The sequence below is a fragment of the Nomia melanderi genome, chromosome 7 (genome assembly GCF_051020985.1).
Source record: "Nomia melanderi isolate GNS246 chromosome 7, iyNomMela1, whole genome shotgun sequence".
Classification (NCBI taxonomy): domain Eukaryota; kingdom Metazoa; phylum Arthropoda; class Insecta; order Hymenoptera; family Halictidae; genus Nomia; species Nomia melanderi.
In genome coordinates this window covers 4,927,665-5,049,560 of record NC_135005.1, presented here as the reverse complement: position 1 = coordinate 5,049,560, position 121,896 = coordinate 4,927,665, and the positions used below count along the sequence as shown (strand labels likewise).

At 32.6% G+C, this 121,896-nt stretch overlaps 1 protein-coding gene across 7 annotated transcripts; it reads left to right on the top strand.

Annotated features, from left to right (window-relative positions):
• The first annotated feature begins 351 nt into the window (after positions 1 to 351).
• Mctp (multiple C2 domain and transmembrane region protein) lies at positions 352 to 85,826 on the top strand. 7 transcript variants are annotated; one of them, XM_031970792.2, is made up of 14 exons: positions 352 to 512; positions 16,206 to 16,570; positions 36,227 to 36,622; positions 38,931 to 39,197; positions 40,678 to 40,820; positions 42,291 to 42,482; positions 60,647 to 60,795; positions 62,873 to 63,278; positions 64,058 to 64,200; positions 65,546 to 65,905; positions 66,522 to 66,651; positions 67,526 to 67,645; positions 68,229 to 68,554; positions 71,635 to 85,826. In XM_031970792.2, exons 2-14 carry the CDS (start codon positions 16,513 to 16,515, stop codon positions 71,744 to 71,746), a joined length of 2,802 nt encoding a protein of 933 aa, XP_031826652.1. In that variant the 5' UTR covers positions 352 to 512; positions 16,206 to 16,512; the 3' UTR covers positions 71,747 to 85,826. The 7 variants fall into 7 exon arrangements, with proteins under 7 accessions (XP_031826652.1, XP_076225678.1, XP_031826648.1 ...); XM_076369563.1 differs by lacking the exon at positions 352 to 512 and adding an exon at positions 545 to 923; XM_031970788.2 differs by lacking the exons at positions 352 to 512; positions 16,206 to 16,570; positions 36,227 to 36,622; ... (1 more) ...; positions 40,678 to 40,820; positions 42,291 to 42,482 and adding exons at positions 52,283 to 52,581; positions 57,638 to 59,706.
• The last annotated feature ends 36,070 nt before the right edge of the window (positions 85,827 to 121,896 follow it).

Here is a 121,896-nt window from a genome sequence, read left to right as displayed (position 1 = left end):
CACCGCTCCTCCGCCGAAGCACCATGACAACTACGCATCCTGGGCTAATCAAACTAATGGATCGTTAGAGAGGCACGCATGGACGTTGTAGAATTATTATTCCGTACCTCGTGCACGAGGGCGCACAGCGAATCGTTTTTCTCTGATCCGTCGCTACTAGTGTATCTCCATCTTTCGCACAAACGCGCTTCGCTCGGGTCGATAGAGCCTCTCTCGGTCTCCTTCTCGCCACAGCGTGCGTGCCTCGCTCCGTCTTTCTTTCGCTGTTCTTCCTCCCCTCCAATGATGTGGTCTGATGGTGGGGTTAGGAGTATTCGAGCAAGATGGGGCATCGCGAGTTCTGTCAGTGGCCTCTCGGACACGAAAGCGTCGAGATCGCGATTGGTAGAGTTTCGATCGTTCCTCCAACCCTCTTTTCTCCCCGATTCCTCCGGCTCGCCGCGATTTCACGCGGTCGTTGCAATTCGTTCACGAGGAGTCGGTCGGATCGAGTTCTCCGCGTCGATTCCGAGGTAAAGTGGTACCTTCGATACTCACTGCATGCGACCGCTCGTAGCACTGTGAAGTTTTCTGTGACGAAGGGAATGAAGGGAACGGGGCCAATAGGGACTGTGACACGGAGCACAGTTTTGTTGGTTAGGAGTCTTAACTTAGGATGGATCGCGAGTAACTTCAGCGGACGATGGTATGATAGGGAGGATAGGGAAAGGTCGGCTGCTGAACGGAACACCGGAAATCGTGTGTCACTCGGAAGGTGAATGTCACGGATTCGACTCGAACGGTTCTGTGCGGTTTCTCGCGGGATCGAGCGTGCGGTCGATGGAAGGAGTGCAGATGTGTTCATTTTATTATTTTTCGGGGATTTCCCCTTAAGTGACGGATGCACAAGAAAGAGGAGTGTAGTGACGTTACTAAGTTTTTTGGTACTACAGACGATTTTTGGTTTTTGTATTAAGGCCGATTTCAAAGGCTATCGGTGCGTGTTTAAAATAATAGCAGTAAGAAAGGTGGAACTAAAAATGATTGAGAGTAGATCAGCATTTCGTTATTTGGACTGTTCGGTCATCCGAGCAATATGCTCAGGATGAAATTCAATTTCGAACGCGCTTTGCGAAGCGGAAATGGATTTAAATCTCTTGGGGATGAAGGGTTCCATTTCTAGGGATATCGGTTGCAACGGAAGTTACTGCATTTCTTCTATTGACGTGAGCTGATATGGTTTATTTTTTATGGGAAATATTGGAAGTACTGGGACGTTTGAAAGAGCTTGGTGGTGAATCTAATAGAACCGTAGTTCGTATTCAAATTGTAAAAAAACAATGAACTGGTATATACCAGTGTTCTTTTGTATCTATTGATAGTCGTGGTGTCGTGCACTTGACACAGTTTTAATTGACCGCTATCAGTTCTGCACGTCCGCTTTATAATCTTCTTCCCGTCGAATTCGACTTCCTGTAAAATAAATATTCACGTAGTGTCTTTTATCGAATAAACACTGCCTGTAATAGGATTCCCCGCGCGATACACCGGTCACGTTAAGTCTCGACCGAATTTCTCGGAGTTTCTCGATCGATTCCGTAACTTTTCAGCCAGAATCTTTATCAACCGTGAAACCTCCAATCCAATCTGCATTTCACAGTTTAAATTATATTCCGATAAATTTTTTGTTGGATAAATTTGTTGAACCGTTTAACTCGAGAATGTGGTCATTAAAGATAACCCGCGTAATGTTGGTCGGTCAGGTCAATGCGTTTGGCTTTTTGAGGCGGCGGACAGTTGAGGTTATGCGTCGCTAATAGGATTCACGATGATTTGATCTAAATATAGTCTATATTCGAATAATTATGAGGACTTGAAATCAAATTATGAAAATGACATTATATTTATTATCATTTTCATTGTTAAATATATGTAATTTTTCCGGAATTCCGTTTTATAATTTTTGAATTGATTAGTACATTCAGTTGTATCATAGAAATTTATGTATTTTTGAATAAAGAAAGGAAGGTTTAACCCTTTGCACTCTGAATTTCTTTGGCATTTTTTCCTCGATAACTCTGTATTATTAAACGATTCTTCTCACTAATAATATTAAAAATAATATAATAATATAATCTATTTTAAAAACATTTTGACGAAGAAGCACACCTGTGAATAAAACTAATGTCGAGTCACGCTCGACATAGGGGCGCAAAGGGTTAATAATGAAAAAAGATGAAGGTTTATGCTCAATTTAAAAAAAACACTTAACGAATAGATGTTTTAGCGCTCGTTATTGGTAATGTATTAATAACTGTGAACATTTAATTTTCTTAATTTCTTTATAATTTTTATTCGAAAAATTTCTGTAACAATTAATTCTGCAATCCCACCCTGTAATAAATGTATACAAATTGTTGCGGTATATCGAGCGTATTAAATACTCTTTATGAAATGTGCTCAAAGACTTTAATATGGTAAATCGTAAAGCAACTGGAACGGTTTAATTAGCTCGTTATATTGAAATCAAATCTTGTCTTTACAAAGATGCCTCAGATACAGAGCGTATAATAGTATGCGAAGCATTATTATGCGCGTAAATAATTGAATAACAATATGCGTGCACATTATTCACGGAAAATGGACGAATCGAATTAATAATAAATTAATTCCAGTTTTATTTTTTCAGTGAACGATTTTTGTTAATTGTGAAGTAAAATAACACAACAATTCCTTAATATGTTTTATGTTTTGGAATCGTTGCAAGTTTCTTAGTATATTAATTAATAAAATAACGCAGCAGTGGAATGGAAAGTAAGAAGTTGAAACATTGTTATTATTGTTCCTATTATTACTGTCTGATAATAACAAGTGCTACTTTGGGGAACGAATAAAGTATTTATTTACATTAACATTTATCGATTTATTTAACATTTGTGATCAAATGTGGATAAAATCCCGTTCTATCGCTTAATTGGCCAATTCGTATTCGAGAGCCGAGCACTGTAGGCTTAACGAATTGCTGATTGAAGGAAAAATAAACGTCTGGTTAGCGTAAGACACGACTGAAGGGCAAATACAACGCAGGGGTGGAAGAAAAGTGGTTGTTTTCTTTGTGTGATCGTTACGCGTCGGTGGCGTCGGGATTTCGTCTGTAAACAGGGGTGGGAGGCATAAACTGCGTGATTCAATGCGGATCCCCTTAACTCGAATCCGAGGAACAATAGTAGGCCCTACGGTAACTTAAGTCAAGTTCTCATGTGAAAGTGAAGATTAAATATCTTCCGAGAGAAATTTAAAATAACCGATGAAAAATGGAAATTCTGATTTATCAGCTGTAGACATACTGATAATTGTTTAAAATTAACGAACTGCATGGTTTGATCCAGATTTTTGTAATTTACGTTCGAGAAATAATATTGCCTCTCCATCGTCTTAATGCTAGTTTGCCTGTGAAGATGGAGATGAAAATACCATTGTTCTAAGAAAGAAATTTGAATAACTGAGAATACACATTTTTATTTATTTATTATGATTGTATCAATAATTGTTTATAATTGTCGAATAAACTCAGACTTTCTTGGCACATATATTTCTGCAAAAGTAATAGAATACTCAGTAAAATCTCATAAAGCCTTAAAAAAGTTATTGGAATCGTTAAAATATTTTTAATTTCGTACTTACAGTAATGTGTAATAATTTCTTTGGAATTTTATTAAAGTGTTTATGAATAATTAAAGCTTCTTTTTATTCATAAGTAGTATTATTTATTACAATCATTGTTATAAACATTTACTACAATTTTAAGCGAGTTAAATTAACATAATAAACATTGTACAAGCATACATTTCAATATTACACGGTTTGTACTAGTACGGACATAATAGTTCGATGAAACACAAGAATTATTTATCAGATGACTATAAGAGCAAAGAACTATTAAGAAATAAAATTGAACTTGAATGTCGAGTTGTCTTACAATTTTCAGTTACGAGTTTAATGCTTCTAAAATATTTTCAAATAAATCAAAAGGCTGCATATTACGTAATATTAAGGTTTATATGATGCATCAATATGTAAAATATTGAAACGAAAAAAACGTTATCCTTTAATACTAGAAATACCGAACGTTTTATATAGTTGATATGCAATCCTTATAAAAGTTGTATCAATAGATTTTTTTCGACTTTTTCATGTATTCATTATAGTCTTGAAGTGAAACGATTTATTTTTAAAATCGTTTACAATGTTTAACACTTTTAAGATATCAATAATTCCGAAATAAGAAAATTGAAATCCATTATTTTGACGAGTGTAATACCTCTAGTGTTAATCTATGTAATCTATCTTTCGTTAAGTTGTTTTCAAAAAATCTCGTTTGCATTTCATTTGAAAGTATGAATTATTTCTAATGAAATACTTTAAGTAACTCTGCAAGTTTTGGAATAAAAAGCTGAGAACATTCTGGGCTGTAAAGGGTTAAAATTACAACTTTTCTAGTTATACCACCGAGTTGCAGGCCACCCTTTACATTGCAGTGCTCAAAAGTGGCCCTAGCATCGTGCACCCGTCCGTAGGCTCCGACACTTCTGAATAACTAAAACCGTTCGTAAGCGGGAGGTTGGCGCGAGCGTAGCTTGTTAATTCGTTTCCGGCAACTTAATCTCGCTTACGCGGCTAACGAAGGACTTGAGCAAGAAAAGGGGGTGGCGAGAACGGTCGGCCTAGCAGAAGAAAGACAATATTATATAAAAGTTCGCATGTCTTCAGAGTATTACAGAAGTCGGCTGGAATTGAAATGTACGGACCTGTTCTGTCCGAAATATAACTGACAAGCTGTCGGCCGTGGCTGGAACTGCTTGTGGTAGGAATTAGACAAAGTGCGCCTCACATATAGATTCAAACCTTCAGTCGTTGGTCTCGAGCACTCTATAAAGTTTCTGCAAAATAAAAATGGTACTTCGAAGTATACTCGAATTTAAATAAAGAGAGTTTCGAATAAGTAGACTCGAATATTGGTTGAATTACTTTATAAGAACTTTACAGTCTTGTAAATCATTATTTCTTTTTTATCTTTTACATCAATTATGGAAATGAATCTAAATTAAGTATTATGAGTGAAATATCACATTTGAATAGTTATAAACGTACTAAATAAGATCATTATAAGCAGGGATTGAGTGGAGTTGCTCATATATAGATTTAAACCTTTAATCGTTGGTCTCGGACTCTCTATGAAGGTTCAAGAAAATAAAAATGGTACTTCGAAGTAGACTCGAGTCTAAACAGGAGAGTTTCAAACGTTTCAGAAGTAGTTTCTAAAGTAAAAACAAAATATACTTCCAAATGAACTTGAACACTGTTCGAAGAGGCTTGAAACTTTTACGAGTACCTTACTGTTATAGAAACTCTATACTTTGATAAATCGTTGCTTTTATTGATGTATCAATTATAGAATAAATTCAATCATTATAAATAAAATATTGTTTGTACACAACCTCATATAAGATAATGAATAATACTATTATACGCAATATACATTACTTAAACTTGTTATAGATTTATATCTTCTAAGATTTGAGTATTACTCACGAAAATTTGGGATTTTTACTAACATCGGACTAATAGGTGCTTATTATAAAATTCGGAAATTAAATTGATTAAAATGAATACGTGGTAACTGTACTCATTGAAACATTTTTGCTCTTGTAAGCAATTAGAAGATTTCTATTATATGAGGATTTTTGGATCACGTCGGAGTTAGCGAGATGTGTAACGCGTATCATTGGGAATTTGGTAGGGTAGACTGAAGAATAAATCGTGAAATTAGCGGAAGAGTGGGTATTCTTTGGTGTGATCGATAGAAACGTCAGTCGAGACTTTTAACGCGGTAAAGGGGTAAGTTACAAACGGCGAGTGTAGTCCACATGAGAAAAATGGATTATTGGTTGACTGAAGGATTGGTCGATGGAAAATTTGTGGGAACTAGAAAGGAAAATTAGCGCGAATAAACATTGTCGAATTAATAGGTTTTGCTGCCACCGTTTACTTCAGTAACATTTTTTCCCTTTTTACTTCCTTATGAGATATTAAACCTAAATTAACCAAAATCAAAAATAAAATAAACAGATTTTAAATAAACCTCTTTATAACTGTAATTTAATTTTTTTTCATTAACCACTTAATGACCATGCTCGTAACGTATACGGGCTCGAAGGATTTATGAAGGACCGTATTAAACTTCACTAATTTATTTGTACTCAAGATTATAATTTATTTCTTCTATATAAACGAAAAGCTTTTGGTACAAAAAATTGAATGGTAATAATTTTATATTGATAATCAAATGAAAAGAAGAGTCATAGTTGACTTGAAATTTGTATATAACATTGTACACCGAAAGAATTTGTTCATTAAGGGGTTAAATATAAAATGATGATCTTTGCAATTATGTTAATAAAGAACAATTGTTAAATAACAATTATTATCACGTGATATACAACTATAATCAATGGTAGTGTACCATTAATGAAAAGATTATAAATATTCAAGAATTGGGGTTAAAAGTTCCTATCATAGAAAAATCTATCATCATTAAAAAGACTATCATAAAAGTGAGATACAGTTTTCCCCCCATAACGCCACACAAGACGCTAGGGAGTAGTGTTAGAAATAGAATTTCATTTTCATTCTTATTGGCTGTTGGCTCGTCACGGTCTCCCAGCTGAGGGCAAACAAATTGCCGAGTGATAGGGAACGACGTGTACATGAAAACATATTTGTGTCATTTTTCGATCGACTCTTGTCAGCCTGTGACCTTTTGTGTCAACCCTGTCGCCAGAATGATTACGATACAATAACAAAGGATTAACAGAAATCAATTGGCATTATTATAATATAATAAAGATTAAAAGTGTTTGATTCATGCTAAAAAGTGTAATGCAGTATATTATGTTAGAATTAGGTATAATATAATATAATAATAATATTAAATAATTACATTATATGATAATTAATTAGTACGTATAGTATGTTATAATTAATTGAAAAATCATAACAGTTAAACAAATGATTAACGTTCCTTTCTATTTTCTGATAATGTTTCCTGTAATAAATCGCTGTTTGTAAGAAGCAGTACAGAAAGTACTCGAGTACAGAAAGTCTCACAGTTACGTAACGCAAGTGTAGGTTTCGGATTTTCGAGCGAGGGTGCCAGTGTCGAGTGCTTATAGCTAGCTGAAATGCTTTCACGCAGACGGAAAATGTGTATATAGTGGTCCTGTCGCTGGAACGGGGTCAAAGACACGACGTTCAATGGTAGTCGGACAAAAGCCTCCGGAAGTGTTTCAACCCCCAAACGAACAGACAGTTATCTCGATCTTTCTTCAATCTTTATTGGATATCTATTTATATTTTTTTATTCTATGAGATTATCTTAATGCGTGTAAGTTAATAGGAATGAATGGCGGCTTCTGGAAGAACTTCAACCTCTAATTAAACGGAGGATTATCTTGATCCTGATCTTTCTAACTTTCTTTATACATATGTTCATTTATTTGTATTCTTTAATTCAGTAGAATTATCTTAATGGATATAATGTAATGGAGGAAATTAATCAACCTGAGGGTAATAGCTTCCGGAAGGGTTTCAATCCCCAAAATCAAATAAAGAATTATTTTGATCTTATTTATAACATTCGTTAGGCACTTCGTTATAATATTTTATTTAGTAGGATTGTCTTAAAAGTATACAATATAATTAATGAATGAGAAATAAATCATGGAACTAAATAGAGATAAAATTTCAACCCGCAATCAAAGAGATTTTACTTTATAATTTTTATTTGACTTTCATCGGCCATTTAGTCCTATTATTAAAATAATAATGGTATAATAGTGAATAAATTCAGTGGTAGTATCTGAACGGATATACTATACTTGTTAAGTTTAATTAAAGTGAGATAAGAATAATTTCTTTTAAAAGTTTTTCAACTCCTATTTGAATAATGAAGAATTAGTTGAAATATATAGAAAAATTTTAATTAAAATGGATAATTATAATAATTATTCTGTTATTTTCTAAATATAGCTCATTTATTCAATGATTTATAAAACTCTACAAAAACACTAACATCTACTTAACTTAAGGTTGTACTGTATTGATTTGAAAAATTCTTATAGTTTCTACTGATTCAAAACTTCTGCTCCGTACATTTCACAGGTTCAGTAGTCAAACTATTTGAAAAAGTAATAATACTGACATACAGTTCCATCTCCAAGCGGAAATTGAACTCTTTTCGAATACAACGCGGCAACCGCGTTCGTTCCTACCTTGCGTCTTTCACTTTGTTGAAACTCAACGGAGCCAAATTAGCCTAATTAAAACGCGGTACTGGGCTTCGATGCGTCCGAGCCACGGCAGTTTTCACGGCGACGTCGTTTTCCATGGGACGATTGTCCGGGAGATGAAACGGAACTCGTGGAATGACAAGAAGCCAGATCTACGGTTCTTTAAAACTTCGTTTAGGAGCTTTTAATAGCTTTAGCGATCGTTAACCTACTTGCATCCGGGCTATAATCGTGTACCATCTGTCCAGTATGACTGGGATTGGAACGTGTACCGATTACGTGTAGATACTTAATTTATTTTGAGTTATTCAGTTATTTATAATTTAGTCTGATTCGAATATAGTAGAATCCCCAATAATACGGTTGAAATATTATTAAAAAATAACTACAAAAGTGAGATTTTTTTTAAGAAAGCAATACAGGCAGAGAAAGAAGTTAGACCAGTATTAAAAAAGAGACTTCAACGCGAGATTGGTGAAATCGTTACAACAAATTATTATTATTCTTCCTTATTACTAATTAGTTATAGAACTTCTGAACGGGAGGTATGCTATGTATTAACATATTCGAAACCGGTAATGCGGTCCTACGTAATTTTGAATGTTTTAGCTCAATACCGGTAACATAGTTCTACATCATTTTGAATTCTTCGATTGAAATATCGATAACGTAGTTCTATGTCATTTTATATTCTTTAGCTAAGTATCGATAACGTAGTCCTACGCCATTTTGGATTCTTGAACTGAATACTGTTAACGTAGGCCTATGACATTTTGAATCCTTTAACTGAATTTCGATAACATAGGTTCACATTATTTTAAATACTTCAGTTGAACTTCGGTAACGTAAGCTGTGTTATCTTAAATTCTTTAATTGAATACCAGTAACCTAGTCCTATGTTATTTCGAATTGTTTCACTAAATATTGGTAACTTTGTAAATTTTAATTTTTTTAAAAAAATTCCTGGTAACGTAGATCTACATCGTTTTACATTTTTCAAAAGAATTTTGATCACTTAATCATATATTATTTTAAAATCTATAGTTAATATTAGATTTGCGGACATTTACTGTGCAGTGTGTTCTATCGTTCTTAGAAAAACTGATGTTCATTAATTTAGATTTCAGAAGTTCGAGGTATAAAAGTAGACAATTACAATATGTATTTCTGTAACTGTATCAATCAAACTCGACCTAAACGCTCACCAAATAATATTTATAAAATTCAATAACAATATGATTAGTATTGCCCATCTAGCACTTGAGAATTAGCGAGACGACACAAAGGCAGAAGAATGTCGCTCGCGACGTGTTTTGCTTGTAGTTTTGATTAGTTACGTGTAACAGTACTAACAAATAGCAAATCAGTATTGAAAACGAGATAAGAAAAGATGAAAACTGACCAAGTAGACAATATACTTTCTTATATTCATATACATTTGGACAGCAGATCCTTGCGGTATTCACCTATAGATTTTAGGTATTTGTTCTGGCACGGTTTATTTGGTTAAGATATATATCATAAAAAAAACGGCAGCTCAACGACCTAAACCCCGAACGCACAGCCACCGGTACCTTTGTAGGTCAGAAGAGACAACGTACCCCCTACCTCCACTACTAGTAATGCGGGCGTAGGTTAAAAAACTATAATTAGCAACACCCCGAGCGTTTTAGCTTTCTGATTTGTCACTAAGGACACCGCCCTATCTCAGTATTTTTATATATATAGAGAGACATTGAGAGACAAGACAGACAGACATGTATCACAACTTCATTACTAATCACGCTGTACTCACTGGACAACACACACACTGTAATTTTGTACACACACACACACACACTCCTTTCACTCAATATTAAACAAATACAGTCCACTTTCGAACGAGAAAAAGAGAAGCTTTTTTTCATCACATCTATTTCATACAAGGTTAATTCGGCGTGTGAAAGTATTACGCCACGTCCACTAAACTGCTTGGACAGCGTGCACGAACAGTATTTAAATTCGAAAAATTGGAATATAATAGAAACAAATATACAAAGTTAATCACATAATGAAAATAAATTTTATTTTATTAGACGAATGAAAATCGCATAAATAGAGTCTGCTGGTACAAGAGAAAACAAAATACTGAAAGGAAAAGCTGATATAAATTTTAGAAATACATGTTTATTTCACATAACGAAACAAAAGAAATAATAATAATGGCATTTTATAAAATAAGGGTACTAAGTGTTTTAAATAATCTTCTATTTTACCGTGTAAAAGAGACTCGCGTAAAAAAGGTCTGCGTAAATCGAGGGTTAGGTGTATATGCAATCGATAATAAAAATTGAAATGTTATATGCCGCGGATTATTCCGCATTCGGTGATACGCAGCAATCTTTTATTGCGGATTATTCCACTTAAGGGTACAAATGGATGAACCGAGTCGCTCGGAATCGAGAAATTCGCAGCGCTCACGTTCCGGGTATGTCCTACGTTCAAACGTCCGTTAATTATTCAGACGTCGTTATTTATTCCTTTGTGTCAGTAGATTTCCGAAGTCTCTGTCTCGCTGTCCCCGGATAAGCGAAATGAGTGAGTCTGCATTATTGAGGAACTCTTTCAGGCACGTAAAATTTGCTGAAATTAATCGGGCCCTGTGCATCACGCGCATTCGCGCGTCTTTAATTTATTTACCGCTGCGCGTATTTGGCGCACGAGGTTACCAAGGTCTGGGTTAGGTCTCATCATCTGGGGAATGAGCTTTTAATGGCTATCAACCTTCGACGACAGTGATTGGGATAGTGTGGTGGGAAAATTGTGAATTGAGAATGTTTATGGGCGTTTATGTTCTTTTTAGATTAGACTGGGACTAATGTAAGTATACCAATAATCAACCAGTCAAGATTATATAAATGTAAATATTTTAATGTAAACAAACATTTATATCAATATTTAAAATATTTAAAGTATAAATATTTATATTAATATTACAAATTTTTGCAGCTGAATATTTTATATTACTATTTATATTAGTATTTAAAATAATATAATATTAATATAAATATAAATATTTTAATATACGTAAATCTTTGTATTAATATTTGTATTTAATATTTATATTTGCATGGTATTTCACTTGATTTTGACACCTTAATTGCGTTTTGCATTGACATTGTAATTATGGTTTCAAAATCAAGTAAAACACTTTGTGGATACAAGCATATTTACATTTATAATATAATTACATTGTCTTTATAATCTTAACTGGTTAGTTGGTACATTTACGTTGTTAGATGAATTTTGAATTTTTTCTTTTATAATTATTGACAAGATTTGAATGTTTTCCTGAAGAATGTTTAAATAAATTGATTCACCAGCGTGCATTTAAAAATATAATAAAAGCACTTCTGTAGATTGTGTGAGAATATACATTTTAGGCAAGTTGCTTGCTCGGTAATTTTGGCATTAAATTATGTGTAAATGCAAGTACGTAGAAGTTTTTATTAATTGTCCAGCTGTCGTTATTAAATAACATTTTCACACGGTAATTTCCATCGATTATAGGTACAAATTTTTGTACTGAATTTTACGGTAATTGTTCTGTTGGATTTAAATGCTAAATTGGAAGGGGTACAATTTATTCAATTAATTTACATAATTATAACTAAATGAATAAGTGTACATTCATTTTGTATTTTTTGTACATTTTTGTATATATTCTTTAAAGTTTACTCAAATAATTTTCTGCGTAAGTAAAATAAGGAAATGTATTTTTTTTAAACATCTTGATTTCTGTTCATGAGTATTCTCATCTATATTGTGCATATATAAAATTTCAGGTGAAAATAATGACTTTGTCTTTGAAATCCTAAAATATATTTTATTCTAATGAACTTTCCTTCATAAGAAAAATATTATTTAATATTAATAGTGAAAAATACAAATATAACAGAAACAAATATGTAAAATTAATCACCTAATGAAAATAAATTAAATTTTATAATTAGAAATTGATATTAAAATGCTTTTCATACTGGTTATAACAAGTTTAATGTCTAAACTGTGTTATTCTGAACATATCGGTAATAAATATTTATATAGCTCCATTTATTCCGAAACACTGATCATTAATTTGCTATTAGAATAATTGACCTCACGTTCCTTGATACAATACACGTTTTTATTGCATTTTCGCCGACGGAAGCTCGTAAATTGTGAGAAAAAACGTTTAACCCCGTTTTCGATAACACTTATGCAAACATTTATGCAGATTCTTTCAAACTATTTTAGTATAGTTCAAACAACAATTACAATAGAAATATTTTCTTCAGCTATTGTTAAAAGTATTACAATTTTTTTACCGAACAGTAATTTTCTGTAATTTTAAAAAAATTACTATATTCACGTACAAAATTAATTAAGAAAATTGTTTCGAAAATATTCTAATATATTTCACATATCTATATACATACAATACATAAAATTTATACGAAAAATATATGAAATATCCAGACTTTAGGATTCTTAAAAATTTGAGTTTGCATAAATTATAATTTTAATAATATATGAATTGTAGAATGTTTTTTTGCGAATCAATGGTATTGTCAATATCACATACCGATGTTTCTATTAGTCAAAATGTCCAGGTGTTCTCAACCTGAATGATAAATTAATCCTGACAACTTCAGTCGCGAGCGTTCGTTCAACGTTACTGAAGAAAGTGAATTGAATTATTGTATCGGTGTTAGAGACTCGGCGCTGTTTGCATTTAAATTTTCGATTTCATTAGCAGATTGAAGTTTTGATCGTTCGGATGCATCATTCGTTTCGACGGTATAACTTAATCCGTGTGATGCGCGGAGACGAAATGGGGTTGGATGCATTTAATTTTTTGTTTTGTTATGTTTTATCGTGAGTGTTCCGAATCGAGTTGTTGCACAAGTTTCTTATATTAATTCTGCGATGTTTTCAACAAAAATGTTGAAAAAATGTTTCAACAATTGTTTATGCAATAATATTATATTGCTGAATATTATTATTTCTAATTGTTCTATGTATTATTTTAGTACCTGCTTATTCATTTTCTTTTTAGTAATAACTGTGAACGAAATTGTTACGTTACTTGAAGTTACTTTTTCCACGCTTCTAATAGATATTAGTATTGAAAGATCAATTAAAAAATCCTTAGCTGTTAATTGTTGATTTTCGGAAACTGTTAAATAACTGCTGGTAGGTAAAGTGTCAATTTTTGATTGAGTAATATGAAACGACTATAGATCATCTAAAAACTAAATAAATTATGGCAATACTGTTGGAAATGAATTCTCATTTAATTAATTGAGAATCGAAACCTTTGCAACAATCTTATGTATCCTGTATCGTAGTTGCTCTTTCGATGTTTTTAACATTAGAACTACTGAACATTTAGTACAATTCACATGTAATATTTATAAAACTTGTAGCAATAGATATTTTCGGTTTCTTCAGACATTCATTACAGTATTTAAATGAAATTATTTATTTTAACCCATTTGCTACTAGCTACGAGATATTTCGTAGCTTGTGGTATAAGTTTGGACTGCTACTTTCCATGGAACGGCAATACTAGAAAGAAAATTATAATTTAATAATAATACATAATAATTAATAAATAACAATTAACTATTTACTAGTAATTAATAAGTAATAATTAAATTTATACTATTCATAGTAAATAACGAAATAATTTTGTTTTCTTTGAAATCAATTTTTGGTACCCAAGGCAACACGTTCTTAATTTTCCCAGCAGCGAATGGGTTAAAATCACTTCAGATATCCAATAAATACCTTTAAGACATCAATAATTGAAAAATAATAGTAGTGAAACCAGTTGTTTTGATTGGTACGATAGTTCTAGTGTTAACACTTCTGTAAGCATTGTTAAGTGGTATTCGTATATGTTCCTATGTCTTAGAATTCAATACTGTGTTACATCAATGTAACGAAAATACCTGTCAACACACGCAACAGACCTGCAATTTTCTAAGTTTATAGCCTGTCGACACCTATCTCTGTCAATCAATAACACTATAACTCTACCTATTTTCCGTACTATATTCTCGCTGACTCTTGAACTTCACTGACCCTTCGTCGTTTTGTCACTGATTGCTAGTGGAAATGCTTCTTAGTCTCTACATTCGTTACACACTCATGGTCAACAATATAATCGATATCATCATACATCCTCGGTCAAGAACACAGTCAACATTATTCACTTGTTCCTCGTGTCAGTCTTGTTGATTACAATATCATGTCTGCGGTGGATACAGAGTGGTTCACTTGACTGTATCATTTGCAAATAAACTTTCGTTTGTTCAGTGTCTCTTGATCCAGTACCAGCAGAATTTTTAGAAATCTTTCCACCTTTAACACGTTGATTGCTACACAAACTTTATACGTTTCACATTAGTATCACTTGTTTTGTGCATAGTAGAGATAAATGTTATTAATTGCAACTGTTAATTATTAGTACAGTTTTTATTTCAGATTATTACGTAGTTATTTGTTTTACTTAACAGTTTTTATTTTTATCGTATGAATATTTATAGTGATTTTACATTTTTTTTGGATAAGTATTAGAAAAGAGTTTTTCTTGTATTTAATACTGGAAATGTTGTGACCGTTATTTTCAATGTTTACTTAATTTAAAGAATAATTTGTGAATAGTTTGAGATTGAAAAATTCAGTCTTATCGAGCGGACTTGAAGCATCCAGAGCAATACGAATGCTAACGTTTGCATCGTGACTGGTTGCCTATTGTTTCCCTTAACTCCTCTCACGCATTTCGAATTCGCTCGATAAACTTGTAAATTTACATTCGAATTTCTTTTTACACTTTTTCGAATCACTCTGTACGTAGGTCTTGTAGGCGGTGGTTCAAACCGAAGGATGGTGATTCTGTATAAAGAAAATACATAAAAACGTCTATTTTCGAAAAAATATTCTGTTTTCAATTTTCAGTTTTGAATTTTCAATTTTCAACTTTTAATTTTAAAAATCATCAGTTTTATTTCAACAACATCAGTAATTGATTGACGCTTACTTCAAACGTATTCCGAAAATCGAACGTTCAATATATTTCCTCCTGTTACATGTCATCGATTTTATTAATCAATATTATACACAAAATTCTTTAAATTTTAAATCTTAAATTCTCTTAAATTCGTTTAACGAGATTTCCACAAAATCATACTCGAAATTAATTTTGAGAAATGGTAAAATCCTCGAAGTGTCAAAGATTAACCTTAAAGGCTGAGTTTTAAAGATTTGGAATTCAATGAAGTTCAATTCTTCGAGGCTTCAAGGCTCAACCTCAAACCTTGAGTTTTTGAAGTATCAAAGCTCAGCCTTAAATGCAAAGTCTTCAAAGACTTCAAGGCTCAACTTTAATGGCAAATTCTTTGAAGCTTCAGGAGACTCAGCCTTGAACCTTTGGAAGCTCGAGTTGAATATCGAGCGCCTTCAACGCTTGAGTCTTCATATTTGAAAATAGTCGAAGATTCGAGCCGTCTGTTTCTACATTAACAAGCTAACGTTCAAGTCTTCAAGTTTAAAGACTCAAGCGTTGAAGGCTTCAGCTTTTAAAAGTTCTGAAGACTTGAATCGCAAATCCAGCTATCAAAGCTCAGATTTCATTTTGACAATTCTATTCGAAATTAAACCTTCCACTTTGAGTTTGCTGCCGAGTTCAATTCTTTCCTAGACGAAGAATCATCACGCTTCGTTTGCACCATCACGCACGGGACATCTTGCATTGAAAGAAACAAGAAAAAAAATGAGAAAAAGAGGAATAAAGAAAAAAGAAATTGAAACGAATCGCCACGCATTCTCACGATTTCATTTATATCATGGCAGCTCCGTCTCTCAGTCTCGTCGCGGGGTCGCTAAACCCGAGAGAATGATCCAGCCGGTGAGAATCGTTGACGGGGCCTAGCGGGAGGATTGACACTGAAGGATCGTCGGAAACGACACGGGATATTCGGACGAATATGCGGCCGCTGATCGATGCTCCTTAGGGTTCATTAATCCCTCCCCTCAGACCCTCTAAATCATCACGACGAAATCATGCTGCCGGCATGCGGCAGGCTGGCGCACTTCAAGAAGAGATTAAAGGGCCGCGAGCTGCAGCATCGAAAAACGATCTGCGCGCAAGGCGGATAAGATGAGCAAGAGCGTCGAGCTACTCGCTGGGTCGGAGGACAGTGAACAAATAGCAGCGGGTGAGTCTCTCCCAGCTTAACCCCTCACCGACAACTTCCATACTCCGTTGTAAACTGTCATTTTCTCGCACAGCATCGAGCTTCATTGATTTTGTTCTTATTTTATCTGTTGCGATTTCTTGTATGCACAGGGTGTTTCTAAATTGTCACCTCAACATCGCAGTGTGATTTTACATCTTTCGTTTGATTTAGAAGGATGGAAAGTGACCACGAAATTTATTTTGTCTTTAAAAGGGTTAATATTTTATATTATATTTTATTCAGCGTCAGAGGGTATTTATGTTTAGGAATTGTTTGGACTACTTCTTTTAAGAATATTTTTACTGAACTTGTGACAGGGAAGCTTTTAAAATTTTATGTTAATTCTAGATAACCTATTCTTTCATAACAAAGGCATATTATAAATAATTATTAATGATTTTCTACCACAGTGCTCATATTACAATGTTATTTAGCTACTTATGTGAATAAACATTTTTATTCGTCATCGATTTTCTTATTGCAATTATATTTAAGCAATTTGGAAGCTCCAGTCATCGGTGACCACTATGGCAGAAAACGTGTTAAAAAATCGATTAAACTAAAAGACAATCCCAGAAAATTAAATATTCGTCTAAATAGTCTACCGGCTTCCGCCACTTTTGCGAATTCGAATTTGGGACCACATTTTTAACATCTGCTAAGACTATTAACGTTAATTTTGTAAAACCGACAAAACTTATGCATCAACCCAATGTATGCTATAAAGAAAATGTAGATTTACCAAGAATATTTTTTTCCGTGTTTCTGATTTTTTAATCACCATTAACTATTTCCAAAATTTTCCTTTGTGCAAAATTAAAAAAAAATTTGTGGTAGTCAGGAGGATAATGATATTTACTGTTACTAGCTACTGTTCTAGATTTGTATTGCGAGTCTGACATTATAAGACAAGGGTTTAACGATTTCCGGCCTTAACGTTTCCTTCTCTAAGTATGTGCAACCCTTTTCATTCGGATTTTCCCTAAGGAGTCCAGTCATCGGCTAATGGGAACGCGTGTCCTCGTGTAAACCCACTTTATTGAGAGGAAGGAACACGTTTAACAATGCTTTTATTCCCCCGTTTCGTTTACCTTTCTTGTTTGGTTTCGCTTCTTTCCAAGCTGGAGCGTTGCTAAGTGTTTCGCTCGAACCTTACGTATGTTTGATACTCCGTGAGTTGTGTAACGAAATTCCCCCATCATTTTTCGATGATCCGGATGGAGGATAGGAGGATTACAGGAATTTTCTTGGAAGTCTTGAAATTCCTGAATGGTGATCTAGCTTCATGAAGCATTTAAAGGTCGCGAAGACTTTGAAAATCTTTGGCATTCTGAAGGTTAAGGTGCTGCGATGTTCTTGGGAGTTCTAAGAACTTTGATTGCCTTGGAAGTAACTTAAAAATTTAAGAAATCCTGAGAATTTTGAAAATTGAAAAAATTTAAATATTCTTGAAAGTTTAAAAAATGTTGAGAGTCTTGAAAATTTTTAAATCTTGAGAACTTTGAAAATTTGAAAGATGTGGAGAATCTTGTAAATTTAAGAAATCTTGAGAGACTTCAAAAATTTATTTTCATTGAATATGTTGAAGCTTGAATGTCTTGCAATTATGATTAACTTGATTATGATTAGCTTTTGCAAATTGACAAATGTATTAAATCTACTATATATTGAAGTTACATTGTTTAAAACTTAATCTTTTCTGATAGTCCACAGAAGTAATTAAAATATCAATAATAGCGTATGATTTCTGTAATAATGAAAACGATTCCAAACAACAGAAGTCACTAGAAAATCAGTGATGTAAGAATCGCTTGATTTTCAAGGTTATTGGCTAATTGATCAAATTAACTTCTTGAAGATCAACGCTACAAGTTTCACGCTCGAAACGTCTGTTAACACTAGAACCATCGAGTGTTTAATATGATTAATGTGTATTTCTTTTAAAAATTATAAGAGTACATTTTTTTTTAACACTAAAACTACCAGACGGATCAAAATGATCCACTGTTGATTTCTTTTTCTGCAATTATTAAAGAGATGTTTATCAGAGAAATTATTAAAGATATTGATTTAGCAATACGCAAACTGAATTATAGATCAATTCAAGTCTCAATAGATCCACTCTTGAAGTTTCTATAGTGGAATTTCAAAAAGTCAATTCAACTGCTTGGTAGTTTTAGTGCTAATTTCTGTTAATGTTTATTACATTACCTAATATGAAACTATTAATTTTCAAAACAGTTTCAAATATGTAACACATTTATAATATCAGTAATTACAAAATAAGAGAATAAGACATTTAAAATTAAAAGTCATTCTGACTGGTGTGGTAGTTTTAGTGTTAAATTGGTTAGTGTCAGAGTTACCCAGTTTTATACGACTTTCCATCAGTTAGAAGGGAAAGGGACATCGTCAATCGAACCGGCCGCCCTCCTCACATTGTCAATCCCGCGTCACGTTGCTGTACACAGCGTCAGATAATATCTGCATTCGAGTCGACACGGTCAATGAAGTTTAACGAGGCTGTATTGGCGATGATTGGTGTTAAATCTGGCTTCACACGGCGATTACGTAAACTGTTAAATCTGATTTGTCAACGTATACGTTGTTTCGAGTTGACTGTACAAACGATCTATTCTTGTATATTTCCAGAAACAGTCGGCCTACATTTTTCAATTAATCTATTATTAATGTCGTACCAAATCATCTTATGAAAAAAACATTTTATTCGTCTACTCGATCGATATGAAATTAAACTTTTATCGTTAGACTTAATCGTGTTGAAAGCTAATAATGATTGTTCTAAATATTAATCTCGATTTGGAGTTTTAACTATGTAGAAATATTCATAGCTTCGATCGATCCCCAAATTAAGCAAGAATTTTTTTTAACTAATAAAATTTTATGTTGAATTATCGCATTGAAAATAGAAAATTTATTTGCCGACTCAATTGTTGATGAATTGAGTTCCATTTGCCGATTCAATCGTTAGAAAATTGAATCCTCATTCGTAGACCCAATCATCCCCAAAATTAATTTTCACGATTCAATGGTCCCAGAAATCGATTTTCATTGGTACAGCCAACGATCTTCAACGTTAATTTTCATTCGAGAATGTAATCATCATAAGTGTTAATCTCAGCTTCAAGTTTCAACGACTAAAGACATTCACACATCGTCTTGTCAAACGATCCCCAAATTGAGCATGAATTCAACCCAGTTAATTAAACTTTACATTTAATCATCGGACAACGAATAGAATATTCATTTGTCAATCCAATCGAGAATTTAATCATCATAAATCTTAATCTCGTCTTCGAGGTTCAACGATCTAGAGATACTCGTTTCATTAAACAATCCCCAAATTGAACATTCAACCCATTTAACACGAAAACTGTCGAGTAAGTAGAGTGACTGTTCCATAATGTCTTAAAAAAGTTTTAAAATATGTACCTCGAGATTGTAAGTGCCCCGTACTGGTGTACTCATACAAATATACATATCTGTTTTGTAATTTTTCACAAAAGCATCTTCATAATTTTGAGAATTGTGAAATAAAAGTTTCTAGATAGGTAATTTTTATAGTATTCTAGTAATTCTAGTGTTAATCAAACTTTACATTTAATCATCCGGTAATAAATAAAACATTCACTTGCCGACCAAATCATTCCAAAGACTAATTTTCATTCGCCGACTCGATGCTCGCAGAATTTAATTCTCATTGGTACAGCCAATTCAAAGTTAATTTTCATTCGCGAGCCTAATCATCAGTTTTAACGATGTAACAATACTCGCCTTGTCAAACGGTCCCTAAATTGAACACGGTACAACCTAATTAATCAAATTTTACATTTAATCATTAGACAGCAAACGAAACATTCACTTATGAAAGATTAATTTTCATTTGTCGTCTCAGTGCTCCCATAATTCAATCCCCATCGGTACGGCCAACGATCTTCAAATTTAATTTTCGTTCGCGAGCCTAATCGCCCCGAGTGTTAATCTCGTCTTCGAGTTTCAACGATCCATAGATACTCGTCTTTTCGAGCGATCTCCAAATTGAGCATGAATTCAGCCTGATTGAACAAGGTCCTGCCAGCCTCTACCCCGTCCGTCTTCCTTAATTTGCACGTTTCGTGCTGTACTCGTTCTCCTTATTCGCGCAAAAAACTATTTTATCCCGTCATGTGAATCGCCGAGACGAGGAATTCATTTCGCGATCGGATTCAAAGCAACATTGCCATCATTTGATCATGTAATTCGTGCCGGTGGATCGGACGGTGAGATTACACTACAATCCAGCCGATCGCATAAGAATGGTGGTACGTTCAGGTATAAAACGGATTCGACTCTTGTTAGTTTACTTTCCTGTTGGGGCTCCTCTTTCCCTTGGTGGTCAGAACGTGACATTATCCTGTTTGGAACACCGCGCCGTAGTTTAATTGATTCACCTGACCCCCGGAAGTATCTAAAGGCGATGTTTTCTGCGCGCAAGTGCTTGCGACGAGCGATTTTGCACTTTTGTCAATTTGATCGCTGTAGCGTGGAGCTAGGTAACATTTAGAAAAGAATGTTTTGGATGGAGTATTTTATTTTGATCAATGGAAACGTGAAGTTAACTGTTTAGGGATTTTTGGAAATTGTATATTTCGTGTTTGTGAGGTTTTTTTAGAAGCAATGGGGAATAAAATTGTTATTTAGTGTCAGTGGTAGTACCAGTATTATTGTGCGGTGAGAATAAAAATTACAGACTCTTTAAAAATACAATTGAGTGAATAAATTAGCCGACTCATTTGTGTGTCGTAACAAAAGTTACTTAAATTCTTTAAGGGAATGCACAATTTTATTATGGTTATGATATATTATTAATTACAAAGCACATAAACATATTTAAAAATGAAAAATTAGTATTATTATGCAATTTATTTCAAAAAAAGAATATTCTCATAATATTTTTTCATGTCAAAACAATGAAAAGTAATGTATATACTTATGTATAACACTGTCAGGGTTTACCGGTGTGTCTATAAAGAAGCAATGGACATAATTTCAAACTTTACCATTCACATATAACTAAACTTTATTTTCTTAGCTTATTATCCAGCAACCAAAAATCGAAATAAATATTTCCTTACGTTTAATTTTCAAAAACATCGTTAATCATTCTTCGACAAATTCCTCGGGATTCATTCTTACGGAAAAATTGATCACAAATACAGAAAAATCCACGTCTCCTTAAATTTTCAGTATTTTCTGTTCTAACCCCTCGAATCGCGTGTTTCCTCTTGAAATCCCCCCTCCCCCCATAACTTCTGAATTGTATGTTCTTCTTTCAGCCGTGTATTTCCTCCAAGAGCGTTTTGATTTCTCCGTTCAGTTTGAGATTCAATCGAGACGGGTACCCATAAAACAAACATCCTCTACCTCTGATTCGCAGGTCAAGAATGGTTGTCGTTGTTCGTGTCGCAATATTGACTTTATCGTGGTACATTTTTTTTAAATAATTGGAGGACAGCCAGCTCTCCCCCCTCTCTAGTATCGTAATAAATGATTTCATGTTCCCCATGTGTTTTACGACTGCAGCGGACCAAACAGCCCTCATATTTTTCCGTGGGGCGACCAGATATATAACCAGGATTCTCGTCCGATGGCTGTCCTCTATCTCTGCCGGATAACAGCTTTCCTTTCGGTTATGGGTTTCGAAATGACAACAGCAAATCTTCCTACACTCTGGTATCAACCCCTTTAACTGTAAAATTGTCCTGGTAAGCAGTGTCATTCTCGAACTTCAAATTAAGTACAACTATTGTCTCTATTTTTTTGTGAATGTTATTGCAATTCAATTCCTAGGAACAAAAGCTTTTGAGTATCTACGCGTTATATGGACTACGTTTGTTTTTAAGAAATAAAATACTAATAATAGTGGTAATAGTAATGATATAATAGATATGAGACATATGATATAATAAATGATATGTTCACAAAGATACTTTTGATAGCAAAGGGTTAGTACTATGTATATTACTTTTCGTACATTTGTCGTATCTGCATATGTTACAGATTTTAAAATTCAGGGTTTAATTTGTATTTTTCAACCGATTGCTGATAACTCAGTGCTTATGTACATTTTCCGATCAATTCATAAGAGTTGCAATTCAACAGAGATTTGTATCTGGAAACAGTTTTATTGAACTTTAAACGAAACATGAGATTTATTAAAACTGTTGTCTCGTATATGTGACTCATATACGTCTACACAATATTCTATTTATATATCTACACAATATTCTATTTATATATTTATTTTGTAAAACCTTTTACAATTTATACAACTTTTCTATATAAGATTTGCATATTTGAGATATATATTTATAACATGTGAAAATACATTTAAATGAACACGTAATAAAAGTGCATATAGGCGTAAGTTTAAAAGTATAATGCGAAAATGAATAAAAATCATACATATACAATATTGTTAATGAATATGTAATTCAGAGTTTGGTTATTAATTTTTATTTTTAGTAATATAAATATATTTACGTGAGTTGAAGACAAATAAAATATTTTTTTTTATTTTTACTGTGTAATGAACTTGATTTTTGGTAAAACTGTTATTATTATTTGCTTCGAGGTGATATTTCAAACACGATCGATCGGATACACCGTGTGAAATGATTAAATAATATCTAATCATAACGTAAGAAGCGAATCCAGGACACAAAGTAATAAAAGCTTCACAGTTCTGTCTGACCTTGTTTCAAAGCTTCTTAAACTGCGTCAGATGTTCGCTGAACTTCGAGATAACCATTATTACGATATTCTCGGACGAAAATCGATAGTCTAATACTTGCCAAACTTGTTCGAATCAATAACGGTTTTAATATTATTTTATCGCTTATATATCATTTTAGGGTACAAGACGTTCAACTTTTTATGTAAATTCAATTTAATTAACATTTGTAAATTTTATTAGTTAACATTAAACTCCACAGTCATTTGGGTTTGAATTGATAATTTAAACATTGTTGTCGCAAATTTTTAATTTACATTTCCGAATATATTTTAACAAGGATAGCAAATAATTTAGAAAGATTATCTCACAAAAAGAATTTTTATTTCAAAAATCTCCTATAGGATGATTGAACAAAATAATAGGGAAAACAAGATCATGTTTTGTTGTTTCTAATCAAAACGAAAGCCTGTGGAACAATGAAAATAAAGAAATAGAAAAAAATTACAATAAAATACGAAATTAGGTAAAGCTCTTGCAGTTTGACAGTAGAAATGGAAAATAGTGAAAAGTACCATATTATAAGCGTAGTATAACTATATGGAATATACTGTAACTATAATATATAAAAAATTTAGTGTAACTATACTTATTATGAAAAGTGTAATTATACTTCCAATAAGTATAGTATAACTATAGTTATTGTGGAAAGTGTAATTATACGTGCTATAATTATAGTATATCTATATTTATGATGAAAAGTTGTAATGATACTGACTATAAGTATAGTTATACTATACTATACTTATTGTAGAAAATGTAATTATACTTACTACAAGTATACTTATGCTATACTTGCAAGTCAATAGATAAATGTTATTCCTTACTTAATTAGATTAGATCAGTATCTTGAAGCTGGGGGATCGCCTGTCGTATTCGTTTCCGTCGTGGATTAATGTGTTAGGAACATTTCCGGGGAATCTGGCAGAAATCTAATAACATTCGACGCACTAAGGTCATTTTCCTTCCCCTATCGGATGTTCCCTCTCTTGCTACGATCAACTCGATTGGTTTCCATATACTGGGTGGCTCAGAAATTGATACATAGTGTACTTTATAAGAATTAATTCTAATTTAAAAAAAAACAACAAAAATGTTTAATTATACCTTTTTGTACATATTTTATTAATCTGTAATAAAATAAACATGTTCGTTATTTTATAAAATATTTTAGTAGTATAGATTGCACCTTCTTTTTCTTTTTATGCTTCAGTAGGCGTTTTATCTAAATCTCCGCTGATTTGCATGATTCGTTTCACTTCTGGATTATTTGATTTTTTCACGGAAAACTGTATCGGTAAAAGAAGTCCCGCGAACCTCGCATTAACTGAATTTTTGTTCGCATTAAATGCGACCTAGTAACATTTTATAATTTGCATTAAATCGAATGTCGCATCAATCGAATCCTACTTCGTATTTCACGTTTACAAATGTTTAGAAATTACAAAATATTATTGAGTAATATGTTATGCTGATGAAACAAAGTATTTTCATTAATAAACTTTATTTAATTGTTATAACTGGATGATTATTTAATAAATTATATCAAGGAAAATAAATGTTTTGAGACAGATAAATTACAATTTAATCAATTCAGAGAGACACAAAAATGATATCCAACAAAACAAAAATATTATCGATTCATTAGGCAAGCAATAAATGTTCTGATATTTGGCGCATGCCTTTAAACATTTCTGACATATGGTATTACATAATTGCTAATGGTCTGAACAAGAATGTTTGAATAAATAATGAATTTCATTTGCGTTTTTCAAGTTAAAAATGTATTCCAGTAATAAATTCGTTCCAGCGTGGTGAAAAGAAAATGCTTTTGTTTTATTTATTTGATCCGTTTAAGAGTTGTTTGAGAAAAATTCAAATGGATATTAAACGCAAAACGATGGCTCCAGGGTTTGTAAATGATGAGGAATACCCTGTAGAATTATCAAAATGAACAGAAAAAAAGTGAGTATTATGTTTCCACAGTTTCCCAGTAATAATAGAAAATTCTCAGTAGAAACATGAAAGAAAATAATAAAAAAATAAAATTTTGCTTTTGCTGTTTGTCAATAGAAACGGAAAATGCCCTGCAGAACCATTAAAAAAAGTACAATTTTATTTCTGTAGTTTGTTAGGAAAAGCAGGGAACGTTATTTTGGATTGTAAAAGGAAAAACTAGGAAAATGTTGGTGCAGTGTGTTAATGAAGACGAAACAGTTCTGCGTGCAACCATTAAAAAATGTAATTTTACCTTTCTAATTTGCCAGGAAAGGCGAAAAATATTCTTTTCAATTAACACTGTGCTTTCGAAAGTTTTTCATCAGAAATATTCAACATTTTCGGATGAGAAATACAGCACGTTTTTTTAAACTAACCGAATAAGAAGTTACATGTAAATTCTATCGAAGATATCAAAAGACACATTTTGAAATTTTAACTTAAAATGATCTTCCATGTCCAGTTGTATCTTTTGAATTGACTTCTCGAATGACGATTACAAAATTAACTACAGGAAATGTCCAAAATTAAATCGAGAAACAGTGATTAAACTGAAGAAATAATTCGAAGTTAAAATTTCAAAAGAGGTTTTTTGATGCTTTCAGTAGTAATAGTATTAAGGAAGGAAACTATTTTATTTTAATATTGCCAATATTGATGCATTATACGAAGTTTAATACATTCGAAACCGGCAACGTAGTTTTACGTCGTCCTAAATTCTTTAGCTGAATACGGAATCCTACGTTATTTTTAATTTTTCTACAAGAAATATTTACATCTACATTATAATTAAAAAAAAAAATTCCACTAGTTAATCCTACGTCATTTCAAAATCCATATTCAAGAATTAACAACACAGTTCTATCATAAATTTTGTATAATTATGCACAATGGAATAGTAGATCGTTGCGGTATTCACCTATAAACTTTGTGAAATTATACGCGGTCGCGAATAATAATTAATATTACATGTCAAACTTTATGTTTTCCTGTATCAAACTAAGTGATCACTCAGAGTTGCCTCTCGAGTACAACGAGTTAAACTATTATCTAATGATATAGATGATAAATCATTTTCAAACGTTTCAGTTTAATACGCACGTTTTATGTGTTAATAACGGTAAACGCAACAATTATTATTTGTAATAGCGAAAATTTCAAACACGAAGGGAATTAAAAACAAAGTAAAATCTTACTTTTGCAATTTGGTAGGAAAATTAGAGAACATTTTTTTAAGCCATAAAAGAGAAAAACGAAAAAGAGCGTAAACATATTTGTGCAGTTTGATAGGAAAAACGAGAAATCTCGTTCTGAACTGTGAAAGAAGAAACTAAAAGAAGTAAAATTGCACTTATATAGTTTGTGCGAAATAAATGGAAAGCATCCTTTTCAACTATGAGAGAAGGAAATAGAAAGAGTTTAACCATATTTCCGCAGTTTGTCGAGAAAAATGGGAAACATTCTTTTGAATTGCAATAGAAAAAAACTAAAAATATGCTCCTGCAATTTATCAGGAAAAATGGAAAACGTCTTTCTGTATTGCGAAATAAAAGTTAAAGTATAAAATCATGCTCGTGCAATTTGTCACTAATGATAGGAAGATTTCTTTTAGAAGCGCAAGAGAAAAAGTAAAATCATACTCAAGTCTCTGAAGCCCTTGCCTTTTATAATGACGAGTGAAATTCACGTTGAAAATTTCCAGATTAATTTAACAAAAATCAATGTTCCTCGTAGCACATTGATCGAAGCGAAAAATTGCTCTGTTATTGGGTGATGTAAAAATTCTGATGTTTTTTGCAGCAAGTAGAAATATCACTGGATTTATTTTTCTCTTTAAAATCGCAATATTTTTACAATAATGGAATAAATCAGCTTATAGAAAGAAGGGAGACGGTGTAATAGTAACCAATGAAAATTATATAATAATCAATAAAAATATTTGAAAACTCTTTTTTTTATTTCTTATAAAAAGACGTTAAAACTCTTGCATCAATTCAATATTTTCAATATTTCATCTTCAAAGTATGCATGTACTTACAGTAATTGAAACAATTCTTCGCATCGTATGCAAATTAAAGATTCTTATATTGATTAATTGAGCATAGTTGCAAAGAAAATCATGTGACAAGGGGTTAATAATGATACAAGGGAAAATCCGTTCAAAATCCTGAAAGAAACAAGCGAAAAAATTAGAATCATGTTTTTACGTAAAAATGGCGTGTAAAATAGTGACTATACCTGAATCTCCATTTACGCGGCACACCTTTCGTGTGAGTTTCTTATTTACGCGGTAAATTATTACACTATTTACTCTTTTACTGTTTGCACGTGATATCAATTTGCGTGATTTGAATTTAGTGGCACCGAACAAAGTTTACTTTTGTTTCCTAAATGTCATTATTATTTTTTTGTTAATACTTAGTCACCCGAATGGGGTGATCTCCCATTTTTCCCTTCGCAACACACTGCTTTTTATTTTGATTAATTTTTCTTTTTATATTTAGTAAGTCGTGAGCTAGGATTATCAGCAATTCACTAAACACCTTTCTTTCTTTTATAAAACAAAGTTCTTAACAAAATCAGTTAAATGAGTTTAATTAAAGTGAATAAAACAGGTTAGAGTTATAGTTCTTTTTAGGTGGTTACGTAAGTGTCAACCTATGTGAAACAAATATTAAATTACTAATAACGAAAATATAACTAAAATCATTAATTTATTTTCATATATATATCATTATATAATTAAATCATTAAATTATTAATAACTCATTTCCTTATCTATTAAATATATATTTATAAAATATAAAAAATTAAATATACATTAAATATGTATTTGTAAAACTTATACCAGCTTTTCTTTCCAATATTTCGTTTTATTTTATAGTGAAAAAACTTTATTTACGCCACTTTCATTCATGTAAAATGAATCCACGTGGAACGGATATTCCGGGTAAATGGAGAGTCAGGTGTATTACAAAATTATATTAAGTTGGAAAGGACACGGGAATCGGAGACATTTGATATTTGGTTGAAAGGTTATCGATGTATGATGAGAAGGGAGGAACGAGTGGAGGATCATAGGAAAATAGGGGCAAGCGACGCGACTAGAAAGAATATACAAGGAAAACACATTATACGTGCTCCTTTAAGGCTCGCACAGTTATGTCACAGCACATAACTTGCTTTTGCGTTATGGAAATCTAAATGGCGTTCCGTGTGCGCGTACACAATGACCCTGGAACATGAATGGGTGGTTCATGCTTGATAACGCGGACAAAGAATGCGCTTTGGTTGAATTTTCTTTGCCCGCTCAAAAATTCGTACCGTTCATACGAAGAATATAAATCATTTGACGCACTTTTGCTACAAAATGTTAAGTTGAATGTTGGGATGTGGCCAGGTGTTACAGTTTCATGGAATTGATTGGTGGTTTCATAATGTTTCATAACATTTTATAAATAAGGAAATTAATAATTAATGGTTTAATTATTTAATAATGAAATATGTAATTTGTATATATAATTTAAAAGTAAATCAATGTTTTTAATTATAGTTTTATTATTTTTGTTTCTAATTATTGGTAATGGGATCTTGCAAGGATATGTATAAATACATATAAAATAATTACTAACTATTATTCAGTCATTATTTGTCTATATTAAATATTTCTTTTAAATAATATATAAATAAATAATACATAAATAATATTACGTAGAACTTTTTTTATTTTACATATATGTATACAGGGTGTAACATTTGAATGAGAATGGCGAAATACTTTTGGAGGAATTGAGGCTATGGAAAAAATACTGTTCTTTTTTATAAGGACGATAATTTAATTCGAGAAGGTTAATCGGAGACTGTACAATTAAATAAAAATGAAATGATTATATTATTGTTGTTTTGATGGTGAATGTTTTTCAAAAAGCGAGTTTGATTGAGCGGCTTCTATCGTTTCTAATCATTCCGCGGGACGCCGTAAATGTGTCGAGTCAATGCCGGAAGTAAGACCTACATCCACATAGCAATTTCCTAAATACATAGAATGGTGTTCCGAGCCATGCCTACTCATGTATATGCTGAAGCTTTGTTAAACGTCCTACTTCCATGAAAAGTTTTCTTTTTCTTTTTTATCAGACTCGCCCTCCTAGAATAACCAACAGCGCTACAATTATTTTAAAGACCGTCCCAAATCATTTCCGATTACTTTAATGCGATGATTATCACCGTGGTCACCAATAACCGATACTTTCGAATTGCTTGAAAACAACTACAATATGTAAGATGACTGATGTTGAATAAAAATATTTAAGTGTAACTAAATAATATTGTAACGTAAGCATCGTGATACTGTAGGAGAAAAAGAATATTTTATTTATATAAACAATATCTTTATTACACAACTTGCAATAAAACAATGAATCTAAATTAAATCGCGCGCACAATATGTACATTCAAATACATTCATCTCACTCGTACACATTTTAAAATATTCTTTCGTCACCATGCATTAACTTCACGTACATTTGGAATATTCTAGATTCAGTTAGTACTATTACTATCGAAAGTGTCAAAAGACATCTTACGAATTTTTAACTTAAAATTATTTTCCAAGTTTAGTCGTATATTCTGTATTGACCTTTCGACTTTTCCAATGACGATTATAATATTAACTATACACAATGTCCATAATTCAATTGAGGAAGGATAATTAAACTAAGAAAATATTTTTAAGTTAAAATTTTGAAGGGTCTTTCAACATCTTCGGTAAAAGTAGTCTTAACATGAACATCATTAACATATAAAAATCAATATTACAGAAAATCGATTTAGTCTAGATCATTCCAATGCCTTGAATAGTTATCAAAAAACAGACACACGCAACCGCATCTTTCATCTATTGCACACGCGTTCATCATTCACCAATACGTCCATTTCCACAATACCAAATACTTAATAATTGTTTTTATATATTTTTTCTACGAAAAATAAGTGACATACAAAACGTTCAAGATTTTCGTGGTTGTCAACGTGTTAATACTTACGAAGGTCTCATGAAAATAAGATCATAGATTTCAAGAAACATAGCGAGCTAAGAATTCAAATGCACAGATGGGTTAGTTAGGTAAGCTGCAATGAAAACTAATTTTAATAATTTCATTCCCATTTAATTATTCAAATGAAATTGATACTATCCAATTCTTCCAAGTGACGAAAGCTTCAGGTTATACTATCAAATATAGCACAGTCTAAATCTAGCATAACAATGATTGCACTGCAGAATTTTATGCATTCATAGTGTACAAAGATCTTCAAATATTTATAAAACAAAAGTTTTGTTAAAATGCAATTTGACTTAGTTTTCAATTTACTGAAACCGTTTATCCAGACAATAGAATTCTTTTTAATATCAGTTCAATCATATCTTTTTATCTTACATTCTTTAATATAAGTCATGTCATATATTTTTACATAAACATCTGCAGTCATTATACAATATAGTGAAAAATAAACGAAAGTTTAGATCGTAATATGTAATATATGACCCATTGCACAGCAAGGCCTAAGATTGATCATTATGATTTCGTTTCCAACCTTCTGGCATTTAATAAACTTTAATGGAATTTATTATCGTCAATATATCGTTGTTAAAATGAATTTTTAAGTTTGTATAAAGTACTGTGTCAGGCATATATGAGTGACAAGGTGGTCGACAAGTTAATCCGTCTAATCGTTATAAAAAATTGGCTGTATTAAAAATAAGTCTTCCTCAAAGATTGATTGTCCCTGTTCGAAAACTTCGTGGAAGTTACTTTATCGCTGCCGGTAATTACATCCCTTTGTGGAGGAGATTGTAATGGCCTCATTGAAGGGATTAAAGGCTGAAGTAGCTTTCCCGCGTTCATAGAAATCGATCACCTCCCTAACGATATTACATATACCTAGAATGCATACAGGGACAGTTTCCCTATTATAAGGTCGAAGACCTTAGTACCGTTCCTAAGAATACTCTCATTACTTGCTACTCATTTTTAACCATTTTTAAATTTATTCACAATTGGTTACATTTATAACTCTTTATATTTGTTATCACATAGGGTAGGACATATTTTATTTATTTTTAACCATTTTTACATTTAATTACAATTAATTAGATTTACAATTCTTTATATTTGTTATTATGTAAATTAGAATATATTCTACTCACTTCTAACTATTTCTACATGTATCCATAATTAATTAAATGTCCAACTCTATATTTATTATTGTGTAAGTTCGGACACTTTGCATCAGTTTTTTTATTAGTCTTAATTAATGGCGAAACCAGTTCGAGCCCATTTAATTAAAAGATTAGTATATACACAGATTTTTGATTCTTTATTTAATTTTCACTTAAAGTCATGAAATATAATACTTTGTAAATCTTAGAAAGTCCGACAATCACACTTATAACTACAGATGTTTTTTTCTTTTAAACTTCTCCTATTCATTAAATATGCTGTCATATATTTTTTACAAAATTCGTGTTCCCTTTCAATCTTATTATCTCGATTTCAATGTAACAAGAACCGGTGAATAATAATGCTGCTTCGGTAAACATGAGGTCAAATACTTACATACTACCTGGGGACCTATAAGGCTGAAATTCAGAAGCTCGTTACGTAGAAGACTGAACTTGCGAGATTCGATAAGCTAGGGCCTGGCTTTCAAAAGTTCGATGATCAGGAACATAAACCGATCGTATCCTATAAATCGCGACCCTCGAGGCGGATGCGGTGAAACTCTTCTGTAAACCCATTAGTTAAAGTAAATCTTGACTGTCATGGGGAGGAAGTCGATGAACATGTCTTTTAGACTTGCGGGACATGTGAAATCGTGATACGTATCTCGAGGAGCACGGTTATCGCGACCTAGGGACTTATAAAATTCAGCTAACCTTGATTGTATTAGTCTGTAAGGAATTTAGGGAATTTAGGGGAAAATATGTACTACTCAACACATTGCGGATGGATTACAAGAATTCTCGTCTTTTCTGTTGTAGAACTTATGGTCTATCACAAGAATTCTCATGCCTTTAACACTAGATTTACTTGGTAACCTCGACCTTTAGCACTAAATTATTTAATAAATGTTTGTGTCGATTTTGATTGATGCACTTTTGTCAGTATGTATCTTAATTATCTACTTTCAAACTTCTGATATCTAAAATCTAAATGAACGAATATTAATTTTTCTAAGGACGATAGAACAAACTGTACGACAAATGTCCGTAAATTTAGTGTTGACATTTGTGTAAAACTTACTTGGCCACAACCAATAAAACTACTGGTCCGTAATATATTAACACTTGCACATCAATCGGTGAAAAAGATACAGGGCCATGAGTGGGTCATTTCAGACCCATGTTTTCCTATGTTAAAGCTTATCTAAAACTACTTATTTCTGGTTGATCTATAAATAGTTAACTGGAGCATACTTTTGTGAGTGTCTTTTGTATACAAATTGCAGTCAAATGCAAACTAATAAAACAATTTCTCTTTTTAATTTGCAAATATTAAGCAAGATTTCCTAAACTAAAATCTTAACCCTTTTCCCTATGATTTCTTTCATAATTATGCTTGATAAAACTATTTTATCATTCATAGTTTAGTAGAAAAAGAAAAGAATTTTATAATTATTCCGCGTATAGACATTCAGTAAACTGTTTCGATTTTGTTTACATTCCTATTTAAAGAGATTTCAAGGTTAATGCAATTTTTTTAAATGGGATTACTTAGTTTTATTAACGTCAGTTTAGTGCATTTTTAAAAATACAAATAAATATTCATATAGGGTTCAGTCTGTTCAACATCGCTAATTTAGATCATCCTTAGATCTATCTTAGATCATTCTTAACTGTTCCATTAGTCTCAACAATTTTTAGCGGATTGGAAGATCAACGTTTGGGTCTTGATCTTTGATCAACAACTGTGGAGGGTCTTAATGCGCATGGGGTCTTTTAGAGATGCAAACTGTTTTACGTCTCCAAGTGTATGGCTCACAGTGTTCTTAAGGATCTCGGTGCCAGTAATCGTGTATGACTTATAACTGTCAAGGATCCTCAGTGTCAGAAATCTGGGATGTCATAAGACCCTCTAAAGACTCGAGTATCTCGGCACTTCGCGCATTTGTTTTCGCTAATTCCGCTACATTCCTCTGGTTTCATCTGTTAGCTTACTAGATTCTACGATCTCAAGAACATGTTTACCGATCTTCGGCCTTAGAATTCCGATTTGCTAAATCCCAATAATTTATTGGGTTGTTTATTATCTTTTGCAGCTGTAGATTTGCGGCTTCTTAAGTCCTACGGATTCGGTTCCTTGTTTATGGATACATTTCAGCTGAACATCAATGTTTATCGTGTATTAGAAGCGCTATTTCGAGGTTCATGGTTCATCGAGTCGTGTAATTCAAGAGACTCCTCTCCAGCCGTTGCGCTGATTTATGTTTCTTCGATTCGAAGTTTTGATTGTTCGAGCTTTTCACGTCGAGCTTTCTATATTGTTTTAAGTCACACCCGTCCAATTTTCACGTGATCCAAGCTGTAGTTTAACACCGAAACTCTGGCGACAGTTCTTTGCACGTCATTTATGTTGTCTAGATTTATTGTTCACGTTAGACCGCGGATTTTTATGGGAATTTTACGGGGTAAACTTCGGAGTCAGACGAATTTCATTTTATACTAGAGCTAAAACTGAAAACGTTGAAATGGAATATTCTTTTTTTTCTAATTTAAGGTCCCACTCTTTTTGAAAGAACTGTTACGTCGTAAATGTCGTTAGTACCTAACAAAACAAAATATAACTATGGAAGTAAATTAGGTATACGAAGAATAGTTAAGTAAGAATATGTGCAAGATTTAGTATAGCATTAAAAATAATTGACAATATAGATATTTGGCAATATAAATAAAGCCATTTCACCCAGAATTATCCTATTAGAAAATTATGTGGAGATAAGAATAAAGAGAATAAATGAAGCATCGAATTTTTTTCTATTTCCAGTGAATTATTTTATCGAGTCATTCTATTGCTCGCCTATTTTATTCGGTCTTTTATTTAACCACTTGCCTTACGATTTGTTTCATCTTGAACGTTTCTACTTATACTATTTAATTCTTTAGCAATTCTGTGGGCACAGCTGATATAAAAAGTATTACAGGTTCAATTAAATTTATTTATGGAAGTCATAAAATTATTTTTGTAACGGTGTGGCAGATTTATAAAATAATTTACAAAGTCAAGTTAACACTTCTTTCATCTTTGTGTACATCTGAGATTTGTCACTCTCTTCAAAGAGACGAAGCAGTAAACGTAAACGACACTGCACGATAGTTAACCATTTGAAGACGGATATCGTTAAATTGGTGACATTAAAGTTTCATATCTAGGATATAAAATTGCAAACTAATAATTTAATTATTCAAATGAATAGAGCTCAGTAAGTAGTTTCCTTTTTTTCTACCGTCTAAGAGAAACATATTAAACATACCCTTCATATCATTTCGCAAGAAAAATGGAATATTCCGATGAAGTAATGAAAGAAAGAGGTTTCCCATGTATTGTTTAGCTTCCTTTGCTGAAGGTTTTGGATACTTTGGAAAATCCCCGTCCGCAAGGGGTTAACTTAAGTAGATACGACTGAGGCAACTGTTGTGTCAGCCAATTGTCACGCTTAGCTCGTGAATGATTTGTTTGTCTACTGTCCCGTTTCGGTGGACAAACTACGAGTAGAGTAGACCCAGCCAAATTGGATCAAGGGGTGAATCGGATCTAAATAAGAATCCCGATCACGTTTGTTATGTTACAAATGATACCTCTTACTTTTCGTTTCTCACTTGCGAAAGCAAAATTAAAAAATTCTTTTTTACATCGTATTATTAGACTGTGAATTTTTATGCATTTGCGTAGAATTTCAAAAAATCTAGAAATATTCCAAGATACTTTTTATAGTCCCGAATTTAATATACAAATGACCACTTTAACCAAGCTTTCAATATCACTTCGCAATAAAAATTAAAAATTACGATCAAGTAATGAAGAAAAGATGTTTTCCAGAAGCCATTAATAGTCCACATTGAGTTAACCCTCCATTGCATGAGTTTTTATGAAGGGTTTATAAAAACATGTATCTGTTATTCTATTTAAATGTTGTCGTGGTAATGAAATAAATAAAAAAATATTAATAAACATTGTTATGTATTGCATTTTATGACTGTTCTCATATAGGAACTTCACCCATATACAGCTACAAAACAAAAAAAATGTTTTTTCTACATAAATTAAGTTTCTAATTGTGATGCAATAGAGCAGCGTTTCTTAAACTATGGAGCGCGGCTTCAAATGGGGTCGTAAAGCGAAATGTTGGAGTCGTGTAAATTTAATTCAGATACATGAATTTAAAGAAACATTAGTCGCAATCCCTTCATTATCTTTAATTTAATATACCTCATTTTCTGTACAGCGCAGGTATAAAATCGTAATACTGTGCAAGTTGAGCTGTAAATTATATTTACATATTAAGAAATACCACTAAGCGCATTTAAATCTAGTGTCGCGAAATGATCTCGATGACAAAAAGGAGTCATGAATGAAAAAAGTTTAAGAAACGCTGTAATAGAGGGTTAACCTTTTAGTTACGGCGGGACTAATCACGAAGTTATACCTCACAGAGAAAGATTTATGCCGCTATAGTGGCGTATCGTTCAAAAAGATGATGTACACGAAAGCCACTATAGTAACATATAGTAGCTAACAGATTAAGATTCGAGGTTTAATTGAAATTGTCATTCTGAAAAATTGCAGAGAATAGCCGGGTGGAGGAGAGATCCAGACTGAACCTGAACGGGAGCCGTCAGCTCTCGAAAAGCGCCACGGAGCTCCGGAACAACGACAACAGTTCACCGTCACGACGCGGTGAACAGGCCGACTCCGGGGTCGCGCATCAGCATCGGCAACATCGTCACGCCACCTCGGTGGCGCAGCGTACGCACACATTTTTCGCCACTTTGAAGAGCCGTTGGGCCCGCAGCCGTAGCAAGGAGCGCAAGAAATCGAAGGATGCCGGGAATTTGCACTCCCAGGACGCCTCTTACAGGAGTGCCGGTGTCGAATCCGATTATGCGGCGGATTACTCGTCGGAACACAGCAAGAGCTCCTCGGCGACGCAGAGCCCGGCCAGGCATTGCCTCAATCATCCAGGTAACTTCTACTTCCTAACTTGTTATCGGATGATCAGAAAAAATCACGTCTTTCTATACAGGTTATTGATATTTCCTATGCCGTTGATTATTTAACCAGTTCACTACGTTTGACGAGTATATACGTCATCTTAAAACGTAAAATGGTACTAATTTTTTCAAATAAATTATTTATTTTTTTTAGATAAGTGTGCAATTATTGTTAGTTTTGCTTCAATTTTTTGTTAGGATATATTGTGGATGCATTTGCTCTACGTTCGACGAGTATATACTTTATTATTTGATTTCATTACGCGTATAGTGAGAGATTTTTAAAATTCCACAGTTGACTGGTTAATGGTATTTTAAATGTCAAGGATTGAAGCTTGAGGATTAGATATCATATTAAATCATATTAAATGCTTGATAGTTCTAATGTTAATTTCATTAGCTGGAGTTGATTGTTTAATAGCCTTTTGGAAATCCAGGGATTAACAGTTAAAGATTTCTTAATAAGTTATGGCTTCTTAGAATATTAATGCTTTAACTGGAGTTAATTTTTTAATAGAATTCTACGAAGGATTTTTTAACAGATTCACGTTTTTAAAAATAATTAGCACTTTCTTTACTAGCCATTATTTAGTAATCTTCTAAAAACCAAGGATCGATAGCTAAGGATTAGTGACTTGTAGCCGAGGATCAATAACTTCTTAATCAATTTTGTAATAATTATTTTAAATTACCTTTACAAGTGTAAACGAGAACAACTTTAAAACGATGATATTACTCAAATTCTTATAACTTCACGAAAAATACAATAATTTGATTTGACCTAGTTCGATAATATTCTTTCAAAGATGTTTTTCGACATATTCGGAACTGGTTCATGCGCATTACCGTTGATAAGCTATAATATACATAGATCTTCGTTAATTACTTAACGACTACCATTTCTCTGCCTAATGGGCTTATTTTCCTTTTTAAATATGAAACTCCAATTAGTTCGACCGATTGACGTTAGAATCGATCAGACGTAAGACAAAAAGAGTGTTTCAACCTCGATGTGGTTGCGGTAACAAAGTTTCATGGACGTTAACTTTGAAATTTGTTGCACGGAGGTTAAATGTTCTCTATGGACTGTTTCAAAGTTAAACGAAGTTGCTTTTATCAGTGTATTCTGTGTACAAAAATAAAAATAGGTTCAGGAAATCATTACTGAAACAAAAAAACACCATTTTACAGCTGCCTGCATCGTGTGCAGTCTTTTATGCAAAATTATTTACTTTCACACTTTAAAGCGAAAGTAAAATTCTATATGATTCTACATCATTTTAAACAGCGAATTTCGAAAACGTCGTAAATACTCCCGCTAAAAAATACTTAATTGCTTAAATTAATTATCCTTTTACAACAAAACTAAAACTGAAGATAACGCATTAAATAAACGATAAAATATTTTTGCTCGATAATATTTAGTTTTCTATATATTCTATAAAATCTGTAGATGTACAGATTTCTGTATTTATGTTTTAAACAATTTTGTTCAACTTTTAATCAAATATGAAACACATTTGTTTTTATTAAAAGTTGAATTTAATTGTTAAAACTTCAGTGGACTTGTGTTCTACATATAGAACAGGAGAAAATAACATCAAGTAAGAACAAGGTACCTAATTATTCTTATAGTATTTGCCATTTTCAACCACGTGTCTTTTTATTAACTTTTTATTTAAAGTTATGGAATATAGTATTTTGAGTGTTGGGAAATTTACTAAACACTATTGTACATTTAAAAGAGACCGAGACATTAATAACCACACATGTTTTTCTTTATTAAATGTGTCTCATTTATTAATCGTGCAATATTTTAAATTCGAAGAAAGTTTTTATATTTTAGAAATTTTCGAGTTACTAGAATTCCACTATATTACATTGCCCTTGTTTAACACTTAACAGTATCATTCTCATCTCAAAAATGACTTTTCCTTCATCAGATAATTGGCTATATCTCCACCAACCCTTAAATCTTCCCAAAAAAGGAATTTCTTCGTTATATAACAGTCAAATACATTTCCTTTACAACCTTTATATTTTCACAAAGGTTGCGACGATGGGTTGGAAACATCAGCTGTGTATCGAAAGGTCACAGTTCTATGTTAGCAGAGTCAGATGGTCGACTATTTTTCCACCAACCGTTAAATCTTTCCATAAAAGTAATTTCTTCTTTATATAACAGTCGAACACATTTCCTTTGCAACCCTTGTATCTTCGTAAGGTTTACGTTGGAAGCATCAGCTGTTTATCGAAACATCACGGTTCAATGTTGGCAGAGTCACCTTTGGTGCGCGGCGGAAGGCAGAATGTCGTGACGAAGCCGGAGGATAGTCCCGGAAAATGCAGCGAGGCTCACTCGAAAGGATCCTTGAGCTTCCAGACACAGAACGAGGAGGCCACGGGATCGATCGGCCAGGATGATAACGTGTTCCATCTGGAAGAAGCCACGCGGAGAAGGGAATTGGCGTTGAGGCAGCATGCGTTTTTCCAGCTTCGTTTGCACATCAGACGGGGGACCAACCTCGTCGCTATGGATAGATGCGGTGAGCGGATATTCCTTTGTCTTCCTTCCATTTTTTTTCTCTCTTCACCTCTGTCCACTATTTTCAAATGAATTTGAACCGTTATCGGATTTTTTTACACCTATTTCGTCCCGTTTGCCTTTGTAATCGAGAGAGCCGCTTCAAACGAGCGATGCTCGTTTCGCTTAATAAAGTGTTTTTCTCTCGACGCCATACGCACAGCAATTCCATAGAAATGGATTTATTTAAAGGGGTACACTATCTAGAGACGTACTACATATAGGTAAACTTCAGGAATATTTTTGTTAATAACTAAGTAAATGAAGATTTCTGATTTCTTCTGAGCGTACAACTGTGATCTTCTGCTTTATATTTGTATTTTTCTTAAGCCAAAATGTTAGAAAATGACACAATTGGATTATATTCCAAACGATTGGAACATCCGAAGACACAAATTTTGGTACCATTTATAAATAGAAATATGTTATCTAAACTATAGTACATGTATTTTTTATAATTTTAATTATTATAGAAGTAGAAAATGTTTGTAGTGCGAAAACCTATTCTTACTTCCAAAAATTAGCTTCAAATGTTTATAAAAAAATTAAATAATTCAGATATTGAAAAAATCGTATCTTACATTTTAAATTGGCTGTAATCAGTAATTTAGAGTAGTTAATATTGACAGTAAGTTAGAGTAGTTGATAGGATTAATGAAAGTGATGAGAATTGATAAAATGGACAAAATTTGATTGTAGTTTGTTATAGTTGTTTGTATTTAGTGATGTTGATCAATGGTTAATAAAGTTTACAACGCTCATAAGTAGATACGGTTACGAAGTTTACTACATTCACAATAATTTAGAGTAGTTGGTACATTGATGAAGTTTCCAAATTGGCAATAATTGACATGTCGATCAAGTGTACATAGTTGGCTGCAATTTATGCGCTGATGAAGTTTGCATCATTTAAAATAATTAATATCTTAATCAGATCTATAAATTTGATGAAATTTACAAATTCACTTGAAACTTACAAAATAAACAACCCTTCAAAGAATTGTATAAACTGTTAATAATAGTAGCTAGCACTAATACATATTAATTCATCAATAATTCCTGATCAATATTCAAGAATATTCCAAACAATTAACAGTAATAAAAAAATTAAACTACATAGTACACACTGAAAATATACCGAACCATTTTTCCTTACAATACGATGATCATCAGTAGTCAAAAGCTTCAAAATTAAATTCTTGGGCAATAATCAACAATATTGAATACAATTAAGAGTAATAAAATAATTAAACAATACAATACAAATTGAAAATATACCGAACCATTTCTCCTCACAGTACGATGATCATCAATGCCAATAGCTTCAAAATTAACTTCATTGAAACAAAGGCTACAGCCAGCGCGCGCAAAAAATGACTGACGAAAATAATTTCCAGTCCAATTATTCATCAATGGCTCGCATCGCGAATTTCGTGTTCCAGGCGCCAGCGATCCTTACGTGAAAGTGAAATGCTCCGGTCGATTGCTGCACAAGTCGCGAACCGTTCACCGCGACCTGAATCCAGTTTGGGACGAGAGCGTGACCTTGCCTATCGAAGACCCTTTCCAACCACTCACAATCAAGGTAAATTCCGGCAATTCTATTTATCGTGGGGCCGGCACGTTGCCTATTTAGCCGTTAGGAATAATTTATTTAATCCTCGGATGACGAATGGCTGTTACGAGCTGGAATAGAGTTTACATTGTATGCAGATTTTAACACATTGTCAGCTGGCTATCTGATATTCATATCATCGGCTTATCATTGGATTCTGAAACATAGAGATTTACATTATTAATTACAGCGATTATAATAATGGTATCAGCGCCAATGTAAATTAGGCAAATGCTACTTAATACAGCAAACGATATTACAATAATATTTCTCGTAATTTAGTTGTGATTAACTATGTTTTAAGAAATAATTTTATATTAACACTTTTATTGTTGTGTCAACTGAATTCGAGTGACACATTCTTTGCGTATATTTAAAATACTTTTGTTTCCAATTAGATTATATATAAATTACAATTTGTGAAAAGGAAACAAAATATTCAGAAGAAAAGTTGGTATCAATTTTAGAAATAGATTTCACAATAGCTTGATAAAAAGAGTAAAAAATAAGAATAAATTTTATTCAATGTTACTAAATTCAGATTGCATAAATTGATATCGTGTATAATCCTTTTAAACGTTATAAAATTAATCTATTGTACGACGAATTCTTTACTCAAGTAAGAAGTTTCAGACTGATTCAGTTAAAACGAAAGGTGTAGAGCGAAAAATATTGGTTAAAAGCAATTGATTACCACGTCACGTAGAGACGATGTAACTGCGAAACGACGTAAATCGGGAGGACGTAACTCGAGGTCCCACTGTACAGCAGTGGCTACTATTGGCTCAAAATGAGCCCGCATTAGTCATGCGAGGGTTAACAAGCTCGATCCTCTCGGAGGCCCTCGATATAAACGAGACGCGAGTGATCTTATCTACGACCCTTTAGCGCTCTCATTCTAATGAATCATTAGATTCCAGACTATTTTAAATGAGAGAAAAGCCATTCTCGGATGTTTTATTCGCTCCTTCTTCCTTTTTTCTCTCAAATAGCAACACACCTTCGTCGATAAGTGTTCAAAGTTTCCGAGTGTAAGCTATGTACATTGAGAATAATTTCCCGACGTTTCGCTAGTATTGCAGTTGGTATCATCAGGGATCTGAGGACTTACCGATAATATTGGTTATTTATCAATAAATAAGCATATATAGTTTATTAATATATGGAACATATGGTTAAGAACAAATATTCATTTATTAAAATCTATATAGTTTATTTAAAACTGATTATTGATTCAATATTTATTTACTTAATTTAATTAATTTATCCGATAGTATCGGTGAGTCCTCAGACCTCTGACGAAGCTAGCTGCAATGCTGATGAAACGTCGGGAAATCATTCCTAATGGACACGGTTTACACCCAGAAAGTTAGAACATTTATCATAGTATTCCGGCTATGAAAACCTCAAAGAAATCGCGTACCTTCATCGTTTCGGCAGGTCTTCGACTACGATTGGGGCCTTCAAGATGACTTCATGGGCGCTGCTCAGCTGGAACTGACGATGCTCGATCTTGGCCAACCGCAGGACATCATGTTGGAGCTGAAGGATCCGGCCAGGCCCAAACAACACCTTGGCGAGATCCATTTGACAGTGACGCTTTGGCCGAGGAATCAACAGGAGAAGGAGCAGGTCTGTTATTTAAGAAATTTGTACTTTTTCTTATATTAACTCGGTCAATAACGATTTGTATTGCTGTTTGAGCTTGTCGTTTACATTTAAATTAATTACACAATATTTACTCTTGAGGTATTTTGATAAGATTGACGTTCAAATGGGTTTGTGTTAGAACGATTATTTATTGAACATGTATAAATACTTGAAAATGGTTAATTGATATTAGAAAGGAACTTTGAATGTGTGAGGAACATTTGGTGAATGTTGAATGTGATATTTATTAAATAATTACAACATTTGCTAATTGTGAACTCTTCGCAATATTTATTAACCGTGAACTATATTAAATAATATTGTATTATAATATAACTATTAAGTAACTATATTATAATATACGCAAATATAAATAGGTGATCATGTATACTTTCGAGTAAACATTTATTGATAACCATTTTTTAATAAACAACGATTCTCAACTGAACCTTCTACAAAATTACTCAGGATGATAATATTAATAATATATTAAAATATTATTGAAACTGAGGTTAGTTCCTTTTTTGTATAATAGTTAATATTTTCTAAATATCGTGTTTTAATAATCATACTATTATATTCTAAATAAATATATAAATATTTATTATTTTCTCTTTATTGCATACATTTAGTTTGAAGGTAGAATCTTAATAATAGTAAAACAGTATTTCACTTTGATCTGTGTATAATAAATAACACACTGGTGTTTATGATGTCGAGCTAAAATTTTACTCGTCATTATACGGTGAAAGGTTAATCTACTGCGTTGATTCTGTGCGAATATTCACTCGCATTTGTGAACATGCCTCGATTACCATTTAACTCTAAACGAGCATTTTATCGAAACAGGATGACATTCGGTCACTTAATTTAAATACACTAGTGTCATCGTAAAAAGCAGACACTTTTCATGTGAACAATTAATTGTTTCCTAGTAATCAATCATCTGAAGCGTCGCTAAATGTGTACTTAGTCAACAAAAACATCTTTTGTGTAGAGTATGAAGTAAAACGTAATACTTGTAACATACGTGATAAGAATGGATGTGTATATATGTTTTTCTTATCTGAGAGTACATTTTTTAAAAGCGTGTATATTCTTCACTAAAAATTCGGTTATTCTATAATTCTATATAATAATTTTAGAAACTCTATTAAATACTTCTAGATATTCTATTAAATGATTCCATTAAATAATATTACAGATTATATTAAATAATTCTGGAAGTTATATTAAATGATTCTATTAAATAATATTAAAAATTATATTAAATAATTTAAAAAATTGTATTAAATAACTCTAAATTTAAACTAAATTTTATAACTCTAAAATAAATTTTTCGCAGAAAAAATGTTCGCTTTCAGCAAATGAAAATATTATCTACAAAAAAGGAATGCTAGTGAACACTTTTGGTACCGAATAAGAAGAATATTTAGACTTCGCACACGGCAACTGAAAAAATTAATGAATTTATTAATGCGGAGATATTGAAACAGAAAATAACTCTTAAAATTCATTGAATCTATTTTTTAATAAATAGTGAATACATAACAATACATAAATATAAAATTTAATAACAATTTTATACATCTCAATTTTGTATGACTTATTTTTTATAATAAAAAAACGTTTGGAAATTATAAATGCAGATTGAAAGGATGAATAATTTATGAATATGGAAATATTAAAATTAAGAAAGATCTTAAAACCCACGAAATACATTCTGTGAAAATTAACGAAATCGTTTTGTGTGAAAAAGAAATGTAATTACAATTCCACATATCTGATGGAAAAACAGAACATTTAAAACAAATTTTTTACTGTGTGACGTAATGTATTTTTTACAATTGTACCGTGACCCAAATTTTTAAACCATTTCATTGGTTTTTTGCTGTGTGTCCGAGTCGTAGTTATCAGTAAAAATTTAACGATCCAATATTTGAATGCGGAATGCATGCAGATAGAGAAACTCTGGTATTTACTTCAGAATGACTGCAATAATTTCAAAACTTATGTAGTAAAATTATAGTTGTCAGCATTTCTTTTAAACAACGGTTATTTCATCTGGAGCGGTCTGATAATTGAATTTGATGTTTAATAGCGGGAAATTAAAAATTTAATTGTGCTTTTGATTGTTTCTCGTTTCCATGTTTAGTATCTATAACTCGTCGACTGTTATGGTAGTCGTAAGTGGTTGGCACTTAATTATTCAGTGGCGTTCCGAAGGTCATCGGTGACCACTAATAAAATGCACACTGCAGTTCATGTAATTAAACGACACTTGTTCGTAATTTTTCAATATGATTAATAATGTAGTACAAGGAGGTGGTATTTAATAAAATAAATGTGCAGACAATGATAACGAAACTTAATTAAATAATTTTATGTTATTTTAGTTAAATTTATTAAAATTTGGTTTCAAAATTTGGTGTTTTAATACAATTGAAGTTATTAATAATAAATGTATATATAAATTAAACACACATATTGAAGCCTAAGAATTTCCTAATTATAAGAACCTACGTTTGAAATACAACTATTTACATTTCGTATACAATATAAAGAATTTAATTAAGAAAGTACCTATTACTTGACAATAATTTATAAAATTCACTTTCAACAAGATTTTATCCAATCTATTCATTCTTATTTTGCATCAATTAATTCAAGTATCCAGTAACTCACAAAATACGATCTTATTCCTCAAAGATTCCTACATCATAGCCATAATACACACAACTAGTAAATACACAAGAATTCATAGTCTAAGGGTATTTTTAATTCAGGAAAACGTAGTCTGAATGAAACCTCGTCTATTATCAGCCGTTTCAATAATTTTATGAAGATGACATGAATGTCCGAAAGATGAGCAAGCTCAGCCTATTGTCAGCCAGCTCAATCTCGCGACAAAGATGACACGAACGTAGTTCCGACGCAAATGAGTCGGGAAGGGAGCACTTTATTAAGAAATTCAGAACGTACGCGACATCCTTGAGGCCAAAAACAAGAAACTCCGTGTTGCTGATCGCAGGCAACATCGACGGATTTGCATATCGTGCCGGTGATACGGGCGTACCTCGCAGTCGCTAGTTCGGCGAAGCTTATCATTTTAGTCCATACAAGCTGCGAGTGGAATTTTAATGAAATGTTGCTACGGGAAATACATGGGCTCGTAATCTGTTGACAGTTCGTGTTTTCGTTCCACTTTCCACGGGTTAATTAGAATATGGTCGCGTTCGGATGAAAATTTGCGTTGCGATCGCAAACGACCTCTGAATTGAGTATTGGAAGGTTAACGAATAACGTATAGAACTTCGAGCAACTGAAAATTATTAGTTAAATATTGGGATTAATCGACTATTCTGTGAAACTTTAAACAATTAGAAACGATTGATAACGTGGGTATTGAAAATGTATGTGTATGAACGTTTAAGCAGTCGAAAATGATTTATAACTTGGATATTGACAAAGTTATTAATCAATAATGGATCTGTAGGAATATTGGTTGAAAAGTGTTCATGAGGAAAGGTAAATTTGAAATATGATTGTTGTATTTATTATTACTGTCTTTCTAATGAATAAATTGTACTAATTGGGATTACATTTCTGAAGCTTATTCAAGATGGCGGATAGAGCTGCGGTGGAACCTATCACTCTAACTTTTTGGGTTGAGAAAGTTTCGTTCAGTTTGATTACTCGGTGAATTGGTTTTGTCCGGTTATATTCTATTTCTCAGATTGAAGACAATGATGAAGGGAAAAAGTTCGATACACTTGTGACCTCTCAAAACAATTCGAGCACTCGCCACCATCTTGGAAGAGAACACGAGACTTCCACATTGCATATATCAGAAAGATATTTTTACTGAGAAAGCTTTTTTAAATTATTGAAGAAATTTTAAATTATTTACTTTATCACTCGTATTTATCTATACAATCAAGTTTGACTTATTCTACTTAAGAAATGTTTGAAAATGAAAAAGAAAACTATTTATCTTTAACCTAACAGATGCTAGACAAGAAAAATCCATTGAAAATGAGCAAAGTAAACTTCAAGATAAGATCGGCAAGCAATTCTTCGATAAAAGATCAAACATTTCTGCACAATAGTATATCTTACGGTACTTCGCGGTTAACCCTTCGTCATATAATGTTGAGTCAGACTCGCGAGGAAGTTCTTAAACGGAAATTACAAAAATTAAATGCTTCTCAATTACTTTGGATTTAAATTAAATATAATGAATCAAATTTTTCTATTATTAATTGTTATATTCTGAAACAAAGATGAATATAGATGAATTAGGAATTGTTGTTTGTTTTCTGGTAAATTATTAATGACAATTATTAATCTTTTGACGGTCATAAGGCGAACTATAACCGATAGAACATTTTCACCGTTCTGGACGTATAAAATGAAAATAATTAGAATATAAAAGTATAACTTACAAATACAAACTACAGAATTAAAATATTTTTTATCAAAATGGTTTATGTGAAAGAGAGATTTATAATTGTATTTTTGTCTAAAATTACTAAACAAGTGATGAAATACAATACATTAGTATATGAAATTAACACGCCCGCAAAGGGTTAAATGAAGTAGACGAACTCGGTATTTCGTTAGGAGCTTCATCGTCGCGAAATTAGGCTTGGATACTGAGTTTGAGGTCAAGTGGCTGGTGGAATCTTTTCAACCTGGCCATCGACGGTGGCGCAAATAGGTTCCAAGCAAACATTAAATACCGGTCTCTGATCCATCGTCGGGGCTGCGACTGCTTCCGCGTAATGAAATATCGAAAAACGATAAATCTCTTCTCCATAAGCCTCGAGTGTCAACAATTGACACATATTCGAAGGTACAAACTGTCCGTGTACTCGGCCGATAGAACATTTATCAAGAAATTGGTAACCCATTCGTCTCGAATCAGTTTTTTCCTTCATTCAATACTTCCGACGAACTCGAGAGACATTCATAACAGATCTCGATCTCTTTAACACTCGAAGCAATCAATATTATCACTTGAATATTGTTCTTTGACGAATGGCACCAACTCGTTGCTAATTAAGAAACGAAGGTTCATTTTCAAAGATATTTGGTGTATACACGTACATTAAATTAAAATGAAAATTCATCAAGTTAATCAGAATAGTAATCGCGTTAACATTTTTTAATATGAATTATTGCAATATTTTATTTATTTGTATGCTATTATTCCTTAGCTAATTGGTTTAACTTTTTACCATCTATCTATATATCTACCTCTCTATTAATCTATTTTTTGACATATTCGAATCTATTTTTCTTTCTTTGATCCATTTATACAAGACATAGTCATTTCAGAACTTTTTACATTTTTAGCGACTGAAACATGGTCGGATAAACTTTAATACTAGTTACAAAACAGCACGAAGGGAAAAATGTGTTGGCGCGCGAGAAAATATCGATGACCCTGGTAACTTGACGAAAAAATATTATCCTGCCGAAAGGGGTATGCCATTAAAAACAACATTGATGTTTATGCGTTACAGTTTTGGCGATGTACCAGAGATACTAAAATAGGAAATGGTTGAGCACAATATTATTTTGTGGTTTGGAACTGGAGTTATTTAAATATGCACACCCAGTGGATATTTCTAGCGGGTAAGAGAATAGGGAAACTGGGTTAGGAGTCAGTGGTGAACTCGTCTCCGTTGTGATATTGACTTTACGGTATCGTTCTGAGAAAGACCAGGTTCGGAAACTCTGAAGGCTAGTAACTTTTCTCATTGTTAACCTGTCCCCTCCGAATTGCTTGTCATAACAGCAAACAAAATTTTTCAAAATATTTGTTAACTGTTTCTTGCTGCCGATTTGATATCCTACAGATACCACGCAGACACCTTATCGGAGATTTCAGGAATCTTTTATATTTACCTTTAGTTTTTATAATTTATTTTTAGTTTATAAACATGGCGAATTGATTGTGGATTTTTATGTACCTCTTTGTAATGACCTTGTAAAAGGAATATGATTATTTATGAAATTTTTATGAAACTACTATTGATTTCTTTATGAAACTAAAATTTCATTTGGTTTTATAGTACAATTTACTTAAACTATTAATATAAGACATAATATTCTATTTAGCTTCACTTTACATAAATTTCCATGAAAATTTTCAAATCTGTCGATTGTATGTGATAATATAAATACAAGAATAAAATATTTTCTTTTCTAACTACATTTCACTGTTAAAAAAGCTATTACATTTGTTGATTCCAATAAAAATAGATGGATATATTTCTGGTATGACAATCGCCATTTTAAAAAAGTACTTCTCACATAAACCATCACATCTACTCATAACTTTTAGAAACTTTGGAACAAAGTTTTCAAAAATTATTGTTCAAACCATATAATTTCAAATGATATTTATAATTATTCAACAAAATAAAACTTCATAATATTAATTTATAAAAGAGTTCTTAGTTATAAATCTACTCTTACTATTCTCTATTACTTAATAATTTTAATTGAACGATTATTTAATAAATTATATCAAAAGAAATAAATATTTTGAAACAGATAAATTTCATTTTAACCAATTCAGAGACACAGAAACGTTAACCGAAATATTAAACAAAAGAATGTTATTGATTATAAAAACAAACAGTGAATGTTCTGAAATTTGGCACATTATGAATATTTAATGGAATAAATTATTGAATATTTTTAGCCCTTTGCACTATGAAATTTTCGCATTGCATTTAAAATGTCACCTGAGAGATGATTTCAGACTGCAAAGGCTTACCATATTCAATGATTTTTATGTAGCATATACGAGTTCATAAGAGACTTCGTACCTCTTGTGTCACAACGCTTTGTCGCTACATGAGATAATATAAACGTGCACACCGTAATCCACGGTGATTCCCCGTCATCACCTCGTTCTAGCTTGCAAACACGATGAATGAACCGCGTTGGTGATCACAGCCGCTCACCAGGGGTTTCTTGGTGTGTCATGTTAATGTCATGATCAATATTAGATAAAAGGTGTTGGAACTGGCGCTCCCTTTTCTTGGCCTGAAGTAACGACAGAATAAGATTGCATTTCGATTTTTCCTTTCGAGCAACAGTATGTTGCATACTGTACATACTAAAAGTATTTATCTGCTGCCTAATTAGTACATCACCCATCTCTTACATAAATTTAATAATTTTTTAACATTATAACTACTGCACTCGTCAAAATAACGGGTTTCAGTTTGTTTATTTGATTATTAATATCTTAACCCTTTATCCTAGGATTTCTTTCATAACTGTACTTGATAATGATACTTTATGGTTAATAATTTTTTAGGAAAAAAATTTGATGCTTATTCTATGTTTACGTTTACTCCAGAGATTAAGCATTGATAATAAAAAAAATAATGTACAATTTATATTAAAAAAAAGTAAGTAACATTTAGATTTATCAAATTCAATTGAGAATTTTTGTCATGAGTCTGACACTGTAGGGTAAGGGGTTAAAAGTGTTAAATATCCTAAATGAGTTTAAAACTTGAATAGTAACACTTGAATACTATAACGAATGTATGAAGAAACCGAAAAAAATCTATTGTTGGAATTTTTATAAAGATTATATATTAATCGTGTTAAACGCTCGGTAGTTCTAGTGCTAATCGTCAATTTTCTTGATGACTTATCGGACGAAGTAGATTTTGTTTAATGTATGAGATATAGGGAAGATAATAGAGTTATCTAGTAGAGCTTCTAGTTTCTAAAGAATTTTTAGTTTATTAAGAAAACTGTTTCTGCTGCATAAGAGTCTTGAAGAGTGTTTAATGATATTACAGTCAAAGTATTAATGATATAAGAAATATTTGAAACATAGGTAGTACAGTTTCCAAAGAGGATAATTGTCAGCAGAATATTTCTCTTTACGATTATTTTCTCCGAATTTTTGAAAAATCCTTTAACAATTAATGTTATTGTTTTACGTAATTATTAATTAGATAAAAATGTAGTTATTGTAGATTTTGATAAAATAGAACAGTAAACTGATTTCATGAATTAACAATAAAAAATTTGATGTGGTTGAAATGTATGATTTTTCGTTTCCGGGAATTAAATCAAATATCTTGGGAAGCCTGGAGTATGTACACAGCATTCTCAATTTATAAAAATGACGAGAATAAACTCTACAGTTTATTGTATTACGTTTATGGCTTCGCCATTTCTCTTTGCTTATATATTGAGTGATAAAAAACGGTCGAGATGTCGATGAAGACTATAAGCTTCTGAAATCTTAGGTCACTTTCTTTTTATTACTAAAGTATGGCACAGTAAAGTCGAACACAAATGACAAACTTTATAGCTCTATGAAATAAGAGGCGTCCATTCAATTATCGTTTTATTAAAATACTTAAGTCTATTGAATATCTACGAAGTAATTTATACGTTATAAGTAGTAAAAATTATTTCTCTACATTTTTTGTTTATGCTATGGGGTCGAGAACACACATTTTCTTTAAATTCTTTAAAAACAGATTCTAAGACAGTTTCTGCCTCTCAGATATCTTTACTAAGCTATGAAATTGTGTTAAGATGTTACTTGGATAGTTTTGCCCTACAGCCAAAGATACAAACAGTCTAATTGTCGCTGAGTTCAAAGTGACGGTGAGTTGTTAACACATTTCGGGCCGACAGCGTTAGAGGACGCCTCTTTGTATATTTGTAAATGGAAACATGTACGTGAATTTTCGCTGGCAGTTACGAAAGTGGTGTAAGAAAGTATTCGTACGCTCACTTTCTTCGTACAAATTTTATCTAAGAAAATGACAGGGAAAAGTCCTTGCAAAATATTAAAATATAAATGCTGCAAGAAACATTTCACTAGATAATTAAAGTGTTTTTAATTCATTTAAAGAAAAAATATGCGTTCTTCAATATTTTTTAATAATTTTGTTCAATAATTTTGGTAGAAAGAGTAGTAATTGTGTTATTAATATATTTGAAGAATATATAAAACTGAATCAAATAATACAAATAGAATAATAAAAATGAAACAAAAATAATAAATGTATATTGTTTTATATGTTATATGAAACATAATATTTTTTTGGTTTGTCCAAATAAATTTTTGCTCAAATGTTAATTCGATTAAAAGTTGAACAAAGTGTAATTTAACTGTATATTAAATGTAACAATTAGAATGCAACTTTCGATAGTAAATCTCAACCAGTAATTATCAATTAATAAAATAAATATTAAAATAATAAAAGCAAAATAAAAACAAAGTTAGATCAAATGTAACTAAAACTGACAATTCATCTTTTCGGTAAATCTTAATCTAAAAGCATGTCGAGTACTTATTAAACTGTATTTTTTCGAAGTGATTACATGAATTATCTATAAAACTCAACATAAACATAAATAAATGTTTATACAAATTTAAATGTTTACTAATATAAATACATATCTTGCTAATATAAATAAATTTTTCCTACCTAAAAGGTTAAATGAAACATTTCATTCGAATCACTATCTGCAATTATTAATTATTGTTCACCGTAATCAGTTGAATGCCGATTACAAAGTAGCATCAATTTACAATTACAAAAAGTGATATTTTACCGAAAGAACTGTTACATTTGAATCAACGTGAGCAGTGTGTGATCCGATCACGTTTTACCCAACTCTGGTCTAATACGGGCCGACATAACAAACTGAAACTCACGATATCGCAATATTTACCTCTCGCCGCAACTGGAGAGGGAACAAGTGGCTTGACGGTCTCGCTAAACCATATCGTTAACCAGTCACAGCCGATCGTCGTGCAAGTGCGGTCCCCGTTGTTCGTCACGGCACTATACGCGCGTCTCTTCTCCGTTTTTATCGGTGACGCGCGTTAATTACCCCAGAATTGTTCGCGCCTCGCGCGTTTCCGACGTGTGTGGTCGGAACGAGACCGGTCTCCGTTATTCGTGTATTTACCTTCAGTGTATATTGTGTACACTTGCTGAAAAATTTGGTTAAAAAGTTATCCAAATTTGTGTTAATACACAACGTTTGATATTTTGAAAGAATATGAAATACATAGGTAATTGAAATATGCAGATTGAATGTTTACCAAAATCTGTGTTGTAATAGAGAATTTGATATTCTGAAAAAGTAATTATTAAATATAGAGGTAGTTGAAATTAATTTGTACATTGAGACTTTGTTCTGGTTTGTGTTGTAATAGGGGATGTGATATTTTGAAAATATATTTTTGGAATATAGAGTTAATTGAATCTTCGTGAAAACATGTATGAAAAGAGTAGTTAGTTACCATCAAGTTGTGGATTTTCTTTGTTCAATAAAACTTACTTATTAGTTAATAATAATTCAATGAAAATGTGTATACGGTTTTAAGTATTTTATTTATGAATACAATAAGTATTGAAAGTTTAGGGCACTAGTGTATTTAATTACAGTTACTTTAAAAGATTTTGATTATCTTATTTTATGGGAATCCTTGTGGAAGTACTATTGAAAAAAATAAATATTTTTCTATTTCGATCATTGTAATTTAAGCAATTGTTTCTTGTGAATTGTGCCTACGATCAAATGGGAAAACGTGATAATTTGTGCGATAGGTATATATTTCCGTCGTATCATACAAATTATCAAGATTCGCCGTCGTAGATACAATCACATAGATTAATGAGTTTCCGACGTAAGACATAAGTAATGTTAATTCCTAGAAGAAGGAATGTACAAGTACTTAATGAGTGTTCGAATTGGTGATTTATGAAACTTTGAACAACTTAAAATAGATATTTTCTTATTTTGTTTATTTAATTCGAATTATTTTGAGCAGTGCATTCCTTGATAACAGAGAAGTATTAAATGAAATAATTTCAAGTTTTATTTTGAAATTTCGATCACACGTGGGAGACGTTATTCCATACCAAACAAAAAATATAATGTTAAAACAAGAAGAACTAAGCATTGTTAATTAAAATATTAAAGTTCTGAAAATATCGTTGAACCTATGAAAATCTATTCTTTTCAATTTTCATTTAATTTAGGTTCCCAATGTTTGATTTTAATTTCCAATTTTCAAGTGTATGTGGAAGAAGATTGTGAGATTAATTGGAATAGAAATGCAGATGTATTTCGAGAAGGGCGGTTTATAGTTAGAGATTATTCCGCGATTATCATCATTTAAAGAGACTTATGTTAATTTCGTGTACTTTCCACTACGCGAGTCTCTTGCTCACGTAATTCCCAGTATGTATAGCGGATACGCTTGCCATCTGCGTCAACGATTGTAGTACCCAACGGCGAACACCTCGATGAGGCAATTTATCTATTGCAAACAACTGGATCAGCTTAGTTAAAGACAAGTAAATAATAACATCACCTAATAGAATTTTATGATCGTTGATAGGAACATTGAACATAAACGTACATTTTATAGTTTGCTTAGGGTAATTTTGGGTGAGATGGTCGGATCTCGTTTCAATTGTCAAATATATGTATATTAAAATATAAAATATTTATATAAAATAGCTATATTTTCTTTTCGTTCACTATTAATGATATTTATGACGTGATAGTTCTTTAAAAAAAGTGGGTCATCACTTCTTGACTTATCCTACATTCAGACATAGTAGCATACAAAATAAAGAAATGTTAGGGACGAAACAAAACAAAGAAATGCTAAAGAACTTAATTCTGATATATGTGAGCATAAATACAGATTAAATATCTTGAACGTAATAAAAAAGAACGAGACAATGGAATGTGGCACAGAAAAATAAAAATAGCGAATTGAGTTGTGGTTACTATTTAAATCCAATGCAGAAAATAGAAAGAAGGATATTTAAAGATTTATCGCCTGAATTTAAATAAACACACTGCTATTTTCTTATCCATTATTTTGTCCCGATACTACTATCTTTCGTCTACGAAAATTTTGTTTTTGTTCGATGTACATTAGCACATGATACGATATTTATCAATAATATTAAAATTATTATTCATATTATTATTAATGTAATTAAATAAAATATTAATATTATTATTAATATAAAATGATTAATAATATTAGTAATATTAAAAAAATATCTTATTATTGATATATATATATATATATATATATATATATATATATATATATACAAACAGAATAGCCGCTGCATTATTAATGAAAAGTTACATAATGATATTTATCTAATATATTACCAGCAACAGAAATACTAGTGATAAGGTATTTAATAATCGTGTGATGTAATAAATATTTCCATTGGCGTGCAATGCCATTATAAAATACTTTATTCCATATTAAAAATATTCTTATAGACTCTACATTCCATATACATATTAATTAACTTGATTACAATAAAAATTAATAAAATACTTGTTAAAAATAAGAGGTTTATAAATACATCGTGCAGCGTTAGTTTCCTTGTTACCAAAAAACTGGTCGCTCTTGTGCAATATTGCGAAAGATTACGCGAGGTGACTATTGTAAGCTGTTTCCCTTTTTACGTGCATAATTTTAATAACGGGGAAAATATGAAATACGAGGAAGGTCGCAGAATCGATTAAAGTTGATTCCTCGATATCTAACCACGTGTGTTGCTTGACATTTCTATGACTCACGACCGTTAAGTGATCGGTTAATTTGTGCGACACCACGAACACGTGTCTATCGTCGCGCCACGAGTAATTCCTTCCTCGTTCTTTGGATTCACGCCAAGATCAGGTTTAACCCGATGATTTTGACCTATTCACCGACAAACAAAATGACCGCGCAAAAATGTCCGTCCCCTTTTTCCTTTTGGCATCGTTTATATTCGAACCGTTCACATATTAACCCGTTGCTGTGTGATTTCTTTCTTTAATGTTCACAATTCGTTAGAAAAAGAGAAAAGATTTATGCTTATTCTATGTTCACGCTTACTCTGAAGCATTACAATTAATAATAGGAAAATAATATTCAATCTGAACTTGAAATAGCTGAGTAACAATTATTTACTAATTTGTTATATTTTATGTGAAACCTTCACTATGAATCTGACACGATATTGTATGGCAAGGGGTTAAACCCTTTGTAACGAAGTGTTTGTAGCTTGCAAACACCCAATTTTTTCTATTGTTTCTCGAATTTGCAATATGGTTTCAATCTGTAAACACGTTTTGGTTATGTAAGGAAGTTTCCATTATTATCTTGAAGAAAAACATGAATTTATGCTGTAAAAATGCATACTCATTATGTCTTATTATAATATTTCATGGTTTAGGAGTTAGATGTCATAAAAAGGGTTAACCCCTTCTCCTATCGAGCTGGACTCGTGATGAAAATTTTCAAATTTTTCAAATAATTTCGAATATTTAATACCTTTAAGATATCAATAATTGCGAAATAAGAAAATTGAAATCCGTCATTTTGACAGGCGCGGTTGTCTAGTGTTAACTCATCAGTTCAGTATACAAAGTCGATGGAAAAATCAAAACATTTTATAGAAATATATTAACAAAAATATTTAAAAAAAATGGATGAATAAAAACTGGATTGATTCAAAACATCGCCGACAATGAACTCATAAAAAACGTCCACTCTTCAATGATTAAATCAAAGCAAAAGAGGAAAGATAAAATTATATGTTGTCGTGATGCAATGTGTTAAGTCTCGATCGTTGTTCTATTCGGCTTCCGGTTCTCGTCGTAGCGCAAGGCTCATGTGGTAAATTACTGAGACTAGCCGCACGCGATCTCTGAGAAACGTAACTTTATTTTTTGTTATTTCTTGCCCGGAACGATCGATCAATTGCGACGCGTCACGTTGCGAGCAGTTTGTGGACTTTATATTTCGATGTTGTTCGTAGGTGGAAGAGCAAGTAGCAATCAACTGCTGTGCGCAAAAACGGTCACGACAAAAGAGAATTAGAGGATTTAACCCGTTGCACGATTAACGTAGCAAAATTATAAGATTTAAAATTCAATATTAACACATTCCGACCCAGTAAATTTGTTCACTTACGTATTACTGTAGTAGTCATTTACATACACATTTGTTCGCGTTACGTATTTTTAAGTTGCTTATCGCTATACACTTAAAAAGTATTATTACGATAAATACTCAATTTTAATAAATGTTTTAAAATTACATTCATTTTCAAATGTATGTCAACACTAGATTTCTGGACATTTATTGTACAGTTTATTCTATCGCTGTTAGAGAAAGTGATATTCGTTCATTTCGATTTTGGGAATAAAAGGTTTAAGAGTAGACAATTAGGGTACATATTTGCGAATATGCATCAATTAAAATCGATCCAAACATTTACTGAATAATTTGAATAAAAGTCAATATTAGTCAAATTGGCTTGTTTCATAAATTTAGAATTAAATTTTGTGTAATGTATCAATGCATGGAACATCGAAATAAAATCAATCTGTCTCTTATTTTATGCAGCATATTCTTTTATGTCAGTTGCTAAAAATGTCATTGATATTTCATTGGAAAACAATGAATATTTATTGAGAAAAATATTCTTAAGTGCAAAAGGTTAATACGTTCACGACCAACGTTTATTTCAGTTACAAGCAGTTGTAATTATGAAGAAAAAAACAATATTTTATGAAATGCAACTGATCGTCTTTATAAAATGCATTTCGCCCTTATAAAATAAAATTTAAGAAAAACGTTTCACCAATTTTCCGTTTATTAAACCAATAATTTTCTTTACCTAAGATAGTAAACGTTACGTGTCACAAACATGGCACGGAGTTAAGCAATCTTTTTTACCACGTCTGTTACGGATATCCCAAAGAAACGAAATATTGATCACGAAAGGATATATTTATCGGTCGATATGAAATTATCAATTTTTTAAATGATATAGTATTTATGTTTTATGCAATTTTTGAATCTATACGATGGAAAATGCAGCTTGAAAGTTTAATGTCAATAGATTAATGTAAATAACAAGTGTACGTGTTAGACTATTGAGAATGAAAATATATACTGCTCAGAATAATTGTAGGATTGGATCAAAGAGAAGATAAAAATATTATTCTTTAATAATACAAAACATGAAATCTGCATATATTCCTACTCTAGTTATATAATCGTTGTATTAAATATCTTTTAATTAGAAAAGCCTGATATGGAAATGTGAAATGTCACAGGCTTTCTACAGTATTGACAAGCAAATATTGTTATATAAGTGATATAAATTAAATTAAACAAAATACATAAAGTGAATGAATTTTGCAAAACAAGTAAAATAACTAAAAGGAAAAGGATAAATAAAATAAATAAAATATACAAATAACAAAGAATAAATAAAGTAAATAAAACACGTAAAAAACAAGGACTAAATAAATCTACATTAAACAGTAACTTTCATGGAAATTATGTGTCAACACACAAACTTTCAATCTCACACAAACCAAAAACATTTCGTCTACATTCAGCAACCTGACACCAATAAATCTGTATCAACAATCGTCAAAGAAGATCATTTAAAAGAACCAAACAACTGACAACAGCATCATTCATCACAAAATTACCCATTGTCTCTGCAAAATGAAGCGAAGCTACGCAGTAGTAGAAACACGTGTCAATTGAACGGGGTCAGGTGTATACTCGTATGTTCGCTCCGGAAGAAACCACTTATTATTTATGTAACACAGTCAGAAAGGTGAGAAACAAGTGTTTCACTGTACAGGTGAATCAGAACATGAAGAGAAGAACAATCTTGCAGTGTGCAAACTTCGTTTTCAAAATTATTTGACAATGAGTGGACCTCAAATAAATCGAAAATTTTCGATGTCCAAAGATTCAGCCACAAACAATACAAAAGTCACGAAGAATGAGTCCGCCGGATCCGAGTTCAGCGAGTCAGAGGTCAAAGATGCATCGAAGAATCCATCGACTGACCCAGAGAAAGAAACTGAAAGCAAAATTGATACGGAATACGCGGAAATTCCAAGATCAGTTCGACGTTTATTCCAAAAACGCGGCAAGGTAAGCGATATAATCGTGAGAGACCCTCCGATTGATCTAGAAAATCACCCCTCAGGATCTTCGAAATCATTCAAACCGATATCCACTGAAGAAAGCATAGAGACCAAGTGGAAGAGATTCTGGGAGTCCAATCGAGAAAAGTTCAAGCAAAAATTAGAAGAAAGGAGTCTGAGGAATCGATCAGATGATGCGAACATTGAAACAGACGTTATTTTCCATCGACGTCGATCGTCGAGTTTGCTAAATCTACAAGACACCTCCACTAAGAAAATAATTACCGAAAGGAGCAGACTTTCCAATGAAATTGAATCAAGTAAAGTTTCCTCGTCATTTCACGGTTCAAAGGATAAAATCGAGGCAAAAAACTGCGATCTGAGGACTACTCCAGTGATCAATCAAGATTCTTTAAAGTGTAAAGTAAAAGAAGACACAGTGTACTGTCAAAATGACGCGGTGAAGGAGGAAAAACATTTGAACTGCCTGAGAAACACTGGCGAGAGTAATTTATTGAGTGGAGAAGATCAAGAAAAGAGAATTCAAGCGGAAGAAACGAGCGTAGATCGTTCCAAGGACTTAGACCGATCTCCAAGGAGATGGAGTTCTTTAGAAAACCTTCAAACGAAGGACTGCACAGGGTTTACTAGCTCGAAATCGAAGAATGCTTCCACGGAGAAGTCGAAAACAAAGGACAAGATGACGATCGGTTCCTTGAAGTCCTCTTTGGAGAGGAAGATGGGCTCTGTTGAGAGGATGCTGGAGGATCACGTGGAGAGGATCATTGAGGAGAACGTGGAGAAGCATCCGTGGCTGTTGCCGATCGAGACCTGGATCTTGGATCATTGCAAGCATTCCTCGAACGATATTTTTTCCGATCGACGGAAAACCGCGGTCTCGAAGGTTGAGCGATCGAAGATCGAGCCGGGTCTCGCGATCAAGTTCACGGCGGCCGAGAACGAACACGATGAGCCGAAAATAGAGACTAAATTAGAGAACTCGGGGAACACGGGAAGCGAGTCCACAAACTTAGGATCGGACACTGCGCTTTCGACTTCTAAGTCGAAGAAATCCGAGAATTCGCAGCGTGAGGAAGCTAATCCGAAGGCGAGCAATGGCGCGCTGGAATTAAAGGACACGAGGCATCATGATTTGTTCGATAAGCTGCGGGATAACGTTAAGGAGAAAATGGAGGACATTCATAGGGTAGAGAGATTAGTTTTTTTGCTGTATTCATTAGATTATTAATATAATATTTATTAACTATTTCATTGTGACATAATTATGTCTGTTTGCCATACTGTTGTTAATAACCATACATTAAATTTATGAAATTGACAATCTATATTTGGATAAAGGTTTCTTTTTTATCATCGCTAGATCGCTACAAAATTAGTTTTAATTTATTATTCACGTTTTTCGAAGTTTCAGAATATTTATTGTTTACGGAGGAATGAAATGATTTGTGAAATTTAATTTTTTATTTGATTTGAGGTTATGTGATGACTCATTGATCGGTCTATTTGGGTTCAGTACGTAACATACATATATTGTTTATGTAGTCTATTATATACAAAAAAAGATTTCTTGGAAGCTACATTTTTCACAATTTCCTTATTAATTGTTCATAATAACTTATTTTTATTTAAACAGGGTAAAATGTTATTTTAATATTACAACGTTAAAGTTAGTAATAAAGTTAAGCGTATGAAACAATTGACGATTAGAATCTTAACGTATCGCAATCGGTCAAATGATCAGTTTTAAAATTTGATTTAAGTTTCTAGTTTTCTTTTCGTTCATTTAACTTCATACCGATTCATATATTGTTCGATTAATCAATTTTTCAATTTATGTTTTTCCTTCTGTTTCTGTTTCGTTTCAGCTTCGTTTTATAACCAGTTATTTGGTTACAAACATCAGTACGTTTAATGTTAAGCGAAAGTATCTTACAAAATCATACTTACATTTCCCGAATAAAGTAAATAAAGGGAAAACATTGTCTAAACAAGCTCGACGAACAAGCGATCTATTCTCAAGTAAAGTTTTTTTTTGTCGAGTGTCAGTTTCTGCCCCCTGGAACGGATTCTTTTCCAGCGGAGGGGTTCCCAATACCAATTTAAATAGCCTTATTCTTGTATTACAGTACTTCCAGAGGACAAATCGATTGGCGGACGTAAATAGACGGTTGAAGTCGCAAATATGGAGCTCCGTGGTGACGATTGTTCTCGTCGAGGCGAGAAATCTGCTGCCGATGGATATAGACGGTCTATCGGATCCATACGTCAAATTTCGGTATGGAATTATTCACTGCCCACTCATCTCTTTCCCGCTTATTCTTGTCTCCTGTCTTGTTAAACATGCACAGTTGTATCGGATCGTTACATAAATGTGTTCGGACGTATTCAACGTTCCTTTTTCTTTTACCATTAGTACTCTGTAGACCTTTATACAAATTCGAATCTTTAAGGACACGGTTGAAGAAATAGAGTTAAATAGTCTAATAATAGAAAATGTATTTTGTTAAAAATGTAAGAAGAAGTATATTTTGTATGTTCTGTACATTTTTTGTCACCCTGCAATTTTCAATTTCCTATATATCCAAAAAAAACGCAGTCTATTAGTTTCGTGAAACAGTAAAATAACAATGATCGATTTAAATCGAACAGAAATTGCTTTTCATTCGTTAATGTTATAAGGATTTTCAAGTTAATTAAAGACAATGATGATTAACCTTCTAACTATCTGGGTCATTAATATGTTATATAAGAAATATTAATAATATTCCGTAAATATTGTGTAACTCTTGTTACAAGTATATAACATAAAGAAAATTTTGATTTTTCAAGACAGTTTCTTTTTATTATTTTTCTGATCTCGGTTTAATTAAAAATAATTATTTCAGCATTCATTTTTGTCGTCTGAATAAAAAATAATTATGAAAAAGAATGAAATGTTTGAAATTAGAACAGGTACATATTCGCAGTCGAACGTGTTTATGTTTTTATATAGTATTTGTATTTCGTTTTTGTTCACGTGCAAATGGTCATCGTTCGATTTCCATGCGATTTACGATATAGCGAAGGAATAAAACTATCACTCGACATACAATCCACTAAACGCTTTGACATATTCTGCAAGCTTGACATTTAACCATTTAAATGTCTTTAATATTCGACACGAAAATCGATTCTAAACAGAAAAGCTTCGATGTACAAGACAGTTTATTTTAAAAAGAAATATTTGAATGTTTTTCTTGTGTCAATTTTGAAAATTGAAAGAATTCTAGAGTGTAGGATTCTTTGTCAAAGTCGATATTATTAAAGTTCTAAATCTGAGTTGTTATTTTTGGATATTTTTTATGCTACAAGTTGTACAAATTTTTTATAATGAAAAGTCCGTTTATTTCTTAAAATAAGTTTTTAAACGAAATTTGTTAAAGTTATAAATTGTACAATGTGCGTATAATAAAAGATTTATTTATGGTTGAAAATATGACACATTTCTTGAAGCTTTAAATTATACAAGCTTCCCACAGTGAAAGCTCGATTTATTTTTAAAAGTATGAATATTTTTTGAAGCTACACGTTTTATTCTCGAAGCAATATACTTTCAAGTGATTAAAAAAAAATTCGAAAAGAATTTCTTACCGAAGTTTCTCTTTGAAGTTAAGTATTATTGAATGAAATTAGATTTTTAATTTACTATTATTAATAAAGTATAAATTGATTTAAAATGGTATTGGTAATTTACCGATATTAATATTTAATCTCAATATTTGGCTCGAATTACCTATCACAGTCAACAACTATTTTAAGCACATATTTAACAAGATATTTCATTTTATCTTTGAAATGATTAAAAGAGAAATATCTTCGAAATTTGCCTTTAAACTTTTTTAATGTGATCTGTATCATAATCAATATTTTAAGTAATTATATTTTCTTTAATATTTTCTTCTTTAGTTAGACCTTCTATGGTCAGGTTTTATTTTTCATTGCTGTGAGTTTTGTAAGACTCTGAAAAATATCTAAGATACTTATTATACTCTTTCATTTCATATACAAAAAAATTTTAGCCAAATTTTCACATAACTTAGCAATAAAAATGAAAAATCGTGGTGAAGTCATAAAGAAACGAGATTTTCAACAGCGTTGAATGTTTCATCTTGTCTTAAGTAATTGTATTGAAATAATTATATTTTATTTAATATTATCAATCCTTCTTAGTTAGATCTTTTACAGTTTTCATGTTTCATTGTTGTGAGTTTTGTAAAAATTTAGAAAAAATCTAAGATACATATCATAGTCTTTAATATTCGAAGAACTTAGTTTTGATTATAATTTCATTGAATTTCTGTTTAATCCTGCAGGTTGGGAACAGAGAAGTACAAATCGAAGGTGGTGCACAAGACCTTGAACCCAGTTTGGCTGGAGCAGTTCGACCTTCATCTCTACGAAGACCCTTACCTGGGCCAGGAGCTAGAAGTGACTGTCTGGGACCGGGACAAGAGCCACCAGGATGATCTGATGGGTCGAACGATGATAGATTTGGCAACGCTTGAGCGCGAGACAACTCATCGTCTCTGGCGTGAACTTGAAGATGGCTCAGGGAGCATTTTTTTACTTTTGACCATCAGCGGCACCACAGCCAGCGAGACCATCAGCGATCTGGCGGCACACGAAGAAACTCCTCACGAACGGGAGCAATTGTACCAAAGATATTCGGTGATGAACACCTTCCAGAGGATACGAGATGTTGGACACCTAACCGTGAAGGTGTTTATTAGAGATTTTGTTTATTGCCAATCCTTAACATTTAGAACCACAGTATTCGTCAAAATATCGGGTTTCATTTCCTCATTTTGCAATTATGGATGTCTTAAAAGTGTTAAATATCCGAAATGATTTTCAAAATAAATAATTTCACTTGAAGACTATAATGAATATACAAAGAAATTGAATAAAATCTATTGTTACAATTTTGACAAGGTTTGCGAATGAATTGTGTTGCACGTTCGTTACTGTTAATGGTTACTGACTATATCGGGGTCTATTCTGAACCGGATATGTCACAATTTTATCTTATTCCTCATTTATGATTACTAGATCGCGAATTCGATAAATGCATGTATTTTACTTAAGTCTTATTATTAGAATAGTAAACCGTTTAATAAGATTTCGTTTAAACAATGAACATTTTTTTTTAAATATCGATGTTGACAGGATAAATTATAATAAGTAATTTTTTAAAAATATTCTAGATTAGATAAGTAATATATTTTGCATATTTTATAATTAGTGAATTCGTGAAGAGTTCTTTATAATTTCTTTGAATTGAATGTTTGCAGATTATTTAAATAAAGGTTACTTATTATGGTAACTTTGTTTAGTGTCGAAATAATTTGAGTATTAGTATGAATACGTTATTTCAATGAGTAACGTAAACATGTATTTGGAAGATAAGGTATAGTAGACTTACGAGTACAGTTAACCATCGTTATAATTAATTATTAATAAAACATTGAAGGGTTAAGTGTGTTTTTATCATTATTTAGGTATTCAGGGCACAAGGTCTCGCAGCGGCTGATTTAGGAGGGAAGAGCGATCCCTTCTGTGTCCTTGAATTAGTGAACTCCAGGCTGCAAACTCAAACCGAGTACAAGACTCTCGCGCCGAACTGGCAAAAGATTTTCACCTTGTAAGTGATCGTAATCTTTTAATAAGATCAAAATTAGGATTAATATTAATTAATTAATTAAATTTCGATTATTCTATACTTAATACAAGTATAAGTAGCAATTATTATTACTACAGCTGTAATCTCAATCAAATTCCATTATAGTTAAATAAATAAATGAATGAATAAAATTTATTTCACTTGAAAAACTGACTTAACTATTCTCAGATGAGTAATATTTAAGTTTAAATCAAAATTTTATAAATTGATCCGAGAATAGGGTTAATAAGAAACAACAAAAGATGTTAATATACAAATTTAATTAACTTAATGAAAGTTAATGATTTAATAAATAAAATGAATAATTATTAAAAAAATAGTAAATATTATGCAAAGTGCTCTACAGCTGAGGTAACTAATTTTTTCATACAAAAGAAAATAAATTGTAATAAAATTACAATTACAGTTTGGTGTGAAGATCTAGTTTTTCTATCATCCCAATGCAAATTGATCAAAACATATCTGTTTCCTTTGACCTAACTGGTTTTCATAGGTTGTATTGAAATGCTATCCACAATATTACCAAAAAGTTAAAGGTGTATGTTTATAGTTTGTAGCACAAGAGGAGACAGTAGACATAAAAAGATCGTTTACGAGTTGAGTTAGCTATCGCACATTTGCGTGTACCTTTACTTCGTTGTCTAGTTGGACAGCCTATCATTTTAAATTCTATTGCAAGCCTTGAATATTCGCTACTCGAGTGTATATCTCTGTTGAAGTTGTTTTGTACACTATAATCTTCATTTCTTGTATTATATAATTAACATGTTCTGTGTTGCCGGAAGGTTTGATTATATTTTGTTTATAGACAGCATTGATTTTTTAAATAAAGTATCAAGTTATATGTAACTTTTTGGTCGCGTTTATATTAGGTACCGGAAAAAATTTGTACGAATTCTTAAATGAAAATTTAAACACAGAGAAAGTTTTTATAAAATAATTTTATTTAACACCAACAGCATAAATATAATTTGCTGCTAATACCAATTCCAAATTTTTTAAAATACCCGCAACACGAATCTTTTTTGAAAAATTTTATTTTGCAATTTTATAAACGGGAAAGAACAATGTCTTTTTTCTTTAAACTCTTTTTCGCTATCTCTTATCGGTCTCAGTATAATCCACGGGAAAGAAATATTTTCATCTTTGGTGGAATGGTTTCATCTTTTCAAAGTGAAATTCGGCACGAAAACGAATTTACAATGTATTAGGCTTGACTTGCTCTACTTAAAAAGTTTCACCATTTTTTGAAATCCCGGGTTCGATAACTTCCCTTGTTAGTTTACAAACGATAACTCGTTTCTAGCAACGTGAAGGATATTAATTCGGTGCTGGAGGTGACAGTGTACGACGAGGACAGGGACCACAAAGTAGAGTTCCTCGGGAAGGTCGCCATACCGTTGCTGAGAATAAGGAACGGTGAGAAGAGGTGGTACGCGTTGAAGGACAAGAAACTTAGAGGCCGAGCGAAGGGTAATTCGCCACAGATTCTATTAGAGATGACCGTTCGATGGAACGTCCTCAGGGCCTGCGTTCGGACCTTGAATCCCAAGGAGAAAAAGTACATGGAGCCGGAGATCAAATTCAAGCGACAGGTCTTTTTACGGAATGTACTCAGGCTGAAGGCGATCATCATAATCTTCATCGATATAGGAAAATACATACAGTGCGTAATTTCTCTTGTGTCCTTGTAAATTGAGTGTCTATCGTATAAATTGAATTAATGTTTATATATTTGAGCCATTTATTTTGGAAATGGTTTAAGTCCATTTAAAAAAAAAATCAAATTCATCGTTATAATAGTTACAGTTCTACATAATTTTTTTATTCTTTAATCATTCTTAAATCTTTTTTATATGGACTTAAGCTACTTTCAAAATAAACGGTTCATTTTTTTATGTTTGTATAAAATATATTTGTATATAATATAACTGCAAAAGCAACTTATACTTATTGTTATTGAAAATTATTCTTAATGAAGCATTACAAAATTAAATAGAAGGACGTAGATCACAGAATAATCGATTAACATTAGAACTATCACATATGCCAAAACGATTGCTTCTAGATTTCTTATTTCACAATTATTGAAATTACAAAGATATCTACATTTAATGTAATTATAAAATTCATATTTCCATTTACCTATATTTACTCGTTGGTTCTAATGTTAAATTTCAGTCCAGATGGCTAAAATGTAAAAAATAAAAGATTTATTTGGTTTGAATTTTTTTAGAGTATTCTGAGGAGATTGCTTACCTGGTGTTTGATTATGTATTCAGGAGCTGCTGGGAGTGGGAGAGCAAAATGAGAAGCATCATCGCGTTGGTCTTCTTCGTTGTTGTCTGTTATTACTTTGAGCCTTACATGATACCTGGCGCGGCGTTACTTATTCTTCTGAGGTACTATTTGGTAAGTAAACTACATTCAGTTTGTATACCTCCTTGTTTTCATTTTTTAATGTATATTTTTTTGCCGATTAAAATTTTTGCATATTTTGCTGATTCCTTTAGATGTCATTATATTGACCTAAAACTTCTTGTAGTTTTACTTGCATAAGATTGTTTTGATGTCTGCGAGTACTCTCCATTTGTCCAGAACTTTTGATAAATCTTTTAGTCATCCCCAAACTCCTCCCTCTTCAGTAGGTGAATGTCTTTGTTCTTGAGCACAATAGAGGAGCATTTCATCCAATTAAATTTACAAGAAAGTCGAGCTCAAAGATTCCATGAAGTTTTTAGAAAGCGGACGCCATCTAAGTTAATAAAACACTGTAGAGATTCTGCTTTCAGTGAAGTTTATATCTTTTTTATTAGATCTCGTCTAAATAAAGTGTCTCTAGCAAATGTAAAATATTTTCAATCAAACCCTGGAGTGTTTAATTTGTTAATAAGTGAATGAATTAAAATACACCTGAGAAGATTTTCTTTTAATTACTTTCATTGTCCCTGTCAATAATTACAGCCTTAAACTTAACCTTTTTTTATAAATCTATGAATAAGTAACATCTGAAAAAATGTTAGTGATTTTGAAGAATTTAAAAACAATAATCTCGAGAGGAATTTATTTTAATAATTTTTATTGTTACTGCGAGTACTTAGAATTTTAACAACTTTCTTAATATATCAATGAACAAGAAATAACCATGTGTGATTCTATTGTAAAAGGTTCACTCTTTGTAAACGAAATTCTCAACGACCTTTGGTTGCATCGTGGCATGTCTACGCTCTCTGTCAGGTTTACGGTGATGAAAGTGAACTCAATCAATGATTTGATTTCCGAATAGGTTGCAGTGATCACCGGCGCGCCCCTGTCTCATAATACCAGCTCTCATTTCCACGACGAGGGTGACGATGGCCCAACCACTCCGGGGGACGACGACGACGACGATGATGACAAAGACAAAGTGAGTATCTTCGTCAGTTTTGTCCAAATCAATTAGAATGATTATTTTATTTGATCTAATTCTAAAATTAATCTCAATTAGATTCATTAATATTCAAAGTATATGAAATGAATATTTCTCTGAAATAAATGAACTTGAAATAAAATATTAGATACCATTGTTATGTAACATATTAATGTAACTTTTCAATATCAAACTAGCTAAAATAAATTTTTCTTTACAATAAATGGACTTGAAATAAAATATTAAATACCATTATTATTTAATATATTAATATAACTTTCCAATATCAAACTGACTAAAGTAAATTCTCATCTGAAATGAATAAATTCGAAATAAAATTACATCGTAAATTATGCCACCAAAATTTCACTAATGAAACTAAAAATTAAAATGTGTTCTTTAACCAATAACGTTCTAATCTTAAATAATTTTACCTTCTTCTTCAATTCTACTTTTCCAAAATCAATTCATGTACTTATTTTTGCAGTTATCGCTTCTATTTTACTTAATAACTTTATTATTTATCGCTTTGAAAATTTTGATCGAAAATAACATATCTCATCGGCGGATGGTTTTCCAGGAAGAGAAGAAAAGTCTGAAGGAACGGCTGCAGGCGATTCAGGAGGTGACCCAAACCGTGCAGAACTCGATCGGTTATATAGCGAGCCTCTGTGAAAGAGTTAAAAATCTCTTCAATTTCACCGTTCCCTACTTAAGTTACTTGGCCATAGTGCTGGTGATCCTCGGCGCAGCGATCCTCTATTTCATCCCGGTTAGATACCTGATCCTGGCGTGGGGCATCAATAAATTCTTCAGAAAGATCATCCGGCCTCACTCGGTCCCGAACAACGAGGTCCTCGATCTGATATCTCGAGTGCCCGACGACGACGAGCTACTCAATTACAGGTAAATACTCAACAGTAGTAAATTTTCATTTCGGTCGTGTGATTCTCGTGCTCTATCTTTCATGAACAAATTTCTTGTTCTTTTTGTTTTGTGAAAGAATCAAGAGAAATAATATTAAAGAAAACGTTTATAAGCAATGAAACATCTGTTTGTACTGTAAACATCGTTGAAATGTTCGTTCAGATATTCAATCGAAAAATTTTATTTGATCCAGTGATTTGGAGGTCATTAAACACAAATTTTAAGAAGAGAGTTTCCAAACGTCTTCTAAAATCCCGGGTAAGATCGATTTTTTGAGAAGCGCAAGGACAATTTTGAGATTATTTGTTAATAGTGTCGCCGAAGTTTCACGATTTCTTGTCTAAATGTCTTGACCTATGACACATGAATAACACGTTGATTAGAGAGACACATTCACAACAGCACGTGGTTTCCTATTATTTCAGACACTGTTTTTTTATTGTTGAGAACCAGTATGTGTTGACTATGCAATTTTGTCGTTTTCGTGTTTCGGTATCGACACTGTTGCTGTGCCTAGCTGTTAAGAGACACTTTCTTGTGGTCGGTTTTATGGATAAGACCAAGAAGCATGGAGTAGTGCAATGAAATTTATTAAGATTAAATCGATTAGTCAAGGAGTAGGACAATGACCTGTTGACAAGAATTTTCGATTAAATTGTTGCACTAATCTGAACTTCTTTCTAAATGTATCTCATATCGAAATCTAAATGTTCATATTAAAAGTTCAGTGTTCCAACGAAACCAACACTACTTGCTTATACTTCGTTCTTAAATGTTAATGACTTACACTTTGCGTAGGATAAAGGTAACGTCTTACAGGAAATTCTATTAAACTATATTATAATAAACTGTATTGTAATAATTGTTATATTTGTTCTAATTCTCACTAGAATATTTTTACGATTGCATTTTACGAACTTCTACAAAGTTCTATTACCAGACCTTTGGTTTTAAATGGAAACTTCAATATTTATATTTAAACATTATCCAATATTCTTGAACTACTACCTCGAGTTCAGTACAATTTTGAGCTTTTGTAGTGTAGCAAAATTGTTACATTTATCCTGCAACTATTCAGTTGTAACATAAATACGTTCGGATATATTTAATATTTTTTTCATATTATTGGTTTCAAGAAACAATGAAATAACTATATAATAATTGTTAAAGTTAAATTAAGCAGTACCAGCTTCTTGTCCATCACAGTTATGCGCGTTTGTAATAAGATATAATTAAATTCATACAATCAGAACATATCCACACTTGCACTTGGACTTATTTGAAGAGTTTTTCTAGAAAACACTGTAAGTGCCATTGGAAAATGTTATTCTTTTTATTAAATTTAAAAGACTATATTACAAGAATAAGATACTAAAAAATTGTTTTTTTTTTATTATCCTGAGGTGTACAATTATAACACAGTTTTCCTTTGCGTAAATAATCAAGATAACATCGATAGGACCGAGATATGACATTATGACACAACGATACATAACGGTAGATATTGGGTAAGTCGAGGAGAGATGACCCAATTTTTTAAAAAGAGCTATTACATCATAAATTTTATTAATACCTAATTGAAGAAAATATATTAATGAAAATAAATACATATAGGGTGAGTTGTTTAATCGTACCATCAACATTTATTTGTTCAGTAAAAAAATGTTTGAGGCAGAAGTTATTTGGCATCAAGAGTTGAAATTATGGTTGACAATAATACGGTTGATTTAATTGATACCAAATAACTGTCACGTATGTCGGTTCGAGGACATTTTTTTATATGATAAATAGTTTACAAATAAAGTTAGGTGGCACGGTTGAATGACTCATCCTGTATAAAGAAAATAATTGAATAGGTTTCTGTGCAAGATTTACTATTTCACTAAAAACAATTGAAGTCGTGAATTCCAAAACAGCACAAGTCCACATTCTAACGTTATCCATATGAGTTATTGATCCAACTATTTTCAGTTTACTCAAAGCTACTTAATAACATTAAAACTGTACCCGTAACGAAGATGTATGTGTAACCAATGCTTGCAGCATGAATCAACAAAATAGATAATGAATAAATGAACGAAGATTAAAAAAAAAAATTGATTCTCTCGAAATGTTGACTGGTTGACTTGTGTTATTTTGAAATTTATCTTTTCAATTGAAAATTTGTACACTCGATAACATCAGTGAGACCGGGCCATCTCTCAGAATTACTCTTTCCATTTTACTCTAACAATTTCAAAGGCACTTACCATCTTTTCTACAAGTACCCTTCATTCGTGTTACTGTCTAATCATTTTTCTCAATCTCGATGGTAAATGTCGACACGTTATAATAGGGCTGTCTAACTGGTAGCTCCATAGCGACTTTCCCCTCACAGAGAATTACCCCCTACATACCTACTTTTAGCTGTTTGTATTGAACACTACATAGAGCTGCTTACACACACTCTCTCATGCAGCTCCTAAAGTAGAGATAGTAGGGGAACGCTGTTTGCGAGTTAATAGCGCGAGGGGAGTCAGTTAGACAACTCTGCATTATGAGACATTATGGTCCTCTAACGACGTTTGGTAACTTGTCCCTCGAATTGAAGGGGTAAATGCGACAAGAGGACACGTTCACTCGCTATGAACGTTGACGCCTCGGTTTCGGTCGCTTCTGTTATTGGCTGATCCGCGTAAACGATGATCGCAAATGACACAAAATACGACAAAATATGATAGAGATAAGGGTCGAGATATCTAGGGTCAAGACGCGGGACTTCAAAACGATGCCGCACGCGTCAAATATAAACATGAAATAAAGCAAATATCAATTTCATTCATTTCAATCTAACTTCCTCAAACGTTGTACCAGTGAGTCGTTGAGATCGTCATGATTAAAATAAGTCCAAACATGGTGTAAATCGGACTAATTTTATCGATTTTAAGGATTTACACCTTTCATTTTGTTAGTTACATTACTCGCACTTGTCCCTTTAGTTCGAGGGATAAGTTACTAAACATCTTTGGAGGACAGTAAATTTGGAGCAAAGAAATGAGATCAGTGTGTTTCGTTTCCAGAGAGTTGAAACCTTTACCGACCGCCGACTGCGAAAAGGCGGGTACATCGGGTAGCCCGGGTTCAGCGAGCATGTCGCGGCGGGAGCAAAGAAAGAGGCACAAGGCCGCGTAGCAGCATGCCCCGCGGCCGGAAGTCGCGGGTCTACGATCACCGAGCATCCTGAGGACGGTCCTGCTGCGCCGGAAGATGCGCCATCGTAAGGAATCGGCCGATAATTTGGATGTGATCGACATAGACTGAGAAACACTGCGTTTCCACTAGTAGATTACTAGGCTAGCGAGGATGCCTGAGACCATAGTTTCCACTATCTTCAATCGAGTACGAACATCACGCGTGGTATGTCCTCGAACCGACTGTTGGAAGATGGTTTCTGTGAAACGAGTTGATGTGTTACGCTTGGTTATTGATTGCGTGAATAATTATGTTATTGATCCTTGCGTCGATAACCGACAATTAGTTGTACTTGGAAACGCTTTACGGTCCTATTGAAAAATTGTAAAACTTCTGTGGGTAATATTGTAATGTTGTATTGAGAAATATTTTATGCTGGGAGTTTTAGAAAACAATGGTTTTGTATTTTTTTAATACTAACTGTAAGAGTGCGTTTGCTTGAGATCTGGATATGCTGTTTTATATGATATTTTTATTAAAATTGTTTTTTTTACTCAGTGTACATTATGATTAGTAAATTATTTCATTTGTTTATAGTACGAGGAGAATGAAAGAAAGGTAACCTTATTACAATTTGTTTATTTATTAATGATTATTTTGTATGATCTCGATGATTATTATCATTATCATTTGATTTAAAATGGTCAATGCAGAATTATAAAAAAAAATGATGGAAAAAATTGTCGTTGATTGGTATCTTAGACCGTCAACACAGTAAAAAAATGTTGGTTATTGACTTAAGGATTAATATTACTGTATCGATGGTTCAAAAAGTCGTTAAGTAATGTCTGTAAAAGAATTCTGTTTGCGTTTAATGCAAATCATTGAAAGTAACTTCGTAACCTGATGATGTCTCCGAGACATACCACGCACATTGTTGCTAGGTTTTCCGTTAAATAGCTCGGAGAACGTATGTTGAGACTTAAAACGGTGTTTTTCGTCTAGGTAGCATTTTTTTGTGGTAACATTTGTCGAATGTAGTTGTGTGGAATAGCGAGGATGATCAGTTCCGTGTGCAATAGTGCGTCGAGAAGGAGGTCAAATTTCTGAAAGTATTTATTGTCGAATGAGTTAATATAGGATTTATTTATAATTAAAAAGTTATAATTAAATTGTGGTTTTTTTTATACCGCAATTGTAAGATAATTTGATTGCCTGAAGTAATTTTTAAATTATAAGTGCTATAGAACAAATCAAAATTTATGTAACTATATATTTCTGATTACCCCTTTTCACTAAACTAAAAATTTACTACTGTTATATTATCTGTTCCGAAAAAATATACTCGAAATAGAAATTCTATAATTTTAAAGAACTATTTACAAATACAGATATCTATATTATTCATAAAAGAAAATGATAATGATCGAGGAAACAGGTTTGAAAATCAAGATGGTAGAAAAATTATGAATATGCTACAATGAAACTTTGTACTGCAACTTTTAGTAGAATATATGATACAAAAATTATTTCGAGTAATCAAATTACATGATTTTTTGTATGTAATATTTTCATATTATTTCTGGCGTACAATTCTGACAACCTATATGTTTATTTTCTTAAATCGTTCTTCCAAAATATTTTAGTCGACGTACGTTTTGTATTACGTTACGAAAACAGAAGAATGTGTTCCCTGAAAGCATAAAATCTTACGGGGACGTGAGAAACGAGTTTAAAGGGAAACAAACATACGCCAGTGGTATATGGGAGATAAATAAACTACTCACAATTTGTTTGATCGGAGAACATATGTTTGACATTCCTCTCGACCAACAGTAGAAGTGGTCTTAGCAATTATCGATACCTCACTGATAAAATTGTTCCAAAAGCATACATTCGTCGACATATCATTAAAACATCAACAGGTAAACCTAAAACAGTACTCATGGAACTAATAAATTAATTAAAATTACCAATACAAAATAAAATGTTCCCAAAATAATTGAAAAAACTAATAATTAAACGTAGAACCTTCATGATTTTATGATAAAATAAACAGTATAATATCATATTTATCACGACGTAAACAAAACAACAATTTCATTTTGAATTTCAAATTTCACAATAATCTCATTAAATTTTACGAAAATCCTTATATCATTATATTTAATAGTCTTCCATATTTGCCATCTGAAAAATATTTAAATCGCATTTCAAAAATATTAAAAAATATATTAAAAATATTCACAAGTATTTTACTAGCAAACCGACGATGTATGCTCGATGTATGCTCGATGTTAATGTCAAAAGTTATCGATAACTGTGTTGGCCGTCACTAGCAGTCGAAGGATAGACAAGCTCTTGAAAGTATTCCGTGGCAATGGGAGGACCGCGTTTCGAGCATATCAAAACGAAAAGAGATAGAAACAAAATTTAAAAAAAGAAGAAAAAGTAGAAGGGAAGTAAGTAACCGAGCGAGGAACGTGCGTTTCTTTTTCTGTTTCGATAGACAGTGCGTTAGCTGACCGTGCCGTCGGTGTGGAAGTGGCACGGAATATTTAAAGAAGAACGCGAGAACGGTAACTCGCGACGGAGTTAACGCGCTCGCCGATCCGTTTCGTCCATCGGTGTCGTAGATGTACATAGCTGCTGAAAAACAAATCGTTGCCAGCGAAGGAGAGATGTAAAGGAACAAAAGAAAAAAAAGCAAATATAAGAAAAACAAACTAAATTGTAAAGGACAGATAGCGTTGTTCAGCGACAGCGTCGCGGATTCGCTTAGCGCGCTGCCGCCATTTTAGGAGCGACGAACGAACTCGCGTTATTCCATTTAGCTATTAAGTCCTGTGAAATTTGTGAACGTTGTCTCGATACGTTGACTGCCAAATACATTAACTTTTTTTATATGTTGTAACTGTAACATTGTGCAACGGTGTAAAATATAATTTGTATTTATAATTAAGTATATAGATATATGTATATTAGTATCTACGAAAGGAAAACGGGTATAATTCGTTAGCAAAATCAGGTTTGAAGAATGTAAACGAATGAGTGGACACGTGAAATAATTTTGTAAAAGTATTTATTTATTTGTTTCGCGACGTATGTGTTTAAATAATTACTGGACAGTATGGAATACTTCTGACATTCAAAAAAGATCGTTACTTTTTGGAAGAAATGTAATTGAAGCTGAAGATTTTGCGATGTTCCCGCTTTTTGATTCTAATTTTTCGTTTATCCTTCGATGATACGGCGGTCAATGTATTATACCTGTATTTTCTTCGAGTATTTAAAACTCTTTTCTATTACTGTTTTGATTCCACACGATGTACAGTATTCCCTCGTTACTTATTTCGTCGGCGTTAAACTTTCCTTGTTACAGGAAATAATTGAGATATGTCGATTGTAGAAAGAGAAAGGGTTCATCCCTCGATACAGTATGTATAACGAGGGAATATTTCAACATGTTCAATCGCGATCTATTGATCGATGGAATGTAGGTAAATTGAAATAAGAGTTGCAATGAGATATTCTTCGTCGTTCCTGAAACGAAATAGTAGTCTTATCGTTGGGATATTACGGATTGTCTCGACGTTATTCTCTTTAATAGTATTTAATATTATCGAATTATTCGTTCCAACGCACACTTACGTGCGTTCACTGATTTCCTCGAGCATGGATCAAAGTGGGTGTTCTCGCGTGTAAAGTTTCCAGTTATTATTAATTCGCATTGAATGACTGGCAATAGTTTTCAATGATCAAGTCTTCTCTGATACTGTATTAGAAAAATTAGGGAATGAGATTAAAATTAAAAATTAGGAAATTAAGATATTTCTGCGTTTGGTAGACACTTTCAATTTGTTTCTGGAATATTCAAATTTAGAGTTTCACATTTTTATTTTTGAAGAAAATTACAAATTTTGACTTTATTAATTGCTTAAAAGACGATAGCAATAATATTTACCCACGAAACAGTGTCTAGGCACTTGATTATTTAAGAGAAAATTGTAATATTACAGACATAGTCTTTTGTTTTTCATGTGTTTGAAGTGAAAGCAGGAAATATCTTCTTCAAAGAGATTATGAATAGGTTGAAACTACTGTCAGCGGTATCAATGTAACCTGTGTTCGTTATTTTATGGATCCGCTAGATCCATCGAAGAGAGATATTTTTAGAATTACGAGGAAAATGTCAAATTCCTTGAATCATCAAACAATACTGAATTGATCAGGTAAACTTCCTGATAGCACTTGGTGATTCTAAATTTGCATTGCAATGTGTTTACTGCACAGATCACACCTTAAACATGGAGACGGAAATTCTAATAAATACTGATCTTGATATAATAAGCATTATAAAATAATAAAATAGAATGATAAAATTATAAAATACATGACGTATAGTTTAATGCAGTTTAATTTAATGTAATGCAATTTTTCATTACATTTCATTTCAAAATTGCGATTAGACTTTTTGATCAACCTAATAGAATAAACTAAAGTTGACTTAAATGTTATCATTAGAAGGAACGAAATTAAATTAAATTAATGTTATATTTCTCTGTAGTATAAAAAGTTAAACGAACATTGAGGCCAGAAATTGTGAATATAACACAAACGGTTATCAATGACAAGTATATTGGAAATTATCGTGACAAATATTAAGAAATAACGACCGTTTCATCCAAAGAAGATATTTTCGACGTCGGTATTTATTAAAAATTTTGTTCCAAATTTGCAGCACAAAAAGTAATTTTATAACGCTAATTTCGAATCACCATGCACAGTTGAAAACGAAAGAAATTGCCACAATGAATGAAAAAAAGGAAACGGGAGAAATGATTGTCGGCAGGAGTAAAAGTTTCTCCGACTGGTGGCATTACTATTTTTATAAGAATAATAGTCATTGTTGTTCCCAGGACGATGGTTCTGGCTCGGTCTCCGATTGAATAACGTCCCGGGGACCGGCTCCGTAACTTTCATTGAAGCGAATATTACGCTACCGCCATTTTTTTCTTCTTCTTGTCCGCGTTTTTCCTTCTATACGATTGTGCAATCCGTTGTTCCCATAAAAACGACGCTGCTTCCGTATACATTATACTGTTGGCGCTTCCGCTTTGTTGAGAACTACCACGGAAGCCATCTTTCTCGATTTATTCAAACCTCCAACCAAAAATATTTTCTTCTTTCTGTAAAACATGATTATAAAATATATAAAACACGATTATAAATTATAAATTATAAATTATAAATATTCCATCATACATTTTTATTATAACAACGTATTTATTAGAAATTATAAATTCAATTTTTTCTCATTCAGAAATTCATTTTTATTTTCTATTGCTCATCTGTAAAATAATTCTTCTTTTACTTCTCTCACTTGAAAGTTACTGATTACTACGAGGTTTCGAGAAAGATTGCGGGTCAAGGGGTCAAGCTGAAGAAAATGGCGGCAAAGGGAGCGGACGTGGTCCAGGGGGCAAGTGTTCAGGCGTTCCCGCGGTTCGTTCGGTTTTTAATCGATCGTGCGACCCGCTGCAAACGGAGCATTATGAGAAACACTCGCACGCATGCTCGGGGAGGGAAGTAACGCGCGGAATTAATTATTCCTAACCGCGATTTTACGGTTCGTGCCGGCCGATGAGAAAGCTGAACACGAGAAGGGAGGGGTATAGACATCGCCGATCTATTTATGTATTTCGCTTCTCGAAAATTCGAAAATCTTCGAGCGCCGACTTCTTTTTTTCTCCGACCTCTCGCCGTCGATCTTCTCATTCTTGTTGTTAGGATCGCACGTCATGGCATTGAGAACGCGAATAAACTGTCGTTCCATTGTACAGGCTGTTCCATTTTCGTTCACAAACACCCGTATCTTCGAAAATACATCGAATCCAAAGAAATTTGATTTATTTCATATTAAAAAGTATATTAACAACGACACGAAGATTATTCTAAGATCACTTATACTCTTCTCAAACGATGCATGATATAGTTTTTGTAGAAAATTGTATTAAAAATTTTTGAAAGTTTTAGTAATGCAAGGCAGGAAAAATAGAAAATAATTTTTAAAAAGGTGCAATATATTATTTTATTACAGTAACGTATGGAAGAGAAAATAATTATTATGTTCATTTTTCAATATGGCTGTTTCAATAGAGATTCAATTATTAAATAGTACACTATATATTATTGTTTCAAGAATGATTGTGATTGTTAAAAATGAACTATATAACATCAATTTCATTCGATCGTTTCGTTCATTTGTATTTTTAAATGTATGATGCATTAGTGAATTAAAATGGAACACACGGTGCTGATCGTTCTAAGAGTTGCAATAATCCAGATATTCCATTTCCCATGAAGTGCATCTTCGATTTTTTACTCTGACTTATCTAGTATTTATCGATTTCTCTTAAAGTAACTCAATCCCTCAGGTATATCAGCAATTTAAAATGGCGCTTGGAGACCACCATCGCGCTGTCATTCCTGTCACCCGTAAAACTTTCGCGGCGGACCATTTGCATCGCTTGGTGCAATGTTTGACCCATGGAAGCGCCGGTAAACGAAGAATCTAATCGATCTTCATTCGCAGTTGATACTTTTCGACTATTAAATTGTCACGCGAATAGTGGCCATTTTTGCGATTCGTCATTTAACACTAGAACTACCGAGCGTTTAATACAATTAGTATATAACTCTTATAAAAATGGTAACGATAGATTTCTTCTGGTTTCTTCGTGTGTCAATTATAGTATTCAAGTGAAATTATTTATTTTTCAAGTCATTTCGAATGTTCAACACTCTTAACTCTAAAACTACCAGACGGGTCAAAATCACCCATTCCTGGTTTCTTCTTTTTGCAATTATTAAAGAGATAACAGATGTTTCTCTGAAAAATTATTAGAGAAATTGATGTTGCAATGCGCAAACTGAATTGAAAATTAATTAAAGTCTGAATGGATGTTGGAGTTTCTACAGACGATAGTTTTACTGTTAAGATATCGATACTTGCGAAATAAGATAATTAAAACTCGTCATTTTGACAGGCACGGTGGTTCAAGTGTTAAAGATCAAAAATAAAATGTTAACGGATCGGTCGTTCACTTCATCACAGGATTCCGAAAATTCTTACGATCCGTCATGATTTATTATCCATTGCTCCGTTTACGACTGTCGTTAGATAATCGAGTCGATCGTCTGTGAAGTCGACGAATCGTGAAAAGCGACATTAGCGCGTGCAACGATACCGTAAGAACTTACATAAAAGTGCTCTTACCATAGTTTCGCCGATATCCGGGGGCAGACAACACCGGAAGTTCGCCGCGTGTATATATTTACGCGCGCTTTGCGGGTCAAACACGGTCGAAATCGTAGTTTTTCTTCGTCGTCGTTTCTGGGCCTAACACACGAGCCAAACACCGGGTGATTCTCAAACATGTATCAAAGATTCCATTTTATTCCATTATACACTAGTTTCCATTCAAATTTATAGTTTTAGAAAACATTTACTAAAAATCATAAAATACATGTTTCTTATATAAACTTTAGTTATACCACGTACAATCAAAATAAGTTACATCGAAACAATCATTTCATTGACTTTCTAACATTCACATGAAGTTGAATTTCGAGACACAAAAAGTTACAAATATCCGTTTTCTAATTTTCATACAGAAACGTCACAAGTCTTCTTGTAACTTGTCTTTCACATAGAAACATTAAAACTTTTAGTCTTCGTATAGCAACGTAACTTCCTTTGTTCCTTTCTTATTTTTCACATAGGAACTTAAGGGTCACCTGGTACATTCACAATGCGACAAACAATCGGTCGCGAACTGTGTGGCGAGGGAAGGAAAGGGGTGTGTAGAGGGGCGATGATTCTTTTTGTCATCTAGTCAACGAACTTTCTTAGTAACTGAGAAACTTGTGATACTTCGAATCGTTCTCCTCTCTGTTTTACGTGCTCGGCGTGTGATTTAAAGTTTCAGTGATGCAATTAATTGCGGCCCCCTTTTGCGCAAGTTTTCTGCCTCTGTTTTCGTTGCTCGGCCATTCATGACGTGACGCGACGCGACGCTGATCATTCGGTTCGGGTACGAGGCATGTCGTTACATAAATTTTAAGTCACACGGCTGAGCCGGTCGACGTGTTTTCTACGATCATTCCAAGGGGCACTCCTATCAACCGGACATCGTGTGGGCAGACCGTTCTGTTAGTTCGTTGCTTGTCATTCGATGGTTCAACCCTTTGCGGTCTTATGTCCAGGCTAACTGGATATTTGGTTCCATTCCAACGACTACGTGTCGTACCATTTTTTATTGCCGTTATATAGGGTGCTTGTAACCAGAGATCGAAAAGGTTCCGAAAATAACTGTTTTGAACAAAATTAAACTAGCAAGGTAAAAGCAGCAGTAATTGACCTGGTACCAGTAGTTGACCATTTTTCAGGAAAACGTAAAAAAAAAGGTTTATAAAAGTAATAATCTTTCGATAAAGGCGTGATAGATATGCTGCAACATCTACCGGTACAACTCCGAAACACTTTTACCTGAATGAAATTGTTTATCGTAGAAATTAACAATTTATTTCATTGACGTTGGTTGTATGCCTCTAATTTACAACATGGAGTCAACTTTTTCTTATTTGTATTTGTCTTTTTACTTGTAATTTGTCGTAATCGTTGTAAATAAACGGTATTGAAGTAATCACCATTGGTGTTTTTGGTTTTACTACAAGTGTTCAACTGCTAACTAACATATGGTCAATTACTAGTTTTTAATTTTAATTACTTCTCGTTTTAATGGATGGTTCTACTGATGCAAGTATTGAATTTTCAAAAATGCCTATAAAATCTAGATAATATAACTATTTTAAGAAAGTTCGCTTTGTTACATAGTGTAAGAAGTTTAAACAGCATTTTCACATATAAAGTCTCTCTATTTAATAAAGGGGCAAGCGTTTACTATTATTCACGCAGAACATTTTCCCTAACTGGTCAACTATTGATGCTTTCACCTTAATATATCATATAGAATAAAACTATGTAATTTATATTTTTTTTTTATATTACGTCTACCTGAAAGTTCTGTACGTTTTTTAATAAAATGGAAATAATACATTTTCAATACGTTTATTAGTATTTACTGAACAATATAATTTCTATCGTTACTAATGACCTCGTTCTAGCGTGATGGTAATTTGTGGATTCCATTTCTGTAGAATGACTTATCTTCGGAAGCTTGAGATGACATTATCGGACAGAACTTTCCGGTTAATATATCGGTTGCTACTGAAACAGTTATGGAGAACCGAAATACGGTCATAACTGTTATTAATAGGTACATATATCGGGTTTCACGTTATATTGGTTCTATAACTGTTATTTTCCGGTTTTGCATTTCTTTCAGAAATGATATAACTGTTTGCAACCCCTGCTTTTGATCCAGTGATGCGAGCAGGAAGGAAATAAGCTTACGTGACGAGATAAATTGAACAGAAATGATACGTTTCATTTGAAGCTCTGTTTTTGAGAAAAACGAGTTTGAAGATTTTTCTGTTGTACCTGAATATGGATAATTCCGAAATGAACATGGTTGAATAATTGAGAGGATATTATAATACTTGAAAAAATGAATTGAAAATATAGTACGCTATTGTACATTAATATAATTTTCAAAACCAGCTTTCTCAAAAATGAAGTTCTATATAAACAAGCATAATCTTTTGATTTATTTTTTCTTGTAGAATGCCACTTTTCCATTTGTACAATGAGAACACGCAATTGAGAGCACCCTGTATACAATGTAGTCGAGTAAATTAGTGCTATATTAAACTACATTTAAATTAAGTGTAACATCGATCCAAGTTTGAAAATGAGAAGTTGAAGACACTTTGATGATCGCAAAGGAAGCATTTGATTTTTCCATGCGTGTTTCAGATCCGTCGAATAAACTCGTTTTTCCTCGACTGACTATACACGAATTATGTTTAGGATTTTACTGCGTGCCACACGATGTTCGGGACTCTTAATATTTTATAAATGCTGTGGTATTCTAAGATGGTGTGACTCGATGAGTTTTTCGATTTTCATTCTACTCCTTTGGCCGATGGCAACAGTTGTTACAGTCATAACTGTTCTCTTGCGTTTAACTGAGTTTAGTCGCGTGTTCGTCGGTTGCGAGGTTTGTGAAGTAAACTTCTCAGACTTCAATTTGAACACACGGGGATAAGACATTGTTTAACCCTTTCTTTATCCTTAACTGATTTCCTATCCTAATGAGTTTTTTAAAATTTGAATCTTTTTAAAGAATTAAAAAATTTTAGAAATTACTTAATATTGTAATCTCGAATTTTCTTGGCGATTCCAACCAATAGACTTTTTATAATAAATCTTTTTATAATAATAAATGAGAATTTCTCTCTATTTTATGATACAGTAATGCAAAATGGCAAATGCTTTCATGTGTTACATATGCCGACTACAGTCGCTGTTGGTTTTGAAAGGGTTAAAGGCAAAAGCTTTTTGTGGAAAATAGTCACGTCGTGTACGTTGGTACTTTCGCTGCGAATTTAAAACGGTTACGTTAATTACCATTGGAAAGTGTTACTTTTAAATTATTCACTATAAAATGAAAATCTTGAAATTTTAGAATTTTAATTATTATTTAAAAAATTATTATTTATAACTACTAGTTTCAATTTTGTAAATGATTATTAATGGCAATTAATGGTGAATTTTGGATTGGATGATAGTGGATAAGGAAATAATGACAAATAATAGTTAGCAGTGACTGATTATCACGTGTCTATTATCAGTATTAAATTATTGTATAGTAACTATATACAGGTGTAGTGACTGTCAATGATACAGAGTCAAAATATGGCTATTATTAATGATGACGTACTGCCAGTCATTGGTAACAGGCAACAGAAACGTGGCTAACAACAATAGCCAATTGTGGTGTTTTGTTTATAATCCATGACCACAGAATATTCATCATGATAAAAAAATAATGATTACTTTTTGTAATGGAATGCTAAGAACGATTTCGTGACGATAATTGGCCACTAGATAATGACTGTAAATGGTATTCAGCCGCAGTTAACTGACTATAATCGTTTGAATGTCCTTAATCCATAACATCGTGTAATAGTCCCCATGAGAATCGCTTCCAGCATTAGAGAAACGTTAACGTTACTTTTGTGGTCTGATGGCAAAAAGCAATACACGCGCGGTTTACCAAATTTCACAGCGTAACAATTTTAAATTTCATCATTTGTGAACTATCGAAGTAGGTTAAAAAACAAAACTAATTCGCATACAATCTACGCAGCATTCAAATTCATGTTCCTTTTTCTTCGATTATTCAATTATTTCCTTTCTTCCACTTTCTAAGATTCAAAATGGCTGCGAAAACTATTAAAAAGGTCCACCATAAAACCAAAATTTCGCCATCGAAAGTTTAAAATCCGCGAATATAAAATAGAATATGATAAAATTCATTTTTTCAAGAAATTCAGGTGTATCTTTTATCCTTTCACCACAAATTCACATGAAAAAGATCTAAGACTATCAAGAGCTACAATTGGGAGATGACTTGATGTGTATCAAAATGGCACAGAATCAAAGAGTGTTTTCCTAGCTCAGAGTGCAATAAAATCAAATGATAAAGTATATATTCGTCAAACGCAGGCTAAATGCATCTGTAATATATTCTAACGAAAAACTACAGCGAAATGAAGCAGAATTACATGTTTATCTGAAAAAATAAAGAATTTATCGTTAAAAAAATTAGTACTATTTTTCGTTTTAATATGACGCGTATATTCGTCGAACGCAATTAACTGGTTAATCACGTACAAAAAACGTCAAAATATTTCCATCGACTCAATACAATGAACACTGGATAATTGCAACATTCATCGAGACCCGAATGTTGCAATTATGAAGAGATCCTCGATGTTGCAGTTATTAAAAGATCTCTGATGTTGCAATTATCCGATATTCATTGTAATTTCAACTGGTTACGTGTAACCGTATCAACGAATAGCAGGTTAGCTATCGAAAATATCACGAATTAGAATATAAAACTAATAGAAACCTAAGTGAGAACAAATTAAAACTGATCGATTAACCGAATTCTTCAACCCAGCCATCAAGCGATTTTCTATTAGTACATGCAGTATCCCCGCGTGTCGCGTCAGTATTAATCCCTTGTGCTTCAACTACCAGCCTGGCTGACATTACAAGCAAAGACGATCCGTTTCAACTATCAGCTCTAATATCAACATTTTTTTTTCTATTTATACTATTAAAAATGAATGTATAGCTGATACCGTTACTTTAATAATAAGAGTCTTACACGTGTTCTCTCTTTGCTATTTCTTGTAAAAACTGCTGCACTTTTCTCAAAGTCAAAGTCCCTAGAGTAGACTACCTGCAAAAAATGCACGGAGCGCAAAATGATTGAAGTAGCAAACGAAGCAACCGAGCAACCGTCGAATCGCTCGCAAAACATTTCTCCACTTTTTACCCGTGTCGTTTTTCTACTCTTCCAAGTTTTGTACTTCCGAGCCGTGTCAACCGTGTACATTTACATCCCCGAAATTAGAGCAGGATTGCTTTCTCTCGGACTCCAAATGTCTTCTGCTAGTCGCACATGATAGTCGTTGGTCTTTAATTTCGGGAATAGACGCCTGGATGCAGGACATAAAAAAAAGAGACACACACATACACACACATGTACTTACACGTACACACTTGAATTCACTCATACGTTAACCTCGTACAAGCACTTTCGAGTCTGCATGCTCCAGTTTCTTCATGTTATATGAATCTTCATTCAACTACTTTAGTGGTAAGAGGGAAGCGAGAGCGAGAAAACGAACGGGAAAATTCGGGGGAGGGGGAAATTTGGGAGAACGTCTCCGGACGAATTTCATTTTCACGAAATCGGGACGCTACTATTTTTCTGGGACTTGCGTCGGATCTGAATCAGCATTCCTCGACACGCTTGAAGCACTAATAGTCATGTAACTTTAATATCGAACGATCTAAGTAATGAACGTAACGATTCTGGATTCATCGATTTCCATGAATTCCGAGAATTTCCATTGACATATCTTGCACCTTAATCCTTTGCCTTATAACAACGAGTCATACAACCTATAAATACAAATTCACAATGTATTCAATGACCTTAATAATCTTATTAAAACGGCTATATTTTATAAATTTGAAATTACAATGATGTTGAACGTTTACGCCTATGTGTATAAAAGTTTAGGTTGATTGATTATTTAATTTTATTCGTCATTTTGCGGTAAAAAATTAAATAAATCAGTTGCACTCGGTATATTGTGTGACTTCAGTCACACGGGCTTATAAAGGATTAACATACATAAATGTTACTCAATTCTTGTGAATTTAAATGAAATATTATTTCTCTGATATCAATTACTGTACTTTAGACCAAAGATGAACATAGAATATATCCAGAATGCTTTTCTTTTTTCTCAATAAATCATTAATGACATAGTTGTATCGATGATGGTTGAGAAATAAATCATAGGGCAAGAGGTTAACTAACAGTTAGATTATAAATGATATCTATCGAAACCATGGATATTTTCTCTGATAACGTTGAAAGTTACACTTGAAAGTTCTTTCTAACCTAATTATAACTATATCTGTTATTTGTGAATCGAACGAATCTATTCGAAAGAGGTTGTTTAAAAAATGTATAACAATCTTGTCGCACTATGAATATCTTTGGTTAGATATAAAATAATTGATGTACCTATTAATAGTTAACAAGTTATTGAATATACCAAAATTAAAACGTATTTTCCAGTTGTCGATTTTCGAAGAAAAATTCTATTCTTCAGGCTAGATCGAAGATCCACGAATCGCGAACGAGGAATACTGATCCAAAGCCGGCGGATCGACAAGTGACGCTCCGCACACTGTCTGTTTAATTCCTATCCGTTAACGGGGAACGAAGTTTTAAACTTTAAGATTTAGATAGAAGAAAAACGAAAAAAGACACAATTGTGATTCGATCGGCGGATTTTCGAAGCGAGGCAAAGTTCTGCGCAAAGTTCGTCGAGCGATTTCGATCACGCGAACGAAATGAAAGAGGAAAGGTAACGGAGACGAAACCGAATGATCACGATTATTATGTAATGTTGTTTAAATCGAGTTTTCCGAGACTTGGTCGCGGCGTTCTCGGTGTTCCCGACAAATTGTACTTACGACAAAGGGTGATAAGAATCGTTATTATATTCATAATATAAAAAAAAGAAGGGATAAAATTAAAAATAAACAAAGCTTTTAATATCCAACATGTTGGTTTTAGTGAATCCTTCCTGCAAGATGACCGCACTTTTCTTCTACAGGTTTAATGAAAGCATTTTATTATATTTGTTTCATTCTTACGAACCTTGCTGAATAGATTAAATATGATTATGTTTTTTCACATTTTTTTAATAAGCTTCTTAAAACATTATCGTTTTAGATTTCTTGTATTAATCTTTTTTTTTGTACAATGTTTGGCCCCAATAAACGAAGTTACGACAATACAAATTAAAGTTTAAAATTATAAAGAGTTTATTTCATATTTGAAGTTACATAATATTTTAAAGTTAATAATAGTTGTTTCGTTAATAAACGAAATTCGTTGTAACAGGTTCTGAGTTTTTTAAACCAAAAACTCGAGGAACCGAAGAGAGAAATATACTTGCGGTAGGTATGTATGTAAGTACTATATGAATTCAAAAAATGTTTTATCTTTTAATTAATTATATAATTATAAAAGTAACAATCTCATTGCAAAGCAACAGTTTATAAAAGTAGATGATTGCTTTAATCCTTTAAAATAAAAAAGTTTGTTCAATAACAGAAGATTAAAAAAAATATATATATTTAATAAATATATTTTTGAGAAACTTTTTTTTCTTTTATCCTAAACACATTTATTTCTTCCACAAACATATTACTACATATAAGAAAATCAAATACGGCAAAACAGATTCCAGTATTCTGTATTGCAAATATTGCTTAATTAAGTCAGTAACGAAGAAAACGTGTTTCTTCTCGATTCCACAAACGAATGTATGAACCTTACGAATCACATAAACGTCAATAATTCCTATATAATATACCACGTTCACTACCAACGCTTGTTTCAGTGACGATCTTCTTAATTGTAATACTTGATTCAATCCAACAAATCTTCCAAACAGAATATTGATAAATTTTGCAATTGAAAATTGATTAGTTTACAGAAAAAAATAAAACAATAACGAGTCATTGCGTTCCCAAATATAATACCGCAAGTTATAGCTTTAAATAACAATATCTACAGGATTAATTTAATTTTCTTTATGTAAAATATAATACGGTTATGGCCGTCACAAATGTGCGACGCTGGCAGCAAACGTGTTAAAGAAATGGTTCCATCGGACTCGTACGAAACGAACAATTCCGTCCGAACGTTCGTCGATCTGCCGATTTCGTTCCACATTTCTCGATAATTCAGACATCTCGATGCCTATAAATTATTTAGAACGTCGGATTTCGTTTCACATCCTCTCTCGACCCCGATACCCAAAACCTGGCTCGAGACTTTCATGAATCGTTTAAAACCAAAAGAAAGAAAGAAAAAGATGGAAGCCTGGTGAGAAAACAGCTCTCATCGAGTTGAAGAATACGCTGTGCATATTTACTTCCTCCGAACGGTGAAAGTGAAACTCGCTAAGCTGGGTTCAGGACCCGCGGGATGCTGACTCACATGCATTCGTATTTTTTCTTTCTATCTCTCTGTCCCTTGCACGAGAATCTTTAGCTCGTGTCGCTATGACGCACGTATGGCGAGTAAGTCACGGTAATGCAATTTCCTTTGTTGCAAGCGTCTCACCGCAAGCCCGACAGGATCTGACCTAATTTATTAGGTTAGAAGCAAGACATTAACACTAGGTTTTCGGAATGCGTCGAGTTTATGTGTACTGTATTCTATAAATGCTGTTTGTTGAATGTTTATCAAACATTGTGTATTCTCGATTAATAGAATATTAATTCTATATTAATTGGTATATATTATATCAGTCTTAACGAGTGCACGAATATATATTCTAATTGTCTATTTTTAAACCTTTAACTTGTTAACTGTGGAATTTAATTTGAAGAATCTCTGATAATGCTCGCAATGAAATTAAAGAATGAAGTGTATACAGCAAAATGTATATAAAGCAAAACGGAGAAGTATTACATGTTTATCTGAGAAATATATAATTCATCGCTGAAAGAATTAATGTCATTTTGATTTGAAGATGACGTGTGTACTCATCGAACGCAGTTAACTGGTTGATTTTCAAGATCTAACTGAAGAAAAATAATTTTTTTGGTTTCATTATCTTTCTTTTTTACTGTACTTTAACTTCTGGCTTTATGGTTTATCTTAATGTTTGACGATACTAGGCTTTCGTATCTGAAATCGGAAGTTATGAACAAAGAATTTAATTATTGAAATAATGAAAGATTACATTAGAAATGGTGTAAGAGATAAAAAAGGAAGGAACTTAAATAATGAATAATGAGATATTATAGAATTGAGACGAAATATAATGACTACTAAAATTTATTATTATCGGTATGATTATTATTGTTATTATTATTATATTATACAGTTTATTATGTATTAACAATATATTAAATTAATTTATTACGATAAAAAATTAAATACATGTATAATTAATTTATAATTACATACGCACAGTAAAAAATATTATACTTTGTACAAGTTATAAACAATCTCGGAGTAAAAAGATGAAGTTAATTAAAAGTATCGAAAACATAATCGCATACGTTTGCATGAATAATAGTATGTGTTCTAGTATTAATATACGGTAGCGAAAGTAATGCGAGGTACGTAAATAATCTCCGCGAATTATTATGTGTATTTCTCCACAGTACTGTATATGTACTAATGTGTTTGTAAATTTACATTTTTCTGAAAAAAAACTCAGAGAAACCGACAGTAAATGAAACTTCATTTTCTATCAACTAATAGTCCCAGTAAATAGAAAGTGCACAACGGATCCCACTTGTATCAAATTCTATCGAAGTATTCCGAAAGTTTTCGCGAATAGTAAATCGCAGTGTAATTTTCAATTATTTTTCGCAAATAATTACACCTTATTATAATACAAACGGATAATATCACGCGAAGCAAAGTGTTAAATTCAGTTTCTCTAGACATTTGATTTAGCCCACTTTCATAATCACTGAAACGTAGTTTCGATACTTTTGAACGTTCGCATACATCAGGTAGCCATGCGTCAAAAGGTGATGTGCCATATCAATTGAAATTCCACTACCTCGTACTTTTAACCTCAATTTCAAATCTATAAGTATATTAGAATCATTATAAAGTAATGAAACATGAACAGGAATAAATGTTAATGAAGACAACCTTAACCCTTTGCTCTATGATTTATTTCATAGCTGTGCTTGATAAAGTTAGTTTATCGTTAATAATAGATTAGAAAAAGAACAGAGTGTACTCAAGAGGGTAACGATTGATAACAGAAAAACAATATCCGATTTATGTTAAAAAAAAGTAAATAATAAAATAAAAGTGACACAGCAAATGGCACAACATAGGTACCACGATCATTTCAAATTACCGGAAAACTAGAAAATGCCTACACAAAGGAAGATTGTACCACACGGGGATCTTTCCTTATGGCTGACAGTTTAATGCTAATCAACTGTCACTACATGTGTTTTCATTGGTTAGTGCGCAACCGTAAGTTTTTTTTTATAAAATTCATATTAAGAAAAAATATTAATAAAAAGATTACAGAGCCCAACGTCCCATATTTACGCAACGAAAGCACTTGTATAACATGGTAAGAAATAAATTATCACTACAAAAATTGTATACCGTAAATTGCTATTTATTGAAACAAGTTGCACTCTTCAATACATTGACCACCACCCTCTAGGCATTCTGTATAATGGCTGGACATTTTATAGATTGACCGAAACTTGTTAGAGGCATTTTGCACAATGTCTTTTTGAACAGGCATTCTACACAATGCTCGGTCATTTTACAGAATGCCCACGTTGAACACATTACCCGGAACATACATATGCAATAAAATTTTAAAAATATTTAACAACAGGCGTATAAATTATAGAACATTTATTATGCCTAAGCATGCATAACATTGGAATATTTTTGTTGTTGACTGTGTGACGCTGTTGGTTACCGTTGCTATGATGATATTAACCAGTGAACTACATTCGACGAGTATACCTTAAAACGCACGTCACCTTAAAACGCACAATGGTGCTAATTTTTTCAATGATCAGTTCTTTATTTTTTCAGATAAACGTGTAATTCTTCGTTTTGCTTTAGCTTTTCGTTAGAATATATTATAGGTGCGTTTTGCCTGAGTTGGGCGAGTACATACTTCATTATTTAATTTCATTACGAGCATTATCAGAGATTTATGAAGTTAAATTCCATAGTTAACAGATTAACATATATTTGGCGTATGGTATGCCCTATTGCCGCATCTGACTATATCAAAACATCATACGTATATGACATTTATGTAAAATGCTTTATTTAGTCTATATACTATGCTTTAAATGTATAAAAAGGTACGATTTACTTCGTAAAGGTATTTCAAATTTGACCATAGTCGCGAACGTGTTAAATAAACTGAAAATAAGTCTCTCCATTCATAAAGCATAAAAATCAAAAATTCAAGTGTTCTTTCGCAAGGACCTGTATTTATCGTGCCGTAAAGAGAAAATTTGTCACGGTATGTAACTCAGCTGAAAGTCGACAAAAAACCACGAACTTTTGGCTGACAGCATGTATGAACCGGTTCTTCTATAATTTCTTCTTCCGCATGTTTTACTTTATTTTATTCTGTTCGTTGGTCGAATGACTCGAACATCCGAGTGACAAGTTTGAAGAAACTTCGAAAGGTGCGTTAAACCAGTTCCTCCGATGACACGAAGGAATCTTCGTCTACTGTACGAAGATCCGTCTCACCTGAGTGTCCTAGACCTTGCGCGAGGGTGAAAGTCGAGGTCGAGATCGATCCTCAGATTTGGGTTCCATCGAGAAAGCATTGATGCAACGGCCTTGGCGAAAAAGATCGACTAAAGTATACTTTGCGTACCGAGGCGAATGATTAAAAGATTTTATTGACCGATTCATTTAATACTAGATTTACGGAACGAGTTAATTTGAGTCATATTGAATTTTATAAACACTATTTGGTAAACGTTTGGGTCGATTTTGATTGATACAATTATATAAACATGTGTCCTAATTATCTACTTTTAAATCTCTAATTTCCAAGATCTAAATGAACGAATATAATCTTTCTGAAAATGATAAAGCAAACTGTATAATAAATTTCCGTAAATCTAGTGTTAACTAAATTTGCACGTTGATCAGGTCAAACGGGCAATTACAGATAGTAACGGATGGTGTCACATCGAAGCTCCCTTAATGTTCGCAGTGCGTTTTTATATAATGTACATTTCTTCTGGAATTTCCTTTTAGTGTTAAAAAGAGACAGATTGCATCGAAATTTTTCGTTATAATTATTTAACAGAACACATATTTCCATATTTTTGCGGTTCGGGAACATTCTCGATTTTCATAAGAAATATACGATAATACTTAGAGAAATAATTCTTACATATAAAATATAATTGTGTCGATACCTATTATTCTTTGATAGAGTATTAAGAGGAACATTATCTTGATTGGTTTGCAGTTTTTTTTATATGATTAAAATGAAGGTCGAGAAAGGAAAACTAAATAATCCTACAGTAACCTTGTTAGGTCATTAACTATTTTCCTGGTTTATTAGAGTAAGGGTACTTATGTAATTGCATTATCTTAAATGTTAATTTAGATGGAAGAAAAATGTTGAATATATTTTTTTCTAAATTAGAGGTTTCCCATTACTGTGAATATATTTCTGCAGTAAGTCTAGTATAATCGTATAATACTTAATCTATTTTTGTTTAATAAAACTTTTTATATACAAGTGTTAGATTTGATTAAAATATTTATTATCTTAACAGATTACAGTTTATTTGGGACATTTATTATTCTATTAGATAACAGTATAATTAGAATATATCTAATTTTGACAGGTTAAAAAATGATTAGGATAATTTATAATTTCATTAGATTACGGTCTAGTTATAGCATTTCTTGTCTTATCAGGTAATTTTCTAGTTAAAGAATATCTTATCTGTTCCAATTAAAATATTTATTATTTTATGAAATCATAGATTTAATTAAAATATTACTTAAATTGTTATGTTATATTTTAAAATAATTCCTTTTCGGAATTACAGTGTACTCAGAGTATTGATCATCTTATCAAATCATAATCTGAAACATTTATCATTATATCAAATTATACTCTAAAATATTTATTCCTCCTTAAAGTTACAGCTTGAAATATTACTTATTTTATCGAATTCTAATCCAAAATATTTGCTACTTTATCAAATTACATTCTACTTAGGGTATTTTAGTTTTTATATTTGATTATTTTGTCAAATTATAATCTAAAACATTTATCACTTTATTAGAGTACACTCCAAAATATTTTTTCTTTCTTCAAGTTACATTCCTCTTAGAGCACTACTTATTTTGTCCAATTGCAATCCAAAATATTTGCTACTTTATCAAGTTATATATATCTTTGTCAAGGTGTACCTAACCTTTATTAAGACATATCTAAATTTGATCAAGGTATATATATCTTTATCAAGATACATCTACACTCTATCAAGTTATATATATATATTTTTATCAAGATTCATCTAAACTTTATCAAGATATATCTAAATATATCTAAACTTCATCAAGTTACATACATGTATCAGATTACACTTCATTCTACTGTCAATTTCTTATTTCGTAGCGTGTCCTTCCAGAAGTCACACGGCTGGCGCAAAGTCGAGAGATCAAATCAATTCGGCCACAGAAAGGAACTTTCACGACAAGAAGAAATACCTCAATGAGTCGTGTATCGCAGACACGAAAACCTGAACAGGTGATTTTTTTATTTCCGGACGTTGGCCGTGCTTAACCCGGCCGTCTGAAATTTTCATACTGCCACGCCGCGTCGCGCCGCGCTGGTGGAAAGTAACGAGCATGTAGCCGGTCGGTCCAGTTTTCACGATTCCACCACGCGCGCCGTTAGATCCGGATCCAGCGGACACATGTGCCCGGCAAATCGGTTCCCGTTCCTTTCTACGATGTCATCCGACCCCGTAATCGTGATTTTCTAAATTGTTCCGCTCCTTCTCCGATGATCAACCGCGCCTCGATCTTTCTTCCCAGCTTCCAATTGCAGAGCAAACGTATCGCGTTTCGCACAATCACTATTATTAGAACAGACACTTCTTTACACTAATTGCTATTTTTATCTAAATGAGTCCCGAGAAATCGTTTTCAATTAGAATTTCATGTTTTGCGAAGTTTTTGCACTCTCGATGGGTAATAAATAACGTGAAATCCAGTGAATTTCTAGTGATCTTGATGTTTTGCTTCTTTCAACAGTTTATTTGGAGTACAATTTTGAAATTTTCGTGTAAAATGTTTGTGTGAAAATTATTAGTATTCTATTTTTTTTTTTTTTAGAAATGTTTGTTCAATTTTTTTACTTTTGTTTTTGTGGTTTCGTGAGGTTGTAATAGTACTTTTCAAAAGGTTAATATTGGGTTTACTTTTCTTTCTGTAATTCATTTTGTTCATGATATAATCATTGTCGTTATGGTTTACAGGGTAATGGTTTATTGGTATTCCAACTTCTGTTGCATAACAGGTACATTTTATCAACGAACTATGTGTTTCAAGTTGTATTATTATTTGATAGTGTGGAATGATTATGAATACTTAATGGAGTATTCAACTGCAAAAAATATCACTTTCGAAAGGTCATGGAGTCACTGGTTCGTACTACTAGGATCGTGTTTATTATTGAATTGGATGTTATATAATAAATGAAACTGCAAATTGTAGCAGCTTTTATTACCGGAATTATTAAATCACGCAGTAAGATTATCAGCATTTCAACATTTCCAAATAAAACAGCAACAATATCAACACTGATCCGTAAACGCTTCCATATTTATTCATATAATTGCATTGCCACTTATCCTGTAAATCGATTCCAAAGATTTATGATTCTTTTTTACGCCTATAATCCCTAAAATGATATTACAACACTTCGTATGTTTACGAAAAATGTTTTATAAGTCAAGAAAACAATTGATCTGAAAGCTTGTAACTGAAAAAAACACACAGAACACTTTGTGATGTAACCTAGAGTCTATAGAATAAAATTTCTCTACAAATATTTGTCTTGTCCACATAACTTCAATGCACTGTGACTAAGAGAAAAAAGTATTTGAGCCTTTCACAATTATTTGTAATATATAACAGGCACAACACGAAATTAAATTAAAAGCCAATTAATTCAGCAGTAATTTAGCCATCTATAAAAGCAAAACTTCTCGCAAAATAATTTTTACTTCCTCCCCTTTTAAATAAAAAATGTCTTCAATCGAACGCTGGAATCGCCATTTTAGCGGTATAAGTACTTTATTACCTATTGTTGAAAAGAAAATACACTTTTACATTTTCTAGAAAACGCTTTCACTAGAGATCAGTGAAAATCCAGAACAGTAAAAGATGAAAAAAATAATTCGCACAGAATTCATTAGAAAAACTCTGTTTCTTTAGTCCTTGAATCGTGACTCGTACCATCCGATTATTGCAAAATCGATACTTCCGGTTCGCCGGGTCAATACAGAGCGCGCGCGTGAAGGAACGAGGAATCCACGGAAAAATCACTGGGCGACGGAAAAACCGATCACGGTCTAATGAAACCCATAAATCAAACGGGACGGCCGATCACGTTCTACTTCGCGGCGCGATCGCGCGAGTTCTACGGGCGGCAAGAAGCTTCTCCGTTAAGAATTCTGTAATGGAATATTAATTCGAGATGCTCTTTCAATTTTCCTCCGCCCGAGTTTCTCGTGTGGATGAAAAAAACTAGGCTACCACGTCATGAATTCTAAACAATTTCCCGAACGTGAATTTGCTTTTCTCACGCGCCCGTTGTTGTTAATTAACGCATTTCTGACGGATGACGGGACATTTCGGATTTCGTGCGTGGCTTTAACGAGTAGATTTCTAAGTGACGAATATTTTGAAAATAGGTGGGATTGAAAATAAAATATTATATAAAAAGTATTGCTTAAAGCTAAGTGTTTAACCCTTTGCACTTGAAAGATAATTATTAGTCGCTATTCGATTTGACACGTTAAAATGGTTACTTAATTTGTGCAAGATGTTTTTTCATGTTAACTATAAAAAGTACCATCGACTTTATTGTCGGAAAGTAATGAATATTTATAATGAGAAATATCGTCGAGTGCTAAGGGTTAACAAAATAATAGGGAGTATGCACATAAAACTTTTTATACATATTTACTTATAGGATCCCTAGTAAAAACTAGAACTTCTTTTTATGCACACAACTCATTGATTTTTAATTTTAAACAAATCGTAAATAACTTAAGAATAAATCCAATGCAAATTTAATGGACGGTTAAATTTATAATATTTTGAATTATCATAGAAATTTGCTGAATAATTTACGTTTCAATATTCTCATTACTTTTAAAAGGAAACAGAATCCTTTAAGTAATTTGACCACTAAGTAAATAGGTAAATAATCTCGCTCTAGCGTTAAGAATCGACACGTTTTATTTGCCTTGGAGAGACAAAGATATTGTTTGTTCAGACTGAAGAGGAAACCATAAATATTACTAAACATTTTTATCTTGTGACGTGCATAGATAGAATATGTACGTTGTGCAATTTCGTTTCAGTATTCTTTGATGCCTCGATATGAGAGCTCGAGGAGTTAGAATATTCTTATATAATGCTTAAAAGACTGCTCACAAGATAACATGCTTTTATTTTTATGTAGTGAGGTCGTATTAAATACGTGAAAATTCTAGAAGAAAACTGACAGAACATCTTTCTAAAAATTACTATTAATATAAGTGTAATAAATATAATAAATATAGTAAATATAATAATAATATATATATAATTTCACATTGGATGTTTATTTTTTGTTCTGTAACGAGGAAAATGTTGATCTTCGGAGAAAAGTTATTGCGAATAATATGCATTTTCAAGTGTTGACACATACACAACAGCTGACGCGATATTACGACATTTTACATTTCGAGTGAGTTACGCGAATATATTTTGTTTATTAAAATTTTATCAAACGGGTTTTCGTTTTATACTTAAGTTTTGTGCTTAAATTTGTTAGTACATATTCGAAAGAATATCTCTAATGAATTTTAAAAGCTTTTCCAACTTTAGTATCTCCATATTTATAAGCTTTTTATTTTCCCCATTTGCATTTATAGTAGCTACATATTTTTTTACATTTTAGTAGTTACAAACGCATTACACGAAAATGCATTTCATATTCACTTCAAAAATACAACTTTGAAGTATTTCGTACCACCATCTTCGCGAAAAATATTTCATGATAGTACTTGTCGCTTTAAATAAACATATTCTATATTCTACATTTCAAACACTTTAACCTTTTTTCTGTGATTTTTTCTCTTGTTTGCACCATCGATAGAAAATATGTATGAATCCCTTCAAATTCAATTTACCTCTATAAATCTATTGGCTTAATTACTAATAAACTAAACTTCGTGTAATTAATAAATTTGTTATATATTACAACCTATAACATTTTAGTAATAATGTTATATAAGTGATGTCATTAGATTCCACTGTAATGAATAATGCAATGATAACTGCAATGAAAGTTAATTAATGCAACTAAGTATGTCTTGCACATTTTTTACTAAATTTAAATTCAAATGTAAATCTGCTACCATACAACAAAGCTTAGAAGAAAGATAATGTCATTCGTATGACATACAGCTATATGTATTAATATAAAAGATATGAAATACTAAAAATATCAACTTTTAATTTTTTATAATCCTATGACACATTTAAAGTAAAAACTTGTCGTCTATTAGCCCAATGAAAGTGTCAATTACATGAAACATATTTCATGAGATAAAATTGTGTCAAGTATTTTTTCCTAAATTAAAATTAAAAAATGAATCTGCCACCATGCAACAAGGTTTAAAAGAAAAATAATATCATATACCATACAGCCATACATATTAATATAAAAAACATAAAACCCTAGATATATCAACTTTAAATTTCTTATAAATTTATAACACATTTAAAATAAAAATTGATAATCAATTAACGCAACGAAAGGATTCATGACATAAAACATACTTCTCAAGATAAAATTATGCCAAGTGTTGAAAAATTCATGCGTACTTCGAGTTAAATTGTCGAAGGATTATGATTAATAGGAATATTAATGCGCTCGTCGGAAATTACAGAACTCTCTGCAGCAATTACATTATAGTCCTTGTGATTATGCTTGTCAAACGAGCGTGCCGCTCCTAACAGTCACCTTGATTGCTCTGTCGCGAACGACGATTACTGCCGCGCCGGGCGTATCCGCGCGCTTAACGAATCTGCATAGATCGTGCCGCGATAATTTCTTTAGATGAAGCGCGTTGCACGCTCCACACTTGTTACACCGGAATGCGAGCATCTTCGGGCAATTAGTCTAATTATCTCTGCTCGTTTTTAACACCTGTTCGCGAAACGTATTTCAGCGGCTTCGTAAGAATGACTTGCTTTTTGTTGATTTATTTTTCAAGACGATTTGACCGCAATTCATTAATCTTCTTTAGAATTTTCATTGAAAGGAGGATAACTTCAAGTAACGATAAATGGCTTTGTGGAAGGATTGGATACCATTTAACTCCTTGCCATACAATGGCGAGTGATGAAGATTTTTAGATTTGTTTAATAAAAATCAATGTTGTTCAATGCGCGTGGGTTAAAGGAAAAATATTTGTTTTATTATTGTCAGTTTGACACTGCGGACTTGCAGTGGAATAGGCAATTGTTTTGCGTTCTTTCTAAATTGTTGATAGTAGGATGTTACACGAGCTTAGTAGCAAAAGTGAGTTTGCATTAGATTATTGAAAAAGTTTTGACGTTTACAAAGTTTAAATTTAGTTTAGTAGCTTAACTGTTCACTGGCTAAAGCCAAATTAAGTAATAACGAAGGAAGAAGTTTCCTTTAAACATATTATAATAGTTTGAAAACAGATGTTATTTGTTTCGAAAAAAATAATTTATTTGTTAACCAGGTACAAAAAATGTCTAAATTATTGCATCAACCTAATAATATGGCAAAGAGTTAATTGTTCATGTTTACGAGCAAATTTGTGAAACGTAACTGCTTTCCGTAATTTTAATTTATTTCTTTCACTTGGGTTTTAATTCTATTCTTTTCGTTTTTAATTCACCGTGACTACTATTTCAAATACTTTTTAAACAATGTGAAGGTGAACAATTTTTTATAATATTTCATTTATGTTTTGTGTATTAAACAAAATTTGTCAATAAATATTTTTAGTTTCTATTCGTTGTCTTGATGATCAGACACAAATACACACGATGATATCACTGAATCGTAGTAAAAGATGCTCTCATTTGAAATTTAGAATTTCTACTTCCAATATTTGTTATTTAATCTGCTGCAATGGCAAGAAAGTAATCGTTTCTAAGATTCGTTTTCGTTTTCATATTTTTTTCTAGTATAATAAGATAGTATATTAGTAGACATACTATCTATAGTATAGAAAACTTATTTTTCCATGCTGCTGTTAGTATTTGAAGAGTACTCGAAAATATTTACATATTATACGGACTATTTTTGTTCCCTAACTGAACATCGCGCCAGTCTACCATTTTGGATAAATCTGGGTTAGTATTTATTTAATATTATAACACATTATTATTTTATTATTATTATTATTATTATTATTGTCTTCAATATTCTTACTGTTATTATTAACCCTCTATTGCATTGCGTTCCCGATCGGAAACTTATGTAAGCAGAACCTTACACGGGATAAACATTTGTTTTTATTTTGTACCTCTATGTGTATGAAGTTTCTATATGGGAATATAGGTCTGTTATTATTATTATTTTATTTCTTAAAAACAAAGACAGTCCGTATAATACGTAAGTACCCAAAGTTGAAGGGCAAATAATCGTTTGCTCTCCGGCGCTGTTTATGCAGTTTCTGAAGCTGCAATCAACTTTCGCTCGACACGGTGCATATGTAATTTAAAAAGGCACGCCTTTTATCTGCCTTTCGACTGGTCTTCATTTACATTTTTCAAACGCTTCGACTCGCGGCTTGAAAATACTGAAATTATTCGCGCAACGTTCCATCGATGGATTAAGAAAGTCGGTTAACTTTGCAACAGTTTTCTGTGCTTGGATCATGGACTTTGGCAGCGATCGATTGAGGATTACTTCAATTGCGTATACCCTGTGTCTTGGTATCATAAGACTGAGGAAGTTTTTCATTAAAATCGTTAAAATTAGAAAACAAAGAAAGACGAAATTTTTGATAAATTGAAATTGTTAAAATTGGAATATAGAAAAGAAGTTTCTGATAAATTGAAATTTGAGTAATGTGATTTTTCAGCGAAATATTTATTGCGTAATGTGATGCGATGCAAATGATATACAGGGTGGCTCAAGGTGTTTCATTTTACTTTTAAAGCAAAGGGAGTGTTTCAATTTCGGATGAGATCATGCAGGCAGAAGTAAACAGTGATTGAGAGCAGATTATAAGGGATCTCTTTATAATAATAATCATTAAATATTAAATTATTAAATTATAACGCTACTTTAAACTTGACAAAAGTATCTTAATTTTAAAATTAAAAGTTCAAATTTTTAAATTCACTATTTAATGAACTATCAATACAAATACAAAAACAAGAATTTAAAGTTTGTTTTTCAATTCTTGTTTTTCTGTCTGACTTGTTTATCTTTATTTCATAATAGATCATTTGACGTAAAAGTTATTTTTACGTTTTAGTCACATATTAAAAACTTTCCTGCTGTTTTTCCTTACGGTTCTCCAAAAAATCACCTACCACAGTAGAACATCTAGTTTCTCGGCTATAAATCTGAGACAAAAGAAAACAAAAATATTCTTAAAGTGCACGAAATGCCTGAGGTACTGCACTTAAAAAGATAAAAGTTATCTTGTTTGAAAATAAGTAAACGTGATAAATCTCAAGATATCAAATGTTCAGTACCAGCAAAAGCGTATATTCTTTAATAGAATAAAGATTATTAAAATTGGTCAATTAGTTTTTAAGATATATATTCCACCAGATTGGAAAACAATGTTCTAAGAAAAATTCGTTTAATGCTTTACATGATGGTAAGTTCAACCAACAACATTTATCACTAGAATACTTATAACATCGCTAACTTTCAAAATTAAAAAATTCCCCTATAAAAACGTCTTCCTGAAACATCAACGAAGCTTTGAAAAGTTTTAAACAAATCAATTTTTAAAACTTATTGACCAAAACCTCCTTTCATCGTATTATTGCACACTAGCTAACAAGAGAAGGAAAGAGATAGAGAGAAAGGGAGCACAGAAAGGTGGACATCAGCACAGGTGTCAGTGTCGCGGATCATCGTGCCAACGAGATTGTGGGCGTCGAGATTCCGTTGTGAGGAGGCAGGTGAACACAGGGGGGCAGGAGAGAAAGAATCGTGTAGGCGCAAGGGGGAACGGCACGCGTGCGAGGGAAGGGCAACGTGCCGTGGATGAGCAATGAACTTGACCGGAAGTGGGTCAGGGTAAATCTTCCTCGAGCTCGATGAGCATCCTACCCGGCGCCGTAATCCTTCGACTATGACCAATGAGTATGGCTTGACGAAAGTGCGACAAGCCAGCCGACTAAATACACCGCGATAAATTCCGACGTAATTGATTCCGTCGTAAACGCGGATGCTTTTATGCTAATCGTAAGTAATGGGGAAGAAAGCAATATTTATGACGGAGTGGAGTTTGCAGTGAAAGAAAGACTAACGAATGAAGATGTTAGACTTACTAGTCACCAGTAAAGGTGATGGATGATAGAGGAAAAAGAAGAAATATTTAGAAATCTTTTTGAAATTTGTTTCGAGTATATTGGAGGTGGTGAATGTATCAGGCTTCTCGGGTACTATATATATATATATATATATATATATTGTGATGGATAATCAAATGATAAAATAAGTGGAAATCTATAATATCGTTATAGATTTGAAATACAAGAAATAGAAATTTATTTGGAGCATATATAAGATATTTAAGATAAGTAGAATTTAAACAAACTAAATATTCCAGGTGTTTCAGGTATTTTAACTATGGGTGATCTAGGATATTTAAGATAACTTGAATTTGAAAAAAACTATATACTTCGGGTACATCCGGCTCGAACGAAGTATTTTCAGGTATTTCAGGTACTTCAGATTCATTATACTTCCTTTAAAAATGGACCAAGTGGTTAGGAATAGATTGAAATACAAAGCTAATCAAGTAGATACACGGGTAACCAAGAATGAATCAAGTTCACCGTATATTTCAGATATCCCGAACACACTTGTACAGCGTGTCCTACACTTCGGGCGCTACTGACACCATTAACAACAACAATTAATTTCCAATGCAGCGGAATGAAGTATTGATCCACTTTCAACAACATTCCTCCAGCGGCGTAACGCACGAAAGTTTCGAAATACGAACTTTCTTCCACTTTTCAAAGAGTCTTATACAATTATCGAGGTGTGTACGGCACGCAGCCGTTTATCGCGTGCAATAACCACCCGACACGTGATAGAAAGTAAGACAGAATTTTCACGGGGATCGTGGAAAAGTAGAGTCGCATGTGCTTAACGTTCCGTCGGCGCTGTTTACTTACTTGACGCAAAATCAATCGCCATTCGCCGTTCCTTGCACGCACTGTATGGTTCTAAGTTAACCCCTCCGATACGAAGGACGTACCTAACATCCTTAGGTTAAATAAAATTTCTTTCATCGTTTCATACTTGAAAAATAAAATAAGAAAATTATTGTATATGATGTTGAAATATTAGTGCGATATAATTATTATTCCAAATTTATACTATAGGATAGTATAGAGATGAGTAAATATAATATAAAAATATAAAATAAAATAAATTAAAATAATATAATAAAATAAATACGATAAGAAGATAAAAATTCGAAGGTATACAATGATTACAAGTAGCTCAGTACACAGTACCGATGTCGTGTTGGAGGAGTTAAAACACGAGGTGCTAGGAGTCGAAAAATTTTCGAACAGCCTCGGGATCGATGAATCTTAGAATATTCCAGCGAACTGCCGCAATGGATGGGACTTCGAACTTATTCCGGGTTCCATTTGTCTCTAGCAGCTCACCGAAATATCCTAATTCCCGTCGACTGCAGCGTCTTCTGCAAATTTTCGGAGTTCGGTCGACTTTCATGGTAAACGAAATGATTAGAGCTTTCAATAATTTTGACGAAACGAGAGAAAAGTCCCACAGTGAGTTGGAACTGCAGTTTTACAAATGTATGGTTAAACAAGTATTAACACGTTGACTGTCACGGTGGTCATAAGGTAACCAGCATGCAATAAAAATGTTCAACAGCGTAAATAAATAGATAATGATGTAACTTTAGAATTGTAGTACCAAATAATTGATAATTATTTCTTTTTACCTTCGCTGCAAAAGAAAAAATGATACATAAAACGCTGAAGCTCTTCGTGGCAGTCAACGTGTTAATCCTGTGTCCTATGATTTCTTTAACCTCTGGCCTTGTAACAACGTGTCAAACTTGTAGTGAAACGAAAGGATTTGCGGATGATCGAGGTTCCGAACGATCTACAACATGTAAAAATTGATTCGATTAATCCGAGTTTTATCATATATGAAAATATTTACTTATAGAGGTTGACCTATCTCTTTGCAATTGTGGAGGTAACGCATATACTAAACACAAGGAAAATAATTCTGGTTACAGATTTTATTTTCTAATTGTAGAGACTTGTCAATTGAGCAGAAGGAAGTGAAGAAATTTCATAATTTATCGAAGTGTAACCATAATCACAAATCTGACATTTAAAATTTGATTTTATTTAAGCGGGAACGTGCAAGTTCCGCCAAATAAAAAATAGCTGCTGAACTAACGCCCCTTAGAAGATCTCTCAAAGATGCTATAAGCCATGTTTCTTAAAAAATTTAATGCAGCCACTGATGTACGCTCATTAGATTTCGCTCCTGAATCTCACAGCATTTGAAAACAGAGTAGGTCACGAATGTGCGCAACCCATCCAGCTAGAAGCATAAACATATCTTTCTATCCCGTCTTCTATCTGGCGGTGCAGCTTTTGAATATTTGCACTTACATACTACACATAATATTTATGCATCGAGTTTTCTTTCTCCAGTGGCTTTCTGGTCAAGCTTTCACTGTCTCTCGGGGTTTCATGTATCGCAGAAGTTTATCATTGTGGCACGGCGGGAATGTTATACCGTCGAACCTCGATAACTCGACCTCTACAACTCGTAAAGTTCTTTCATTCCCTTCTGTTCCGCTATAAAAATCTCAACGATACGAAATGCAAGAACTCTACAACTCGAATTGTTTGTCTCGCGTTTAGCATGTATTTTACCTTTGCAACTCGAACTTGGTCGAAGCTCGACCTTGACGAGTTCAAAGATACTTTTACATACGCTCCGTGACAAAACTATAAAACACGTTAGAAAATTATATGTATCAGTGCTGTGCGAAGGAATTCGTTTCCACTACCAGTGGATTGCTACTGACTACCTTACAGTTCTTCGAATATACGCACCATTATAAAAATACCTCGGATGAACCCACGAAAAAATTATAAGACAGTCGCTCTTTAGTAGTGACACCATAAACTTCTATCGAAATTTGTGTGTCAGTTCTTTTGCTTGTAAATTACAATCGCTATCTGCGGCAATATTTTGTATGTCTTTCAAAATGCCACACCGTAAACAATTAACTAAAAAACGAAAATTATTCAATCAAACAAATAACACAATCAGTTGGAACATGTCGTTGTGCATTGTCCAACGTTTTAAAGAACAAAATAAATTACTCGAGAAAACACCTTCAGGATCGTCCAAAGGCAACAATATTGCGGAAGGGGCGTACCATTTTACGACACGCATATAAACCTACTCTCACAACGCGTCAAATTGCAGCTGAAGTGGGAAAAAATTCCAACATCCGCAATATTCAAAGAATCATACAAAAGGAAGGACATATTAAACGGTGTAAGCTAATGAAAGAATCGTCCCTAACTAACCAGCATAAACTGGCAAGATCAGGGAACGATATCAAGGCATTTCATAATTATTATAAATTCTTTTTATCATGTTATTCTGATAGACGTGAAATGTAGATCCAAAAAATATATTTGTAACACTGTTTTGTTTCCACGATTCAATTTTTACAGTTATTCAAGATGCTGCAGTTAATCTTATTTTTACCTAAGACTCGTAGTTTTATTACTGTTACTTTTACACGTATGTAATCTATGCTTTTGATACTGTAAGATCACTAACTCCGCGATCATCTTACGAAACTTCTATAAGTCGAATTTTTGTTTGTTAAACCTCTTTCACGGGAAAACCCGATAAGACGAAAGCTCTGTAACTTGAACATTTGCCTTCTCTTCGCTTTTATTGTGAAACGTACACACCCTACAGCCAAATACATACTATCACTCAGGTCTCCAACCACTCACGATCCACTTTTAGTTCGATCAAATATTTTTTTTTTAACAATTGACGTAATTTGCAATCAATCCAGTCTTTTTGATCGAATTATGGGCAAACGCGGTGACAGTAACGGCCTTGGTGAGAGCAACTCGCTTTGTGTTCTTTTGTATTTCAACTCCAATTGCGTAGACTTCGGCTTTAATATTTACGGTCATTTATTGTAAAGTTTATTTTATGGTTCCTAGAAAAATTGTTCGTTTATTTAGATCAAGGAATTGGTGGTTTAAATAGACAGTTATGGCACATATTGATGTGATTCTAGCAATCAAACTCGATCTAAACATTTATCAAATAAATGTTTATAAAATTTAATATGCGTGAAATTGGCGTGTACCTCAAACCTAGTGTTAACGACTTCAGAAGTGAAACGTTAAGATAAAACTAAAACGTAATGTCTCTTCAGATTTCGCACAAGTACCTAGCAAATATTATTCAGTTGTTTATGATGCTTACTTTCATAGTATGAATCCTTGTCTAAGTTGGGTTTAATCTCGCATCATCTTCTTGTTTTTACGTACTAAATTTTGTTTTTCGAAACAATGTTTTTAAGTGGGCTATATATGATACATTTGAATTGAGTGGCACGTTACAGACAAAAAAGACTGTACGGTAGTACCAATAAAGTTCTGTATTTGTCAACATTGGATGCGATGTTTTATATAAATACTATAATGCACCACGAAACTGACTTGTTATTCTGCGCGAACGGTTTAACACTAGCACTACCAAGCACTTAACTTTTTCAAACTTCATGGAAACTATAATCGTCAGTTTAGTAGGATTTCCATTATCTTATATTTCAGTTTAGGTGTTACCGAACCAACTTTTTTCATAACTTCTGAAAGATGTATCTGTACCATTCCAGGAATTGTTACAGAAAAATGCAGGGATAGGACATTTTGACCCATCTAGTAGTTCTAGTGTTAAATTAGGGTTGAAATGTAAGATAGTTCAATTTTGCTTTCGTTGAGCTGGGGCAAGGTTCAAATAACTAACAGTTGGCTTATTTATGATTAATATGGTATAAATGATTAAGTTGTTTTGGTCATGCATACATAAAAATATGTACTCCTTATCTTCAGTAAATAAATCATAAATGCTACCTGGTTACGTACTACAATACGACAAACGACAAGTTTAAGATAATACATAGAAAATGGTAATATTAAGCATTATTTCAATAAAACTTTATTCGAACAACGAATAAATAAGTAATCGTTATTCGGTTATTTGAATATTCTTTATTTCTATGGAAAATAATGATAAGAATAATAATAAAAAATAAAAAATAAAATAAATAGGTAAAAAATTAATGTACAAAGTAACTATAACTTGTAGATAGACCGTTTACAGGTAATGAAGGAGAATACATTTTAGATTAAAAACAGTTCTGTTTATCTTCATTTTTTAAAACAAAAGAAATATAAAAATAAATTATTTATGGGATGACCCAATTATTATCATACACAGTACTGACCAAAACTTATTCAAAATAACTAATAAATTCAATTTATTTATTATCTGTGGTTGACGAATATATTAATTATTCGTTATTCGCAAATAATAAGCAGTCTAAATCTATTCGTCACTCTTTATTCGTTATTTTGAATAACTTTCGTCCGACATAGGGAACGCTGTGTACAAATATTCGTTTTTTATTATCCACAAGATTATCTGAACCGAATCGTTACGTGTATGGGCGGATAATAGCATCCACCTTAAAATCGTACGATCAGGTGCGCTGGATCGTCGAAACAGGCACTATCCCGTGGGAAACACCGTCAGTGAGGGAAGGCGGAACCGGTAAGCTACGATAAAGGTCAGCCGCGTAACAATGCGAAACTTCAGCGTCCGCGTGGAATCGATCCCCGGTTGCTGCGCCCTTTTTCAGTAGCCGTGTGGTCGCACGGCCATTTAGCTAACGCCCTGCATCGTTACTTACGTTGCCCGTAAGAATCCTGTGTTGACCTTTCCGCGGAAGTTTTCTTATAATTATTATCTTTCATTCTGTCGAGATCTTCAGATTCGAGTATTCTAGATGTTTGTCTTGGGGGGCTTCGTAAAAGATCGAGCTTATCGAGAAGATCTCGCTGCTAAGATCTGATAACAGACTACAAACCACTAATCTGATCAGATTAGAAATGTACTCCAACGTGTCAGTTGTAGCAGTTCTGACAGGGTGGAATTGTTGTTTAGAGACAGAATTAAAGAATTAAATATTATGTTGTTTTTCAGGTTTTTAAAAGAGGGTTAGGAAAATGGAATTGTCATTTGGGGATAAGAATTGAGGATTGTATTGTTTAAGGTGTATCTTTCCAATATGAGAAGTAAGGAATACTAATATTGAAATAAATATTGTAGATTAGATAATTCATATAATTCATAGTTCATACAGTTCTGTTTCAAAACAAATAATTTCGTAGATAAAATTCGTCATTATCATATCATAACCCCTCAAAACAAATGAAATTTTCTTAGAACATTTTGAAAAATAATAAGTAGTTTGAGAGATTACCACATGAGAAGATTAAAATCGGACATCCTCCATAAGTATAATTTTATTGCTTATTAGATGTTCTTTTAAATAATTAATGAGTTAAGTAACGTTGATGCAAGTTCCGGAGCAAAAACTAAGAACACTTTTCTATCATAACCTGAGATTTATTTTACTTCATCAAAATCGTGCTACAAGTTAACACAATCTCAATTCTCTATGAATATCGCAATCATATACTTAAGTGAAATCGTTAAGAAGCAATTAAACTACATAACTTTGTTTCTGGTTCTAAAACACAGAATTTTAAATATCTTGGATTGCAAGAGATTAATCGTCCTGCAACGATCCTATGCAAATCAGCACTTAATTTGACCATTTATTCTGATAGTACTCCATTTTTCTTCGTCTCAAGACATTTAAAAATTCACATTTCAATCGATTAAAAATTCTTAATAGAACCCACTGAGAAGTGAACGTACGAGGTGTTGTTATTAATAACTTAACCACAAAACAGCGCATTCGTAATTTCCTCTAAACGCGATACCTTTAATCGAAGTAATTTCCACTACACAGCTTCTATAACACGTTACATTAGCATGTTGTAACCAGCATTTTATAACGTTCTAAACGTAGCGGTAAACTTTGTGCAAGCGTGCGCACACTGTCGAATAGTCGAAGGTAATAAAATCTCATACCTGTTCGGTATTACCAGGGAAAGGAGTTCTCAGGACATTGGAAACCCAGTGATACGATTATTAAAGTAATTACATTGAAACGGCACGACGAACAGGCCCGAACGGTGCACAGGACTGCATTCCGGTTCACGGCTGCTTCGCTTTCACCCGCGCAAAGATACTGACATGAAAACGATGTTGTCACTGGAACAAAAATCCATTGTCTTCGCGATCAATTAGACCTGTGACGGGAATTCCGTGTTTCTGGGACTCGGTGGAATCTCGGAAAATCTAGCCTATGAATGAGACACGAAAATTGAACGCACGCTACTTCAAAATTAAAGTCGTGAATTTGAAAATAGCACAAGCCCACTCTTTAAAGTCGTTCGTATGAGTTATTGATAAAGATGTATATGTAAACAGTCCTTGTAGCAAGGATCAAGAAAATATATAATGAATGAATGAACGAAGATGAAAAGAAAGATTGATTCTCTCGAAATATTGATTGGTTGTCTTGTTTGTGCTGTTTTAGAATGCATGGCTTTAATTTTAAGTTACTTTCTGATTTTTAAACTTTTTCGTAGATGTTGTAGATTTTTAATGATTATTCAAAACCTTTTGTCGCGATATAACGATAAATCTTCCTTACTGAAAATAGAGAATATGACATATAATAGTGGTTATAACAATATAATTCATTAATTCATTAATCAAATTTAATTCAATGGGATTATAGGAAAGGAAATGACTGAACATGAAAACTAGTTTGTCTAGAAGTCAAATTGTTTTGTATACAAATTAGAAGGGTGAATTTATTGAGTTTTTGATTCATTTATGTTTTTAGTTTGCGTAATACTGTAACGAATCGATTTCTTTAATAATTTCTTAATATAGTCTGAATTTTTTCAGTAGCAGTAGAAAAAGGAACCCAATGTTGACTGTCATTGTGCTCACTAATGACTGGCAGTATTAAATTTTTCTGATGCGATTAAATCTAACTGTACACCATCGAATGAAAATCTTATAGAAATACAAATAACATTGTAATATCATTATGGAAGGTAACATTATAATAAATAAATAAGGAAACGCATTTATAAAAGATATAAAAAATTCACGTTATTATTGACATGTCAAAAAGGGAGTCAAATAAATTTTAAAGAATTATAATTTCCGTCCCTTGTTTTACTTTCGAGTTCTATCCTTCGAACACACATTAAAAAGACGTGACAGAAACGAAGTCAGGAAGTATAACGTTGCTAAAATAGCCTATTCAGACTCTCTTTAAAAGATCCTATTAAATAAGATCCCGCAGTTCTAGCTTCGTGAAAGAGACCGTAAAACCCAGCCGAGTAATGCATTCGACACGATAAAATGATATTATAAGCGCATCTCGAGTGACAATGGCGCGGCTCGTCCTTGATCGGAACTTCGATGAGAAATTAGGACCGATAGAAACGGTGTTTCGTAAATTACGCGAAGGAAAAAGTGACCCAGAAATAAGAACTATTTTTACTTATTTTAGGGCCCGCAATTTTTGTGTCGAATCTACCTTGTGGTGAGACATTAATCAACAGAAATTTTTAAGTTGATAACTAGTACGATCACCAGTCACTACCAATTTTTTTGAGTTGATAATTAGTTTCTGAGATATGGAACGTTCAAAATGTCAAAGTTCATCAAAACGTCAACCCATACTTTTTATTATAGGAATGTCTATATCACTCCGTTAATTAAAAAAAGTGTTGCTAAAGGTTTTAGCTTATGGTAAAAATAAATTTGAGCTCTGATTTTCAAAATTTTTAACGGCTAATTTAATATAAGGAATGGTATATTTAATAATTCACAGAAGCAATTTTATCAGGTTCATTTTGTCCATTAAAATCAAATAAAATAATTATTTTCCTGGAATTACATATGGGCTAGTATAATAATGCAATAGAATTAACAGTGCTCATAATTTGAGACAGATTATTTAAATTTTACTGAAAGAAGTAAAGTAACACAAATTAAAAATAATTATTACTTCAAAATAAAGTTTTACAATTGTCTAGCTTCTGATATTCTATGTAACTGAATGTAAAATAAAATGTCATCAATAAATAATTTGTTAATCCTTTGCACTCTACAGGCGCCTCTCTTCTCAATCACCACTTATTTTGGCACAGCAAAATTATATTTTATATTACTAGACGAATGATAATTAATCTAAACGATCTAAAGTGTTGCAAGTGAATTTGGCGTATGTGTGATTTGCCTGTTTTGTATTTTATCAATTTAAGATTGTATGACGTATGTTATTCTATTTTGTCAATTCGATCTTTGTATTTATATATTTAGTTTATTAGATGTTCTATAATTCATATTATACTGCGTAATTCTATCGCATATTTAGTATCAATACGAAGAACATTGAAGTAGAACAGCTTAGTTCCGCAATTCATAAATCGATCTCGATCAATTAATTTCAAGCAAATGTCTATATATCACGAAAAACCGCCGAATATTTCTACTGACAAATTTTTATGGTGCAAAGGGTTAAAAAGAAATTAAAGAAGGGGAGAATTTTCGTTTACCGATGTCGGGAGAGACGGTAGCGCGATCGTTAGAGCAGATTAACGTGTAATGGGGAGAAGAAAATGGACGAACTCCCCCCTTTTTGGTCCAGTTTCGCAAGGACACCAAGCGGCGATCCGTTCTAATCGTTATACCTCCTCGATCGATCGGCGAAGGTTTCGCGTTATTCTGCAATAATGCGAGCGCGGAGGCCCAGATCCAGGATCGAGGGTGAAAGCGGGAGAAAATGTTGGATTCGTTTTATTGGCCGTGAGCGAATTGCGTTCGAATGAAAAAAAAGAATCGAAAAATATAATAATGAACTTTCTACCTTGAACGCGTTCTTGCCCGACCTCGAGATGCCGTCGCGTTGTACGAACGCGTTCTTCCACGTTTTAAACAATTGTCCTCGGTCAAGTGATGAGGTGCTTTCTACGTTCTTGTTGCCCGATAATGATTAGACACGGAAAATTTTGCGCCACGTTTTTTGCTGGCAACGATCAGTCGAGTAGAACGAGCTGGAAAGTAGGGGGATAAAAGTATAAATAAATAATAAGCAAACGAGCCCGTGGTTAGATAATAAAGTATTGTATGTTTATAATAAATAAAAGTATACAGTAGTGTTTAATAACGTATAAAATAGTAATGTATGAAATATTCATATATATGTACCATTAATTTTGAAAGTGGTCTAAGTCATATATTTTTAGTTTCGAGATGAATATAAAGGTTTCCCCTGAAATAGATTAAAAAATATTTTTATACTATGTAACAATATTTCAGAAAGAATTTAGTCTTGAAAAATGAAAATTTATTGTGACTGAGTAATACTCTGTGTAACTTTGATGTTTGAAATGAGTTAGACCAGTCTCAAAATTAAAGGTAAAAACAATGTAATTTTATTATTTTATTAGGTAGTCTTGAATTAGCAATCGATTTTCATAGTAATTAATAGAGAAATATATATTTCTTAAAAAGATGATGATTTCTCGTAATCGATCGAAATTAAAATTGTCACGTTCGAAATTAGAGGAGTTGCGTATATCACGTTTTGCCATCTGGCTACAGAAATATCGCGGCAATACGTTTCTCCGTTAGTATTCAATGATTTATGGAACCACGAACTATGTGTTTCGCGTTGCCATAAACATCTGTAATCAGTCCTTGTTACTAATGAATGAGAATTAAATGAACTTTAGCGTGATACATTGTATACCAGGCGTTTTTGTTGCTTACAAAAATGCGTAGTACTACGTCTATTGTGTGCTGGTTGGATACTGCAAAGTGATTGGTATTATATAACAGTGCACTCATACAAAAATCATAGTACTGTTCTTTAAATTGAATTTTAACAATTTATGAAGTCCGTACCATTTATTTAATGATAAATCGTCACAATTTCATAATAAATTCCTCATGACCGTTTCAGTTTGTAAAAACTCATTGCTGGACTATCACTTAGATCACTATCATCGATCATGTGGAAAGTTTCGATCGCTCCACACATTATGTAGGTTCTACAAAAAACTAACAAATTTATTCTTTTGTATCCTATTCTAACTTTCGACGGACTTATTCAAACGATTAACAATAATCATTTCAATAATTAACATTTATTATAACCAATACACCCATGAACATATTCTTATTAGTTTGACGAGTACACACTTAATATTTTTTATTCGATTGCGCATAAACAAATTTTTTAAACTGAATTTCACAGTCAACAAATTAACACACTTATGGTACAATAAAAATCGCGCGGAAAATAGAATAAAATATTATTCATATCTTATTGCCACTCGATATTTAGGGTAAGCTCAGTCAGAGGATTAACATAGAATTCTACCCTTCATCCTAGCAAATTATTAGCAATAAAGCAGCACTAACGAGCAGCGCAATTGCGAAAGAAATCACAAGACAAAAGGTTTACAATCTCGAAGCACCGTTCGCAACGCAACGTTAAAATCCCCTCGTTTCGCATCGCGTTTCCGTTAACAATTATATTTTGCCTCATTAACGTGTTGCCGGACGGTACCTATGTACGTAGGCATGTGTGCAAAACAGAAATCTCGGACGCTGGTCTCGAATTCGCAGCCAAGAAGTTGGCTGAATGCAAACGAGGTGTACGCGATAGACAGATCTCGGGTATCTAGGCCTGCCGGACTGGTGGTATCTTTCCCTTTCACTGGCGCAACGCAGAAAAATCCGGGATTTCGTACGTATACGCCTCACGTACCAACACACCTACGTACCTCGAACGTTCGTGTTATGCACTCGTTGCATCGAGCGCATTTCCGCGCGTTGATACGGTCACGAATACCTTCGTATTAACGCCAAAAAATGTTTGATCACTCTTTTCACAGGGAAAAAAAAAGAAATGAACACGGAATATGAATCAACGAAAAAGACGCCAGATCTAGCCTATTGAGACTTCCGAGTCTAAGTCCCGTTCTTTTGAATTACATGTCCCAGTTTTTCATGAACGGTGCAACAATTGAGGTGTACCGATAAGAAACGCACCATATTTTACGTCGTATTCGTTATTTAGTCTTTTTCTAATTGATTTATTACGTCACGATTGTATTCGTTTTGTGGTAACCTTTGGTATTTTCTGGAACGAAGTGAAAGATGGTTGAGGATGCTCAGAATTTATTGCGTTAACAGTTTATTAAAGAAGTAATAATACATTTTTTATTGGTAAATTGAACATTGATGGTGAAATGAAAGATTCGTCAGTTTTAGAAAAGAAGGAGTAATGGTTTTCTTGAAAATTTGATCGGAGATAAACAAAAACTTCATCAAATGAATATTCTGTAATTCATAAATAAAAAATTATAGAACTTCTACATTTATAATTACTGTTTGAGTAATAATCTGAAACGAAACAAAAACAAAAGTGTTTAAAAAATACAATAATACTGAAATTATAAATATGATGTAAGGCAACAGTCTCCATATTGAACCTAACCTAAAAGTATAAAAGGTATTTAGCTACTATGATAAAGAATATTTTTACGATTTATTTGATTTATGTAAGTATCATAACATTTTCGTTACATAAATTCTGAAATACAAACTACAATAATATTATTAATACTATAATAATATTACTGTTATCAAATATTATACGTAGGTAATAAATAATTTCCACGTTGTACGAGTGAAACTTTACAACAGGTGTTCATGAGGATTATTAGATCAGATATTACTTGTCAAAAGTCCCCCTAACGGTCGAATAAATTTTTGCGTTGGCACGTACCGATTATATTACGTATCGAACAGGATCGACAGATCTAGCCGACGCGAAGGGAAAGCACCTCGTTCCATCTGCGTTCCGTGGATTTTCTTTTAAGTCTCCCAACCGTAGCAGCTCGATGAAAAGATACTAAAATTATCGACGCCGTGTATTGATTGCTCCACGGACGAAAATAAAGCCGTCCAACTTTCATCGTAGCCGTCGGATAATTACAAAATGCAAATTGATACCGTTACACGGAACAAGATTTCGGAAGTCCGCTAACATTATTTCGTACCTTCTTCCGGCATTCCTCTGAAGCCACTTCTCAACTTCATATTGCTCTCAAATGGACTTTGTAGTTTGCTTTTTCCTCCCTAAACTTTGACAATGCAGCAGTTTCTAAATTATTTGAGCCGTTTACTTTGAAATCGGTGTACATCCACTTCTCGTTGTTACAGTTTTCCTTCTGTGGATTTACATCAATTTGTGCCTGAGACCGCTTTATCCTATTTTTTCGAAATAGGATTTGCAATACATACACAGTTACTTTGGGGAATTTCATTAGGCTAACTGTGAGTCGTATGCATGCAAAATGCATGTTTATAATGCATGTTTATAAAATGATTGAGAAATCGTAGCAAGGGGAAATAATACTTCTGTTTGTAGCTTAGTGAATTATTTGTTTGGCGAAGTGAATATTTTTCTAGTACTACTTTTTACGTAATCAATAAAGCAATATAAATATTACTATAAGAGTTAATCACTTGTATATTCAAAATGTAATCTAAGAGATTAGCAGTCACATTGAATCTGGCCTAGAAGTCAAAGAAATCTTAAATACGATCACTTTAACGTAGCATTTTCTTAGAGTTTACTTCATTAGAAAGCTGTGATAATCACTGCCATCAAATTTCAGAAAAGGGAAGAAAAATATATATTTAGAAAGTATGTTAACCGAAAGATTTCCTTATGCTTACACAGAACTCTTCAATTTAATTATTACTAAAACATAGTTTTTTGTCCATTTGTAATACAGGAAAATCTTTGAAGTACAAGTAAACATATACAATCAGCAACAAAAGTATTCGAACATCATACATGCTTAAATACAATAAATGTTCTATAATTTGTTTACATATTTCCAAGTATGTTGCAAATTTCGTTGCATGTAAACACCATGAATATAACTTGTCTCAATAATCAGCAATATACGGTGTACAATTTCTTTAATGTTAATTTATTTCTTACTATGTTGTTCAAACACTTTCGTTGCAGACTGCATATTTCAAAAAATAGTACTCCCTCCGTTCAAAAATATGATATACATTTTTTTTAAAAAGTAAGATTAACGAAAGTAATACTATCTTGATCTTTTTTTGAAAAGGTTCCAAATCAAAGCAACTAACACTGAACCAGCGTAATGGTTTACTCCAAAAATTGTCACAGTATAAGGTCCCGCACATTAACAAAGCAAAACTTTATTGCAAGAGACGATTACAAACAATGTTATCGTAGAAGCTGTGGAGTCAGCTACGTGCTTGTTAAATTAAAACTTCTTATATTATTCTTTGTTTCTCTAGGTAGTTCTAACTGTTTCATAAGTAAAATCATTCTAATTTATTACAATTGTATATGTATATCATATTTCCGGAAAAGAAAAAAATCAAAATGTATACCATATTTTCCGACGGAGGGAGTAACATTTTCGTTTTATTTTTTTTACAATTTATCTTTATCTTTTGCATCGTTCATCTTCTTATCATTTTCTTGTATCTTCAGCAGATGAAGGAAATTTTCAAAATAATCTGTAAGAACAGGAATTCGTATAAAGATTGGCGGCTTAATTATTACCTTTCCGATTTTTCTTCGAAGTCTGAATGGACTGATCCTTCAAAGGAGCCGGTTATCCTCGTTCATTCAATTAGCCCCGCGAACTGGTACAGCATAACGTGTGTTATAGATTACAAAACGGTGAAAACAATGGGGAGGATGGCAGGTTTATCTTCCCAGCGTGTTATTCAGCGCACGGGGGTATTTTCAACGTGCTTAATAGCCATCAGCTCAAGTACGTGGGAGTAGAGGAGTCCTGGAGCCGTGTAATCATCAGCATGCCGTGTATCCGGGCATTGAATTTGAGGATTCTCCTCGCCCTCCTTCGGATCCTCTTCATTGTACATCTCTCGGCCGCTTATCTTTCGCAAGACGAATCTCCAGGACCGAGCGGATCCAATCACCGGTGAGAGATGTGCTCGTCTGACGAAAGGATCGAACGTGTACCAATCAATCCCTCACAAAGGACATTGCCCAATTGACACACGACTTTGATACACTTTTACTGTGATATGAATGGCTAAGAATAATAGTCCAAATACTATTTCTGAGTTTTTGAGATAGAAAAGTTCTTTTGTGAAATGTTGCTGGGTTAATTAAATACTAATGCTACAATGTTATTGATAGTGCTAATTATTATTAATTGTTGACATTGGTAATTGTGATGTTAGGATTTAATTAACCCAAGAAGAATATTACTATTACTATAGAACAATATAATTGCTAATATTGATAGTTAGTAATAATTAATACTGTTAATAACACTGTAATATTAGTATTTAATTAATTTAACATGTTGGAAAAACTTTCTTTCTTGAGAATTGGGAAATGAGAGTTAGATTACTATTATTCTAAACTATTTATGTACTATTTCAAAAAATGTGTTTATATATTTTTTTATTTGCGATTCTTCAAGTTAGAAAAATGAGAATAGTTCGTAAATATTAGGGTTGAAAAACTTATATTGAATATTTCGTGAAATATCTGGTGTAGATTGAAGATGTAAATTGTGGTCCGTGTATTTGTAAATGGTGTGTAAATAGATTTTCGAAAAAAATTGCTCTGTTTTTACTTATATTAAAAACAAACTTCCTCCTGTAAATTTGTATGTATAAAATGTTGAAATATTTAAACATTTTGTTATAAATATGCAGTTACAGTATTGTTGTAACAAATATATTAATAACTGCATACTTAATCTTTAATATGTTCAAAGAGAAAATATAATTTTTGATAAATAGAAATTTCAATTACAGTTCCAAAAATTGTTATTTCATTTCAATTTTTTATGTAAAACAAAAACTAATATTTGGAATATTTTTTTCAATTTGTTCGGACTTATTTTATCGAAATATTTAATCATTGTTCTCCTCGTGACAGTAAATATTGTGAGAATTCTGTGATATACGAGTTTTTACTACCAGAAATTTTTCCTCGACAATTGTTCATAGCAGAAACAAAGTTTTTATTGTGAGTGGCAATAAAATGGGGGATGATACGGCTCAGAGAAAATCTCATCGAAAATTGTGTTGCACGATCCTTGCGGGACACCAGGAAAAAGCGATAATGGCACGAGTAACACGTCTAGGTGCTGATACGCTTCCTGAAAGAAATATTCACGCGATATCCGTGGTATTCATTTTTTGCGAATCTTACGTGTCGATAATTACCATTTAATTTCACTGCGTCAACTTCTATCGTCTTATAATCCTAAGATATCCATACGATGACAGGTGATTATAAGTTTCATTTATTTCCGGGTGACGACGCCATACTCACGTCCCATATTAAAGTTTTACGTTTAATATTGTTTGCTGATATATACAGTGCTTTAACATGCGAGAAACTCTCTTTATCAGTGGATAACAAGTATAAAATGTAATCGAAGAAAATTGTATTAATATTTATCTTAATGGAGCTTTCCATCGGGTGCCTTTTTATTTTGAATTACGATTAGAAAATATTTGTTCATACGTTACTAGTAAAATTTAATATTAAATTGTTTAAATTTTGTTGTAATATTTTCTATTTTTGTTTTATAAATAATGTTGCGGAATTGTACGATTCATTTCACTTACTGTGAGTTTTTGTATTAGAGTGTATATATAAAAATACATTGGATACTATAAATGGATACATTTTAATTCATATTTTTTCCCTGAAAGAGTAATTCAAACTGAAACGATTCATTTGTATTGGTTTCCGTTAGAAACCATTGAACGCAACTACAACGGATATTATTCTGCATTCCATTTTATATTTTGGTCTTTCTAACTCCTTTTGTATAACCTCATTTTATACAGCATGTTCCAAAGTAAACTAAACAAATTTGCTTGAACAAGGACCTATTAAATTTCTTATCCAGTTGCATATATAGAATTTGTTGGATACTACAACTTGTTTTTGTTTAATGTTACATTCTCCTTCTATACAGGGTGATTCAAAGTTAAAAGATCAATTTTACTCAGGCAAGAAATCCTCTGTGGTATATTAAATACCACAATTACATAGTACCATTTTATTCCACATTCTTCTTTTATATAGATTGATACAAAACAGATGAATCTTATTCAACCAACAAATCATTGGATCCAAAGTTAAAAAATCAGTCTCTCTCGGGCAAGAAATCAAAAGACTAATTACATCAAATACCACAATTATGTAGTGCCATTTTATTCCATATTCTTTGGTATAAGGGTGATCCAAAGTTAAAGAATCAATTTTATTCAGCCATCGATGTCGAAACAAGGTACACAAAATTGCATTCGGCATCACGGCTGGGTTGTTCGGGCATCACCGTGATCCGCGAACGAATTTCAATCATATTCAGAGCACGAAGCACGCCACCGCGGTTCGAACGGTCGAAGTGAGAGGCGGTCGCCAGTGTGTAAGTACGGCGCTCGGTCTTATGCAACTTCTGATAGGAATCGCGGGGTCAGTCACTTCGTCGAGTCGCGGCGCAGCTCCTGCGCACTTGTGCGATTCCCCCGGCCAGGAAGAAAAACTGTCCCGCGACACCTTTATTGAAGACAGTCGCAATGACAGCAGAATACGCTGCCCCGAACTCAGTTGTTATTAATAGAGTTATATAACGGTAGTTATATACTAACGTCACTGCCTTGCCATTAGGTTCAATGGAACGTCGTTACTATTATTACGTTAATTGTGCCGCGACTTCCAATTTTCCAGAAAGGACAGTCCACAAATCGTATCATTAACGTGATTTTCGTATTTATGTAGGATATTGGCGTGTTATAATTATATTATAGTCGTTATCATATTTTTACAATAAACTTGATTCTTCAAATAATTTATTAATTTTCAATTTTACTAATTTATTAATTGCAGATTGGTTAGAGTATATTTTTAGGAATTCTATTTGAAATTCTTACTTCATTGTGTTTTGCAAACGAGATTAATACAAGCTGAAGCGATAATGATAAAATTTGTAATACTTCTCAAACGTGGATAACAGTTGTTTGGATAAATTCAATTTTTATCTAGGTAGATATTTATTAAGGGAAACAGTTATAATCATGAACTACTATATAGTTCTTTTTTACTGATTAGTCTCGTAGAATTCTCTTGATAATTCATCTAGGTCAACATTTACTAATGAACCGTTATATTTACTTGTGAATTTTATTTATATGATAAATTATGATTTTATGTCATTGTTGAAATATATGTCATTGAGACATATCTATTGTATATGGTGCTTTAAAAATATACAGCATTACTTCGAAGAATAAATCCACGTTTCATATGTATTATACATGGTTATTCACGAATATACGATAATACTCAGGAAAACACACCCACGAACCAAAGAAAATAATGAATACCGTGTGAGTACCGTTGCTATTGATTTCCATAGGTAGAATTTTCACTTTTGCACGAAAAGGAAAGAAAACGCGCGACCGGAACTTCACACAACCAGCCGCTAATAAGAGAAACCTAAAAATAATTAGTCTACCGGCATTTAACCGTTTGAACATCCGTCAAGCTTTTACGTTCGAGAAAAGCGATATCAAGAGCGCGGCCGAGTACCAAGCAAGAAAATTCACCAATGACCGGTTTATTGGACTCTAAACGTAGAAACGTTCCTCAAACTTCTAGAGCAGAAAAGAAAACTGTTAAGGCCGCGTGCAATTACGTGCCGCTAATGAAAACCACAGTCACGATTATATTAATTTCTAATTACACGTGAAAATTAGACTACATGCATATTAATAATATTTACCGTGCGTCGATATCCTAAATCTTATTACATAGTTTCCTTTTCAAGGTTTCTACAAAGAAAGTGTGTAATAGTTTCACTTTCAGTTACAAAGATGTCTTCTTTTTGCAAAAGTCATTTCCTTAGATAAACAGCGCATACATAAACGACTAAATCTATTATTATAGGTACTGGAATTATTTACAGCCATTATATATTAATTTATACATTACTATTTTATTTATTCATATAGTATTCATCCTGATAAAATTTCACTTGAATAACCGACGCTCTCGACCACTATAAAATGGCGGTCAATGCTTAGTGTACACAAAATGGCGTCTGGTGTTATGACCGTTCAACGTATTACCTAACATAAAAATAAAACAATATAGTAAGAAAGCTTCATGAAATTTAACTGCTATCAAAAGTTACTTTCTTCTAAGACAGTTACATTTCATGGAAAATTTCCTACATTCTTCTGATATCCAGTTCGCGCGTATCTTAGAAAGCGTTCTAGCACCTACTTTCTTCACTTATCAAAGTGATAAGTTTCTAAGCGATTTCCTATTAAAACAAATGTATATAAACAAATATAATTAAGCAATAACGTTTCGTTCAGAATTTGTTAAATTCTCTTGATTCGTGGGTATCGTAGAAAGCGTTCGGACGCCCACTTTCTTCATCAAGACGAACCTTTTTCATACAAGGCAGCAAGTGTTAAAAGTGATAACGTCTCCACGCGATTTTCTATTTAATTAACATGATTGGTCAGCGGCGGGGACACTTTCACCGCGACACTCGTCACTGTTTCTTTCTTTCATGGCGAAGGAATCGGTCACGGCGGAAGTATGGGACGCGCCTTCCTGAATCAGCAGCGACCAGGAATCGTCCTTACGTCGCCGTTACGTTTCATCGATGCGTTACGTTGCCCTGTGCCGTGAAACGTGACGGTCGTCGCGCGCCGCACGTGAAATGTGAACGAGTCCAAGTCAAAGGTGACCATTATGAACAGTTTAGAAAGGACTCGGAGGGAAATAATCGTTGCTCGCTGCCAAGGACGACAAATAGTTGAATTCTCTCGACTTCTTGAAGCGTATTTGACTGAGTCACAAATATCTTGAATTCTTGTGTCACTTTCAAGTGTCTGTACGTGGGAGGTAATTGACCATTTTGTTTAGTGCAGTGGGTGCGTCGGGGTTGCTGGTTGTCATGCATTTGTAGCATCTGTTGGCTAGTAAAATATAGTTGGAAGTTTTGATTCTTGATAGAGATTTGATTAACAATGAAATAGAAAAGTGATGGAACTTTTTATTTATTCTGTTGTGTTAATATAGAATACTTATTTTTTAGCGTGCAATGGGCTATTTCTTATTTATTTTACTTACATAAATGTAGAATATTAATTAAGATAACGAGACTAACGAAACTTAAATATTTTATTAAAGATTTAAGGAAGGATTCATTAAGAGGATCGATTAGAGAAAAATATTTAAAATTTGCCTCAAAATTAAAAAAAGACGAATCATTATTAAGACATCATTATTTTTTAATATATTGCAAGATTTATAGTTATAGTAGGATTCCTTTTTTAATCGAAAAAACAAAAAATTTTATAAAAGCAAAGGGAAGCGTCTCCTCACGGTGCTTAATTGATAATTAGAATAAAAGTGATGCCTCCGTTTTAACACATTCTCGTAATTGACTGTGTCGCGTAACGAAGAACACAAGCGAAACCAAATGCGACAAAGTGAAATGAATCGATAGAAAATGATATCGGTGTAAGATTTCATATCCGCGGTTTTCTTATGCTTATAGAATTTGTACTAATTATATCAATATCCCACAAACATGAAAACCCTACACTATGTATTCGAAGCCTTCGTAACACGTTGATTGCCAAGTAGCCACTCATCAAAACTCCTATCTAGTCGAAACAGTTTTCTTAATAAACCAGAAATTAAAAGCTCAAGATTTTTCTTAACGATTATTTCACTACTTTTCTTATACCTCATATATCCAACAAAATTCGATTCGTTCGATACGTCATCAAGAAAAAAATGTTCAATTTTCTGTAAAAAACTAGCAGTCAAAGTGTTAACACTAAATGTACCCCGATCGGTCAAGTGACCGGTTTTAAAATTTGATTTAAAATTCTGCGTTTTCTTTCGTCTATTTAACTTTATATAAATATCTATATTATACGATTAATCAGTTTTTAAATTGTTGTCATTCTTT

Coding starts and splice junctions, on each gene's coding strand:
- Mctp (XM_031970788.2), top strand. CDS start 58,276: ATGAGTGGACCTCAAATAAATCGAAAATTTTCGATGTCCAAAGATTCA. Junction 64,201..65,545: donor TGGCAAAAGATTTTCACCTT/GTAAGTGATCGT, acceptor ACTCGTTTCTAG/CAACGTGAAGGATATTAATT. Junction 65,906..66,521: donor GATATAGGAAAATACATACA/GTGCGTAATTTC, acceptor TTATGTATTCAG/GAGCTGCTGGGAGTGGGAGA.